The sequence below is a fragment of the Bubalus bubalis genome, chromosome 2, assembly GCF_019923935.1.
Source record: "Bubalus bubalis isolate 160015118507 breed Murrah chromosome 2, NDDB_SH_1, whole genome shotgun sequence".
Taxonomy (NCBI): Eukaryota; Metazoa; Chordata; class Mammalia; order Artiodactyla; family Bovidae; genus Bubalus; species Bubalus bubalis.
The window spans coordinates 129,197,857-129,342,035 of NC_059158.1; positions in this window are offsets into that span (position 1 = coordinate 129,197,857).

A 144,179-nucleotide genomic window follows, 5' to 3' on the forward strand; every position below is an offset into this window, starting at 1 on the left:
ATAGACTCATATTCATAGAAAACTAATGGTTACCAAAGAGGATAGCAGTGTTGGGGGGACTGATAAATTGGGGTTAACAGATACACATTATTATATATAAAAATAGATAAACAGGAAGGACCTTCTCTATAGCATGGGGAACTATACTTAATATCTTAATAATAACCTATAAGGGAAAAGTATCTGGAAATATATGTATATATACATTTTTTGTGTATCTACATCTTTAGTTCTACTACATTTATTTTGCTTTTCCAAATATTTCCTCTTACCCCAATGATGCAGCTTTCAATGCTGTGTTCAATGTCTCAATACATTACCTCCCTCTTCCTTACCCTTTACTGACAATTCAGTCCATATCTGATAGGACAGATGTTTCTTCTGTTCCAGGTATTCAGACATAGTTGCTCTCTCTGGTAGATAATATAAACAGTACTTCTCTGATTTCTATCATCCACCTTGGCATGCACTTTCAAATCCCACTTACAACTCAAGATAATTGATTAATTTTTTAAAAAAAAATTAGATATAGCATAAATTTTACTCCGTTAAAGAATATGATGACCTGACTAGTTTTTAAATGATGTCAAGGTGCTTGTAAAGACAAGTGCTCTCTCTAGAAGATGGCATCAAGTTCATGGTGGGAAATAGCAAATTCCATTTCAGAGAACAAGACAGAAAGGACCTATCCTGAGGGGATAACTTAGGATAGACACTCCCAGGCATTTTCTGAGAGTGAAAGGTATGGGACACAGAAGAAAAATGGAAGGGAGAAGTCTATGGAATATAATTCCTGGGGGAAAAGACAACTACAGCAACCAAAAGCCCAGTGATTTACAAGTGTGTGAAGGAAGCTACAAAGAGTGCTGAAGTAACCAGATCTTGTTTTGTTTCCTGGTGGCTCTACCTCTTATTTGCTATATAATATTGAACAAGACTGAGGAATTTGTCCTCAGAGCGGTGGGGACAAATGGGGAGTAAAGGGGCAGTTAGGGTGAGGAGATAATCTGCTGACAATATATAATGCTCAGTTATGGAAAAATCTTTGAGTTAAAATATTAATAAATTATTAATTATTAAATTGTTAAAATATTGATAAAATATTGATTTTATTAATTTAAAATAATTAAATTACTTTTATTAATAACAAAAACAAACATAGGTGCAGAGAATGTATAAGATGAATCAGGAAGGTACTGAAAAGCAGATTAAATTGTTAATGCAAGCTCAACATTCAGAAAACGAAGATCATGGCATCCGGTCCCACCACTTCATGGGAAATAGATGGGGAAACAGTGGAAACAGTGTCAGACTTTATTTTTCTGGGCTCGGAAATCACTACAGATGGCGACTGCAGCCATGAAATTAAAAGATGCTTACTCCTTGGAAGGAAAGTTATGACCAACCTAGATAGCATATTCAAAAGCAGAGACATTACTTTGCCAACAAAGGTTTGTCTAGTCAAGGCTATGGTTTTTCCTGTGGTTATGTATGGATGTGAGAGTTGGACTGTGAAGAAGGCTGAGCACTGAAGAATTGATGCTTTTGAACTGTGGTGTTGGGGAAGACTCTTGAGAGTCCCTTGGACTGCAAGAAGATCCAACCAGTTCATTCTGAAGGAGATCAGCCCTGGGATTTCTTTGGAAGGAATGATGCTAAAGCTGAAACTCCAGGACTTTGGCCACCTCATGCGAAGAGTTGGCTCATTGGAAAAGACTCTGATGCTGGGAGGGATTGGGGGCAGGAGTAGAAGGGGACAACAGAGGATGAGATGGCTGGATGGCATCACTGACTCGATGGATGTGAGTCTGAGTGAACTCCGGGAGTTGGTGATGGACAGGGAGGCCTGGTGTGCTGCGATTCATGGGGTCACAAAGAGTCGGACACGACTGAGCGACTGATCTGATCTGATCTGAATAAGACAATAAGTGGTAGTAGCAATGAGACAGACAGACAACTAATAAGAAAAGTCAACTAGATTATTTAGAATGACTCCTTGTGTTTTGGTTTAGTGGTGCAAATCATAACATCAGAGAAGGATGAAATTTTATAGATGACAATAAAGAAATCTGTTGAGGTCATTTTGATCCAAAGGACTTATGCATCATAGAGGTGGAAATGATCTACAGATGGTCATATTTGGGTCTGGAATTCAAGTGCAGAAAGTGATTAGAAGTCATCCATTGGAAAGAATGTAAGTCTACATTTGGCTATGGAGTATGAAGACTTCAGGTGAGTTGTAGATAAGATCAAAAGGCCACTGATTATTGTGACTAAAATTTCAATAATATACTTCTCAATACACTTTTCAATGTACAATCTTTTCATTCCCCCACATAAGTGAGCAATTTTTTTCAATTCGTACCATATTAATCTTTCCCATTTCTAAATCTGCAGTATTTATTGTCTGAATCAGTGAATTACTACATGGTGAATTGCAGAAATCTGTGTACAAGTATCTCTACAATTGGCTATAACCTTCTGGAAGGCAGAGCCCAAACCTAGACTTTGCTTCCTTACCCTTGGAGCCCAGGTCAGGGTCTGGCACAAGCTTAAGAAGTGAGTGCAGCTAAGTGAATGCATTTGCCAGAAACTACTACATTTCCTGATAGCAGTTTCATTTTATGTGATTTTCTACCACTTCCAGGAATCATTTCCAAATTCCTCAGCTTATATTAAAATTGTATATCTGATACAACCAATTAAGTCAGGCAAAATTGCTATTAGTGTGACTCAACCAATAGATGGGAAGATTTATAACTGGAAAGGCACAAATAAATTAGTTCCATATTTGAAAAATGTCTCCACTTTTTTTTTAAGTTAATATGAACTATACCATAAAGAAATATGTCTTTAGAAGACCTATGAGAAAGTAGATTCTCAGGGGAGAATGAGCCTGGCATTTGAAGGAGAAGAACAATTATTACAAAGTGATACTTATGAAGCTAGAAAGACAACTGCTTTTCTTATGATTCTTTAAGAGTAAAATTAAGCTGAGACAAAATTCAGTGTATTGACATTGGCTTCAGATCTTTAATAGACAAAGCAGTTGCAGTAGAAGTATCCAGAATAATAGAGGGTAGATATAACATCCCCTGTGTTCTCACTTTCAAGTGGAGTTACCCTCTTAGAAGTCCAAAGATCACAACAGCAGAAAGAGATTCACCAGCTTTGTCGTAGCATCTGCAATATCATGACATGGTATATTTGATTATACATGTTCATTTTAATCTGTGACAATAGTACAGGAAACACTTTTGCTTCAAATAGAGCTACATGTTGATTCTCAGAAACATACATATCCATATACAGTACATGCTAAACAATGCAGTTAGTTAACCATTTTTAAGTGTTTTGGGTTTATTTTTTAGCAGATGATTTCCTTCTCTTGTGTTTCCTGCCTAGAGAAGTTCCTTTAGTATTTGTTGTAAAGCTGGTTTGGTGGTGCTGAATTCTCTTAATTTTGCTTGCTTGTAAAGCTTTTGAATTCTCCATCAAATCTGGATGAGAGTTTTGCTGTAAAGTGTTCTTGGTTGTAGGTTCTTCCCTTATATCACTTTAAATATATAATATCATTCCCTTCTGCTTTGTGGAGTTTCTGTTGAGAAATCAGCTGATAACCTGATGGGAGTTCCCTTGTATGGTATTTGTCATTTTCCCCTGGTTACTTTTAATATTTTATCTTTCCCTTTAATTTTTGCCAATTTGATTACTGTGTGACTCCATGTGTTCCTCCTTGGGTTTATCCTGACTGCGACCCTCTGCACTTCCAGACTGAATTGACTATTTACTTTCCCATGTAAAAGAAGTTTTCAGCTATTATCTCTTCAAATATTTTCTCAGGTCCTTTCTCTCTTCTTCTTCTGGGACCCTTATCACACAAATGTTGGTGCATTTAATGTTGTCCCAGAGGTCTCTTAGGCTATCTTCATTTCTTTTCACTCCCCCCCCCCCATATTCTGTTTTTCAGCAGTGATTTCCACCAATTTTGTCTTCCAGATCATTTTCACTTATCTGTTTCTCTTCCTCTGTTATTCTGTTATTGGTTCCTTCTAGTGTATCAGAGAAGGCTATGGCATCCCACTCCAGTACTCTTGCCTGGAAAATCCCATGGACGAAGAAGCCTGGTAGGCTGCAGTCCATGGGGTCACAAAGAGTCGAACACGACTGAGCGACTTCACTTTCACTTTCAGTGTATTTTTTATTTCTCTTTGTTGTTTAGTTCTTCTAGGTCTTTGGTAAACATTTCTTGCATCTTCTCCATTCTTTTTCTGAAATCCTGGGTGACCTTCATTTTCATTATTCTGAATTCTTTTTCTGGAAGTTTGCCTATTTCCATTTCATGTAATTGTTTTTCTTGGTTTTTATCTTGTTCCTTTGTCTGGAACATAATCCTCTGCTTTTTTTATTTTGATTAAATTTCTATGATTGTGGTTTTCATTCTGGAGGCTATGAATTATAGTTCTTGTTTCTTCTGTCTGCCCTCTGAAGGTTGAAACTAAAAGGCTTGTATAAGCTTCTCATGGGAGGGACTGGCAGTGGGAAAAATTAGGTCTTGGTCTGGTGGGCAGGGCCTTGCTCAGTAAAACTAAAATCCAATTATCTGCTAATGGGTGGGGTTGTGTTTCCTTCCTGTTAGTTGGTTGACCTGAAGTGATCAAGCTTTGTAGTCTACAGGCTTATGGTAATGGCAAATTCCACAAGGGCTCATGCCTAGGGGCACCTCCCAGGACTGCTGCTGCCAGTGCCACTGTCCATGTGGTGAGCCACTGCCAACCCACACTTCTTCTGGAGACCTTCCAACACTAACAAGTAGGTTTGGTTCAGGCTCCTGTGGGGTCACTGCTCATATCCCCTGGGTCCTGTTGTGCACAACATTTTGTCTGTGCCTTTTAAGTATGGAATCTCTGTTTCCCCCGAGTCCTGTGGAAGCCCTGCAGTCAGATCCCACTGGTCTTCAGAGTTAGATTCCCTGGGGATTCTTAGCCCCTTTGCTGGATCCCCAGGTTGGGAAGCCTGATGTGGGGCTCACAATCTGACAATGGAAGAAATTCTTTGGTATTATTGTTCTCCTGTTTATGGGTTGCACACCCAGCAGATATAGGATTTGATTTTATTATAATTGAGCCCCTCCTACCATCTTTCTGTGGTTTCTCATTTGTCTTTGAAGTTAGGGTATCTTTTTTTGTGGGTTCCAGAATCCACCTATCTACAGTTGTTCAACAGCTAGTTGCAATTTTGGTGCTCTCCCAGGAAGAGAGGGGCACAGGTCCCTCTACTCTGCCATCTTGAACCAATCTCTCCAATCATTTTTAATAGTGGTTAAATACCATCTATCAGACATATATGTTTAAAATAAATGTGATTTTAACTATCCAACACCAATTGTTCTCAACCAGTAGGGAGAAAACACTCTTTCCCAAAGAAGATCATCATTTCAGGGGTAATATGACTATAAGAAAGTGTGTGTTAGTTGTTCAGTGATGTCCCGCTCTTTGTGACTCCATGGACTGTAGCCTTCCAGACTCCTCTATCCATTAGATTCTCCAGGAAAGAGTTCTGGAGTGGGCTGCCATTTCCTTCTTCAGAGGATCTTTCCAACCCAGGGATCGAACCCAGGTCTCCCTCATTGCAGGCAGATTCTTTACCATCTGAGTCACCAGGAAAGCTGACAGTAAGGAAGTATCAAATAACAAATGCAATATTATTTATATTTAGAATAAATATGTTTCATTTTCTTAACACACACTGTGGAAATTAAATTTCATAAAATCTTCTTGGTTGAACAAATAATGATTAAGAATACTCAAGAAATACTGGAATGGACTAAAATTTCTTGTATTCAGAATACATACCAGCAGGTTATTTTAAACTCTCCTTTCTTGTTCTCGTTTATGACACCTAAGTAGGCTTGTGAACTCTGTTTAGTAAAAAATCTGTGGTTGGGACTTATTAATTTGGGCTTCTCCTTGTTTCACTCTCAAGCTCTAAGGATGATTTTGAGGACACAATGACAACTAATGCAAAGCCTCTGGCCTCAAGTTGTTCACACTGTAATTGAGAAGACAGTTAACTAAAAAGAGAATTGAAGCACAATGTGTTCAGGTTTCATTGAAGGTACTGTGTCAGAGGATATAGAAATACTTAATCCATACTTGATTTAAACAGAAAAACAATTGGTAAAGTAGGTCTATAAAGACTTAACAATGAAAGAATGAATAAAGAAAATTTGGTACATATATACAATGAAATATTGCTGCTGCTGCTAAGTCGCTTCAGTCGTGTCTGACTCTGTGTGACCCCATAGATGGCAGCCCACCAGGCTCCCCTGTCCCTGGGATTCTCCAGGCAAGAATACTGGAGTGGGTTGCCATTTCCTTCTCCAATGCATGAAAGTGAAAAGTCAAAGTGAAGTCGCTCAGTCGTGCCAGACTCTTAGTGACCTCATGGATTGCAGCCTACGAGGCTCCTCCGTTCATGGGATTTTCCAGGCAAGAGTACTGGAGTGGGGTGCCATTGCCTTCTCCGACAATGAAATATTACTCAGTCATAAAAAGGAACAAAACTGTCCCTTTTGTAGTGACATGAATGAATATAGAGACAGTCATATAGAGTGAAATAAACTGTGGAAAATTCTGAAAGAGATGGGAATACCAGACCACCTGATCTGCCTCTTGAGAAATTTGTATGCAGGTCAGGAAGCAACAGTTAGAACTGGACATGGAACAACAGACTGGTTCCAAATAGGAAAAGGAGTACGTCAAGGCTGTATATTGTCACCCTGCTTATTTAACTTCTATGCAGAGTACATCATGAGAAACGCTGGACTGGAAGAAGCACAAGCTGGAATCAAGATTGCTGGGAGAAATATCAATCACCTCAGATATGCAGATGACACCACCCTTACGGCAGAAAGTGAAGAGGAACTCAAAAGCTTCTTGATGAAAGTGAAAGTGGAGAGTGAAAAAGTTGGCTTAAAGCTCAACATTCAGAAAACGAAGATCATGGCATCCGGTCCCATCACTTCATGGGAAATAGATGGGGAAACAGTGGAAATAGTGTCAGACTTTATTTTTCTGGGCTCCAAAATCACTGCAGATGGTGACTGCAGCCATGAAATTAAAAGACGTTTACTCCTTGGAAGGAAAGTTATGACCAATCTAGATAGCATATTCAAAAGCAGAAACATTACTTTGCCAACAAAGGTCCGTCTAGTCAAGGCTATGGTTTTTCCTGTGATCATGTATGGATGTGAGAGTTGGACTGTGAAGAAAGCTGAGCGCCAAAGAATTGATGCTTTTGAACTGTGGTGTTGGAGAAGCCTCTTGAGAGTCCCTTGGACTGCAAGGAGATCCAACCAGTCCATTCTGAAGGAGATCAGCCCTGGGATTTCTTTGGAAGGAATGATGCTAAAGCTGAAACTCCAGTCCTTTGGCCACCTCATGTGAAGAGTTGGCTCATTGGAAAAGACTCTGATGCTGGGAAGGATTGGGGGCAGGAGGAGAAGGGGACGACAGAGGATGAGATGGCTGGATGGCATCACTGACTCAATGGACATGAGTCTGAGTGAACTCCAGGAGTTGGTGATGGACAGGGAGGCCTGGCGTGCTACGATTCATGGGGTCGCAAAGAGTCGGACACGACTGAGCAACTGAACTGAACTGAACTGAAGTAAGAAAGGAAGAAACAAATATTGTATATTAAATGCACATACGTGGAATCTAGAAAAATGGTAAAGATGAACCTATTTGCAGGGCAAGAATAGAGATGAAAACATAGAGAACAAACATATGGACACCAAGGAAGGAAACAAAGTGGTAGGATGGATTGGGAGATTTGGATTGACATATATACACTATTGATACCCATGTGTAAAATAGATAACTAATGAGAAACTATTGGATAGCACAGGGAACTCGACTTAAAGCTCTATGGTGACCTAAATGGGAAAGAAATCCAAAAAAGAATGGATATATGTATAGGTGATTCAATTTTCTATACAGCAGAAACTAACAAAACATTTTAAAAACAACTATATTCCAATTAAAAAAAAACACAATAATGTATGTTTACTTAAAGATTAAGAGGTCAGATCTTATGCTGTGTTCTTATCATGCTAACATAAATTCTAAAAAAAAAAAAAAAAAGAATATGAATGAGAGATTTACTTCCTAAGCAAATATGTGCTTGGATTATTTTAAAGTTATACATTAATTGCATGCTGCTGCTGCTGCTGTTAAGTTGCTTCAGTTGTGTCTGACTCTGTGCGACCCCATAACAGCAGCCCACCAGGCTCCTCTGTCCCTTTGATGCTCTAGGCAAGAATACTGGAGTGGGTTGCCATTTCCTTCTCCAATGCATGAAAGTGAAAAGTGAAAGTGAAGTCATTCAGTCGTGTATGACTCTTCGTGACTGCATGGACTGCAGCCTACCAGGCTCCTCCATCCAGGGATTTTCCAGGCAACAGTACTGGAGTGGGTTGCCATTTCCTTCTCCACATTAATTGCATGGCTTTGTGCAAAAACTTAACTGTTGGCTTCATTTTGTTCTCATTTGTAAAACTGGGACAAGAATTAAATGGCTTCTGAATGTCTCATAAGGTCAAAATGCTATAATTATATTATTTGCATAAAATTCAATTTTTTGTTGCGTGTCTGCCATGTATACAATGCCATATGCACTGAAAAATATTAAACAGATATAATGCACAACCTGTGTGTGTGTGGGGAAACTCAGCAGAATAGTAACTTTGACAATCACAGATCAGAAAAGAACAAATATCTTGAGATGGGTTAGCATAAATTTGGATTACATTTATATTTTTTCTTTTTCTTTCTTCCACTGGAATAAAACATTGTTCCCAATTCACACATTAGTTCCTATGGGATTTACTGCTAGAAGTTGACCCAAAACATCAGTGGGTAATATGTTTTTAAGTATTTAAATGGAATTATCTTTTCCTCTGACTTCACATAGAACACAGGGATATTGTTCAGATCACTTTTCAGGAAAAATAATTCTGAGTCAAATTATTTTTAATGCAGTGATTTTTCTCACATGAGTAGACATCTCACTTGAGAGATAGAAAACCAGTTAGGTTTCTATTTCTCTCTGTTTTGCAACTGGGCACTGACTCCTCTATTCAAGGTGAGGCTGAGAGTGGGGTGGGAGTTTTCCCACTTGCAATGAAAGGAGGGAGCATCACTTTCCTTGCCTGTCCCTGGCAGAGTTTCCAGTGATCCCAGGAGTTAGTGAAATACACTGTGAATAAAAACAATAGTGTTTCACATTTATACTGTAAATAATTTTGATGTTTTTATATATAGTGTGATAATTTGTTCTAATTATTATTCTACATGTAGCTGTTCAGTTTCCCTAGTACCACTAATTGAAGAAACTATCCTTTCTCCATTTTGTATTCTTGCCTCCTTTGTCATAGATTAATTGACCATAAGTGCTTGGGTTTATTTCTGAACTATTATTTTTCATTAATCCTGTGTCCTTTTTTGGTCCCAGTACTATGCTATTTTGACTATTGTAACTTGATAGTATAAACTGAAGTCAGTGAGTGTAATACCTCCAGCTGTGTTCCTTTTTCTCAAGATTGCATTGGCAATTTGGGGTCATTTGTGACTCCATAAAAATTTTAGAATTACTTGTTTAGTTTTGTGAAAAAAATGTCATGAGTATTATGATAGAGATTGGATTAAATCTGTAGACTGCTTTGGGTAATATGGACATTTTAACAATATTTTTTCCCCAATTTATAAAAATAGGATATCTTTCCATTTCTTGGTATCATCTTTGATTTTCTTCATCAGTGTTTTATAGTTTTCAGAGTGTAGGTCTTCCACCTCCCTGGTTAAGTTTATTCCTAGACATTTTATTGGTTTTGGTGTGATTTTAAATGGACATATTCTCTCGCTTTCTCTTTCTGATATTTTATTATTAATGTAAGACCTGCAATCATAAAACTCCTAAGAGGGAACGTAGACAGAACACTCTTTGACATAAATCATAGCAATATTTTTTGGATCAGCTTCCTAAGGTGAAACAAACAAACAAATAGGACCTAATCAAACTTAAAAGCTTTTCCATAGCAAAGGAAACAATTAACAAAATTAAAAGACAACCTACTGAATGGAAGAACATATTTGCAAATGATATGACCAATAAAGGTTTTACATCCAAAATATATAAATAGCTCATAAAACTCAATATAAAAAACTATTCAGTTTAAAAGAGGGCAGAATATCTGAATAGACATTTTCCCAAAGAAGATATATAAATGGGCACCATGCACATGAAAAGGTGCTTGACATTGCTAATTATCAGATAAATACAAATCAAAACACAAGATATTATCTCACACCTGTCAGAATGATGTGGTAAATAAAGGCTGCAAAAAATATATATTGGTAAGAATATGGAGAAAAAGGAACCCTCAACACTGTTGCTAGGAATGTAAACCAATGCAGCCTCCATGGAAAACACTACTGAGGTTGCTCAAAGGACAGAAAATGAAATACAATATGACCCAGCAATTCCACTTGAGGGTACATATTCATGTAAAATGAAAACACTAATTTGAAAAGATACACATACCCTAATGTTCATAACAGCATTATTCACAATAGCCAAGATATGGAAACAATCTAAATGTCCATCAACAGATAAATGAGTAAAGAATTGTGGTATATATAACAGATAATTTTTTAGCTATAAAAAGAATGAAATTTTTCCATTTGCAGTAACATGAATAACCTTAGTATTATGCTTAGCGAAAAAAGTCAGAAAGACAAATGCTTACTCTATGTTGTCACTTATATGAGTAACTTAAAAAAATCGTATCTTAAAACAAATAATAAGTAAAACAGAAACAGACTTACCAATATTGAGGAAAAAACTGGTTACCAGTAGGGAGAGGGGAGGGGAAGGGAGGGGCATGGAAGCCTTTCTGTGTTCCCTTATCCCAATTTGCAGAAAATAGATTTCAATCTCCATGACCTTCCTTGCGTTCCAAAGGGCAGGTTCAAACAGTTGCTAATCAGGGAAGAGAAGAGGCAGAGACAAGGGAAAGCAGCCAAGAAACAATAGTGCAGCCTTAAGATAGGATCCTGGCTTTCCCTCAAGGGATACACATAACAATATCTTTGAGCTGTTGTGCAGATAATGAAATCCCCACTAGATGGGAGAAGTTAATTGTGTGCTACCAGCAAGCAGTAGACCAGACTTGTTGAAATGGAAACCAGAAGGTTGATGATGTTGACTTCCATTTACCTCACCATCAACCAATCAGAAGGAAATGCAACCCACTCCAGTTATCTTACCTGGAGAATCCCATGCACAGTGGAACCTGGCGGGCTACAGTCCATAGAGTCATAAAGAGTCAGACACAACTGAGTAACTAACACACACACAACCAATCAGAATGTCCACAAGCTTACCATACCCTCTTTGAATCATTACTATGAAACTCCTCATTACCCACTCCAGGTCGGACACACAGTTTTGAGGGAATTAGCCTCCTGAAGCTACTTTTGCCTGGCAAAGCAATAATGCTGCATGTTTCTGCCTCACCAAAAAATCTGAGATTCAATTCACTGCTTCAATTCAGAGGACAAATGTTTATTACATGATTAAGAGAAATACAAACTGCTATGTATAAAATAAATAATAAACATATATAGCATAGGAAAATAAAGCCCATATTTTATAATTACCTCATATGGAGTATAATTTTAAAATTACTTACATATATGAAGCTAATATTATATTGTGATTCCACTATACTTCAATTTTAAAAAGTAGCATTTCCTAGGAAAGTGATCCAAAGACTGAGATTTTTCCATCATTTGCCTTAATTATTTAATTTCACTCATCAAAAAGAGCAGCAGGACAAAAGTCTGACCATGGACTCAGATTGCTTTGATATTATGAACTTCAATAAGGTATCACACATTGCCTGGCTCTCTGAAATGTCATCTCCTCCATGAAATACTGGCTGTTATGCACCTCATGAAAAGGTTGTGATGAGGATTGAGTGGCCCAAGTAAATTCTGAGAACAGCACCTGGCCTGTGGGATTCAGGCAGGTTCTGTGGGTTCTCTGTCCAGGTCAAAAACTATAAAATGAAGATAATTACACATACTTAATGGAAAGAATTGTGGCAATTGAATAATACATTCAAAGAGCTTACAGCAGTACATACCATATCATAGGCATTTGAGAGATATTTTTAAAAACAAAACTAATGTTAGATTATTAGTTTTAGGAGCCACGCACCTACATTCATTATCTCCCTTTAAGATTATTTCACATTAACCTTGTGAAGTATTGATTTTGCAATTGCCAAAATTGAAGCTGAAGCTTGGTGAAGTTCAGATCCTTAACATCACTGGGAATGTGACTGAGACATAATTTAATTAGAGTTGACTGACATCCAAGGTTGAGTTTTATTTTGAAAACCAATAGGAATAAGTCCAGAGAATTCTATTTTCAATAATAAAAAAAAGGAAAGAAGAAACTCTTAACTCTTGCTAGGAAATCATTCCATTTAGTTAAAAACAAATTTAACCAACTTAGTCATGTAAACATGGTATGGTCAAATGGAAATAACATACAAATAAATATCAGTACTTTGACCAGGTCCTGGGACTGACCATGAGACCAAGTGTGTGCCCCACCATCAACAGGAGAAGAGATAGCATTCATTACTTAGCCACAAGGTTTGTTGGGTATTTTCACAGAATAATTCACATTCTTTAAGAATCCTGAGACCCCTTGTACATTTTAAGTGATCTTTATTTGTGCTGAAATACTTGTGTGTATGTGTGAGAAAATGTGTTTGGTTTCCATGCAGTGTCATTTGTTCATAGGACCTCGAGGCTAAGCCATGATTATTGCATTTAGTGAGTAATGAATAACAAATAGAGGAGAGAAACATTGAAACGGAGAAAATCTGTGAAAGCACACAGTTCCAATTACATTAAATGGAGCAGGTCTCTCTCAATTGAAGTAAACTTATCATACAGAATTTAATGCTTCTCAAATTGACAAAGTAATAATAAAAAAGATGAAAATTGCCATTTACTGCTTTCTGACTAAGAGCTGGGTCTTGTGTTCTTTGCCTCTTATACATTATCTCGCATATGTTTTATAATTATCATATGGGACAGACAATTCTTCCATTTTGCAGTTGCTCAAGTAAAAATGAGCAAGATTAAGTAAGAAATCAAGGCAATGAAACAAATAACAGTAAGTATGACTACTACTCTTAGCACAGCTCTAATACTGTTTTAGGTGGGTTTTAGGCATATTTATTATTAATTTATTGAATAAATATTTGTAGTATGCCTTCTGTATAGGAGGTATTCTTGTAGGGCCTAGTGATACATTAGGAGGCATAACAGGATGCCCTCTGATCACATGTTCTAGCTGGGGGATAGTAAGAAAATGAATACATTTTATGGCATAGTATTATAGTGTATAAGTGAATTGAAGAATATTACATAAGAGGAGGGGGACAGGGAGGGCTGGAGGGAGTTTCATTTAAAATAAGATGGAAGAGGATCTCTACAAGGGTGAGCAGCCTAGATGGAGCACTGTCAAGTCACACTTATGTACATCTGGTTGGCATCTATTGCTTAAAGCTGGTACTGGACTAACAACTGTGATCTAGAGCCTGAGGGACTATTTACAAGGTATTTCAGATCAGCAGGTTTACATAGGGCTGGGCGCACAACTACAGCATGGCTGTTCAGCACACACATTTTAGAAATATTCCTCCTTGGTTTGAATAACATCTTTAGAAGAGCTCTCTTAGGCAAATTATGTAAATTTCATTAAGCTATAAATTAATGAAAATGGGAGATCATGCCTCATAAGGTGCTTGTGAGGATTAGTGATTATTCAACCTCACTTCCTATCACTCTCTTTTTCACAGATTTCCCAGTCAGTCTGTCCAGTCTTCACACCTCCATCCAATTCTCCCGGCTACACTCCTATCCTAGTGCTTTGTTCTTCAAGTCATCTTTGCTTTGATCCTGCTTACTCCAGATTCCATGATGGCTTGTTCAATCCCCTTTTCAGGTATTTGTTCAAGTGTCATCTTGCCTGAAGAACTTCACCTGCAGCAAGTGCCTTGCAAGATGATACTGATTCTTCTGCAGTTTCTCCTCTATCCCTCATCACCTCCAGGGCAGTTAGCAGGGTAAGATCTCATCACAGTACATACAGTCCAATATTCAGATAGAAATAACTCCAAAAAGAAAAAAATACATGCATACAGCACCCACATATTAAGATACCAGCAAGAATTGGGGAAATCTCGAGGGGCTGCAGTGGAAACTGGATTATAAGTTTGACATGAGAGTAGCAACCTGTGCCTGAGCTTTAGCATTCTGGCAAGTTCAGCTAGAAGCAGACTGTATGTTTTGTGGGTATGGCTCCTTCAGGCTTTGACATAGTAATGCTTGAATGCAAATGACATTGATATGGCAGGACAACAGTGTCAGGGAATAGAGGTAATGACCAGAAGGTACAGGAAAGTGTAAATAGATTTTTTATATAAAACCAGTGAAGCACCCTTTCATTATGTTCTCTAGACAGGCAAATAGGTCACTCTTTTAACTAAGATAAAGAGGCAAATACCAGAGAGGAGCCCTGAGCATTTTAATAATATCAGTGCTGGTTCTTCTCTGTAGGCTGGAGCTGACAGCAAGAGATGTCGTCCTGGGCCTGGGCTCTCTAGTAACAATGCAGATGATGGACACAGAGCATTAAGGAAGGGATTTCAGAATGGCAGAGGCAAAGTGATTCTGTTTAACTGTCAGAGGCAAGATATAATCACCAAAATGCAAAGGGAAGCTAGAATGACAATGAGAATATCCTGTCATCTGGGATCTGTGGTGACAGCTAATAGATCACAGCATTCAGTGAGGCAGGATAGGTCTATAATCCATTGAGAGAGAGAGAGAAAGCAAGTTGCTATGCCAGAGGCAGACGACAACCCTCATGGAAAACTATGGCCCCCATATAGTACTACTGATAAGTGCAGAACCCATCCACTGAATGGGGAGGACAGAAGGAAGGATTTTGCAATGCTATCACAAGTGTTAATCTTAAATATTACCAAATCTTTTCACATAAAAGTCAGTAATAATATAACTGACTAAAATTGCACTACATAAGAAAGAATATCCAGACTTTTCAAGAGAGGTTGGCTATGAGTTTAGATATATCATCAATATGGAGAAACCAAAACCTCATCAGAATCTTCTGGCTGCTGCTGCTGCTGCTGCTGCTGCTGCTAAGTCGCTTCAGTCGTGTCCAACTCTGTGCAACCCCATAGACGGCAGCCCATCAGGCTCTGCCATCCCTGGGATGCTTCAGGCAAGAACACTGGAGTGGGTTGCCATTTCCTTCTCCAATGCATGAAAGTGTAAAGTGAAAGTGAGTCGCTCAGTCGTGTCCGACTCTTTGTGACCCCATGGACTACAGCCTCCCAGGCTCCTCCGTCCATGGGATTTTCCAGGCAAGAGTACTGGAATGGGTGGCCATTGCTTTCTCCAAATCTTCTGGCTAGTAATGCCAATTATAAATTGCGTTCTAGACCTGGTCATCTCCAGATGCGTTGACTCTTACTAAAGACCCTCTGTGTGATCATATCTCTAGTCCCCAAGTATATAATTGGAATAAATGTATTTAGAACTGGCAGAACCTCATGGTGCCAAAGGAGCCATTGTGATAGCAAGGACCAATTGAAATCCCTTAAAAGGCCCTGTTAACAATAATAAATGAGAAGTAATAATGCATCCTATAGGAATTTCAAGGATTAAAGCCATCATTAAACATTTAAAGGATGCTGTAGAGTTACTGCCCCAGCATCCTGCAAACAAAGATCACTCTTAGGATATGATAGTGCTCTACTAAACTTGGATAAATGATAGCCACATTTTCAGTTACATGTGTGATGTGATATTTCTACTTGAACAGATTAACAGAGTGTATCCTCTGGTGCTTAGTATATGGTTATTAATCTAATGAACAGACTCTTCTCATCAATAAGAAAGAACAAAATAAGCTCCCCTCCACTGCTTTACTGATATATAATTGAAATGCAACATTATTTAAACTTAAGGTGTACAGTGTGATGATGTAAACATGTACATATTGCTGGAGGTTTAGCACAATGTTAGTAAACACGTACTTCACCTCACACAGTAGCCACTTTGTTCTTGTTGTTATGGTAAGAAAGGTAAATCTCTATTCTCATGGTAACTTTTGAGTGTGCAATACAACATTGTTCACTATGGTAACTATTATGTGCTTTAGCCCAGAACTTATTCATCATATAACTGAACATCTGTACCCTTTGATCAACATCTTCCCTTTCATCCTCCAGCCCCTAGCAACCACCATTCTACTCTTTGTTTCTTTAAGCTTGATGTTTTTAGATTCCATATATGTGAGATCACACAGTATTTGTCTTTCCAAGTCTGACTTATTTCACTCAGCATCATGCCTTCAAGGTCCATCCATATTATCACAAATGGCAGGATTTTCTTCTTTGTAAAGGTTGAATAAGGTTGAATAAGGTTGAATAAGGTTGAATAAGGTTTTTCATTGTGTGATATACATGTTCCTTATCCATTCATCCATTAACGGAAGATTGTTTCCATGTCTTATCTATTATAAATATTCAGTTTTTTAGGATTCCTTCAAATTTTCAGATTGTTTTTTCTATCTCTCTGCAAAATGAGATTGGGTCCTTGGTAAGGACTTCATTGAATGTATAGATAGATTTGGGTGGTATAATCATTTTAACAATATTAATGTCTCCAGTTCATGAACGCAAGATATCTTTCCATTTATCTTTGTCTTCTTCAGTCTTTTTCATAATGCTTTATAGTCTTATATTTTTCAATTTCTAGATCTTTCATTTCCTCAGTTAAAATTATTCCTAAGAATTTTGTTATTTTAATGCTACTGTAAACACAACATTTTTAAAATTTATTTTTCAATACTGTACAGAAAAGCAACTGATTTTATATACTGACTTTATACTCTGAAACTTTACAGAATGTGTTTAATTGCTGCAATATTTTGTGTAAAGATTTTTTCCACACAAGATCATGTCATAAGCTAACAGCAACAATTTTATATATTTATTTTTGCTTTATATGCCCTTTGTCTCTTTCTTTGCCTAACTACCTAATTTGCCTGTTTGTTAGGGCTTCTGGTACCATGTTGAATAGGAATGGTGAAAGTGAACACACTTGTCTTACTTCTGAACTTAGAGGGAAAGTTTTCAACACTTCAGCATAAGTATGATATTTACTATGGGTTTTGTTTCTTCTATATTCAATTTATTGACAGTTGTTATTATGGACGGATACTGAATTTTGTCAAATACTTTTTCAGTATCTGTTGAGATGATCATATGATTTTTGTCTTTTATTCTATTAGTGTGGTGTGTCACAGTTATTGCTTTGTATATGCTGAACTATCTTTGAATCCCAGGGATAAATTTCAGTTGATCATGATGCATGCTTCTTATAATGTGCTGTTGAATTCTACTTGTTAGCATTTTGTTGAGGATTTTTGTAGCTATGTTCTTCACAGATATTGGCCTGCAGTTTTCATTCTTGTAATATCCTTATATGGCTTTGGAATTATGGTAATTCTGGCCTCATAAAATGAAGTTGGAGTATTCTCTCCTCTTCACTGTTTTTAAAAGAACTTGAGAAATATTGATGATAATTAAAAAAAAAAAATGTTTGTAGAACTTACCATATAGCCCTCTAGTCCTGAGCTTTTCTTTATTGGGATGTTTTGTTTCAAATTTGGATTTTATAATTCTTCATGATTCAGACTTGGTAGGTTGCATGTTTCTAGGAAATTGTCTATTTTTTCTATGTTGTACAATTCATTGGCATATTATGGTTCATAGTAGTCTTTGTTCAGTGTCTTTTCTTTTATTTATAATTTTATTTATTTTGAGTCCTCTCTTTTTTTGGTTAAGTACATACTAACAGGTCTGGAAGGAGTAATAGACAACAATGCAATACTGGTAGGGAATTTCAATACTCCACTTTCAGCTATGGATAGATCATCCAGACAGAAAATCAGTAAAGAAATGTTAAAATTGAACTATACATTAAACCAAATGAACCTAACAGATATATACAGAACATTATATCAACCAACAGTAGAATATACATTTTTCTCAAGTACACATGGAATAATCTCCATAACGGATTATGTGTTAGTTTGAAAAATAAGTCTCAGGAAATTTTAAAAGATTGAAAGCATACCAAGTATCTTTTCCAAACATAATAATATAATATGAGAAATCACTAACAGGAAGAAAACTTGAAAACTCACAAATAGATGGAAAATAAACAACCATGCTGAACAACCAATGGGTAGAAAATGAAATTTAAAAAGTAATTTAAAATATTTTGAAACAAATAAAAATTGAAGCAAAGCATACCCAAACTTACAAAATGAAGCAAAAGCAGTGCTAAGAAGGAGTCTTATAGCAATAAATATATACAATAAAAATAAAGATCTCAAACACACATTTGAACTAATTTTGAACTGTGGTGTTGGAGAAAACTCGTGAGAGTCCCTTGGACTGCAAGGAGATCCAACCAGTCCATCCTAAAGAAATCAGTCCTGACTATTCTTTGGAAGGACTGATGTTGAAGCTGAAACCCCAATACTTAGGTCACTTGATGAGAAGAACTGACTCATTTGAAAAAACCCTGACGCTGGGAAAGATTGAAGGCAGAAGAAGGGGATAACAAAGGTTGAGATCGTTGAATGGCATCACTGACTTGATAGACATGAGTTTGAATAAGCTCTGGGAGTTTGTGATGGACAGGGAAACCTGAAATTCTGCAGTCCGTGGGGTCACAAAGAGTTGAACATGACTTAGCAACTGAACTGAACTGAAATTCATACTTCATAAAAATTGAAAAAAGAACAAGTTAAGCCCAAAGTTAGTATAAGTAAGGGTATGACAAAGATCAAAGCAGAAAAATGTAATGAAGAATAGAAAAATGTTAAAGATCTGTAAAACTGAGTTGGTTTATTGAAAAAAAGCAAAATTTACAAAAAGAAGCTTAAGTAATTGGAAGACATATTTGTTAACTGTCTCTAGACATAGTTCAATTTTCTTTTTAATACAGTCCTAAGGAATGTTGATCATTTTGACAATCTCTAGAACATTTTGTAATCCACTATTCTGATGTTATCCACTATTCTAATATTAATAGGATTAGATGAGTAGTGTAGCAAGTACTCTAAATAACCAACTAAGACATTGTTATGCCAGAGTGAAGGAGATAAAGTCAAAAGGATTGGGAGTCTGATGCATGAATAAGTTTTTAGAAGTTTGATGATTTGGAGCACATTGTGACATTGTATCTAAAGTCAAAGATAAGTTCTTGCTTTTCATTCCTGCCCTCTTAGATAGCTTTTGGTGGGCCTTTTTGTATTTTGCAGTCAGCATATGCTATACTTGGTAAAAACTTACTTATCTAGTGACTCATAAGGCTGGCAGTTTTGAGTAATGTCCCAAACAAGGGAATCTCTACAGCAAGTTTGAAAAGTGAAAGTGAAGTCGCTCAGTCCTGTCCGACTCTTTTTCCGACCCAGTGGACTGTAGCCCACCAGGCTCCTCAGTCCATGGATTCTCCAGGCAAGAATACTGGAGTGGGTTGCCATTTCCTTCTCCAGAGGATCTTCCCAACCAAGGGATCAAACCCAGGTCTCCCGCATTGCAGGCAGACACTTTAACCTCTGAGCCACCAGGGCAGCAAGTTTAGTGTGAGGTAAATTGCTATGCCATTAAAGTTGTATAGTCCTAGAAATCTAATGAAATTATTAGTATATAAAATAGATAAGGATTCCTTATGAAGTCGGCAAGTCCTAATAGAAATATTTGCAGGATGCACCTTCATATTTCTAGAGCAAGGCCATTCCTACAGTGGCAGAGTACTACTGGATGTTTGAAATCAGTTCTGTAAATAATTATCCCACTTACTATGGACCTGCTGGAGACTCAGCTTTTGACATTGAGATATCTAATGACTATGTAAATGGAGGTATTGATGTCTTAGAAAAAGAATGATATATTAAAGTTTCAGAGAAGGTGCTAGTTCAGGAAAATATTGCACAGCACTGGGACACTGTCTTTCAAGTGTTTGTGCTTAATAAATAACTACTATATGGTGCCATACCCCCCCAAAACTAGGCTTAAGTGTCTGTGAAACAGAAGGTAGAATATGTCCCTCATACATATGATTTTTTTTTTTTTCTCATTTTCCCCATAGACTCTGCTTTAATAGAGAGTGTTGTTTCTGGGGTGGAGGTGGGGAAATACTTTAGTTAGAGGACAGAGAGAAAATTTTATACAGAACATGATGTCGCTATTATAATGTGTTTATTTTATATCCCTCATGTGAACAGACCTGAAGGCAAAGGATGTTTTACCTTACTAGTAAGGATAATTAACTCTGATTACAATTGTGCAGAGTTGTTTTGTAATGTGGATGTGAAGAGCACAACTCACAGTTCCAGAGACACATTAGAGCAATTCTGATTTTTCCATGCAGGTGGTAATGGTTTCCAAGATAGATTAACAACCTCAGGTCAACAAGAGCAAGGGCCCTGATCTTGGTGATCCCACCAGTCAAGTAAAGGGACTGCAGGGTTCATTATTGCCTCAGGTAAAACTGTAGCAGTGGGGACTCTAGCTTATCCCATTAATTATTTGAATTAAGTATTTGAAGAGAGTGTGATTGGCCTTCAACTTGAAGTGGTGATAAAGTGGACTTGAAGGCAAAAATGGGTCCAAAGAGTACAAGAAGTGGACAGTCTTGCTCTCCTCAGGCACTACATCCTAACTTCTAAACCCATTCTTATTCTAACTACCACAACTATGACCAGCACTGCATAGGTGTTAATCAATTCAGGAAGGTGCAATGTTACAGTGTTTTACCTTGGCCTTATTTTGTAGACCTTTCACTTCCCATCCTAGAGTTTTTCTGATTCTGCAGCATGACACATCCACAGGAAGCTGCTGTTGCTCATCATGTGTAATTCAGAAATAAATCAAAGTGAACACTCATGTGGTCACCTTGACCAACTGGGAACAGAAGTCAATGGATAAATGATTTTTTTTTGCCTTTGTCTCGCAGGCAGTTGGTTCTGTGAAGCTGCTCTGTAGGCTCTTCAGAAAGATTTGTGATGATGGAAAACTCACTAACATATTATTTGCCTTTATCTCCTCCTTCTCTGTTTACTCCTTTGTCCCACACACTTGCTATATGCATTCACATTTTTAAATAAACTATCTACATAGAAAGCTGTATCAAGCTCTGATTTCAGAGAAAATGAAATTTCAGAATCCATATATCCATTCCATGATTTTAAAGTTTCTGTTAAGCCTGTAAATTAAATTAAGTAACTTGTCTAAGGTACACATTCAGAAAAAAGAAGACCATGGATTCAACCATAATGGGATATTTTATCTCCAAGGAAGACATTAACAGAGGACACAGAAGGTTATAACAGAATTTATTATTTTTTCTTCATTCATATTTTTAATTCAGTTTTATTTTGCAATGAATTTCAATTTATTCAATAAACAATTATTAACTATCCTGTCAAACAATGGGGACTCAGACATAAGCATCTTGACTCTTCCTTGTACGAAATAAATCTAGCTGGAGGACAAATAAGTATAAAAGTAATTAAAATGCCATAATTACTATAGTATGAGCAATCTTATATCAGATGATTTAGCAACCAAAAGATGTTAAGGAGCCGTGCTGGTAAAAAGTGACCTTAGGGAAGGCTGCTTTAATGGAGTGGTAGAGATTATACAGTGAAAGTGAGAAATTGATTTAAGGGACTAGATCTGATAGACAGAGTGCCTGATGAACTATGGACAGAGGTTTGTGACATTGTACAGGAGACAGGGATCAAGACCATCCCCATGGAGAAGAAATGCAAAAAAGCAAAATGGTTGTCTGAGGAGGCCTTACAAAGAGCTGTGAAAAGAAGAGAAGCAAAAAGCAAAGGAGAAAAGGAAAGATAAGCATCTGAATGCAAAGCTTCAAAGAATAGCAAGGAGAGATAAGAAAGACTTCCTCAGAGATCAATGCAAAGAAATATAGAAAAACAACAAAATGGGAAAGACTAGAGATCTCTTCAAGAAAATTAGAGATACCAAAGGAAAATTTCTTGCAAAGATGGGCTCGATAAAGGACAGAAATGGTATGGACCTAACAGAAGCAGAAGATATTAAGAAGAGTTGGCAAGAATACATAGAGGAACTGTACAAAAAAGAGCTTCATGGCCCAGAAAATCACAGTGGTGTGATTACTCACCTAGAGCCAGACATCCTGGAATCTGAAGTCAAGTGGGCCTTAGGAAGCATCACTACAAACAAAGCTAGTGGAGGTGAAGGAATTCCAGTTGAGCTATTTCAAATCCTGAAAGATGATGCTGTGAAAGTGCTGCACTCAATATGCCAGCAAATCTGGAAAACTCAGCAGTGGCCACAGGACTGGAAAAGGTCAGTTTTCATTCCAATCCCAAAGAAAGACAATGCCAAAGAATGCTCAAACTACTCCACAATTGCACTCATCTCACACACTAGTAAAGTCATGCTCAAAATTCTCCAAGCAAGGCTTCAGCAATATGTGAACCATGAACTTCGAGATGTTCAAGCTGGTTTTAGAAAAGGCAGAGGAACCAGAGATCAAATTGCCAACATCCTCTGGATCGTTGAAAAGCAAGAGAGTTCCAGAAAAACGTCTATTTCTGTTTTATTGACTATGCCAAAGCCTTTGACTGTGTGGATCACAATAAACTGAGGAAAATTCTGAAAGAGATGGGAATACCAGATCACCTGACCTGCCTCTTGAGAAACCTATATGCAAGTCAGGAAGCAACAGTTAGAACTGGACATGAAAAAACAGACTGGTTCCAAACAGGAAAAGGAGTCCGTCAAGGCTGTATATTGTCACCCTGCTTATTTAACTTCTATGCAGAGTACATCATGAGAAACACTGGGATGGATGAAGCCCAAGCTGGAATCAAGATTGCCAGGAGAAATATCAATAACCTCAGATATGCAGATGACACCACCCTTATGGCAGAAAGTGAAGAGGAACCAAAAGCCTCTTGATGAAAGTGAAAGGGGAGAGTGAAAAAGTTGGCTTAAAGCTCAACATTCAGAAAACTAAGCATCTGGCCCATTACTTCTTGGCAAATAGATGGGAAAACAGTGGAAACAGTGTCAGACTTTATTTTTTGGGGGGCTCCAAAATCACTGCAGATGGTGATTTCAGCCATGAAATTAAAAGATATTTACTCCTTGGAAGAAAAGTTATGAACCAACGTAGATAGCATATTAAGAAGCAGAGACATTACTTTGCCAACAAAGGTCTGTCTAGTCAAGGCTATGGTTTTTCCAGTGGTCATATATAAATGTGAGAGTTGGACTGTGAAGAAAGCTGAGTGCTGAAGAATTGATGCTTTTAAACTGTGGTGTTGGATAAGACTCTTGAGAGTCCCTTGGACTGCAAGGAGGTCCAACCTAAAGGAGATCAGTCCTGGGTGTTCATTGGAAGGACTGTTGCTAAAGCTGAAACTGCAATACTTTGGCCACCTCATGAGAAGAAGTGACTCATTGGAAAAGACTCTGATGCTGGGAGGGATTGGAGGCAGGAGGAGAAGGGGACAACAGAGGATGAGATGGCTGGAAGGCATCTCGGTGGACATGAGTTTGAATAGACTCCAGGAGCTGGTGATGGACAGGGAGGCCTGGCGTGCTGCGATTCATGGGTTCACAAAAAATCTGACACGACTGAGCTACTGAACTGAACTGAGAGGAAACAAACTAAAAAAGAAATTGGAGGCTGTATGGAGATTAAATACAATCTCTCGGAAAAAACACGACTTTGGAACTATTGCACTCTCTAGTTATATGATTACTGCATATTGCTAATATATTTGAGTTTCAGTTTTCCAACTATAGATTGAATAAAATAAAAAACTAAGAGAAAATATCTAATCTTATTGTTAAGCACCTTTTCTGAGTGTGTTAAAAACTTTAAATATATTATCTGATATAGCCTTCAAAATCCCCTTCCAATTAAAACAGTCTCATAAAGTTTTAGCAGGTTTCTCAGATGACAGAAATATTAAGCGGTAGAGTCAGGATTTGAAACCACATCAGCTGAAATCCAAGTTAATGCTTTTCCCTTGGTATTGCTCTGTGCTTCTAATTGCAAAATATAATACATAACCAAATGAACAAACAAATCATCTATCAACTTAGTTGAATGCCTGACATATATTAGGTAATGAACAAATAAATGGCAGCTGTTAAACCAGCATTGTTTCCATTCTCTTCCAGACCAAACTCAGGAATCTGCATAGAATATCCCATGCTTAACCAATGTTTAGCATGACAGTGACATAGGAAAGCATATTTTAGGAAAATAAATCTAAGTTCCTTTTGGTCAGGAAATGTTTATAGTTTATTTTGCTGTCCCTTCCTGCAGAGTGCCTTGTCAAATTAAAAGGAAAATCACTAGGGGAAAAATAACCACAACCACACACACCATGATTGTATAAAGAAAGGGTATTTTCAATTTTGTTTTGAAACTCCCTTCCAGGTGATAGAATTAATTTCCATTGCTGACTCTTCATATTTGGTGAACTAGACTGTAACTTCACAGTGGTTTTTCATGTTTAAAAACCAAAGCCCTGGGACTGATAAGCGTTATTTTTCTTCTAGCAGAAATCTAAACACAATAAAATGATACAAATTTAACTATACTATCTCTTTAAGATGAGCCAGTTGATTGAGAAACTTATTGAAAACAGGTACTGGGTGGGGGTGTAGGACAAGTAAATTTATAAGAAGCCTGTGGCCTAAGTCACATCTTCTAAGTGATATTTTATTTCTCTGAATTTAAGAGTTCAAAGTTCTCTGAAGGACACCTTAAATTTCAGAATTGAAATTTCCAACTTAAAAGAAGAATGCTCAGCTTGATAGTTGCAAGTTTATACTTTATTTAGGGTCACAACCATTCAGTAGCTCTGAGTAAACTGCTCCTAAAAGATAAGGAAGAAATCAGTGTGTGTGTGTGCACATGCCCACATGCACTCTTAGTCTTTCAGTTGTGTACACAGTCCATGGAATTCTCCAGGCCAGAATACTGGAGTGGGTAGCTGTTCCCTTCTCCAGGGGATCTTCCCAATCCAGAGATCGAACCCAGGTCTCTTACATTGTAGGCAGATCCTCAACCAGCTGAGCCACAAGGGAAGTCTCTCTCTCTCTCTCTCTCTCTCTCTCTCTCTATATATATATATATATATATATAATTTTGGAGAGAGTTGGAACTGGGACATACATGGCAATGTAGTCATGTATCTTGTTAAGAGATTACTGCTAATCAAAAAGAACAGATATCTCAACTTAGTGATTTTAGTGCTTTCAATGTGTGGGAAGATGCAAGAATCAGTGGTCAATGAAATTCATCCTAAGGAATATATCTTCACTACCTAGAGATGTTTATCCAGTGTGCAGAGCACTGCATCCTATTTTGTTTTGTTTAATCCTGAATTCATCTCAGGGTACACTCTTGGTGGTGACTACAGTGAGTTGTGACTGGATGATGAAGGATGCTCATTGTTTGTTTGTTTGTTTTTATCTTTTGTTTTAATTGTTTTTAACAGGACCAGGCAAAGACAGCTACAATTTTGTTGTCCCATGTCATCATTAATCAGTATTACTCAAAATGCCAATCTCATTACTGCTTCTTTGAAAAGACTTTGGCTTTTCCAGATCATCTGGAATTTGGATCAGAGTTCTTTTCATACAGAGAAGTTTTACTGTTTAATTCTGGCCTCAATCATAATCTTAAAAATCAGGGTGTTTTTTTTTATGAAGATAGGGTAATCTGAAGGAAAAAGTCCATGGAAATTAGGAGACTTTGATCCCAACTATAACATTATGAATGCTGGGATAATATTGAAGAAATCACTTAACCTCTCTCATCCTCAACCTTCTCAGCACTAAAATGAAGTCCTTGGGGTCCTCTCTGAGATAACTTAGGGAAAAGTTTATGGGGTAGGAACTCTGTGTGAATCCAGACATTCCCCAAAACTAGGAAAATCAAAACATTATCATAGTGGTCTTATGTTTTATATTCATCCAGGTAAATAATATTATGGCTTTTCTCAAAGATGCCTATTATTTATGGTATTATGTCAGGTGCCATAAGCAAATTCTGTGCCTTTGACTTTTATGCCCCACTTAGGAATTATCTGAACCTAGAGAAATGTTGATGATTGCTCATTGTTCCTGTAATTTTATTGGAGTCTCTATATTTCAGTCAAGTTGCAACTTAACCATCACAGGCAACTGACAATTATTCCTCTCTAAATCTTTCCAAATAAATTATTCCAGTTTTAAATAAGAATATTGTCATTGCATTTTTTACTCTGGATGCACTGAGAGTTCTGTAGGTTAGAATACAGAAATCCAGATATGAGTAAATGAGCACTGCCTAATTAGGAGATGTTTGATTTTAAGAAGCCAAGCACTTAAGATCAGTGGATTGATTCCCTACTCCATCTCTCCCCTTCTCTTCTCCTCCCCTCCTTTTCTACTTTTTCACTTCCTCCTCTTCCATCTCATCCTTTTTCTTCTTTTTATATCTATTTACAAAATCAAATGCAAAGATAATTATAGCTGCAGTAACTGACTAGAAAATGAAGATCAAATTAAATATTGTATATAAAATCTGGAGTGAGGGAGTGTCTGACTCAGGTCCTGCTGCTATAACAAAATATTATAATCTGAGTGGCTTAAACAGCAGAAATATATGTATCACAGTTCTGGAAGCTGGGAAACCCAAGAACGAGGTGACAATTGATTTGATTCCTGATGAGAACTCTTTCTTGCTTGCAGATAGGTATCTTCCTGCTGGGTCCTCACATGGCCAAGAGATAGAGATCTTCCTGTGTCCCCTTGCCTTAGGACAATAATTCCATTATGAGGGCTCCACTCTTGGGACCTATGTACCTTCCAAAGGCCCTGCCTCCAAACACCATCTCCATAGGAGTTAGGGATTCAACACACGTGATTTCTGGGGTGGAGGCAGGTACAAACGTTCAGTCCATAAGAGGAGGTAAGAATCTATTCCATAAAAGCAATAAAAGCACTATGCTATGCTATGCTAAGTCGCTTCAGTCGTGTCCGACTCTGTGCGAGCCCACTAGGCTCCGCCGTCCCTGGGATTCTCCAGGCAAGAATACTGGAGTGGACTGCCATTTCCTTCTCCAATGCATGAAAGAGAAAAGTGAAAGTGAAGTCGCTCAGTCTTGTCCGACTCTTAGCGACCCCATGGACTGCAGCCTACCAGGCTCCTCTGTCCATTGATTTTCCAGGCAAGAGTATTGGAGTGGGGTGCCATTGCCTTCTCTGAATAAAAGCACTAGGAAAAAATAAATGTCAAAATCAAGTAATTCAGAACTCTAGAAATTAATCAAAGTTGCAAGGAGTATTTATTCAAGAAAAAAAAAAATGCTAAACATCAGTAGAATAGAATACTTGGTGCCTTTTAAGTTGCCCTGGTACATCTCCTTCTCCCCAGTTCCCCAGTTCATGAAAACTAGCAGACTTCCAACCACTGGAGGACAAAGACAATTTGGAACACTGGACAGTTCTGTCCATTTATGAAGCACTTGATATGTGGATTTACTTTCTATGGCATAGCAAAGAGCTAAAGTTTTTCAGTAGTTTTGATCACAGACCTAATGCCCTAGCAAGAGACAGGCAAAGTAGGGAGCTAATTCTACATGATACTGCTATTATGGAGGCCTATCTACCAAAAGGACTTTATAAATGTTCTCAGACAATTTGGAGGTAGATACATGCACATTTTAGTGATAGAATTCATGAAAGAATTCTTCAGAAAGTAAAAATCCTGGGTATTCTAATATCTTAACTGTGTGGGTGAGTAGGCTAATGCATAGAAGATAAAAATAGGGAGATGGTGTTTGGGGATTAAAAAGTAATGCAATTGGGTTCATAATTTTCCAATGAATTTTGCTTTTCAAAATTAATATTCCTCATGTTTTATCACATTTTGCTGCCAAAAGATTTTCTTCTTTCAGTTAAGTTCAGTTCAGTCACTCAGTAATGCCCGACTCTGCGACACCACGGACTGCAGCACGCCAGGCCTCTCTGACCATCACCAACTGCTGGAGTCCACCCAAACTCATGTCCATTTAGTTGGTGATGCCATCCAACCATCTCATCCTCTGTCATGCCCCTCTTCTCCTGCCCTCAATCTTTCCCAGCATCAGGGTCTTTTCAAATGAGTCAGCTCTTTGCAAAAGGTGGCCAAAGTATTGGAGCTTCAGCTTCAACATCACTCCTTCCAATAAACACCCAGGACTGATCTCCTTTAAGATGGACTGGTTGGACCTCCTTGCAGTACAAGGGACACTCAAGAGTTTTCTCCAACTCCACAGTTCAAAAGCATCAATTCTTCAGTGCTCAGCTTTCTTTATAGTCAAACCCTCACATCCATACATGACTACTGGAAAAACCATAGCCTTGACTAGATGGACATTTGTTGGCAATGTCTCTGCTTTTGAATATGCTATCTAGGTTGGTCATAACTTTCCTTCCAAGGAGTAAGCGTCTTTTAATTTCATGGCTGCAGTCACCATCTGCAGTGATTTTGGAGCCCCAAAAAATAAAGTCTGACACTGTTTCCACTGTTTTCCCATCTATTTCCTTAGAAGAGATGGGACCAGATGCTATGATCTTAGTTTTCTGAATGTTGAGCTTTAAGGCAACTTTCTCACTCTCCTCTTTCACTTTCAGCAAGAGGCTTTTGAGTTCCTCTTCACTTTCTGCCATAAGGGTGGTGTCATCTGCCTATCTGAGGTTATTGATATTTCTCCTGGCAATCTTGATTCCAGTTTGTGCTTTTTCCAGCTCAGCATTTCTCATGATGTACTCTGCATATAAGTTAAATAAGCAGGGTGACAATATACAGCCTTGGCGTACTCCTTTTCCTATTTGGAACCAGTCTGTTGTTTCATGTCCAGTTCTAACTGTTGCTTCCTGACCTGCATATAGGTTTCTCAAGAGGCAGGTCAGGTGATCTGGTATTCCTATCTCTTTCAGAATTTTCCAGTTTATTGTGATGCACACAGTCAAAGGCTTTGGCATACTCAAGAAAGCAGAAGTAGATGTTTTTCTGGAACTCTCTTGCTTTTTCGGATCCAGTGGATGTTGGCAATTTGATCTCTGGTTCCTCTGCCTTTTCTAAAACCAGCTTGAACATCTGGAAGTTCACGGTTCACATATTGCTGAAGCCTGGCTTGGAGAATTTTGAGCATTACTTTACTAGTGTGTGAGATGAGTGCAATCGTGCAGTAGTCTGAGCATTCTTTGTCATTGCCTTTCTTTGGGATTGGAATGAAAACTGACCTTTTCCAGTCCTGTGGCCACTGCTGAGTTTTCCAAATTTGCTGACATATTTCTCATTTAATGTATCATAATTGTCACGTCTTTAGGCACTTTTGAGCAATTTCTCAGTAAATACAGGTATTTGCCACACTTCTAAAGATGGTAAGTTTAGTTAGAAGCCTATTTATTCCCTTTACTGTGCTATGAATGAAGTTTTTTTTTTTTTTTTTAAAGATGAGTCTTCAACTCATGCAATTTCATAGCAGAATCTATTGTATGGTCAAAGAACGTATTTCCCTTTTATGACTGGAGCTGGCAGATATATTTAATTCAATCCTTCCTCAGAAATTCTGACCCACCCAAAGGAGAATGGGCTTTGCCAGGAACACCTTTGTTGTCCCCCTATAACTGATAGGGAAACTTAATTTGTCACTCAGTGTTGTTTTTTTACCCTCCCTTTATGCAATCCTTTTACATCATCTGTTTTTACTCACATTTTACTCTCTCTTTTCCTGCTCCTGCATTTGGAAAATTCCTCCAGAGTTATCCCAATTCTGCATTCCCTTCTCCCATTTTTATGCATGTACAGGTGAGTTCAACTCTGAGCTGTAGTGTCACCTTTTACCTAATGCAATTCTTGTTTTTCATCCTCAGGCATGTTTACATAGGGGTTGATATATCCTGCTCTAAACCAATAAACAGCCTAGTAAGAATTATTTTATTTACCTGATCTATGTCCCTGTCTTAATTCTCATGTGCAAAAATTCCATTGCTAAATGCAGGTGTTCTTTTTCCTGATAATTCTCTCATTTCAATCTACTCTGTACTTTGTTATACATTATTAATGAAGACCCAAAACATCCAAAATGTCTCAGTATTATTGATATTGTAAGCTTTCTTCTTATTCTGATGTGCTTTTGGTGCCTATTCTGATTGACTTTGTCTTGGCTTTTATTACTGCTGTTGCTATTACAATGATTGTTGGTAGCAGCATTCTTCTAATTGGGTCAAGAAACACTTCCCAGAGGAAGAAACTCATCCCAGAGTTTTGCCTCCTCACCAAAAGAATTTGGCTATCAAATATTGCACCCCAATCATGAAAATCATAATTACAATAAATCTGGGTGAGAAACTGTGTGTGATCCAAAGTATAGACTCAAAAGGGAAATCGTATAACAAAGGTTTACCTTGATAGTCTCCTCTGAATTCCCACCTCCATTGCCTTTGTTCAGACAAAGAAAACTGCCAAGGTAATTTAATTGGTCTCTCTACCTTATCTCATCAACTCTGATCTATTTTCCTAATTATGGCAGAACATACTATTACTACTACTACTACTAAGTCGCTTCAGTCGTGTCCGACTCTGTGCGACCCCATAGACGGCAGCCCTCCAGGCTCCCCTGTCCCTGGGATTCTCCAGGCAAGAATACAGGAGTGGGTTGCCATTTCCTTCTCCAATGCATGAAAGTGAAAAGTGAAAGGAAGTCGTTCAGTCGAGTCTGACTCTTAGCGACCCCATGGACTGCAGCCCACCAGGCTCCTCCATCCATGGGATTTTCCAGGCAAGAGTACTGGAGTGGGGTGCCATTGCCTTCTCCAATGGCAGAACATATTACTACTTAAACTATTTCCTCCAGCCTTCTTTCCTTTCCTGATAAAGAAAGAGCCAATTTTCTAATTGTATTCAATTGTGGTTGGATAACATACTTTGTATCAAGTATCCCCCATATACTTGAGAAGTATGTGTTTTCTGTTGTTCTGGTGGAATGCTCTGGAGATGTCTGTTAAAACTAGATAACTTGTCGTCTTGTACAAATTTTCTATTCTCTTGCTGATCTTCTATCTAGTTGTTATGTCCATTATTGAAAATAGGAAATCAAATGTTCCAATTAGTGTTGAACTGTATCTTTCTCTTTTCATTTAGGTTAGTTTTACTTTGTATATTTGGTACTCTGCTTTATGTGCACATGCTTATAATTATTATTTATTCCTAATGGGTTAGCCTCTATTTTATTAAGAGGTCCCTTTTTATAATGTTTTAAAACAAAATCTATTTTTAACTTCATCTTAAAATTTAAATTTTTTAATTGTCTAATATTAGTATAAGTACTCCAGTTTTTCTGTTGTTGCTGTTCATATAATAAAAGTATTCTATCCTTTTATTCTCAATTAAATCTATCTCCTATAAACAACTTATAGTTGAGCTGGGTTTCTTTATTTTTGTTACAATCTGACAATCTCTGCCTTTTGAGAAGACTGTTTAATTCACTCATATTTAATGTAATTATTGATATACTCAAATTTATATGAGCCATTTAAATGTTTTCTTTCTATAAGTCTCACATCACCTTTTGCTTATTTCTTCATTTTTTGCTTTTTTGGATTGAGTGTTTTTTTTTTATTATAGCATTTTAATTGCATTAATAGTTGTTTGTATTTTCTGTTTTAAAAGCAATTGGTTCAGGATTGACTGTATACATGTAACTTATCAGAATAAGGTTCAAATTTACACTAGCTTGAATCAAATAACACACAGAAATAGTGCTCTGATATAGCTCTCTTCTTTTTTCCCTTTTTCATGTTATTAGTGTTACATAATCCATTAAGGTTATGAACTGAACAATACTTTAACATGATTATTACTTTAGCATATGCTATCACTTACTGAGCATATTAAAGTAATTCACTACATATGTATAGGTATCTCTCACCTTTTAAAAGTCTGTTTCATGCCACTTTGCTTTTATAAAAGGCCTATCAATTTTATACCTTTTCTGGAGTACAAACTTTACAGTTGGAGATACTTCTTTTTCAAAATATTTCAAGTGTAAGACCTTTAATTCTTTTTTTTTTTAATGTATATTTATTTAAGGGTCTTTGTTCCTTGATCCCTTAGTGATGATATTCCTTGGACTTAAGAAGGTGAATTGATAGAGAAAAAGATGCAGAAGGAGTATATGTCAGACATCAATATGCCCATTGGTTAAACCTTGAAAAAAGCATCTGGGTATGTAGATATGTTATTACTTTCACTTCCTGAATCATTTTCCTCACTATGTTGGCAAACTCCTAATTATCCTATAGGATCCAAAATCCTCTGAATCTTTTATAACCTACTTTGCTGAAGAATTGATGTTTTCAAATTGTGGTCTTGGAAAAGATGCTTGAGAGTCCCTTGGACTGCAAGGAGATCAAACCAGTCAATCCTGAAGGGAATCAACCCTGAATATTCATTGAAAGGCCTGATGCAAAGGGCTGACCCATTAGAAAAGACCCTGATGCTGGGAAAGATTGAGGGCAGGAGGAGAACAGGGTGACAGAAGATAGGATGGTTAAGTAACGTCACTGACTCGATGAATTTGAGCAAACTCTGGGAGATAGTGGAGGACAAAGAAGCACGGCGTGCTACAGTCCATGGGGTTGCAAAGAGTAGGATTCAACTTGGTGATTGAACAACAACAGAAGATTGAGTTACTTCCTTCTTACCTCCCACGGTAAGAATGGTAATGAAAAGTGAAAGTGAAAGTCACTCAGTCATGTCTGACTCTTTGCAACCCCATGGACTGTAACCTGCCAGGTTCCTCAGTCCATGGAATTTTCCAGGCAAGAATACTAGAGTGGGTACCTATTTCCTTCTCCAGGGGATCTTCCCAACCCAGGGATCAAACCTATCTCTCCCACATTGCAGGCAGATTATTTACCATTTAAGACACCAGGGAAGCCCAAGAAAACTGGAGTGGGTAGCCTATGTCTTCTCCAGGGGATCTTCCTGTCCCAGGGATTGAACTGATGTCTCCTGCCTTGAAGGAGGACTCTTTACCAGCTGAGCTACATTATACTGATATTATTTTTGTTGTTGATTTTGTTTTGATTTGACTGTCATCCATTTTGGACTATGAACCCTCTGAATGCTAGTTTTGAAGTTTTGTTACTGTATGATAACATATTCTATAAGTGAATCTAGGGAGGAACACATGAAGGAAAGAATGCAACACTGAAATAATAGAATTCAAGAGGGAGATGTTAGACTCAGAGGCTTGAGCTATGGAACTCGGACACAGTTGTCAGTAAGATTCTCCCACAGTGGAAAAACAATTCGAGATCCTCTTATTTCTGGGAGATAAAAATGGTTTTATAGAAACTTATTGCTATTCCTAGAAACCAAAGTCTACTTAAGTCAGTTGTTATTGTTGTTCAGTCACTAAATCATTTCTGACTCTTTGTGACTCCATGGACTGAAGCATGTCAGGCTCCCCTGTCCTTCACTATGTCCTGGAGTTTGTTCAGATTCATGTTCATTGAGTCAGTGATGCTATCTAACCATCTCATCCTCTATCATCTAAGTCTCATCCTCATCTAAGTCAGTAGAGAGAAGTGAATTTGAAAGTGTTTGGAAGTAAGAATACAGGACTCTAATACTTACCTTGCTAGGATATTTAGCACAGAATTTTGGTTCTAATCTTTTAAGGGGAAGACTAGAAAAATTCTATTATGTGATGAAAGTGGTCATTAGCTTAAAATAGTAAATGACACATTTACACATATCTGGTACTCTAAGGAACAAATTGAGATATGGTTTCCAAGCATATTACCTTGTATCCTAATTCCTGAAGATGAGAGCAAATTTTGTCCTCACTTGTTTCCTGAGGACCCTAAAAGCAAGTGATTCACATTGCAGGATAAGTTCTAGAGATTCTTTGTGGTAGAAGACCTTGTTTCTTCTCTAGTTAACTGTATTTGTATCCTGCAATGAATGATTTTTTTTTTTTTAATCACACAAGGAATCTGGGAAAGCAAGAGCAGATGAAGAGGATTGCTATAGACCAAGTAAAATAGCCTGGATGATTGTGATTATCACTGTTAACCCATATCTCTTTCAAATGCATGGCCAGTGAAGTTATTTTAATAGTTTGAAGTTGTTCATATTTACATCACGGAAGTCAACAAAGTTCTGAATCTGTTGTTTCTCCCCCTAGTTTAGCACACTCCTGAAATTTCTTGGAACAAAAGAGAATTTGTTATATATGGCAAAAGAATGGAACTGCTTCTTAGTTGCAATTAAATGATACTTTTAATCTTGGGATATTTTAAAGTGTATTGGACTGTGGTTCAGGACCTGAATTTTACTATCTCTGTAACCTAATATAAACCATTTTATCACCCTTGGATTCTATATATTAGTTTTTTTTTTTTTTTTTTTTTTTCTTACTTGTTTTATTTATTTGGCTGTTCACGGTGTTAGTTGTGGTACACAGGACCTTTGCTCTTTCCTGTGGGGGCAGGAGGGCTCTTAGCTGTGGCATGAAGGATTTAGTTACCTGACTAGCAATCAGATCTGGGCCCCCTGCATTGGTAGCATGAAGTCTTAACCGCTGGACCACCAGGGAAGTCCCATATCATTAGTTTTTAAATGAAGAGATTAGATTAAATTGTGTCCTAGAAGTGTTCAGTTCTACTGATTTTAACTCCAGGCTTAGGAGAAATATGTTCTGGAGCTACTTGCCTCACAAGACATGCAACATTATTTAATAGAAAAAAAGAGTCCTGTTAATGTCTCTTAAGAGAACAGATATTGGCCTATATTCATACAAGCACATTCCTTTTAAGCAGACCTAGAGGAGAGTAAAAAAGTTAGCTTAAAGCTCAACATTCAGAAAACTAAGATCATTGCATCTGGTCCAATCACTTCATGGGAAACAGATGGGGAAATAGTAGAAACAATGTCAGATTTTATTTTTTTTTTTTGGGGGGGGGGGCTCCAAAATCACTGCAGATGGTGACTGCAGCCATGAAATTAAAAGATGCTTACTCCTTGGAAGGAAAGTTATGACCAACCTGGATAGTATATTAAAAAGCAGGGACGAGGGGAGGAGCCAAGATGGCGGAGGAGTAGGACGGGGAGAACACTTTCTCCCCCACAAATTCATCAAAAGAGCATTTAAACGTCGAGTAAATTCTGCAAAACAACTTCTGAATGCTGGCAGAGGACATCAGGCACCCAGAAAAGCAACCCAACTCCTCAAAAGGAGGTAGGAAAAAATATAAAAGACAAAAAAGAGACAAAAGAGGGAGGGATGGAGTTCCGTCCCAGGAAGGGAGTCTTAAAAAGAGAGAAGTTTCCAAACACCAGGAAACCTTCTCACTGCCGAATCTGTGCCGAGCTTTGGAAGCACAGAGGGCAACATAACAGGGAGAAAAAAATAAATAAAAAATTAAAACTCGCAGATTGTGAGCCCTACGGTAACTCCCCCAGCAGAGAAGCAGCGCAGACGCCTGCACACGCCATTAGCAAGCGGGGGCTGGGCAGGGAAGCGCGGCGCAGGCTGCATCGTTCAGAGTAAGAATCTGGCATGAGTACCCTGAGCGCTATCTGAGCGAAATAATTTGGGCTAGCAAACCAGACTGTGGGATATCTACCACGTGAAAAGCCAGCCCTAACCTAAGACACCGCCAGGCCCGCGCACGGAACAAAGGACTGAACAGAGATAGCCGGCTGCAGGCCTTCCCTCTCCGGTGACAGGCAGCCAGAGCCGGAAGGGGGCAATCGCAGCCCCAGAGAGACATTATCTATAAAACTGTAAGCAGTCTTCTTTGCTAACTAAAACTTCTTGGGGGTCTGGATGGTCAACATCTGCCTGAGAAGGTGTGCAGGTTTTACACCCAGATAACCGAGTGGCGGGGAGGCGATAAGTCGCAGCCAAACACCTCATCACCTGAGCTGCTCAGACCTGGGAAGAGCACAAAATGCAGGCCCAACTGAGTCTGCGCCTCTGAGGACTACCTGAGCGGCTTGGACCTGGGAGGTGCCGGCCTCTGATTGTTCCCGGTGGAACAACCTAGAGCCCGAGCAGTGTGGGCAGGGAGGCTACACGCGCCGTGAGCGGGGGCAGACCCAGTGTGGCTGAGGCACTGCGAGCGCGCGCCAGTATTATCTGTTTGCAGCATCCCTCCCTCCCTCCCCACAGCGCAACTGAACAAGTGAGCCTAAAAAAAAAAAAAAAAGTGTCCTCCATCGTCGCCTTTGTGTCAGGGCGGAAACCAGACACTGAAGAGACAAGCAAACAGAAGAAGCTATAACAGAGGGAAACACCTTGGAAGCTACAGGCAATAGATTAAAACCCTGTGGTTACTATGGACTACATAGGAAGGGGCCTATAGATCTTGAGAAATATAAGTCGGACCAAGGAACTAGCCAAAAATGAACTGAACCCACAATACTCACAACAAAACCAGAGAAAGTCCTAGATATACTTTTACTATTTTTACGATCATTCTTTCTTTCTTTTTTATTTTTTTTTTAAAATTTTAAGTCCTCTATTGTTCCTTTAATTTTCACTTTTATAACCTATTACATTGCAAAAAAAAAAAAAGACCCTATTTTTTTCTTCTTCAGCAAACTTCATATATATATATATTATAATTTTTTGACCTTTTTTTCTTTCTTTTTTTTTTCTTCTTTTCTTTAACATTGTATTTATGAAATTCCAAACTCTACTCTAGATTTTTAATTTTAGCTTTTTGGTATATGTTATCAATTTTGTACCTATAGTTTTTTTTTTTTTATAATTTCTGTGACTTTTTTTTCTCTGTTTCTTTCTCTTCTTCTTTTATATAACATTGTATATCTGAAATTCCAAACTCTACTCTAGATTTTTACTTTATGCTTTTTGGTATTTGATATCAATTTTGTACCTGTATTTTCTTTATAATTTTCATGACCTTGTTTGTTTTTGTTTGTTTGTTTTCTCTCTTTATTTTTCTTCTTCTTTTTTTTTTGACATTGTATTTTGAAATTCCAAACTCTACTCTAGATTTTTAATTTTTGCTTTTTGGTATTAGTTATCAATTTTGTACCTGTATTTTCTTTAAAATTTTCGCAACCTTGTTTGTTTTTGTTTGTTTGTTTGTTTTCTCTCTTTCTTTTCCTTCTTCTTTTCTTTAACATCGTATTTTTGAAATTCCAAACTCTACTCTAGATTTTTAATTTTTGCTTTTATGTATTTCTTACCAATTTTGTACCTTTAAGAACCCAATCTTCAGGACCCATTTTTCACTAGGGAGCAGATTACTGGCTTGACTGCTCTCTCTCCCTTTGGACTCTCCTTTTTCTCCACCAGGTTGCCTGTGTCTCCTCCCTAACCCCTCTCTACTCTACCCAATGCTGTGAATTTCTGTGTATTCCAGACGGTGGAGAACACTTAGGGAACTGATTACTGGCTGGATCTGTCTCCCTCCTTTTCATTCCCCCCTTTTATCCTTCTAGCCACCTCTGTCTCCTTCCTCCTCTTCTCTGTATAACTCCGTGAACATCTCTGAGTGGTCCAGTTGTGGAGTGCACATAAGGAAGTGACTACTGGCTAGCCCACTCTCTCCACTATTGATTCCACCTCATCTCATTTGGGTCACCTCTAACTCCCTCCTCCCTCTTCTCTTCTCCATGTAATGCTGTGAACCTCTCTGAGTGACCCTCACAGTAGAGAAACTTTTCATCTTTAACATAGATGTTTTATCAATGGTGCTGTATAGAAGGAGAAGTTTTGAAACTACTGTAAAAATAAGACTGATAACTGGAAGCAGGAGGCTTAAGTCCAAACCCAGACTCCAGGGAACTCCTGATTCCAAGGAACATTAATTGACAGGAGCTCATCAAATGCCTTCATACCGACACTGAAACCAAGCACCACACAAGGGCCAACAAATTCCAGGGCAAGACATACCAAGCAAATTCTCCAGCAACAAAGGAACACAGCCCTGGGATTCAAGATACAGGCTGCCCAAAGTCACCCCAAAACCATAGACATCTCATAACTCATTACTGGACACTTCATTGCACTCCAGAGAGAAGAAATACAGCTCCACCCATCAGAACACTGACACAAGCTTCCCTAACCAGGAAACCTTGACAAGCCACCTGTACAAACCCACACAAAGCGAGGAAACGCCATAATAAAGAGAACTCCACAAACTGCCAGAGTACAGAAAGGACACCTCAAACTCAGCAATTTAAACAAGATGAAGAGACAGAGGAATACCCAGCAGATAAAGGAACAGGATGAATGCCCACCAAACCAAACCAAAGAGGAAGAGATAGGGAATCTACCTGATAAAGAATTCCGAATAATGATAGTGAAATTGATTCAAAATCTTGAAATTAAAATGGAATCACAGATAAATAGCCTGGAGACAAGGATTGAGAAGATGCAAGAAAGGTTTAACAAAGACCTAGAAGAAATAAATAAGAGTCAATACATAATGAATAATGCAATAAATGAAATTAAAAACACTCTGGAGGCAACAAATAGTAGAATAACAGAGGCAGAAGATAGGATTAGTGAATTAGAAGATAGAATGGTAGAAATAAATGAATCAGAAAGGATAAAAGAAAAACGAATTAAAAGAAATGAGGACAATCTCAGAGACCTCCAGGACAATATTAAACACTAGAACATTCAAATCATAGGGGTCCCAGAAGAAGAAGACAAAAAGAAAGACCATGAGAAAATACTTGAGGAGATAATAGTTGAAAACTTCCCTAAAATGGGGAAGGAAATAATCACCCAAGTCCAAGAAACCCAGAGAGGCCCAAATAGGATAAACCCAAGGTGAAACACCCCAAGACACATATTAATCAAATTAACAAAGATCAAACACAAAGAACAAATATTAAAAGCAGCAAGGGAAGAACAACAAATAACACACAAGGGAATTCCCATAAGGATAACAGCTGATCTTTCAATAGAAACTCTTCAAGCCAGGAGGGAATGGCAAGACATACTTAAAATGATGAAAGAAAATAACCTACAGCCCAGATTATTGTACCCAGCAAGGATCTCATTCAAGTATGAAGGAGAAATCAAAAGCTTTTCAGACAAGCAAAAGCTGAGAGAATTCTGCACCATCAAACCAGCTCTCCAACAAACACTAAAGGATATTCTCTAGACAGGAAACACAAAAACGGTGTATAAATTCAAACCCAAAACAATAAAGTAAATGGCAACGGGATCATACTTATCAGTAATTACCTTAAACGTAAATGGGTTGAATGCCCCAACCAAAAGACAAAGACTGGCTGAATGGACACAAAAACAAGACCCCTACATATGTTGTCTACAAGAGACCCACCTCAAAACAGGGGACGCATACAGACTGAAAGTGAAGGGCTGGAAAAAGATTTTCCATGCAAATAGGGACCAAAAGAAAGCAGGAGTAGCAATACTCATATCAGATAAAATAGACTTTAAAACAAAGGCTGTGAAAAGAGACAAAGAAGGTCACTACATAATGATCAAAGGATCAATCCAAGAAGAAGATATAACAATTATAAATATATATGCACCCAACACGGGAGCACCGCAGTATGTAAGACAAATGCTAACAAGTATGAAAGGAGAAATTAACAATAACACAATAATAGTGGGAGACTTTAATACCCCACTTACACCTACGGATAGATCAACTAAACAGAAAATTAACAAGGAAACACAAACTTTAAACAATACAATAGACCAGTTAGACATAATTGATATCTATAGGACATTTCATCCCAAAAAAATGAATTTCACCTTTTTCTCAAGCGCACATGGAACCTTCTCCAGGATAGATCACATCCTGGGCCATAAAGCTAGCCTTGGTAAATTCAAAAAAATTAGAAATCATTCCAAGCATCTTTTCTGACCACAATGCAGTAAGATTAGATCTCAATTACAGGAGAAAAACTATTAAAAATTTCAACATATGGAGGCTGAACAACACGCTGCTGAATAACCAACAAATCACAGAAGAAATCAAAAAAGAAATCAAAATTTGCATAGAAACGAATGAAAATGAAAACACAACAACCCAAAACCTGTGGGACACTGTAAAAGCAGTCCTAAGGGGAAAGTTCATAGCAATACAGGCACACCTCAAGAAACAAGAAAAAAGTCAAATAAATAACCTAACTCTACACCTAAAGCAACTAGAAAAGGAAGACATGAAGAACCCCAGGGCTAGTAGAAGGAAAAAAATCTTAAAAATTAGGGCAGAAATAAATGCAAAAGAAACAAAAGAGACCATAGCAAAAATCAACAAAACCAAAAGCTGGTTCTTTGAAAGGATAAATAAAATTGACAAACCATTAGCCAGACTCATCAAGAAACAAAGGGAGAAAAATCAAATCAATAAAATCAGAAATGAAAATGGAGAGATCACAACAGACAACACAGAAATACAAAGGATCATAAGAGACTACTATCAACAATTATATGCCAATAAAATGGACAACGTGGAAGAAATGGACAAATTCTTAGAAAAGTACAACTTTCCAAAACTGGATCAGGAAGAAATAGAAAATCTTAACAGACCCATCACAAGTACGGAAATTGAAACTGTAATCAAAAATCTTCCAGCAAACAAAAGCCCAGGTCCAGACGGCTTCACAGCTGAATGCTACCACAATTTAGAGAAGAGCTAACACCTATCCTGCTCAAACTCTTCCAGAAAATTGCAGAGGAAGGTAAACTTCCAAACTCATTCTATGAAGCCACCATCACCCTAATACCAAAACCTGACAAAGATCCCACAAAAAAAGAAAACTACAGGCCAATATCACTGATGAACATAGATGCAAAAATCCTTAACAAAATTCTAGCAATCAGAATCCAACAACACATTAAAAAGATCATACACCATGACCAAGTGGGCTTTATCCCAGGGATGCAAGGATTCTTCAATATCTGCAAATCAATCAATGTAATACACCACATTAACAAATTGAAAAATAAAAACCATATGATCATCTCAATAGATGCAGAGAAAGCCTTTGACAACATTCAACATCCATTTATGATAAAAACTCTCCAGAAAGCAGGAATAGAAGGAACATACCTCAACATAATAAAAGCTATATATGACAAACCCACAACAAACATTATCCTCAATGGTGAAAAATTGAAAGCATTTCCTCTAAAGTCAGGAACAAGACAAGGGTGCCCACTTTCACCATTACTATTCAACATAGTTTTGGAAGTTTTGGCCACAGCAATCAGAGCAGAAAAAGAAATAAAAGGAATCCAAATTGGAAAAGAAGAAGTAAAACTCTGACTGTTTGCAGATGACATGATCCTCTACATAGAAAACCCTAAAGACTCCACCAGAAAATTACTAGAACTAATCAATGACTATAGTAAAGTTGCAGGATATAAAATCAACACACAGAAATCCCTTGCATTCCTATACACGAATAATGAGAAAACAGAAAGAGAAATTAAGGAAACAATTCCATTCACCATTGCAACGGAAAGAATAAAATGCTTAGGAATATATCTACCTAAAGAAACTAAAGACCTATATATAGAAAACTATAAAACACTGGTGAAAGAAATCAAAGAGGACACTAACAGATGGAGAAATATACCATGTTCATGGATTGGAAGAATCAATATAGTGAAAATGAGTATACTACCCAAAGCAATTTATAGATTCAATGCAATCCCTATCAAGCTACCAACGGTATTCTTCACAGAGCTAGAACAAATAATTTCACAATTTGTATGGAAATACAAAAAACCTCGAATAGCCAAAGCGATCTTGAGAAAGAAGAATGGAACTGGAGGAATCAACCTACCTGACTTCAGGCTCTACTACAAAGCCACAGTTATCAAGACAGTATGGTACTGACACAAAGACAGAAATATAGATCAATGGAACAAAATAGAAAGCCCAGAGATAAATCCACGCACATATGGACACCTTATCTTTGACAAAGGAGGCAAGAATATACAATGGATTAAAGACAATCTCTTTAATAAGTGGTGCTGGGAAATCTGGTCAACCACTTGTAAAAGAATGAAACTAGAACACTTTCTAACACCATACACAAAAATAAACTCAAAATGGATTAAAGATCTAAATGTAAGACCAGAAACTATAAAACTCCTACAGGAGAACATAGGCAAAACACTCTCTGACATACATCACAGCAGGATCCTCTATGACCCACCTCCCAGAATATTGGAAATAAAAGCAAAAATAAACGAATGGGACCTAATTAACCTTTAAAAGCTTCTGCACATCAAAGGAAACTATTAGCAAGGTGAAAAGACAGCCTTCAGAATGGGAGAAAATAATAGCAAATGAAGCAACTGACAAACAACTAATCTCAAAAATATACAAGCAACTCCTGTAGCTCAACTCCAGAAAAATAAATGACCCAATCAAAAAATGGGCCAAAGAACTAAACAGATATTTCTCCAAAGAAGACATCCAGATGGCTAACAAACACATGAAAAGATGCTCAACATTACTCATTATCAGAGAAATGCAAATCAAAACCACTATGAGGTACCATTTCACACCAGTGAGAATGGCTGCAATCCAAAAGTCTACAAGTAATAAATGCTGGAGAGGGTGTGGAGAAAAGGGAACCCTCTTCCACTGTTGGTGGGAATGCAAACTAGTACAGCCACTATGGAGAACAGTGTTGAGATTCCTTAAAAAACTGGAAATAGAACTGCCTTATGATCCAGCAATCCCACTGCTGGGCATACACACTGAGGAAACCAGAAGGGAAAGAGACACGTGTACCCCAATGTTCATCGCAGCACTGTTTATAATAGCCAGGACATGGAAGCAACCTAGATGCCCATCAGCAGATGAATGGATAAGAAAGCAGTGGTACATATACACAATGGAGTATTACTCAGCCATTAAAAATAATACATTTGAATCAGTTCTAATGAGGTGGATGAAACTGGAGCCTATTATACAGAGTGAAGTAAGCCAGAAAGAAAAACACCAATACAGTATACTAACACATATATATGGAATTTAGAAAGATGGTAACAATAACCTTGTGTACGAGACAGCAAAAGAGACACTGATGTATAGAACAGTCTTATGGACTCTGTGGGAGAGGGCGAGGGTGGGAAGATTTGGGAGAATGGCATTGAAACATGTAAAATATCATGTATGAAACGAGTTGCCAGTCCAGGTTCGATGCACGATACTGGATGCTTGGGGCTGGTGCACTGGGACGACCCAGAGGGATGGTATGGGGAGGGAGGAGGGAGGAGGGTTCAGGATGGGGAACACATGTATACCTGTGGCGGATTCATTTTGATATTTGGCAAAACTAATACAATTATGTAAAGTTTAAAAAATAAAATAAAATTAAAAATAAAAAAAATAAAAAGCAGGGACATTACTTTGCCAACAAAGGTCCGTCTAGTCAAGGCTATGGTTTTTCCAGTGGTCATGTATAGAAGTGAGAATTGGACTGTGAAGAAGGCTGAACACCGAAGAATTGATGCTTTTGAACTGTGGTGTTGGAGAGGACTCTTGAGAGTCCCTTGGAATGTGAGGAGGTCCAACTAGTCCATCCTAAAGGATCTCAGTCTTGGGTGTTCTTTTGAAGGACTGATGCTAAAGCTGAAACTCCAATGCTTTGGCCACCTCATGTGAAGAGTTGACTCATTGGAAAAGACTCTGATACTGGGAGGGATTGGGGGCAGGAGGAAAAGGTGACAACAGAGGATGAGATGGTTGGATGGCATCACCGACTCTATGGATGTGAGTTTGAGTGAACTCCAGGAGTTGGTGATGGACAGGGAGGCCTGGCGTGCTGTGATTCATGGGGTTGCAAAGAGTCAGACATGACTGAGAGTCTGAACTGAACTGAACTGAGTTATCTCTACAGGTGAGAGAAGTTTTTTTTCCATAGCTTTTTAATCCCTTGAATGTTTATTTCCAATTCATATTTTGCCAGCCTTTCATCTGTTTATCTTGATGCCTTTGAAATCATTTTGCTTTTCACACCCCTCTTCTTTTCTTCACATGCCTCCTCTGCAAATGGCCTGAATCAATTCTTATCTGTACTGCAATTAAAAGAATGAATCATCATTTATTCTCAAATGCTCATTATCTTAAGTTTTATTTTCATTCCTAATTTCTTTTTCTTACTTCCCCATGTTTACATTTAAGTAAAGACTTTGCAGAAAATTATAGTTGATTTATTCAGTTATTTCTGCTTAACAAATGAGGCTAAGCATTTCTTCTGCAGTTTGTATGGGCAAGAAGACTGGCCCTAGGCAAAGTTGCAGAGTAGCTGAAGCTTGTCTTCATCACACACACTCTCTCTCTTTCTTTTATTTCTGATAATTATTATAATGAAAACAATAGACAATAATAACAAACAGTCACTATTAATTGAGTTATTGCTATGTACAAGACACTGTCTCATGGCATTATGAGATTAGCCTCTTCCTCACCCTGGCAGGCAGCATCCTCTATTCCCATCCTGGTCTCCCCCATTCTGAACCTTTGCACTTATTTTATCAAGGGAACAACCAGATATATGACATGGATATCCTTTAAGGCCTCCTCCAGTTCACAGTTTTCTAATTTCTTAGTCTCTCCCTTCTGTCTCAGCCCTTCAGTGCCCTAATTTTAGCTGCCTCTCATTAAAAAAAAAAAAAAAAAATACAAACCACCCAGCATTCTAATGGAAAAAAGTTGTGAAAAACAGTTTAAATCATAAGAAATTTTTATTCACTAAGAAAAATTGAATACAATTGAAAACAAAAATACTAAGTATCAAAAGAGATTTTTCTTTAGGAGATCAGAGCACCATAGGTCAAAGGCAGCCAACAACCTGCTCCCTTGTGACAGTTTGGACATTCCAGAAACATACATTGATACAGAGTTTAAATTGTAAGGTGTTGCTAAGAATCAACACCTGTGAAAGGAAAAGTTGGATTGTAATGCAGGCCTAGAAAGCCTCAGTCAAACTGCTAGGGAGCTCTGGAGTGTATACTGGCTGGTAGAGTTGTCTCATGTAGAATCAAAGGGTCAGTCCTGGATATCCCAACTTTGCTCAATGAACACAAGGGGCTTCCCTAGGAAGAGCATGCTTTCAGGTGAGGCTAGTCTCACAAGCTGAAGAACAGTTTGTAATGGATGGCAACTGGATTCACTTTCAGAAGAGGGATAAATTGAAAAGTTCACAGTCATCCACAATGTTATCATTTTATATTGTTGAATTTGAAAATGCTCTTCTGTCTTCCTGGAATTTCCAAAATATTCCATCCTCCATTTCCTTTAAAATCACATATAGGAGAACAGTATGGAGATCCCTTAAAAACTAAAAGCATAGCTACCATATGAACTAGCTCTCCCACTCCTGGGCATATATCTAGAGAAAACCATGCTTCAAAAGAATACACATGTTTCAGTATTCATTGCAGCTCTGTTTACAATAGCCAAGACATGGAAAAAAACTAAATGCCTATTGACAGATAATTGGATAAATATGGAATATTAATCAGTCATAAAAAATAACAAAATGAAATAATGTCATTTGCAGCAATATAGATGTACCTAGAGATTACTATACTAAGTGAAGTATGTCAGACAAAGAAAGAAAAATACCATATGATATCATCTGTATGTGGAATCTAAAGTATGACACAAATGAACTTACAAAATAGAAATAGACTCACAGACATAGAAAACAAATGTATGGTAACCAAAGGGGAAAGGTGGAGGAGAAGGACAAACTGGCAAATTAGGGCAGACATGTTCACATTACTGTATTTAAAACAGATAACCAAGAAGAACCTACTGTATAGCACAGAGAACTCTGTCTCATATTCTCTAATAACACAAATGGAAAAATAATTTGAAACACTATATATATATATATATATATATATATATATATATATATGGGGGGCGGTCCTAAAATGGTGGAGGAATAGGACAGGGAGACCATTTTCTCCCCCACAAATTCATCAAAAGAACATTTGAACGCTGAGCAAATTCCACAAAACAACTTCTGAATGCTGGCAGAGGACATCAGGCACCCAGAAAGGTAGCCCAGTGCTGTCGAAAGGAGGTAGGACAAAATAAAAAAGATAAAAAGAGAGACAAATGAGGTAGGGGTGGAGATCCATCCCAGGAAGGGAGTCTTAAAAAAGAGAGAAGTTTCCAAACACCAAGAAACACTTTCACAAAATTCTAGCAAACAGAATCCAACAACACATTAAAAAGATTATACATCATGACCAAGTGGGCTTTATCCCAGGGATGCAAGGATTCTTCAATATCTGCAAATCAATCAACGTAATACACCACATTAACAACTTGAAAGATAAAAACCATATGATTATCTCAACAGATGCAAAGAAAGCCTTTGACAAAATTCAATATCCATTTATGATAAAAACCCTCCAGAAAGCAGGAATAGAAGGAACATACCTCAACATAATAAAAGCTATATATGACAAACCCACAACAAACATTGTCATCAATGGTGAAAAACTGAAAGCATTTCCCTTAAAGTCAGGAACCAAGACAAGGGTGTCCACTCTCACCACTACTATTCAACATAGTTTTGGAAGTTTTGGCCACAGCAATCAGAGCAGAAAAAGAAATAAAAGGAATCCAAATTGGAAAAGAAGAAGTAAAACTCTAACTGTTTGCAGATGACATGATCCTCTACATAGAAAACCTTAAAGACTCCACCAGAAAATTACTAGAGCTAATCAATGAATATAGTAAAGTTGCAGGATATAAAATTAACACACAGAAATCTCTTGCATTCCTATACACGAATAATGAGAAAACAGAAAGAGAAATTAAGGAAACAATTCCATTCACCATTGCAACGAAAAGAATAAAATACTTAGGAATATATCTACCTAAAGAAACAAATAGAAACTAATAGAGTTTTGCCAAGAAAATGCACTGGCCATAACAAACACCCTCTTCCAACAACACAAGAGAAGATTCTGTACATGGACATCACCAGATGGTCAACACTGAAATCAGATTGATTATATTACTTTTTTTTTTTTTTTAACGTATGGAACATTTGATTCTTTATTTAGAAATTCCACCAAATGAGTTGATTAGAGAAAAATAAGAAAGTTCAGTACAGTGGGTATTACAAATCCAATGAGAAAATTAATAGCTTTCTATATGGAAATAGCTACTTATTAAAGTTTTAATTTTAAAAATTCCATTTACAATAACAGTAAACACAAACCATTCAGGGAATGCTCTAACAAGGAATGGGCAGGAATAAAAAATAGATTCACACATTTCATACTTTCTGAGAACTGTTTTTATGGTTTTTACCTTTTTTGTCTATAGGAAGTCTTTTTTTATCTTTTTTAAAATTTTATTTTATTTTTTAACTTTACAATATTGTATTGGTTTTGCCATATATCAAAATGAATCCGCCACAGGTATACATGTGTTCCCCATCCTGAACCCTCCTCCCTCCTCCCTCCCTATACCATCCCTCTGGGTCGTCCCACTGTACCAGCCCCAAGCATCCAGTATCGTGCATCGAACCTGGACTGGTGACTAGTTTCATATATATTATACATGTTTCAATGTCATTTCTCAAATTATTCCACCCTCTCCCTCTCCCACAGAGTCCAAAAGACTGTTCTATACATCAGTGTCTCTTTTGCTGTCTCATATACAGATGGAGAAGCTCTATATAGTCAACAAAAACAAGACCAGGAGCTGACTGTGGCTCAGATCATGAACTCCTTATTGCCAAATTCAGACTGAAATTGAAAAAAGTATGGAAAACCACTAGACCATTCAGGTATGGCCTAAATCAAATCCCTTATGATTATACAGTGGAAGTGAGAGATAGATTTAAGGGCCTAGATCTGATAGATGGAGTGCCTGATGTACTATGGAATGAGGTTCGTGACATTGTACAGGAGACAGGGATCAACACCATCCCCATGGAAAAGAAATGCAAAAAAAGCAAAATGGCTGTCTGGGGAGGCCTTACAAATAGCTGTGAAAAGAAGAGAAGTGAAAAGCAAAGGAGAAAAGGAAAGATAAAATCATCTGAATGCAGAGTTCCAAAGAATAGCAAGAAGAGATAAGAAAGCCTTCCTCAGCAATCAATGCAAAGAAATAGAGGAAAACAACAAAATAGGAGACTAGAGATACCTTCAGAAAATTAGAGATACCAAGGGAACATTTCATGCAAAGATGGGCTCGATAAAGGACAGAAATGGTATGGACCCAACAGAAGCAGAAGATATTAAGAAGAGATGGCAAGAATACACAGAAGAACTGTACAAAAAAGACCTTCATGACCCAGATAATCATGATGGTGTGATCTCTAATCTAGAGCCAGACATTCTGGAATGTGAAGTCAAGTGGGTCTTAGAAAGCATCACTACAAACAAAGCTGGTGGAGGTGATGGAATTCCAGTTGAGCTATTTCAAATCCTGAAAGATGATGCTGTGAAAGTGCTGCACTCAATATGCCAGCAAATTTGGAAAACTCAGCAGTGGCCACAGGACTGGAAAAGGTCAGTTTTCATTCCAATCCCAAAGAAAGGCAATGCCAAAGAATGCTCAAACTACTGCACAATTGCACTCATCTCACACACTAGTAAAGTCATGCTCAAAATTCTCAACCCAGGCTTCAGCAATATGTGAACCGTGAACTTCCTGATGTTCAAGCTGGTTTTAGAAAAGGCAGAGGAACCAGAGATCAAATTGCCAACATCCAACAGATCATGGAAAAAGCAAGAGAGTTCCAGAAAAACAACTATTTCTGCTTTATTGACTATGCCAAAGCCTTTGACTGTGTGGATCACAAGAAACTGTGGAAAATTCTGAAAGAGATGGGAATACCAGACCACCTGACCTGCCTCTTGAGAAACCTGTATGCAGGTCAGGAAGCAACAGTTAGAACCGGACATGGAACAACAGACTGGTTCCAAATAGGAAAAGGAGTACGTCAAGTCTGTATATTATCACCCTGCTTATTTAACTTATATGCAGAGTACATCATGCGAAATGCTGGACTGGAAGAAACACAAGCTGGAATCAAGATTGCTGGGAGAAATATCAATAACCTCAGATATGCAGAGGACACTGCCCTTATGGCAGAAAGTGAAGAGGAACTAAAAAGCCTCTTGTTGAAAGTGAAAGTGGAGAGTGAAAAAGTTGGCTTAAAGCTCAACATTCAGAAAACGAAGATCATGGCATCCGGTCCCATCACTTCATGGGAAATCGATGGGGAAACAGTGGAAACAGTGTCAGACTTTATTTTTCTGGGCTCCAAAATCACTGCAGATGGTGACTGCAGCCATGAAATTAAAAGACGCTTACTCCTTGGAAGGAAAGGTATGTCCAACCTAGATAGCATATTCAAAAGCAGAGACATTACTTTGTCAACAAAGGTTCATCTAGTCAAGGCTATGGTTTTTCCTGTGGTCATGTATGGGTGTGAGAGTGGGACTCTGAAGAAGGTTGAGCACCGAAGAATTGATGCTTTTGAACTGTGGTGTTGGAGAAGACTCTTGAGAGTCCTTTGGACTGCAAGGAGATCCAACCAGTCCATTCTGAAGGAGATCAGCCCTGGGATTTCTTTAGAAGAAATGATGCTAAAGCTGAAACTCCAGTACTTTGGCCACCTCATGTGAAGAGTTGACTCATTGTAAAAGACTCTGATGCTGGGAGGGATTGGGGGCAAGAGGAGAAGGGGACGACAGAGGATGAGATGGCTGGATGGTATCACTGACTCGATGGACGTGAGTCTGAGTGAACTCCGGAAGTTGGTGATGGACAGGGTGCCCTGCGATTCATGGGGTCGCAAAGAGTCAGACACAACTGAGCGACTGATCTGATATATATATATATATATATATATATATATATATATATATATATATAAAATCAGGATTCTAGACTACCAACTTGATGTTGAGACAGTTGTTGATTCATTCCACTGGGGAACTCTAAATTTGTCTCTCCCAATTCAGTTCTCCTGAGACAATCACTTGTGTATAGATTCTGTTGTTAAGCTCTGAGTTCCTCAAGACTAAGGCCATACCTGAAATGTAGGCATTCCTCAAGTATCTACTGAATTGAGTTGACAGTAATCAACAGAAACATACATACAGCAAATATCTGAAATTGCTAAAGAAAGAAAAGAAATCCTAAAACCTCTGCTTAGCAAATCCCAGTAAAGTTCTCTCACATTTTCTAATTCTCTGCAGATGTATGATACTGACATCTCCTCCTAAGCCCTAGGCTTTCAAGGATTCCTCAGAAGCACAGCAGTTGGTGGCTTCGGGGAATGCCTGGTGGTGCTGGGACAGACATCATACCCTGAAGAAAGTCACACCTGGAGACTCAGGTCACCAAGTGCATTCCAAACTGTCCTGATATACAAGCTATTGGTATACAACAAGCTCTGTAGAGTGAAACTCATGGTTTCTCCTCCAGCAGGGCTTTTTACTGATGTTAATAAATTGGGTGCTGGTTGGCGTGGTGCTCAGAGACACACTGGCACATAGAGGAGAAAATGTTGCTGACAGCAAACTGATGGAAAGCAACCTTAACATCTTATTTGGGTAGACTCGTGAATCATTCAAACTGCCCTGGCATCTCACTTTGCATGGGTCCCTGTAGTGTCCTGAACATTATGGAAATGTATGTGGTGTAGATGCACTTGACAGAGGAGGGTATTGGAGGCCTGGAATACTTTAGTGTGTGGTCCTTTGCCTTTTAGATCATTCTGGCTATCCTTAGCAAAGGCAGATGACCTCTCCTCTACTCAATGCAAAGAAAGTTCTTGATGCAGCTGAAGCAGCATTGTTCGTGCTTCTTTTTAAAGCCAATCCCACTCTGACTGAAACCCATAGCCCCTCTACTTAGCAACTTCGTTTTGGGAATCTCATCCACCTCTATGTCTTAAATGCTACTTGTATGCTGCTGCTGCTGCTGCTAAGTCACTTCAGTCGTGTCCGACTATGTGCGACCACACAGACGGCAGCCCACCAGGCTCCCCCGTCCCTGGGATTCTCCAGGCAAGAATACTGGAGTGGGTTGCCATTTCCTTCTCCAATACATGAAAGGGAAAAGTGAAAGTGAAGTTGCTCAGTCGTGTCCGACTCATCACGACCCCATGGTCTGCAGCCTACCAGGCTCCTCCGTCCATGGGATTTTCCAGGCAAGAGTACTGGAGTGGGGTGCCATTGCCTTCTCCAACTTATATGCTAGATAGTTTCAAACATTTCTATGACTAAAAGAATGGCATTTATGTAGCAAAGGACTAACACTGCATAGCACTTAATAGAAGTCCTAAAAATACTAATAGATTGACCACTAAGTTTGTACATGATATGACAATGACAAGTACATCATGACCACCACCTGGCTTCCTGTCAATTGGTTGAGGCATTCCTATTTTACAACAGTATTAAAATGTGAAAGAAAAATGAACATTGGGATTAATAAAATATGGCATATTCCTCTGCCTGCTCTACATTCTTATTTGCACAGCTAAGAGTCACTTCAAACTGTGACCCCAAAAGAATTTTTTATCTCACTAACTCCAAAGATCTACTTTCTCCCATTTTTTCCCAGATAATTTATTAGACACATCATTTTCCCAGTTGCTCAGGCAAAACAAAAAGAAAATTAAAAAATGAATGAACTATTTTTGGTTTTCCCATTTCTACCATACCACAAGTTGAACCGATCAATGGATTTGGTCTCTTCTTCCTTTATTACATCTAAATGTGCTGTTTTCCACTGTTTCATGAATGCCCACTATTGAACAGTATCATCTCTTATTTAAAGAGCCCCCAATGGCTCTCCCTATTTCTACTTCTGAATGATATATTTTAATTTTAAATAAGATCATATCTCTCCACATTTCAGAACCTTCAATGGTTTATCTCACATATATAATTAAAGCTTAAGTCCTTACCTAGGCCATCAAAATTCTACATGGTCTAGACTTCCTGTTCCACCCCAGCTATTCCAATTTTCTTGTTCTTTCTCAAATATGACAAGCTAATTGCTTCTTCAGGCTCTAGGGCCTTTGTACTTACTGCAACGATTACTAAAATGCCAGCTAAGCAAGGCTCTGTTCACATTTACTCAAATATTTGTAAAAATGTCTCCTCAAAGATCTTTGACCCCATTGTGTAAAAAAATAATGCTTTCATTCACCCCTCAGTCAGTTTCCCACTTCTTTTCCTGCTTTATTTTCTGGAAAACACCTATTTTCATTTGAGATTATATTGCATATTTCTTATTTTATTTGTTTATTATCTTTCAAAGATATAAACTGTAAAAATGAAATAAAAAATTAAGTCCATCTAGCTCATGCCCATATTCCTATTTTTATTAATGTATTTAAAAATTTTCTCAATTTTATTGAGCTAAAATTGATAAGAAAATGTGTATGTATATGTGTATATATATCTTAAAATTTGATGAATTGACATATGTATACTTTGTGAAATAATTATCATAATTCAGATTAATTAACACATTCTTCACCTCACTTAGTTATTTTTTGTGTGTGTATATGTGGTGAGAATATTTAATATCTACTGTCTTAGCAAATTTCAAGCCAAAACATAGTATTCTTGACTTTGGTCCCCATGTTATACATTAGATCCCCAGAGCTCATCCATCTTATAATTGAACAATGTACCCTTTGACCAATCTCTCCCCATCTCCTCCATCCCCCAGCTCCTGGTAATTATCATTTTACTCTGTTTCTATGAATTTAACTTTTTAAATTAATTTTTTTTTTTTTACATTTCACATGTATATCACAGTATTTTTTTTTCTATCTAACTGATTTAAGTTAGCATAACATCTTCTAGGTTGATCCATGTTGTTAAAAATGTCAGCATTTCCTTCTTTCTCATGACTAAATAATAGTCACTGAAAACATGCATATGTTTATGGGTCAGTTCAGTTCAGTCGCTCAGTTGTGCCCAACTCTTTGAGACCCCATGAATCGCAGCACTCCAGGCCTCCCTGTCCATCACCAACTCGCAGAGTTTACTCGAACTCAAGTCCATCGAGTCAGTGATGTATGGATATAAATATTTATGTATCATATATTCTTTATCAATTTGTTCATTGACAAACAAGTAGTTTCCATACCTTTGTGAACAATGCTGCAATAAATATGGGAGTTCTGATATTCCTTCAAAATGTTGATTTAATTTAATTTGAATTTATACCTAGAAGTGGGATTATTGGATCATATGGGATTCTATTTTATTTTCCCCCCTGTTTTCTATCATGGCCAAAATAATTTATATTTCCATCAATTGGGCAAAATGCTTCCCTTTTCTCTATACCACTTATTATCTCTTGTCTTTCAGATAAAAGCCATTCTATTTGACTTGAACTTCCCTGATAGTTAATGTTGAGCACCTTTCCATGCCCTGTATATATGTCTTCTTTGGAAAAATCTCTATTGAAATCTTTTAAATATTTTAAAATCACGTTTACTTGTTTTTGCTATTGAGTTGTGTGAGTTTCTTACATATTTTTATATTAATCTCTTAGCTAATACATGGTTTGAATATATTTTTCATTCTTTAGCTTGTCTATTCACTTTGTTGATCATTTCCTTCCTGTGCAGAAGCTTTTTGGTTTAATGTCATTCTACTTGCTGACTTTTTTTCTGTTCTTTCTTGCTCTTTTAATGCCATTTTCAAAACATCTGTGTCAAAACCAATGTCAATGAACCCCTTTTCTATGTGTTCCTTCAGGAATTTTATGGCTTTAGATCTTCCAGTCAAGTTTTTAGTCCACTTCAAGTTAATTTTTGTGGGTGATAAAAAATTGGGGTCTAGTTTTATTTTTTTCATATGTGTATCCAGTTTTCACAACACCATTTATTGAAGAGACTAGTCCTTCTGCATTTTTTGTCCTCAGCACTCTTGTCAAAGTTAGTTAACCATACAGGCTGGATTATATCTGAGCTCTCTATTCAGTTCCATATGTCCACATGTCTGTTTTTATGACCATACCATATTGGTTTTATTACTATAGCTTTGTAATGTAGTATAAAATCAGAGAATGAGTTGCCTTCAACTTTGTTGTTCTTTCTCAGGGTTGCTTTTGCTATTCAGTGCCTTTTATGGTTTCATATGAATATTAAAATAGCTTTTTTTCCCCTATTACTAGTAGTGAAAGTTGCTCAGTTGTGTCCAACTCTTTGTGACCCCATGGACTATACAGTCCATAGAATTCTCCAGGCCAAAATACTGGAGTGGGTAGCCTTTCCCTTCTCCAGGGGATCTTCCCAACGTAGGGATCAAACTCAGGTCTCCCACATTATAGGTGGATTCTTTACCAGGTGAGCCACAAGGGAAGCCCAGCTTTTTTTTTTTTTTTTTTTTCTACTTACGAGAAAAATGTCAGTGGAATTTTGGTGGGGATTATGGTAAAGTTACGGACTGCTTTGTTAGTATGGATAATATTTTTAAAATATTAATTCTTCCAATCCATGAAAATGAAATATCTTTCCATTTATCTATGCTTTAAATTTCTTAAAGATTGGGCTTGGTTAAAGTATACAGGTCTTTTATCCCCTTGATTAAATTTATTCCTAGGTATTTAACTTTTTGATTTTATTATAAATGGGATTACTTTTAAAATTTATGTTTCTGCTAATCATGGCATCTGATCCCATCACTTCATGGGAAATAGATGAGGAAACAGTGGAAACAGTGTCAGACTTTATTTTTTTGGACTCCAAAATCACTGCAGATGGTGATTGCAGCCATGAAATTAAAAGACTCTTACTCCTTGAAAGGAAAGTTATGACCAACTTAGATGGCATATTCAAAAGCAGAGACATTACTTTGCCAACAAAGGTCTGTCTAGTCAAGGCAATGGTTTTTCCAGTAGTCGTGTATGGATGTGAGAGTTGGACTGTGAAGAAAGCTGAGCACCAAAGAATTGATGCTTTTGAACTGTGGTGTTGGAGAAGACTTTTGAGGGTTACTTTGACTGCAAGGAGATCTAACCAGTCCATTCTAAAGGAGATCAGTCCTGGGTGTTCTTTGGAAGGATAATGGTAAAGCTGAAACTGCAATACCTTGGCCACCTCATGCGAAGAGTTGACTCATTGTAAAAGACTCTGATGCTGGGACGGATTGCGGGCAGGAGGAGAAGGGGGCGACAGAGAATAAGACGGCTGGATGGAATCACCGACTCAATGGATGTGAGTTTGAGTGAACTCTGGGAGTTGGTAATGGACAGGCAGGCCTGGTGTGCTGCAATTCATGGGCTTGCAAAGAGTCAGACATGACTGAGAGACTGAACTGAACTGAACTGAATTCATTGCCAGTATATGGAAATGCAACTTATTTTATATATTGAATTTGTATCCTGAAATTTTGTGGAATTTGTTCATCAGTTCTAACAGGTATCTTCTCTATATAGCATGTAATCTGCAAATATAGACAATTTTACCGCTTCCTTTCTGAGTTGGATTTTTTTCTTTTTTTCTTAATTGCTCTAGCTAGGAATTCCAATACTATATTGAATAGAAATGATAAGAGTGGGCATCTTTGTCTTCTTTTTGAGCTTAGAGAAAAAGCTTTCAGTTCCTCATCATTGAGCATAAAGTTTGTGGTGGGCTTGTCATTGTGGCCTTTACTATGTTGAGGTGCATTCCTTCTATACATGATTCCTTGAAAATTTAATCATGATGTTGAATTTCATCAAATGCTTTTCTTTTTACATATAATAATAATCATATAATTTTACCCTCATTTTGCTAACATGGTGTTTTGCATTGATTTACAGATTTGAATCATCATGGCATCTAATGGATAAATGCCACTTGATCATGATATATGATCCTTTTACTGGAAGTGGGTTTTCTAATATTTTGGTGAAGATTTTTGTATTTGTATTCACCACAGATATTGGTCTGTGATTTTCTTTTTTCTTTTTTTTTTTTGGTTGTGTCCTGTCTGACTATTGTTTCAGAGTGAATTTGGTCTTGTAAAGTGATTTTGGACTGGTTCCATTTTCAGTTTTTGGAAGTTTAGAAAGACTGATATTAATTCCTCTTTAAATGTTTAATACATTTCACCAGTAAAACTATCAGGTCTGAGCCTTTTCTTTTCTAGAAAGTTTTTGATTATTGAATCAAACTCCTTACATGTTATTATTCTCTTCAGATTTTCTGTTTCTTCCTTGTTCAGTCTTGTAAATTTGTGGAAATACATCCATTTCTTATAGGTGATTCAATTTGTTGGCATATAATATTTTATAATAGTCTCATGAATCTTTGCATTTCTCAGTTAGCATTGTAACATCTCTTTCATTTCTAAATTTTTTTATTTGATTCTATGTTTTCAGAATTGATGCTTTTGAACTGTGCTGTTGGATCACTTCAGTAACTAGATGATCTAGGAACCACCTTGTCCTCCTCTGAGGGCCCCACCCACCTCTTGCTGCTCTTCCTCCTCCTCCATTACAGCCACTTCCAGATCTGAGGAGCATTGCCAGCAACTTTAGCAGCTCCCCACATGGCTTTGCATTCTAACTCAGAATGGTGGTCCCTCTCCTCTGAGCCCTGCCTGCTGCACTGAGCACCAACCCCTGTGGACTTGCAAGAAGCTTGGGTGCAGGCTTGGGTACATACTCCCACCACAAATTTTACTTATCTTTATTTATTTATTTTTTTATGAAATGGAAATTGCAAACTCTTTTCTTCTACTGTATTACAAGTTGAAAGTATGATCAAATGAAATAGTGAGAAGACCTTGAATATTACTTAATGAAATATGAAGCACTTTGTTTGTTGTCATTATCTTTTTTATCTGAAGGGTAAAGGGAGATGAAGAGAACAGGCTTCCAACCCTTCAGGAATCTGTGTTTCTTTTGAGTAATCAAGAATAAACAAAACTTTATCTTATTGTCACTTTTTACAGTGGAAAATCATGAATGATACATTTCAAGTAACATGCAAATCATTTTCCACTCAAGCCAGAAAAATAACCAGCTAAACTGGATAGTTTGCGGGTAAGGCCAGATCCCATTCTTTTGTTACACCATAGCTTGACCCTTAAAAATAAAGGAGGTTATTGCCTTATACTGGTCAGAATGACATCATCAAAAATCTATAAACAAAGGATGCTAGAGAGGATGTGGAGAAAAGGGAACTCTACTGTACTGTTGGTAAGAATGTAAATTGATACAGCCACTATAGAGAACAGTATGGATATTTCTTTAAAAACTAGGAATCAATTCATTTCAGTCGCTCAGTCATGTCCAACTCTTTGCGACCCCATGAACTGCAGCATGCCAGACCTCCCAGTCCATTACCAACTCCCGGAGTATACACAAACTCATGTCCATCGAGTTGATGATGCCATCCAACCATCTCATCCTCTGTCATCCCCTTCTTCTTTTGCCTTCAATCTTTCCCAGCATCAGGGTCTTTTCCAATGAGTCAGTTCTTCCCATCAGGTGGCCAAAGTATTGGAATTTCAGCTTCTTCATCAGTCCTTCCAATGAATATTCAGGACTGATTTCCTTTAGGATGGACTGCTTAGATCTTGCAGTCCAAGTGACTCTCAACAGTGTTCTCCAACACCACAATTCAAAAGGATCAATTCTTTGACATTCAGCTTTCTTTATGGTCCAACTCTCACATCCATACATGACTGCTGAAAAAACCATAGCTTTGACTTAGATGGACCTTTTTTTGCAAAGTAATGTCTCTGCTTTTTAATATGCTGTCTAGGTTGGTTATAACTTTCCTTCCAAGGAGCAAGTGTCTTTTAATTCATGGCTGCAGTCACCATCTTCAGTGATTTTTGGCATCCCCCCAAATAAAGTCTGACACTGTTTCCATTGTTTCCCCGTCTATATGCCATGAAGTGATGGGACCAGATGCAATGATCTTCGTTTTGTGAATGTTGATTTTTAAGCCAACTTTTTCACTCTCCTCTTTCACTTTCATCAAGAAGCTCTTTAGTTCTTCTTGCTTTCTGCCATAAGGGTCGTGCCATCTGCATGTCTGAAATTATTAATATTTCTCCTGGCAATCTTGATTCCAGCTTGTGCTTCATCCAGCCCAGAACAAAACTAGGAATAACACTACCATATGATCCAGCAATCCCATACTGGGCATATGCCCTGAAAAAACCACAATTCTAAAGGACATATGTACCTCAGTGTTCATTGCAGCATTATTTACAATAGCCAGGACATGGAGGCAACCTGGATGTCAATCAACAGATGAATGGATGGGGAGGTTGTGGTACATATATGCGATGGGATGTTACTCAGCTATAGAAAGGAACAAATTTGAGTCCTAGTGATGTGAATGAAGCAAAAGCCTATTATACAAATAGAAATTTGTCAGTTTAGGGAAACAATTGAGACACAGACCTACAGAATAGACCTGTGGATACAGTGGAGTAAGGAGAGGGTGAGATAAATTTAGAGAGTAGCATTGAGACATATACATTTACATTACATATGTATAACAGATAGCCAGTGGGAATTTGCTTATGAAGCAGGGAACTCAAATTGGTGCTCTCTGACAACCTAATGGGGTGGGATAAGTTGGAAGTTCAAGAGGGAGGGGATGTATACCTATGTCTGACTCATGTTTATTTATGGTAGAACCCAATACATTATAAAGCAATTGTCTTCCAATTAAAAATAAATAAATTAAACAAAAATAAAGGAGACTAATGCAGGATAAAGGCAAGTGGATAAAGAAATGTGTGACTATCAAGGCTCTTTTATTTAAAATGTGTCAGTTCTCCAGCCCTCAAATTTTTCACTATTAACATCTCAGGTTAGGTTTCATTATTAAAAATGGATCCCTTTTGGAATTTGATATATTTTCTAGATTTATTATTGCAAACTAAATTAAAATCCACTTTTAAAAAAACAGCAAAGAGTTCCAAATTTACCTGGTGATACCCAAGGAATGAGCTTTATTGCTTGAGATGAGAAAAAGGAATTCGACTTTCTGTTCATGTTTTTAAAGCTTATTTTGTATATTTGCCCATATTTTATGACTTTTAAATAATTTAAACTAATGTAAAATGTATGAATATGCTATTAAACTAGTTATTCAATAGCATATATTTATATTTTATAACTAGAAACTCTGTAAGTACTTATATAGATGGTACATAGTAAAAACATTTTGATCAGTCAAAAAATAAAATCTGAATGTCTTTTTGTTGGGTAGAATAAAATTCTCAACAGATTCTTTCCTCCTCCTGCAACATAATCACCCATAATATTTTATTCTATTTCACACTTAAATCATACAAAACAGTTTTGAGTTTCCTGACTATTTGATGTGGTCTTATATCACTCTGCATTTACATCCTTCAGTAACCCATCTAGAATTTTATATTTTTCCTCACCTGACAAATCTTTATATCAAAACTTTATATCAGATCTCAGATTCTATGGGAAATGTTTCCTGAATTTTTAAGCATTTTTGGAAATATCATGTACACACCATAAAATCCATACATTTAATATGTGGAAATCAGTGGTTTTAGTACATTCACAGATTTACACCTTCATCACTATTATGCCACTCAAGAATATTTCATCATCTTCAAAAAGAAACCCTGTATCTATTAGTAGTCACTACCACTATTTTTGATTTGAAAATTTATACAGCTGGAGTAATTAAAATAATGTATTCCTAGAATAAGATTAGTGTATATATTTGAAGAAAATAAAATTAAAATGTAGAAATAAACCTTTGCATATATAGTCAATTGATTTTCAACAAGGATGTGAAGACAATTAAATGGGGACAGAATAGTCTTTTCAACAAGTGATGCTAGTCTTAACAGGATGTTCACATACAAAAGAATGAAGTTGGATCCCAATCGCCTATCTTACACAAAAATTAATATTATAAATCTAAATGCAAAAACTAAAACTGCAAAATTGTTAGAAGCAACCATATGTGTTAATAGTCATAAACCTGAGTTGGGCAGTACTTTCTTGGATATGACACCAATAGCACAAGCAACAAAGGAAAAACAGGAAATTTGGATTATTTAAAGTTGGCATCACCAATACCTTTAACCAGAGGAGCTTCATAAAGTTCTGTCAGCTAGGGCTTTAATGAGGATTAGTGGATGTTCATTTAAGACTTCCATGGGTGAATTTTGAGTTGAAGAGATAAGAATATAAGAAAGATAGAAGCCAGGAAGCCTAAAGACTTTTAGCTTCTCAATTTTCCTGGAGTCCAATTAAGATTTCTATAGCAAATTTTATGTTATCAGACTTATTCCCTTTGTCATATGAGATGAACAGAAATTAGAGTCTCCAATTTTTGCTGCCAAATAACAGTGAGGTTTTCCTTCAGTCCTCATCATCAATTTTATCTCAGTCATCTTTTTTTTTCATCTTCCATCATCTTGTTCTCTCTTCTCCTTTTTTTTTTCCACTAGACTTCATTTTTCAGGAAAGATGCTTGGTAGTCACTTATATGAAGTAAACTTAAGTCACAGTGCTCATTCTCCAAGGGTACTGGAGTTTGTAGTTGCCTCTTAAAAATAGTCTTGGATATATTAAAGAAATGGTGGGAAAATTAGGTGGTCCATGCATCTGAAATTAATTCATGATGACCATGACTTATCTATTTAATCATAATCATGGCCCACCCATTTCTCACAAGTGTAAGAATCAAACATTATACATATTAGAGCTATCCTGCATATAACTGACAAAATTAAATCAACAAAAGCATTAAGAAGAGAAAGGCAGAAGTACTTCAGTTATTTGTGATCTTATGCTTGACTTCTTGTAGGCACACAGATGGGGAACATCTAAATCTATGGTACATGAAGTACAATTTATTCTTAAGCTTTTGCCAAATAACGCTTGAAAATTTCTATTTGTTCTTCTGTTTGGAGCATATACGTGTGTTTTCAGAGTGAATCTTGGGTGAATTTTTTCAACTGTCTGAATCTCAATCTAATAGCAGGCTTAGATGGGCATGAGCAATAACCAATGGCAAAAGCAAACAAACAAATAAAACACTTTTAAGCTAGTTTTCTTGATTATCTGTTAGCTTTATTACAATAATTTTTCTCAAAAATATGACACTGAACTTGGCTAAAGCAGTTCAACCTTCTTAGATGGAAAAGATTGTGGTCCTAGTTCTTGGAATTGCGAACAGAGAATATTCCTTAACAGAAAAATCCCCTTCACATCTGTGCCCCACAGTTTGCACTTGGCAGTGAGTTTGTTCAGTGATTGTTGGCTCCCAAACACTGTGTGCTGACAGAATGACATATGGATTGTCTATGTCAGGGAACTGCATAAGTAACAAACATCTGATCTGCCCATATTTACCATTATTCTGACACAGATATTTCTTCCCTTTCACTTCACTCTTTTCTTTGCACAGGCTCATGTTATTTGTTTCAGATAATTCTTGTATCAATAAAGGGCTATATACTTTGAAAAAAGAAAACAAAACAAAATATCAGGAGGCTTATTGAAAATGAAAGCTGGTTTCCTAAAGTTAACCCTCATAAGCAGCATAAATATTCATATTGACATGGGGGGCTATTGAGCCAATGGTAAACTTATTAGTCTTGATACTCGTTTTGGAGATCATAATAGTGACCATTTATTAAGCAAATATTGTGGATTTAGTTTGGTACCAGGAGATTTATATGCAATATGAATCATCCTTCTTCTCAGTATCATTTATCATGAGGCTTCTAGAAATGTGGTCTTGATCTAGATGCATCTCACCTGCTGTATTTGTATAAGAATAGCTTTTAGTTTACTGTGCAACCATCACTTGTATTTTCTGTGTCATTTATATATATATATATATATATTTTTTTTTTTAATATTTATATATGGTATTTGATCTGGTGCTCCACACCTAATACTAAGATAAAAGAGTAATACATATAGTACTAGACACTACTTCTTAAATAGCATATAAGCTTATGGCACTATGCTAAATGTTTTCTACTTATGGATGATGATAATACTGGCCACTATATGACACACACCTTCTATTTGCTAGACATAGTGTTAGCATTATTCAAACTGGTATAATAAATGTGTAAAAGTTTGGCAGGCAGGGAAACGAGGTTCAGAGATATTAAATACATCTTCTAAGGTCACAGTTCAGGGGCTTTGGATTGAATCTGGGTTAGGCTAAATCAGCAGTGTGATTGAACTTCTGCTCTCTGTTACATGGCTGGTGTGTTGGTGTGAGTCCATGTGTGTGAGTGTTCAGGAGACAGTGAGGTCACTCATTTTTTGCTGCCTTGCATACACACCTGAAATAAAGGCTCTTGACAGAAGACTTATAACACAGCTGACCTTTTTCAAGATAGCCTTTTAAGAACTAAAATTATGCCTTATTTAGAGCAATAATGGCCCTTAAAAACTAAATTGGATTTATTCAAACCATGATGAAAGTGACAGATTTTATTTACTCTTTTACAAGTATATTTTTAAAATTCTACTTATTCAAGAAAAGGATTATTTTTCTTAATTTATGGGAAACTAGTGGCTGAATTCATCAGCAAAGAATATAGTAATCATATATTTGCAGGTTAAAAATAATCACACATTGAAACAAACTAAAAACCAGAGTTTCTCTAAAGCAAGGCAAGTAAACAGAGAGCATTATCTATAGTCAAAATTAAAATAAAACAAAAAGCCATGCATAGTTGTGTCTCCTTCAGTCACTGGTACTTTAATCATCACCCTTCTGCTTTATGTGCTTAGATATAACCAACTTCATAATGAATAGTTAATATTGCCGGGGTCCAGCCCCAGCTGATCCAGGGTATTCGAAGGAGAGACGGCGTAGGCGAGGGTCAGGAAACAACTGCTTAATTACACTTTAATTAAGGATACAAAGAGTAATAGAATGAGGATAGCTCAGTGAGGAAATTCAGTGGAGAAAAGCAGCTGAAATAAGGATAGCTCAGTAGGAAAATTCAGTGAAGAAAAGAGGCTGAGTAGCTTGGTTTATGCGGGAGACCAATAAAACTTCAAGACAAGAAGTTTGCACCACTTACGTAGGCCGCAGGCGTCCTTCTGTTCTCCCGAAGGAGAGGAGACACTGAGGCCTCCCCGGTCGGATCTTAGAAGCCCAGGCATAATTAGCAAGCATGGTGGGTTCCGCGCTCCAGATGGAGACTCAGCCAGAATTTGAGAGAGAGCGACATGGGGAGACCAAGTTTTGGTGAACAAGGCCCGCACTTTATTTTCCAAAGTAGTTTTTATATCTTAAGTTATGCATAGAGGATAATGGGGGAAGGGGTGGAGTCATGCAAGGACAGCAGTTCCTGGTTCTAATCGAAGCCAGGCTTTCAAACTTATCATATGCAAAAGTTCAGGTGATTGACATCATCTTCTGGCCAGGAGGCCTGTTAACATTTTAAGAAACTTATTTTTCTCTAAAGGTGATTATTCCAAAGTCAGGCACCAGCCTCCAAAAAAGCATTGGACAAAGCTGCATTTTACATTTCTATACACCCATTATATCAATCAATACACTGCCAAGGACACAGTAGGTAAGGAGTATGGAGACTTAGCAGCTAACATTGGCCCAACAAGTGAAAAACCCTTCACCAATACAATTTCTAATCAGTCTTTTAACTACTCAAAGGAATCTGTGTTTAGGCAGTTTAGAACATCTCCTGCCTCTCACAGTTGGGAGGCTCTGAACAATCACATGTGGCCGGAAAAACCTATTCAGGCAGGCTAGAGGATTTCCAAAGGAGTTTTTAGGTTGAAACACTGTCACACCCAGGAATTATTAACTGGAGCTGTAAGCTAACTCTTTTTTCAGAGAGAGGTAGTGGGGGACAGCCCCCCGTAAAGTCAGAGGTGTAGGTGAAAGCACAAAGCAGAAAGTAGGCAGACTCAGGTTTGGGGGGTAGATGCTCGAGAATTTCCAGGGGGACTCCTGAGGCTCGATCTCGCCTTTGCATATGCTGAGCCTCCTACCTCATGACCTTTGTCATGGGCGGAGTTCCTCACTCTGGCTCCCAGCAGTGATAGAATTCCAGTTGACCTATTCCAGATCCTGAAAGATGATGCTGTGGAAAGTGCTGCACTCAATATGCAATATGCCGGCTCCCGGCATAATATACCTGTGATTATTATGGTGTGGCATTTAGGTCAGATGTACATATTATGGCATTCCCAGTATTTCTATGTCATGAAAGATAAAGGTGTCTTAACAAAATAATATAAGAATTTGAATACATTGATTTGGTCAAGGACAACACAGGATATAGTTTAAAGGGATATTTGTTTTGTACAATCTGTCTGTACAACCTCTCTCTCTGGACCTTTGGAGAATTCTACTTTCTGTACTCAGGTACCACTGTCCATTGGTGATGCAAGTCTAGCATCCCTGCTTTTTCCATGAGATAATCAGAATCTTCATCTTACATTAACTTCTGCCTCCTGAGTCATTCCATGGGTTCCTGGTTGATTACCTTATGCCCTGCCATGAGTTTCATGCCCTAGCTCTTATTATTCTTCTGGTAATTTTTTTTTTTTTTTAATGCCAAAAATGAGTGTTTCCTGCCCTTTGGGTCAGCTGTCTTCTGTTGGCTCTGATATGTTCCTTCCATGTCAATTAGGCACAAGTCTAATCCATTCTAAAATATGACATAAATATCCCAAGTTTTAGGGGGACTTCCCAAAGAGGACCAATTGTTCCCCTTCCCCATTGCCATCCATATCACTTGCACTGTCGTTTTTCCATTTCTCAGTCATGCAGAAGCATCCTTCCTGAGCTGACCTTCTCCAAGTGGCCACTGATTCATACCTTCATCTTAGCTTTATCTACTTTCTTTTCCTTTCCCTTACACTTCCTGATCATTCAGCTCTCACAGAGAAAAGAGATTTGAGGAACTACTCAGAAGGGATCAAAACACAATAGCATGAGGTAGAGGGAATGCTTACAGGCAATAAGTTACTTTCATTTCCTCTCAAATCACAATTATTTAAGTATCTATTTACTTTTAGGCCAGGGTTTGAATTAAGAGCAATGGGAATTATTAAAGAGATATCTTTAGACTTATAACTTTTCATGAATCATATCTTAGGTACCAGGGAGGAGAAGAAAGTTACTGTACATAGATGTAGAGCTTTATACTCATAAATTTTGCACATCAATTTAGTATGTTATTTTACCTAATTCTCATTTTAAACCTTTAAACTCGATGTTATAATTAATGCAATTTTATAAAGAAGAAAATTAAGTATTAGAGAAATTTTGCAGTTCTGTCATAGGTGGATGAGCATATATTCATGGCCAAATCTATTTGTCTTCAAAAATGACAATTATATCTCATTAAATGTGCAAAACGTGAATCGTGAACTTCCAGATGTTCAAGCTAGTTTTATAAAAGGCAGAGGAATCAGAGATCAAATTACCAACATCTGCTGGATCATCAAAAAAGCAAGAGAGTTCTAGAAAAACATCTATTTCTGCTTTATTGACTATGCCAGAGCCTTTGACTGTGTGGATCACAAGAAACTATGGAAAATTCTGAAAGAGATGGGAATATCAGACCACCTGACCGGCCTCTTGAGAAACCTATATGCAGGTGAGGAAGCAACAGTTAGAACTGAACATGAACAACAGACTGATTCCAAATAGGAAATACGTCAAGGCTGTATATTGTCACCCTGCTTATTTGACTTATATGCAGAGTACATCATGAGAAATACTGGGCTGGAAGAAGCACAAGCTGGAATCAAGATTGCCGGGAGAAATATCAATAACCCCAGATATGCAGATGACACCACCCTTATGGCAGAAACTGAAGAGGAACTAAAAAGCCTCTTGATGAAGGTGAAAGAGGAGAGTGAAAAAGTTGGCTTAAAGCTCAACATTCAGAAAACTAAGATCGTGGCTTCTGGTCCCATCACTTCATGGTAAATAGATGGGGAAACAGTGGAAACAGTGGCAGACTTTCTTTTTCTGGGCTCCAAAATCACTGCAGATGGTGACTGCAGCCATGAAATTAAAAGATGCTTACTCCTTGGAAGAAAAGTTATGACCAACCTAGATAGCATATTCAAAATCAGAGACATTACTTTGCCAACAAAGGTTTGTCTAGTCAAGTCTATGGTTCTTCCTGTAGTCATGCATGGATGTGAGAGTTGGACTGTGAAGAAGACTGAGTGCCAAAGAATTGATGCTTTTGAACTGTGGTGTTGGAGAAGACTCTTAAGAGTCCCTTGGACTGCAAGGAGATTCAGCCAGTCCATTCTGAAGGAGATCAGCCCTGGGATTTCTTTGAAGGAATGATGCTAAAGCTGAAACTTCAGTACTTTGGCCACCTCATGCGAAGAGTTGACTCATTGGAGAAGTCTCTGTTGCTGGGAGGGATTGGGGAAGGAGCAGAAGTGGACGACAGAGGATGAGATGGCTGGATGGCATCACTGACTCGATGGACGTGAGTTTGAGTGAACTCCGGGAGTTGGTGATTGGACAGGGAGGCCTGGCATTCTGCAATTCTTGGGGTCTCAAAGAGTCGGACATGACTGAGTGACTGAACTGAACTGAACATATTTCTTGGGAATAGGACTTTAGGAAAAATGTGTAGATTAGCAAAGTATGTTTTTTCTTTCACATGTATATTCTCCTATCCCCTTTCCTTCTCTGTATAAAATTCCCATTCATTTAATCAGATTCCTTACTCACTTGTCAGTAATTTAATAATAAATAGCTGTGCTGTCAAATAACTGATTTGAAATCATTGTTTGAGCTTCCCTGGTGGCTCAGATGGTAAAGAATCTGTCTGCAGTGCAGGAGACCTGAGTTCAATCCCTGAATCAGGAAGATCCCCTGGAGAAGGGAATGGCTACCGACTCCAATAATCTTGCCTGAAAATTTCTATGGACAGAGGAGCCTGGCAGGCTATAATCCAAGGGGTCACAAAGAGTTAGACATGACTGAGTGACTAACACTTTAACACAACCTACATGAAGGAGTAGTGGGATGAGAAATTATATTTTCATTCAAAGATTCTTGAAGCACCAATGATCTATCAATGAGAAAAAGAGTTTTGAGAGAAGATGGGACCAGAAGTTATTCAGTGTAGGTGAGAACCAACCATTATGAACCCACAGATGTTCTATTAATAGTAGAAATGGTATTGCCTTTGGCAGTAAAATAAATTCCATATCCACACCAAGTAGAAGTGGGGCCACATGACTGCATCACCATTTAGAGCAGTGGCATATTTCATCCTGTCTACAACTCTTCTAAATGACCAAGATCAACTAGGGATGAAGATATAGAGGACAAAACAGTTGTGAATATACCATTAAGAGCTTATCAAGAGAAGAGATAGGGTTGGGGGAAGTGATATTTAGCCTGTGATGAAGACTTAGGCTACCATGATTCCTGCCTTCACATATTTAGTATGAGGAAGGAATTGTTAGGCTGTTTCTATTTTGAGGCCACAGAAAGAAGAACTAAGATCTATAAGTGAAAATTATGAGGAGCTAGATTTGCACTTAATGGAAGAAAGGACTTTCAAATCATTACAGTTTTCCTGAAATGAAATGAAATGTCTGGTGGGGCAGTGAATTTGCCATCACTACAAATGTGCAATAAGAGGCTACAGGATCACTTATTTGGAATTTAAGCATATAGTTAGAGGGTTAATATAGATGACCTCATCTATCTTTCCATTCCAAGAGCCTATGATTTGATATTTGGCTGTATCTGTTCCAAGAATGTTTTAATGTAATTACTACAGCCTGAGCCAACACAATTTGGTGGATCTATGACCAACTTGGCCACCTCTTGATTTTTATTTTCAGTGTTTTATTATTTGTTTTATGCCTTTTTGAAGTCCACTATAACTGGAGTCAATAAATTGGTTATTTTATGTTGACTGGTGTTTCTAGTCCCAGCTTAGGTCTGCCTTCCACAGATAAAGAGGATGCAACCAGCTATAATGTGTACAGAGGTGAGGGCCAAATACCTTTCTGAAAAATCTCTTACTTTTTCTGCACAAAGACTAACTTTTTTTTGTTTATTTGGTCCTTTCTGATTCACAATGTGTAAAATTAGGAAATTGTTGTAAAATCTTTTAGAGTGGAAAGATCATTAGGATCACATAGAAGGTAACTCCAAAATGGGGCTATAGCTTTGCAAGGTTTTAAATTCATGAAAGTGAACATGTCAACCTGTGCAATAAATCTCATTGTATTTGGTCAAAAATACAAAACAAAGTGGGAGGGAATCTCTCCAGAGCAAGAGCAGATATAGTGAATTTCTGTTGTCAATTTATGTGCCCTGAATGTCCACAAGAGGCACAGCACTACTACTGACACTTTCCATACTGATAGGATCCTGAAAAAAGAGTCACAAAGAAGTTGAATATTTGCTACATCACTGTCCTTTTTACATTGTTTTACATCATTTTTCAGAAGAATATACAATAAAAATCTATGTATTTGTATGTAAGTAAGCCTTCACAGAGGAAACAGACACCAAATTGCCAACATCTGCTGGATCATCAAAAAAGCAAGAGAGTTCTAGAAAAACATCTATTTCTGCTTTATTGACTATGCCAAAGCCTTTGACTGTGTGAATCACAAGAAACTGTGGAAAATTCTGAAAGAGATGGGAATACCAGACCACCTGACCTGCCTCTTGAGAAACTTATATGCAGGTCAGGAAGCAACAGTTAGAACTGGACATGGAACAGCAGACTGGTTCCAAATAGGAAAAGGAGTACATCAAGGCTGTATATTGTCACCCTGCTTATTTAATTTATATGCAGAGTACATCATGAGAAAGGCTGGGCTGGAAGAAGCACAAGCTGGAATCAAGATTGCAGGGAGAAATATCAGTAAGCTCAGACATGCAGATGACACCACCCTTATGGCAGAAAGTGAAGAGGAACTCAAAAGCGTCTTGATGAAGGTGAAAGAGGAGAGTGAAAAAGTTGGCTTAAAGCTCAACATTCAGAAAACAAAGATCATGGCATCTGGTCCCATCACTTCATGGGAAATCGATGGGGAAACAGTGGAAACAGTGTCAGACTTTCTTTTTCTGGGCTCCAAGATCACTGCAGATGGTGATTGCAGCCACGAAATTAAAAGACGCTTACTCCTTGGAAGGAAAGTTATGACCAATCTAGATAGCATATTCAAAAGCAGAGACATTACTTTGCCAACAAAAGTCCATTTAGTCAAGGCTATGGTTTTTCCAGTGGTCATGTATGGATGTGAGAGTTGGACTGTGAAGAAGACTGAGCGCCAAAGAATTGATGCTTTTGAACTGTGGTGTTGGAGAAGACTCTTGAGAGTCCCTTGGAGTGCAAGGAGATCCAACCAGTCCATTCTGAAGGAGATCAGCCCTGGGATTTCTTTGGAAGGAATGATGCTAAAGCTGAAACTCCAGTACTTTGGCCACCTCATGCACAGAGTTGACTCATTGGAAAAGACTCTGATGCTGGGAGGGATTGGGGCAGAAGGAGAAGTGGACAACAGAGGATGAGATGGCTGGATGGCATCACTGACTCGATGGATGTGAGTCTGAGTGAACTCCGGGAGTTGGTGATGGACAGGGAGGCCTGGTGTGCTGCGATTCATGGGGTCCCAAAGAGTCAGACACGATTGAGCAACTGAACTGAACTGAACTGAAGCCTTCACAATGGGAGAAGACAATGGCACCCCACTCCAGTACTGTTGCCTGGAAAATCCCATGGATGGAGGAGCCTGCTAGGCTGCAGTCCATGGGGTCACTAAGAGTTGGACACAACTGAGTGACTTCACTTTCACTTTCTACTTTTATGCACTGGAGAAGGAAATGTCAACCCATTCCAGTGTTCTTGCCTGGAGAATCCCATGGGCGGAGAAGCCTGGTAGGCTGCAGTCCATGAGGTCGCACAGATTCGGACACGACTGAAGCAACTTCACAGCAGTAGCAGCAGCAAGCCTTCACAATAAGCATTAATACATTAACAGCATGACAATTGTGATGAATTAGTAAAAATGAAAGTCACTCAATTGTGTCCAAGTTTTTGTGACCACATGAACTACACAGTCCATGGAATTCTCCAAGCCAGAATACTGGAGTAGGTAGTCATTCCCTTACTCCAGGGGATCTTCCCAACCCAGGGATCGAACCCAGGTCTCCCACATTGCTGGCAGATTCTTTGTCAGCTGGGCTACCAGGGAAGCCCATGATGAATTAAAGTACGTAAAGGTTAAGTACATATAATACTAAGAGATACCTATTGTCTTGAACATATTAAAATTACATATATGATTTGTTCTTGCCCCTTCAAGTCTTAATCATTTTAACTTGATATATTCTTATGTTTTGAATTTTTTTCTGAATTTGAATACCTCGCTTGCTGTTATGTATATTTTGCTATTTTCTAATGTCAATAGTGATTTGTTATCTCTTGGATGCATTATAGATTTTCAAATTGCTTTGGGCCTCATCATTGTATTGCATGGATATGCAACTCTCTCTGTTCCTCTTTTTTCTGCTCATTTATCTGTTGTTTCTCCTCTGCTCCATATCATTAATAACAAAAACAGATTAGATGCAACCAACTCGCATCCCCATGGCACTTCATAGGAAAGCCTCTTAGCTGAATAAACTTCTATTTGTCAACTGACATACATCTAGCCTGTTGGTCATTCTTCAATCCATTAGACAGTGCTTCAGATATGTCAGGGTGAATCTATGATTTTCAATCATCTAACAGAATTCAGACATTTTGGACCTTTTTCTTAATCGTTAATGTTAATCATAAGATATCAGGGATGAGACAGTATGCTCTATAGCAATTTGTGTTTTTGTCATTCATTATGTTTTTGGAGCATATACATTTGCTTTTATAGTTTTCTGTTAATAGGCTTAATGGTTGATATTAAATATTATAGATGGTGAGGGTGTGGATCAGATGTTACTTCTATGACTTGAAATTATATACCCCAATAAAATTCCCATACCAGCTTTTCATTACTTTTCAAATTCGAGGCATTCTAGCAAACAGTCGGACACAACTGAGCGACTGAACAACAAGCTGCAGGTAACAGTGTTTTGAAGGAAAGCATCAGTCACAGACTTTCAAGGTACTCAATCATCTGCCCCTTGTTCAATTCCTGAGGGAAGTTTTATCTACCATTTATCAATATTTGGTCACAGATTCTTAATTGTTATAAACTGTCCAATATTTACAGGAAGGAAAAGTTTTCTCACAAAATGCAGTCTCTTTTGAGATATCAACCTGCAAAATCTTTGCTTTCTTTCCTGTAATAAATCAAATTGCTAGTCTTCCAGGATAGATTTTTCTCTTTCCAGTATCTTTTAAAATATCCTTCTGCAATTTGCTCATTTGATTGGAAAATTATCTTCAATATTATGTAATACTGAGCAATTATATACCCTAAGGGCTTCCCCAGTGGCTCAGCAATAAAGGATTTGCCTGCAATGCAGGAGATGCAGGTTTGATCTCTGAGTCAAGAAGATCCCTTGGAGAAAGAAGTGGCAACCCACTCCAGGATTCTTGCCTGGGAATTAGCAACTAAACAGCACCAACAAATACACTAAATGTGGCCAATTAGAAAGGTCAAAGCTGAAAAAGTGTCATGTGTATCATGAAAAAACTATAATGAACTACAGTACACACAGGCACATATTTAAACTAGCAATTTTGTTTTATAGCACATTCAGGAGACTACTTGGGAAAATATATTTTATATGTTAATGAAAAATGAAACCAAATAAGTTACTTTTTTGGATAGCCTTGATAGTAAAGCTGAGATAAGTAGAGGTTGACAGTAGAGCTGAGATTATTGAACTAACAAGTAGGGAATTCAGCCCTTTTTCTGATGAAAGAGAACTGGAGGGGAAAAGAAGAGTTTAACACAATAAGAGACCTTAGAAGAATTTGAGTGTGAATGATGCATGACAGCCAGAAGTGGCAATGAGTGGCCAGAGGAATGCTACTTACAGTATCTATTTATTTTCTTTCTTTGGGTGGGGTGGTGATCCCATTGAGATATCAGTAAAACACCCTTAAATGCTAATTCTCATTCTATCAGAATTTCATCAGCTATCTAGAGTCCAAAAGACTAGATGAAAAAGGAGAGAAGGGTACAATGGGTTTCATTACCAAAATTTACTAAAATTGGCTAAAGGAAGACAGTAGTTCAAAGATTATTTTAAATTTGGGCCTACTGAGTCACATAATGTTAGTATCAGCAGTAGAAGTGGAGAGACTCAAATAAAGTGTTATTTTTTTATTCTGACCATAAATACAATGTGACATACATAGAAATTATTATTCAGAGACATGTAAGGATAGGAAAACAATTATAATGCAGAATAATAATAGTCGATTTTGTTTGGCTTACAGGTATGGTTTTAAGATCTTTATTTTCATTAATTAATTTAATCTCTCCATTAGCCCTAAGAGATACATGATACCATGACCATTTCAGTTCAGTTCAGTTCAGTCACTCAGTCAGTGTCCGACTCTTTGCAACCCCATGAATTGCAGCATACCAGGCCTCTCTGTCCATCACCAACTCCTGGAGTTCACTCAAACTCATGTCCATCGAGTAGGTGATGTCATCCAGCCATCTCATCCTCTGTTGTCCCCATCTCCTCCTGCCCCCAATCCCTCCCAGCATCAGAGTCTTTTCCAATGATTCAACTCTTCACATGAGGTAGCCAAAGTACTGGAGTTTAAGTTTTAGCATCATTCTTTCCAAAGAACACCCAGGGCTAGAGTCTTCTCCAACACCACAGTTCAAAAGCATCAATTCTTGAGCACTCAGCTTTCTTCACAGTCCAACTCTCACATCCATACATGACTACTGGAAAAACCATAGCCTTGACTAGATGGACCTTTGTTGGCAAAGTAAATGTCTCTGCTTTTGAATATGCTATCTAGGTTGGTCATAACTTTCCTTCCACGGAGTAAGCATCTTTTAATTTCATGGCTGCAATCACCACCTGCAGTGATTTTGGAGCCCCCCAAAATAAAGTCTGCCACTGTTTCCACTGTGTCCCCATCTATTTGCCATGAAGTGATGGGACCAGATGCCATGATCTTAGTTTTCTGAATGTTGAGCTTTAAGCCAACTTTTCCACTCTCCTCTTTCACTTAATAGATGTCAAAACTTAAGTACTTGAGTAAAAATCATGCCTGGTGGTGAAATAGGTTGTTAGTGCAAATTTGAGATTCAAACCCAGAAAGTCAAACTTGTGAGCTTGCTCATTTTATCACTGGATTACAGATACAAGCTAGGGTTTTGTCAGGGAAATATATTTAGAAAGAGATTAAGAAGCAGAGATCAGATGAGCAAGTGAGGTGCCTATAGCCCAATTTAAGGAGGCATTTGCAGAATCTTAAGCTTTTCTGTTCAACCTCTAATTCCCAATCTATCCTTCCTCCCCTACCCCTCCCTCCAGTAACTATAAGTTCATTCTCTAAGTGTGTATCTATTTCTGTTTTGAAAATAAGTTTATCTGTGTGACTTTTTTTAGAAGCCACTAAAAGTGACATCAAAGATATTTGTCTTTCTCTATATGACTTACATCACTAAGTATAAACATCTCTAGGTCCATCCATGTTGCTATAAATGGCATTATTTCATTCTTTTTTATGACCAAGTAACATTCCATTGTATATATGTACAACGTCTTTAGCCATTTATCTGTTGATGGACATTTAGGTTGCTTCCATGTCCTGGTAGCCAGGGATCTGCCTAAAAAGAAGGGGAAATACTCAGCTTCTTGATAAGGAGTGGTAAGGTCTTCACAGAGTATGGGGGAGAATAGAAATATTGCTGTGGCTATTTTTAGAATAATCTATCACAACATACAGAATGAAACATGCTTGAAAGAATGGTCAGAGGGGGTGATTTGGCATTGGATTTGGATGGGCTTATTTCAGGATTCAGGGCTTTCCAGGTGGTGCTAGTAGTAATCACCCCGACAATGCAGGTTAGATGTAAGAGACATGGGTTCAATCCCTGGGTTGGAAAGATTCCCTAGAGTATGGTACAGTAAATCCCCATTATAATTGTTAGTTAATTTTACAACTACTTCTGCTTTATTGACTACACCAAAGCCTTTGATTGTGTAGATCACAACAAACTGGAAAATTCTTAAAGAGATGGGAATACCAGACAACCTGACCTGCCTCCTGAGAATTCTGTATGCAGGCCAAGAAGCAACAGTTAGAACTGGACATGGAAAAACAGACTGTCCAAATTGGGAAAGGAGTATGTCAAGGCTGTATATTGTCACCCTGCTTATTTAACTTAACATCATGAGAAATGCTGGGGTGGGTGAAGCACAAGCTGGAATCAAGATTGCAAGTATAAATATCAATAACCTCAGATATGCAGATATCACCGCCCTTATGGCAGAAAGTGAAAACTAAAGAGCCTTTTGATGGAAGTGAAAGAGGAGAGTGAAAAAGTTGGCTTAAAACTCAACACTCAGAAAACTAAGATCATGGCATCTGGTCCCATCACTTTACAGCAAATAGATGGGGAAATAATGAAAACAGTGACAGATTATTTTTTAGGGGGTCCAAAATCTCTGCAGATGGTGACTAAAGCCATGAAATTAAGACACTTGCTCCTTAGAAGAAAAGCAATGACCAACCTACACACCATATTAAAAAGCAGAGACATTACTTTGCCAATAAAAGTCCACCTTATCAAAGCTATGGTTTTTTCCAGTAGTCATGTATGGATGTGAGAGTTGGACTATAAAGAAAGCTGAGTGCTGAAAAATTGAGATGCTTTTGAACTGTGGTGTTGGAGAAGATGCTTGAGAGCCCCTTGGACTGCAAGGAGATCCAAAGGATCCATCTAAAGGAAATTATTCCTGAATGTTCATTGACCAGCGCTCTTGTGGCTGCGACCGGAGTGCTAGCGCAGGTGGCTGCGACAGGTGTGCTAAGCACGGCCAAGAGGAGCCACCCCATGTCCGAGGTCAGGGGCAGAAGCCTGGAGGACTGCATGCCTGAAGGGCAGTGGCCAAGAGGAATTAACCCACGTCCAAGGTCAGGGGCAGCAGCCGAGAGTACCAGACCGCGACGGCGCAGGAAGGGCCGAGAGGAGCTACCCCGCGTCCAAGGTCGGGCTGGGGGTGGGGGGATGGCTGAGAGGAGATACCCAGCATTCGAGGTCAGGAGCGGCAACTAAAGGAGTTACCACGCGTCCGAGGTCAGGGGCGGTGGCCGGGAGGAGATACCCCACGCCCCTAAGCCCAGGGCCAGGGGCAGCAGGCTGGAAGAGCTACCCCACGCCCCCATGCCTGAGGCCAGGGGCAGCAGCCGGGAGGAGCAACCCCACATCCAAGGAGCCATGGCTGTGCAGGTGCAGGAGGGCCTAGAGGAGCTATCCCACATTGAAGGTCAGGAAGGGCGGCAGTGAGGAGATACCCTTCATCCAAGGTAAGGAGCAATGGCTGTGCTTTGCTGGAGCTGCCGTGAAGAGATACGACACGCCCAAGGTAAGAGAAACCCAAGTAAGATGGTAGGTGTTGCAAGAGGGCATCAGAGGATAAACACACTGAAACCGTACTCACAGAAAATAGTCAATCTAATCACACTAGGACCACAGCTTTGTCTAACTCAATGAAACTAAGCCATGCCCATGGGGCAACCCAAGATGGGCGGGTCATGGTGGAGAGATCTGACAGACTGTAGCCCACTGGAGAAGGGAATGGCAAACCACTTCAGTATTCTTGCCTTGAGAAGCCCATGAAGAGTATGAAAAGGCAAATGATAGGATACTGAAAGAGAAACTCCCCAGGTCAGTAGGTGCCCATATGCTACTGGAGATCAGTGGAGAAATAACTCCAGGAAGAAAGAAGGGATGGAGCCAAAGCAAAAAGAATACCCAGCTGTGGATGTGACTCGTGATAGAAGCAAGGTCCGATGCTGTAAAGAGCAATATTGCATAGGAACCTGGAATGTCAGGTCCAGGAATCAAGGCAAGTTGAAAGTGGTCAAACAAGAGATGGCAAGAGTGAATGTCAACATTCTAGGAATCAGCAAACTGAAATGGACTGGAATGGGTGAATTTAACTCAGATGACCATTATATCTACTACTGCAGGCAAGAATCTCTCAGAAGAAATGGAGTAGCCATCATGGTCAACAAAAGAGTCCGAAATGCAGTACTTGGATGCAATCTCAAAAATGACAGAATGATCTCTGTTTGTTTCCAAGGCAAACCATTCAATATCACAGTAATCCAAGTCTATACCCCAACCAGTAATGCTGAAGAAGCTTAAGTTGAACGGTTCTAAGACCTACAAGACCTTTTAGAACTAACACCCAAAAAGTTGTCCTTTTCATTATAGGGGACTGGAATGCAAAATTAGGAAGTCAAGAAAAACCTGGAGTAACAGGCAAATTTGGCCTTGGAATATGGAATGAAGCAGGACAAAGACTAATAGAGTTTTGCCAAGAAAAGGCACTGGTCATAACAAACACCCTCTTCCAACAACACGAGAGAAGACTCTATACATGGATACCACCAGATGGTCAACACCGAAGTCAGATTGATTATTTTCTTTGCAGCCAAAGATGGAGAAGCTCTATACAGTCAGCAAGAACAAGACCAGGATCTGACTGTGGCTCAGATCATGAACTCCTTATTGCCAAATTCAGACTTAAATTGAAGAAAGTTGGGAAACCCACTAGACCATTCAGGTATGACCTAAATCATATCCCTTATGATTATACAGTGGAAGTGAGAAATAGATTTAAGGGCCTAGATCTGATCGATAGAGTGCCTGATGAACTATGGAATGAGGTTCGTGACATTGTACAGGAGACAGGGATCAAGACCATCCTCATGGAAAAGAAATGCAAAAAAGCAAAATGGCTGTCTGGAGAGGCCTTACAAATAGCTGGGAAAAGAAGAGAAGAAAAAAGAAAGAAGAAAAAGAAAGATATAAAGATCTGAATGCAGAGTTCCAAAGAATAGCAAGAAGAGATAAGAAAGCCTTCCTCAGCAATCAATGCAAAAAAATAAAGGAAAACAACAGAATGGGGAAAACTAGAGCTCTCTTCAGGAAAATCAGAGATACCAAAGGAACATTTCATGCAAAGATGGGCTCGATAAAGGACAGAAATGGTATGGACCTAACAGAAGCAGAAGATATTAAGAAGAGATGGCAAGAATACACAGAAGAACTGGACAAAAAAGATCTTCATGACACAGATAATCACGATGGTGTGATCACTGACCTAGAGCCAGACATCCTGGAATGTGAAGTCAAGTGGGCCTTACAAAGCATCACACCAACAAAGCTAGTGGAGGTGATCGAATTCCAGTTGAGCTATTCCAAATCCTGAAAGATGATGCTGTGAAAGTGCTGCACTCAATATGTCAGCAAATTTGGAAAACTCTGCAGTGGCCCCAGGACTGGAAAAGGTCAGTTTTCATTCCAATCCCAAGGAAAGGCAATGCCAAAAAATGCTCAAACTACCGCACAATTGCACTCATCTCATACACTAGTAAAGTAATGCTCAAAATTCTCCAAGCCAGGCTTCAGCAATATGTGAAGCGTGAACTTCCTGATGTTCAAGCTGGTTTTAGAAAAGGCAGAGAAACCAGAGATCAAATTGTCAACATCTGCTGAATCATGGAAAAAGCAACAGATTTCCAGAAAAACCTCTCTTTCTGTTTTATTGTCTATGCCAAAGCCTTTGACTGTGTGGATCACAATAAACTGTGGAAAATTCTGAAAGAGAGGGGACTACCAGATTACCTGACCTGCCTCTTGAGATATTTGTATGCAGGTCAGGAAGCAACAGTTAGAACTGGACATGAAACAACAGACTGGTTCCAAATAAGAAAAGGAGTACATCAAGGCTGTATATTATCACCCTGTTTATTTAACTTATATGCAGAGTACATCATGAGAAACACTGGATTGAAAGAAACACAAGCTGGAATCAAGATTTCCGAGAGAAATATCAATAACCTCAGATATGCAGATGATACCACCCTTATGGCAGAAAGTGAAGAGGAACTAAAAAACCTCTTGATGAAAGTGAAAGTAGAGAGTGAAAAAGTTGGCTTAAAGCTCTACATTCAGAAAACGAAGATCATGGCATTGGTCCCATCACTTCATGGGAAATAGATGGGGAAACAATGGAAACAGTGTTAGACTTTATATTTCTGGGCTCCAAAATCACTGCAGATGGTGACTGCAGCCATGAAATTAAAAGACGCTTACTCCTTGGAAGGAAAGTTATGACCAACCTAGATAGCATATTCAAAAGCAGAGACATTACTTTGCCAACAAAGGTTCGTCTAGTCAAGGCTGTGGTTTTTCCTGTGATCATGTATGGATGTGAGAGTTGGACTGTGAAGATGGCTGAGCGCCAAAGAATTGATGCTTTTGAACTGTGGTGTTGGAGAAGACTGTTGAGAGTCCCTTGGAGTGCAAGGAGATCCAACCAGTCCATTCTGAAGGAGATCAGCCCCAGGATTTCTTTGGAAGGATTGATGCTAAAGCTGAAACTCCAGTTCTTTCGCCACCTCATACGAAGAGTTGATCATTGGAAAAGACTCTGATGCTGGGAGGGATTGAGGGCAGGAGCAGAAGGGGACGACAGAGGATGAGATGGCTGGATGGCATCACTGACACGATGGACGTGAGTCTGAGTGAACTCCGGGAGTTGGTGATGGACAGGGAGGCCTGGCATGCTGCGATTCATGGGGTTGCAAAGAGTTAGACACGACTGAGCGACTGATCTGATCTGATCTGAACCGTTGAACACAACTGAATAACTAGCACTTTTATGGAACTGTAAAAGCTTGATCCTCCAGGCTTCCTTGAAATCCAAGTAATAAATGTGTTTTCTGGGATGCTAAGAGTTATTTTTTTTGTTATTGTAACTCTTTAGTTTTTTTTTTTTTCCCCTAACATGCTTATCTTTTTAGTACTTTACTGCTGTCTGAAAATTATATTTCATTTGTCTTTTTCCCATGTGTATTTTTCTACTAAAATGTAAGCAGTTTGAGGGAAGTGCTATTATCTATCTTGGTTCAGATCAGATCAGATCCGTCACTCAGTCATGTCTGACTCTTTGCGACCCCATGAAACAGAGCATGCCAGGCCTCCCTGTCCATTACCAACTCCCAGAGTTCACTCAGATTCATGTCCATCAAGTCAGTGATGCCATCCAGCCATCTCATCCTCTGTCGTCCCCTTCTCCTCCTGCCCCCAGTCCCTCCCTGCATCAGAGTCTTTTCCAATGAGTCAACTCTTTGCATGAGGTGGCCAAAGGACTGGAGTTTCAGCTTTAGCATCATTCCTTCCAAAGAAATCCCAGGGATGATCTCCTTCAGAATGGGCTGGTTGGATCTCCTTGCAGTCCAAGGGACTCTCAAGAGTCTTCTCCAACACCACAGTTCAAAAGCATCAATTCTTCGTCACTCAGCCTTCTTCACAGTCCAACCCTCACATCCATACATGACCACAGGAAAAACCATAGCCTTGACTAGATGAACCTTTGTTGGCAAAGTAATGTCTCTGCTTTTGAATATGCTATCTAGGTTGGTCATAACTTTCCTTCCAAGGAGTAAGCGTCTTTAATTTCATGGCTGCAGTCACCATCTGCAGTGATTTTGGAGCCCAGAAAAATAAAGTCTGACACTGTTTCCACTGTTTCCCTATCTACACTGTATTTTTTCTTCTACAACAGTGCCTGGCTCATAGCAGGTGCTGGTAAATATTTATTTTTTTATTAATAAATTCATATCATATTTTTATCTCCTAACTTTTTAACATTAACATTTGATTTATTAAAATTACAGGTTAGAAGCCTTGATTTTCCTTAAACTTTAAAGATATTTTTACTCTGTTAGTTTCACATGCATAGCAAAGTGAGTCAGTTACATATTGTATATATCTATATAAATATATATCTCTATCTATCTATCTATCTATCTATCTCCACTGTCTTTTAAATTCTTTTCTCATATAGTTCATTGAGTATAGAGTAATAAGTTGAGGTCCCTGTGCTATACAGTAGGTTCTCATTAGTTATCTCTTTTATATATAGCAATGTGTATTTGTCAATTCCAATCTCCCAATTCCTCCATCTCCCCTTTTCACCCCTGGAAACCATAAATTTGTTTTTTATGTTTGTGACTCTATTTCTGTGTTTTAAATCTTCTAGCTTTTTATTTAATTATTTTCTCTCAAATTCTTATTTTTCTAATATTTTTAGAATGTCCATTACTATTTAAAGCAATCTATAGATTCAATGAAATGTCTATCAAAATGCAATGGAATTTTTCACAGAAACAGAGAACAAAACCTGAAATTTGTATAGAAGTACAAAGAACACTGATTACTCAAACCAATAACAAGAAAGAAGAATGTACCTAAAGAAATCACAATTTCTGATTTCAAACTTTATCACAAAGCTACTGTAATCAAAAGAGAATATTGACATAAAAAGAGGCAGAGATAGTCCAATGAAACAGGAGAGAGAGGACAGCAATAAATATATGCATACATGTCAAATCAACTTATTACAATGAAGCCAAGAGTATACAATAGGGAAATAATAGTCTCTTCAATAAATGGTGCTGGTAAAAGTGGATATACAAATTAATATACAAAATAAAGTGGTTTTTTATCTTATACCGTACACACAGACACACACATACAAATCAATCCAAAATGGATCAAAGACTTGACCATAAGATCAAAAGTCACAAAACTTCTAGAAGAAAACATGGTGGATCAACTATTTGATATTTATCATGGTAATGATTTTTTTTTTTTATGTGACACCAAAAACAAATATTATGAAAGTAAAAATAAAACAAGCAGGACTACACCAAACTGAAAAATTTCTGCATAAGCAATGAAACCATCAACAAAGTTAAAAGGTAACCTATAGAATAGGATAAAATTAATAATTCATATATCTGATAATGAGTTAATATTCAAAATGCATAATAAAGACATAAAGCTCAATAGCAAAAATCAAACAAAAGACCCCAAACACACAAATCTGATTTATGCAAATCTGATTTAACAATAGGCAGAAGAACAGAATATAATTTTCTCAAAGAAGACTTACAAATGAAGAAGTACATGAAAAGTTGTACACATCACTAACTATTAGGGAAATGTAAATTAAACCTACATTTAAATATCTTCTCATACCTATTAGGATGGCTATTGTCAGGCAGAGAAGAGACAACAAATGCTGGCAAGGAGGTGGAGTAAATAAAACCATTGTAGCCTCTTGGTGGGGATTTACACTGGTGCAGACACCATGGAAAATAGTATGAAAGTGCCTCAAGAAATTAAACTAAATGTCTTAGAATCAAAAGGCCCAAAGATGGAATTATTATATGATCCAGCAATCTCACTTCTGGGTAAACACCCAAAGGAAATTAAAACAGGATATTGAAGAGGTGTATGCAGTACCATGTTCATAGCATCATTATTCACTTAGCCAAGATATGGAAATAAATTCAGTGTCTATCAATTGATAAATGGACAAAGAGATGTGGTATAAATATACAATCGAATAGTGTTAGCCACAAGAAAGAAGACAACCTTGCTTTTTTTTTTTTTCCTCAACAATATGGATGGACCTTAAGGACATTATCTTAAGTGTAATGATTCAAATATATTAAGATAAATATTACTATCTCACTTACTTATACAATCTAAAAAAAAAATCAAACTCATATAGAGACTCAATCTCTTCAGTTCAGTTCAGTCGCTTAGTCGTGTCTGACTCATTGCAACCGCATGAATTGCAGCACGCCAGGCCTCCCTGTCCATCACCAGCTCCAATAATTCACTCAAACTCACGTCCATCGAGTTGGTGATGCCATCCAGCCATCTCATCCTCTGTTGTCCGCTTCTCCTCCTGCCCCCAATCCCTCCCAGCATCAGAGTCTTTTCCAATGAGACAACTCTTCCCATGAGGTGGCCAAACTATTGGAGTTTCAGCTTTAGCATTATTCCTTCCAAAGAACACCCAGGGCTGATCTCCTTCAGAATGGACTGGTTGGATCTCCTTGCAGTCCAAGGGACTCTCAAGAGTTTTCTCCAATACCACAGTTCAAAAGCATCAATTTGTCTGTGCTCAACTTTATTCACAGTCCAGCTCTCACATCCATACATGACCACTGCAAAAATCATAGCCTTGCCTTGACTAGATGGGCCTTTGTTGGCAAAGTAATGTCTCTGGTTTTGAATATGCTGTCTAGGTTGGTCATAACTTTCCTTCCGAGGAGTAAGTGTCTTTTAATTTCATGGCTGCAATCACCATCTGCAGTGATTTTGGAGAGCAAACAAATAAAGTCTGACACTGTTTCCACTGTTTCCCCATCTATTTCCCGTGAAGTGATGGGACCGGATGCCATGATCTTCATTTTCTGAATGTTGAGCTTTAAGCCAACTTTTTCACTCTCCTCTTTCACCTTCATCAAGAGGCTTTTGAGTTCCTCTTCACTTTCTGCCATAAGGGTGGTGTCATCTGCATATCTGAGGTTATTGATATTTCTCCCGGCAATCTTGATTCCACCTTGTGCTTCTTCAGCCCAGTGTTTCTCATTATGTACTCTTCATAGAAGTTAAATAAGCTGGGTGACAATATACAGCCTTGACGTATTTCCCGTTTGGAAAAGTCTGTTGTTCCATGTCCAATTCTAACTGTTGCTTCCTGACCTGCATATAGGTTTCTCAAGAGGCACGTCAGGTGTTCTGGTATTCCCATCTCTTTCAGAATTTTCCACAGTTTATTGTGATCCACACAGTCAAAGGCTTTGGCATAGTCAATAAAGCAGAAATAAGTGTTTTTATGGAACTCTCTTGCTTTTTCGATGTTTCAGTTTATGTTGGCAATTTGATCTCTGGTTCCTCTTCCTTTTCTAAAACCAGCTTGAACATCAGGAATTTCACAGTTCACGTATTGCTGAAGCCTGGCTTGGAGAATTTTGAGCATTACTTTACTAGCGTGTGAGATGAGTGCAATTGTGTGGTAGTTTGAACATTCTTTGGCATTGCCTTTCTTTGGGATTGGAATGAAAACAGATCTTTTCCAGTCCTGGGGCCACTGCCGAGATTTCCAAATTTGCTGTCATAGTGATTGCAGCACTTTCCCAGCAACATCTTCCAGGATTCGAATTCGCTCAAATAGAATTCCATTACCTCCACTAGTTTTGTTCGAAGTGGTGCTTCCTAAGGCCTACTTAATTTCACATTCCAGGATGTCTGGCTCTAGGTGAGTGATCACACCATCGTGATTATCTTGGTTGTGAAGATCTTTTTTGTACAGTTCTTCTGTGTATTTCTGTCACCTCTTCTTAATATCTTCTGCTTCTGTTAGGTCCATACCATTTCTGTCCTTTATCGAGCCCATCTTTGCATGAAATGTTCCTTTGGTATCTCTGATTTTCTTGAAGAGATGTCTAGTCTTTCCCATTCTGTTGTTCTCCTCTATTTCTTTGCATTGATTGCTGAGGAAGGTTTTCTTATCGCTCCTTGCTAATCTTTGGAACTCTGCATTCAGATGCTTATATCTTTCCTTTTCTCCTTTGCTTTTCGCTTCTCTTCTTTTCACGGCTATTTGTGAGCTTCCCCAGACAGCCATTTTGCTTGTTTGCATTTCTTTTGCATGGGGATGGTCTTGATCCCTGTCTCCTGTACAATGTCACGAACCTCATTCCATAGTTCATCAGGCACTCTATCTATCAGATCTAGGCCCTTAAATCTATTTCTCACTTCCACTGTATAATCATAAGGGATTTGATTTAGATCATTTGAATGGTCTAGTGGTTTTCCCTACTTTCTTCAATTTAAGTCTGAATTTGGCAATAAGGAGTTCATGATCTGAGCCACATTCAGCTCCTGGTCTTGTTTTTGCTGACTGTATAGAGCTTCTCCATCTTTGGCTGCAAAGAAAATAATCAATCTGACTTTGGTGTTGCCCCTCTGGTGATCTCCATGTGTAGAGTCTTCTCTTGTGTTGTTGGAAGAGGGTGTTTGCTATGACCAATGTGTTCTCCTGGCAAAACTCTATTAGGCTTTGCCCTGCTTCATTCTGTATTTTAAGGCCAAATTTGCCTGTTACACCCAGTGTTTCTTGACTTCCTACTTTTGCATTCCAGTCCCCTGTAATGAAAAGGACATCTTTTTTAGGTGTTAGTTCTAAAAGGTCTTGTAGGTCTTCATAGAACTATTCAACTTCAGCTTCTTCAGGGTTACTTGTTGGGGCATAGACTTGGATTACTGTGATATTGAATGGTTTGCCTTGGAAACAAACAGAGATCATTCTGTATTTTTGAGATTGCATCCAAGTACTGCATTTTGGACTTTTTTGTTGACCATGATGACTACTCCATTTCTTCTAAGGGATTCTTGCCCACAGTAATAGATATAATTGTCATCTGAGTTAAATTCACCCTTTCTAGTCCATTTTAGTTCGCTGATTCCTAGAATGTCGATGTTCACTTTTGCCAACTCCTGTTTGACCACTTCCGATTTGCCTTGATTCATGGACCTGACATTCCAGGTTCCTATGCAATATTGCTCTTTATAGCATCGGACTTGGCTTATATCACCAGTCACATCCACAACTGTGTATTGTTTTGCTTTGGCTCCATCCCTTCATTCTTTCTGGAGTTATTTCTACTCTGATCTCCAGTATCATATTGGACACCTACTGATCGGGGGAGTTCTTTCAGTATCCTGTCATTTTGCCATTTCATACTATTTATGGGGTTTTCAAGGCAAGAATACTGAAGTGGTTTGCCATTCCATTCTCCAGTGGACCGGATTCTGTCAGACCTCTCCACCATGAACTGCCCGTCTGGGTGGCCCCACACGGCATGGCTTAGTTTCATTGAGTTAGACAAGGCTGTGGTCTGTGTGATCAGATTGACTAGTTTTCTGTGATTATGGTTTCAGTGTGTCTGCCCTCTGATGCCCTCTCGCAACACCTACTGCCTTATTTGGGTTTTTCTTACCTTGAGCATGGGGTATCTCTTCACGGCTGCTCCAGCAAAGTGTAGTCACTTCTCCTTACCTTGGACAAGTGGTATCTCCTCACAGCTGCCCCAAGAAGAAAAATGGTTGTCAGGTATGGGGATTGGAGAAGTAAGGCGAGTTTGGTAAAAATGTTTAAACTTTTACTATGAGTTAATTATGGGGATTCAAAGATTCAGTGCTGACTAAAATTTATAGAGAATGTTCTGGTAGTCCAGTGGTTAAGACTATGTGTTTTCACTGCTGAGGATGTGGGTTCCATCTCTGATCAGGGAACTAAGATCCTGTAAACTGTGGTGGGGCAATGCCCCATAAAAAAAAAAGCTTTAAAAATAAAGCTTATAACACTATATTGAATAATTGAACTTTTCTAAGAAAATAGAAATCAAATTTTCTCACACAGAGACACACAAAAGATAAATATGTGAAGTGATAGAAATGTTAACCAGATAAATGGTAGGAATTCTTTCACAATGTATATCTATATGTATGTGTATACATATGTATATATAAAGTCACCATAATGTTTGCTATAAATATCTTACAATTTTGTGAATATCTCAGTAAAAGTTAATTTTTTCACTTTATTTATTTTTAATTGAAGGATAATTGCTTTACAGTATTTTTTGGTTTCTACCAAACATCAACATGAATCAGCCATAGGTTTACCCATGTCCCCTCCCACTAATAAAGATGAACTTTAAAAATCAATGAAATAAGATAAATAAGATGACACTGTGTAATTTCTAAGATTCCTTTAAATTTCTCTTTTATAAATTAAATATATTTTGTTTTCCTAAATTGAAAATCTTTTGCAACTAATGACACTCATATCAGTTAATTCAAAGAGGAATTGTGCCTACTAAGATGAATTGTAATAATTTCACCTTTAATACCAATATCCACCAGGAAGCTAAATGTCTTGGAATCAAAAGACCCAAAGATGTTCAGTGTCACTGCGGCAAACATCAAATGTAACAACAAGGAAATATTTGATCATGAACCGTAAAGATCTTTTCTAAGCCATAAATTATATTTAGAAGGAGACAGCAAACACAATTTGCTTTCAACTTTATATCTTCAGCACATTCATCTTCTTAGGTGTTAATATCAAGAGATGTAAATAGCCCAGGAACTACTTTTTGAAACACAAGCAATAAAATTAATGACCTCTGTCAAAGATTTTCACATTTCTCATTACAATAAACAAATTGGACATAAAACAGCCTGGCTGGATGTGTCTTTGGTGGTAGAGGAGTGTCAGGGGTAGTATTGAGGAGTGGGTAGTGATATAATCTTTATTTAGAAAGGGGGAAAGGAAAGGAAAATGAACAAACTGTGCTTTAAACTATATTGGCCTAAAAATGACAGATGTTCACTACAGAACCTGAAAAGCACAAGCGAAGGCAATTAAAATTGTGGTTTCTTTGTAATGTGGATATATGAAGTTTTTGTTTTAAAAACAATACCATGGGCCAGGTAAAAGGGAGACAAATGTGAGATGTGAGGCAGCAGCCCTGTCAATTAGTAGCTGATTGCTCACTAAGGTTAGGGCATCTGCCAGGGTAGACCAATCTGTAATTGATTTCCCTTCTTTGCAGCCTATCTGAAGTGTGAAGGACACCATATGTCAGGACTATGTAGACTTTACTAGAGGCAAGTCAGGGACCAAAACTCTTTATAAGAATAGATAGTAAAGAAAACAGGTCAAACATATTAAAACATAAATTTATTCATCTCCTTTTCTGAAAAAAAAAAAAAAGTGTTATATAGATGAAAGTTATTTTCCTAATATTTATTATATGAGGAAGGAATGTACACAAAGATAGTGAATATACAAATGTAATTTTTTAATATATATAGATACATTGCCATAGATAAGATCTCCATTTTCCCATGGGATTCAATTCAGGCTGTCATTTATTTTAGGAAAACCATCTACAAAATAGATTAAATCTGTTTAAAGTATTTTGGGGTCTGAATCTTTACAAATATTTTTGTGCATATGAACTTCTCTGTGGTGATAAATGTAGTGGAAGAGAATGTTTCAAAATGAATACAAATAAATAGAAAATTCCCCCAGTAACAAATCACACTTGAGTGTATATTAGTTACTTAACAGATCTAAAAGCTTACCTGTACATCCAAATGATCACAATATCCAAGCTCTATCTAGTGCCTAATGTGTACCATACTTGGTTTCAAGCATCTTATGCAGATTGGAACCCACTCTGTGAATGAAGTCACCTCTTCCACTGTTCATCCTCTATAACCCTCATGTTGAGTATATTGTATAACTACCATGTGGCAGAAGCATGGGCTCCAAAATCACTGCAGGTGGTGACTGCAATCATGAAATTAAAAGATGCTTGTTTCTTGAAAGAAAAGCTATGACAAATCTAGACAGTGTTATTAAAAAGCAGAGGTGTTTCTTTGCCAACAAAAGTCCATATAGTTAAAGCAATTATTTTTCCAGTAGTCACATATAGATGTGAGAATTGGACCACAAAAAAGACTGAGCATAAAAGAATTGATGTATTCAAACTGTGATGCTGGAGAAGACTCTCAAGAGTCCCTTGGATGGCAAGGGGATCAAACAGGTCAATCCTAAAGTAAATCAACCCTGAATGTTCATTGGGAGGGCTAATGCTGAAGATGAAGCTTCAGTACTTTGGCCACCTGATGTGAAGAGCCAACCCTTTGGAAAAGTCCCTGATGCTGGAAAAGATTGAATACAGGAGGAAAAGGGGGCAACAGAGGGTGAGATGGTTGGATGGCATCATTAACTCAATGGACATGAGTTTGAGCAAACTCTGGGAGGTAGTGAACGAGAGGGAAACCTGGCGTGCTAGAGTCTATGGGGTTGAAAAGAGTAGGACATAGCTGAGCAACTGAACAACAACAAATGGGAAAAAGAGTTGTATGGATAAACAAGACTCATCAGAGATTTAATCTTGAAAAAGAGACTTAAGGTGGGATTTATCCAATAATTGAGTTTCTCATAGATGGAGAAAAGATTGAGAATATTATAATTAATAAAATTGTGGAAAGAGACCAGTAGTCATTAGGCATCTTCCTGGTCCCAGGTCAGAGGATGAACTTTGTTTGACTTGGTTATTCCCAAGTACCGACAAGCACATTTCATTTCTGAGAGCTTAAACAACTTGAGTGAAATCATTAGTATCAATGAAAAGAGAGCCAGATTTGAAGCAGAATCCATGAAATTCCTATTTCTACTTTCTTTTGTTAGGAAAAATGTTATTATTGCTGGTGAGCTGTCTAGTAACTAGAACCAGAATATGTGGCACAGAGCCTGCATTTGGTGTAGTTTTAAAACCGTTTACAATGCTTTATGTCCTTGTCTTTTGAGGTAAAAGGATGACTCAGGAGTTAATGACTGGGAAATGTGAAGATGTAGAAACAAAGAATAGCCAATGGGCTAGGGGACAGGTAATAATTTTGACAAAAATCTGCCACATGGTAAAACCACCAAACTCACAGTTCCTTGAAAGATACAGATAATGGCCTGACACACATTCCTATGTTGTTTAAACAGAAAGTATACTCCCACCAAAACCCACAAAAGATGTCCTTTTCATCACAGGGGACTGGAATGCAAAAGTAGGAAGTCAAGAGATACCTGGAATACCAGGCAAATTTAACCTTGGAGTACAAAATGAAGCAGAGCAAAGGCTAACAGTGTTTTCCAAGACAAGGCACTGGTCATAGCAAACACCCTCTTCAAACAACACAAGAGATGACTCTACACATGGATATCACCAGATGGTAAATCCCAAAATCAAACTGAATATATTCTTTGCAGTCAAAGATGGAGAAGGTCTATACAGTCAGCAAAAATAAGACTGGGAGCTGACTGTGGCTCAGATCATGAACTCCTAATTGCCAAATTCAGAATTAAATTGAAGAAAGTAGGGGAAACCACTAGACCATTGAGATATGACCTAAATCAAATCCCTTACGATTATACAGTGGAAGTGACAAATAGATTCAAGGGATTAGATCTGATACAGAGAAAGACTGAAGAAATATGGATGGAGGTTCGTGACATTGTAAGGAGGTGGTGATCAAGACCAGCCCCAAGAAAAATGCAAAAAGGGATATGGTTGTCTGAGGAGGCCTTAAAAATAGCTGTGAAAAGTAGAGAAGTGAAAGGCAAAGGAGAAGAAAGTTATACCCATTTGAATGCAGAGTTCCAAAGAATAGAAAGGAGAGATAAGAAAGACTTCCTCAATGATCAATGCAAAGAAATAGAGGAAAACAATAGAATGGAAAGACTAGAGATTTCTTCAAGAAAATTAGAGATAACAAGGGAAATTTTCATGCAAAGATGGGCACAATAAAGGACACAAATGGTATGGACCTAACAGAAGCAGAAGATATTAAGAAGAGTTGGCAAGAATACACAGAAGAACTATACAGAAAAAAATCTTAAAGACTCAGATAGCCATAATGGTGCAATCACTCACCTAGAGCCAGCCATCCTGGAATGGGAAGTCAAGTGGGCCTTAGGAAGCATCACTACGAACAAAGCTAGTGGAGGTGATGGAATTCCAGTTGAGCTATTTCAAATCCTGAAAGATGATGCTGTGAAAGTGCTGCACTCAATATGCCAGCAAATTTGGAAAACTCAGCAGGGGCCACAGGAATGGAAAAGGTCAGTTTCATTCCAATCCCAAAGAAAGGCAATGTCAAAGAATGTTCAAACTACTGCACAATTGCACTCAACTCGCACTCTAGCAAAGTAATGCTCAAAATTCTCCAAGCTAGACTTCAATAGTATGTGATCTGTGAAATTTCAGATGTTCAAGCTGGATTTAGAAAAGGCAGAAGAAGAAGAGATCAAATTGCCATCTGTTGGATCATCGAAAAAACAAGAGATTTTCAGAAAAACATCTATTTCTTCATTATTGACTATGCCAAAGCCTTTGACTGTGTGGATCACAACAAGCTGTGGAAAACTCTGAAAGAGATGGGAATACCAGACCACCTGACCTGCCTCCTGAGAAATCTGTATGCAGGTCAAGAAGCAATACATGGAAGTCATGGAAGAAATGCAAAAATGAACTGGTTCTTAATTGGGAAATAACTACATAAAGCATGTATAATTTCACCCTGCTTATTTAACTTCTATGCAGAGTACATCATGAGAAATGCTGGGCTGGATGAAGTGTTAGCTGGAATCAAGATTGTTCGGAGAAATATCAATAACTTCAGATATGCAGATGACACCCCCCATATGGCAGAAGGTGAAGAAAAACTAAAGAGCCTCTTGATGAAAATGAAAGAGGAGAGTGAAAAAGCTGGCTTAAAACTCAAAATTCAAAAAACGATCATGGCATCCAGTCCCATCTCTTCATGGCAAATAAATGGGGAAATTATGGAAACAGTGACAGACTTCATTTTCTTGGACTCCAAAATCACTGCAGATGGTGACTGCAGCCATGAAATTAAAAAACACGTTTTCCTTGGAAAAAAAGCTGTGACAAACATAGACAGCGTTTTGAAAAACCAGATGTATTTCTTTACTGACAAAGTTCCATCTAGTCAAAGCTATGGTTTTTCCAATAGTAAGGTATTGATGGGAGATTTAGACCATATGGAAAGCTGAGTGCTGAAGAACTGATGCTTTTGAACTATGGTGTTGGAGAAGACTCTTGAGAGTCCCTTGGATTGCAAGGAGATCAAACCAGTCAATCCTAGAGGAAATTAATCCTGAATATTCATTTGAAGGACTGATGATGAAACTCCAATACTTTGGCCACCTGATGTGAAGAACCGACTCATTGGAAAAGACCCTGATGATGAGAAAGATTGAAGGCAGGAGGCCAAGGGGATGACAGAGGATGAGATGGTTGGATGGCATCACTGACTCAATGGACATGAGTTTGAGCAAACTCCAGGAGTTGGTGTTGGGCAGTTAAGCCTGGAGTGCTGCAGTCCATGGATCACAAAGAGTTGGACATTACGGAGGGACTGAAATGAAATGAGACACCCCACCAGATGAAAACTGCTAACCTTTAGACCCTAGACTGGTTGGAACCAGAATGCTTATGATGCTGATTCCCTTATCACCAATCAGAAGAATATCCATGAGCTGATCACACCCTCTTTAACCACTACTATAAAACTCCTCACTACCCACTCCAGATCAGGACACACACTCTTGAGGGCATTAGCCCACTGTGATCCCCTTGTCTGGCAAACAATAAAGCTATTCTTTTCTGCTTTACCCAAAACTCTGTCTCTGAGATTCAATTTGGTATAAGTGGTGCACAGAGGCTGGGATTTGGTGACAGTGTGGGCCAGATCAGACTTAAGGCATTCTTGACAGCCTGCTGAATATCGCATTGATTAGACACCCTGAGAAGAGGCTTTGTGTGGAGGGGGAATTTGGGACTGAGAAGGATGGGTGAGGAAAATACTTGGCTTCTTCTCTGTGCTCTGCCTTGCAATTTTTTGTCTCCCTTGTGTGCTGGGCACTGCAGGAATGGCTCATCTGACTAATGAGCACGTTTGAGCACCTTTGTCTCACATACATTCCTCCACCTTCCCCTCTGCTCTGAAGTTCTGGGTAGCTGGCACTTAGTGACTCTACATCCAGCAAGGGGGTGACCTCTGACAGGGCTTGACCAATGGAAAACATCGGAATAGTATTAAGATCAAGAGGAAGGAAAAACTACATGGTATTTCTAGCCCTTCTTTTTGTCTTAGGTGACATTTCTTCTGTGGCTCCATCTCCAGTTTAACAGACCCACCAAGGCTCCAGCTTCTGCCTGGTGACCCAGGATATTGGGCTCAATGTTCCTGCCTCCCTGGAGTGTGGTATGTTTTAAAGCTTCAGATCAGTTTATATATATATATGTGCATATATATATATTTGGCTGTGCTGGGTCTTTTTGGTTGCCTGGGGTTTTCTCTAGAGTTGGCCAGCAGTAGCTACTCTCTAGTTGCAGTGCACTAGCTTCTCATTGCAGTGGCTTCTCTTGATGCAGAGCATAGGCTTTGGGGCTTGTGGACTTCAGCAGTTGTGGACACTAGAGCCAGGCTCAATAGTTGGGGTGCATGGGCTTAGTTGCCCCTTGGCATGTGGGATCTTCCCAGATCAGGGAGCAAACCCATGTGCCCTGTGTTGGCAGGCAGATTATTTTTCACTGAGCTACAAGGGAAGCCGCGTAGAAGTGTTAACAACTGTCTCTGTTGGTAACCCTCTCTGTTCTTCACTGTCTCTGTCTGGATCTCCAGTGAATTTTGGGTTGGCTCCTAGCAAGATTGTTTGAACAGGTAGGATCTCCTATGCATTCTGGATTCTGAATGAGGATTCTTTGCTTCATAGTTTTTGAAGCTCCCTGAAATTGGTAGTTTCTTGACCTCTTTTGTAATGGCTACAAATACTCTGTGTGCTCCCAGATCTGAAAGCTTACCTCATTGGACAATTTCTGTTGAAGTTAACTGTTGAGAATTGCTCTTTCCAAGATGATGGAGTTCTTTTCAAAATGCAAGTTCTATTGGGACTGGCCAAGAAATTCGATTGGGTTTTCCATACTATCTTACAGGAAAACTAAAAAAAAAACTTTTTTGCCAACCCAGTATTTAAAGTGACCCAGTAGAGTTTCCATTTGTGAGATTCAAAACCAGCCCATTATAAAACAAACATTTACCTATGCCCAGAATAGTTACAAATGCCCCTGGCTCCCCAGAAACCCCCTTCAGACTCTTGAGCCATCCTCTCAAGAATAGACTGCTTCAGGGTTCTATATGGCATAGTTTCACACACCAAAACTCCTAGGGGCAAAGGTGAATTTTTGAAAGGTTTTCCTTAAAACTCCCTACATGTGTATCAAGGTGAAGGGAAATCTTCCTTTGTATTGCTCAGGAGAGATTGTGGGAGATGAGGGCCATAGTATGCCAGCAACAGTTTGGAAAAAACCTAACACCTGAGAACTGCCAGTCTTCTGAAAAAACAAAGTCAAAGACAAGTGAAAAATTGGGAAAACTTTTGCAACAGTACAGATAAGTAATGCCTTTAATAAATAAACAATCATATAAGTTAATGAAATTCCTTCATCAATGGTCTAGCAGTTTGCTTTGGAATATTTGGCAGATCTTATTTTCTTCTTAGACTAAGAATTGTAATCAAACACAGGAGACTAGAACTTCCCTGGTGGTTCAGTGGTTAATAATCCACCTGCCAATACAGGGGACATGGGTTTGATCTCTGGTCCAGGAAAATCACACACACTGGGGGGCAACTAAGCCCATGGGCCACAACTACTTACCTCTCGCTCTGGAGCCTGAAAATCACAACTACCAAAGCCCATGAACCTAGAATCTGTGCTCCACAAGTGAAGCCACTGCAATGAGAAGCCTTCACACTGCAAAAATGGAGTAACCCTTGCTCACCACAACTAGACAAAGCCCACAACAAAGACACAATGTAGCCAAAAATTATTAACTACTTAATCTTTAAAAAGAGATATTAAAAAAATAGGAGACTAAAAGTCCTATTCTATCATCCATCCTGAATATTTTTAAAATAATTTCTTGAGAAAGTCATATACGAACATTTCATAAAACTGATACTATACAAATAGATATATTACTGAACCAGAAGCTTTACATACAAGTGAACATCATTTATTTCTCTGAGCATTCAAACCAAATAAACTTAGTTAATAGAAAAAAAAATATATATATATAGTAAAATGTATGTATCCTTCTAAGGTCCTTGACCATCTCCTAAACATGCCTTTTATCAGGGTAACTCTTGCTGTTGGTTTCTTGTATCCATCCAGGGATATTTAATGTATAGAATATGAACTGTATTTTTTAATCCAATGCTGCATATATGAGTAGTCCTATCTTCTGCTTTATTTTAATTTGTATTATATATCTTGGAGATTTGTCCACCTCAGTACATGGATTTCTCCTTCTTTTTCACAGAAGCATGATATCTAGTTTTATGTATTTGCCATACAATCTTTAAACAAGTAGCACATTGCTGGACATTTAGATTGCTTTCATTTTTGCTAATACACACACATGCTCAATATTCAACCTGTACATTCATTATGCATATAGTATTGATATTAGCAGGACACAGTCATGGAAATCCAAGTGTTGTGCTAAAGTTTGTGTGCATTTTAAATGTGGATAAGTGTTGCTGAACTGCCCCAACAGAGAATAATCATTTTACATTGTAGGAATGTAAGAGAATTTCTGTTTCCCTATCAAACCATGAAGTGTACTATAAATTTGTTTGAAATTTATTACTTTAAGCAAAACTCATATCCTATTATAATTTTAATTTGAACATTTCTTAGTTTGAATTAAATTGTGATTTTTATTCAGCTAGCCAGAGCCACTTGTGTTTCATTTTCTGACTTGTTTACTCACATCAATTGCCATTTTCCTAAAGGGTTTATTAAATGGTCCTAATAACTCATGAAACTATTTATTAAAGATGTTATCAACTCATCTGTACTATGATTAAAAAGATCTTCCTCTACTTTTAATTTATATTTTGACTTAGTGATTTTTAAATATGTAGAATCCTTTTAAAAATTCAAATTCATAAAGCTTCAATAATTTTGAATTTCCATTATATTTTGAAAAAAAGTTCTTCATGTTACGACCATAAAGACCTCATATTTTTACCTAAAGTATTTTATATTTCACCTTTAATACTTGTTTCATCTGGAATTAATTGTCTATGTGAATTGATTTTCTAGATATCTATTAAATGCCTCAACATTTATTTAATAGAGTTTATTTAAAACACTGAAGTTTCATTACCACTTTTATATGCACATTTCCTATATTTATTTAAGTATATTTCTGGACTTTCCATTTGTTTCTCTAATGTTTTATTTATTTATACACTAGCATGCTATTTTTAACTGCTGTAGCTATATAGTTGGAGTTGGTTTCAAGCAGGGCTAATTTCTGCTCATAGTTCTTTGATTATAGCCAGAATTTTCCTGCCTATTAATAAGCTGAGCTTTTATTTATATTTATTAACAATAATAACTCTAGTTCTTTAAAAAACTGTTTCTTTTTTTTTTTTTTTGGCTGCAGCCCCATGGCTTGTGGGTCCTTGGTTCCCCTACCAGGGATAGAACCCAGTCCCTCAGCAGTGAAAGCAGAGTCTATCCACCAGACCACTAGGGAATTCCCCAGAATAGTTACTCTAGTTCTTTAAAAATCCTGTTGTCAATTTAATTAGGAATTTATTAACTTTATAGATGAATTTAGGAAAAATTAGAGACTTTATGATATTATTTTCTTATAAAAGGAGAGGGTATGCTTTACTATCCTCCCCCTTATTGTTTGTATTTCTCATTAAGTTTGTTTCTATTTTAAAATTTATACTTTTTCATATTATAAAGTACTTAAAATGATATATTGAAAAATATATTGAGCAACCATATACCCACATCACTCAGCTGAAAAAATGTTTCCATATCAATACAGTTGAAGCTTCATATCAATACTTCTATGTCTAGCTTTTTTCGTTCATAGTATTTTTGAAATACTATGTCAGTAGTATTTGTCAGTAGTTGGTTCATTTTTATTGCAGGAATATGCCATATTTTGTTTATTCATTTACAAGATGACAACTGTTCTGTTTTTGACTACAATGAATGATGCTGCTATGAAATCTGTGGGCATACCCCTCCTCCCCTACAAAGGCCAAATAAATTCCTAAAGGTAGAATTGATGGGTCATATGAAAAATTTATCTTTAGAATTTTGAAAGTTTATCAAATGTTTTCCATTGTAATTGCACCATTCTACATTCCTAGCGGCAATGCTTGAGGTTTCCAGTTTTTCTATGTGCCTACCAACACTCTGTATTTTCTGTTTTTTTTCTTTCTTTCTTTCTTTTTTTTTTTTGATGAAAGCCATTATAGTTGATATAAGTTGATATATAGCTGGAGTTTCCCAGGTGACACTAGTGGGAAAGAACCCTCCTGCCAATGCAGGGGACATAAGAGGCGTGAGTTCCATCTGTGGGTCGGGAGATCTCATGGAGGAAGGCATGGAAAAGACTGAGTGCCCAAGAACTGATGCTTTTGAACTGTGGTGTTGGAGAAGACTCTTGAGAGTACTTGGACTGCAAAGAGATCCAAACAGTCCATCTTAAAGGAAATCAGTCCTGAATATTCATTGGAAGGACTGATGCTGAAGCTGAAACTCCAATACTTTGGCCACCTGATGCAAAGAACTGACTCATTTGAAAAGACACTTTTTCTGGGAAAGACTGAAAGTGGGAGGAAAAGGGGACAACAGGGAATGAGATGCTTGGATAGCATCACTGACCCAATGGATATGAGTTTCAGTAAACTCTGGGAGTTGGTGATGGACTGGGAGGCCTGGCATATTGCCGTTCATGGGTCACAAAGAGTCGGACACGACTGAGCGACTGAACTGAACTCAACTGATAATTGATATGAAGTATGCTGGATTTTGGAGAAGGCAATGGCACCCCACTCCAATACTCCTGCCTGGAAAATCCCATGGATGGAGGAGTCTGGAAGGCTGCAGTCCATGGGGTTGCTGAAGGTTGGACACAATTGAGCAACTTCATTTTCATGCATTGGAGAAGGAAATGGCAACTCATTCCATTGTTCTTGCCTGGAGAATCCCAGGGATGGGGGAGCCTGGTAGGGTGCCGTCTATGGGGTCACACAGAGTCGGATGACTGAAGTGACTTCGCAGCAGCAGCAGCATGCTGGATTTGTGGATTGTTTTGTAGAAAATTGCTGATTTTGAAATTTTTAGTCTTCCAATCTGTGATCATGAAATATATTTCATTTACCTTTGTTTAAATTTTTCTCAGCAATATTTTGTCATTTTGTCATTTAGATTTTAATTTGTTTTATTTAATTTATTTTTCTTCTTGGAGACTATTGCTAATGGAATTGTTTCCTTAATATTATTTTAGCTTGGACTGTTCACTGATAGTGTTTAGAGGTAAAATTAATTTTATTTTTCATGCGTTGATGCTATACTATGCCACTATAATAAACTTGGGCATGTTTTTGGCATTTTTTTCTTCTTGTGTATTAGTATTTTCCACATATAGAATTATTAATTTTATTTTTCATGTGTTGATGCTATACTATGCCACTATAATAAACTTGGGCATTTTTTTAGCATTTTTTTCTTCTTGTGTATTAGTATTTTCCACATATAGAAATATGAAGAGAGATTTTTTGTTTTTCTATCTTCATAACTTTATATCCTCTCTTCCTCCCTCCTTTCCTTCTTTTCTTCCTTCAACATGACTTCACTGCCTAGAAACACAGCACAATATTAATTGAAAGTAGCAAAAGCAGGCATCCTGAACTTCTTCCTTATATTAGAGTGGGTGGAATTCAGTCTTTTATCATTAAGTAAAATTTTAGCTATGAGATTTTTACAGATAGTCTTTAGGAGGTTAAACAAGTTCCCTTATATTCCTAGTTTGTTAAGAGTTTTATTATGTTTATATAAACTATTGTTAATTTTTCTACATCAGCTGAGATATTCATATGCTTTATTATACTAACTTCATGTATTACATTAACTGATTTCTGGTCATTAAACCAACTTTACATTCCTAAGATAAATTCTACTTTTTATGGTTAAAATTCTTTATGTATGTTGCTACATTAATTTTGTTACTATTTTGTTAAAGATTTTTATGTCTATGCTCATAAAAAATGTTAGTCTGTAGTCTCCTTTGGCTGTGATATCTTTGTCTGATTTGTGTGTTAGTCATCCAGTCATATCCGACTCTCTGTGACCGCATGGACTGCAGCCCACCAGACTCCTCTGTCCATGGAATTCTCCAGGCAAGAATACTGGAGTGGGTTGCCATTTCCTTCTCCAATTTGTCTGGTTTAGTATAAGGGTAATGAACTCATAGAATAAGCTGGAAAATGTTGTTTTATTAATAGGAAGTGTTTGTAAATGATATTTCTTCTTTAAATAAAGTGGTAGAATATATTACTGAAGCAATTTGAGTCTAAGCTTCTCTTTGGGCTAATATTTTTAATCTTTAGTTCAACTTTTAGAAATTTATTTTTTGTTTTCCTGTAGTCTTGAGTAAGTTATAGTAATTTCTGTCTTCCTAGATTTTATTAGCTTCATCTAAATTGTCTAATTTGTTGACCTATTTTTTCCCATATTCTATATTCTGAAGAGTTGGTAATTATTACCTTTTTTATTCCTCAATATGATAGTTTTTGTCTTTTTCATTTGTATTAGTCAGTCTGTATCAGAGGTTGGTACATTTTTTTCTGTAAAAAACTAGATAAAAAATGTTTTAGGACTTACAGGCCATAATATCTATTGCACCTAATTTACCCCATTACTGTAACGTAAAAGTAACCACAGACAGCACATAAAGGAGAGAGAATTGCTATGCTGCAGTAAAAGTTTTTTTTTTTTCTTTTCTCAGGAAACAGAGCACAAGCCAAAATGCTAACCTCTGATATGGCTAAAGGTATATGAATGTTCTTGATCTGTACAGAAAGCCATATTTTTCTGTTTCATTGCCTTTCTTTCTTGCGTTCTGTTTTCTTTTTGAAGAAAATTCATTGATTTCTGCTCTATTTTTAAAAATTTTTGCTTGCTTTGAGTTTAGTATACTTCCATTTTTCTAGTTTCTCCTGATGGTAGTTTAGCTAACTGATTCAATCCTTTTCTTTCTTCCTGTCTAGGCATTTGCAATGTAAATTTACTTATAAATACTACTTGACCTGTTGATAGGTTTATAATATTCTGTTTTTGTTTCCATTAAGTTAAAAGTATTTTTAAAATTCCCATGAATTTTTTCTTGACTCATTAGTTAGAAGAGGATAATTTAACTTCAAGATATTTGGAAATCTCCCATATTTCTTTTCAGTATTGATTTCTAATTTAAATCTGCAATGGTCAGAGAGCATTCTTTCTATGGCTTTAATATTTAAAAAATTTTTTGTAGTCTATCATATGAAAACACTTCATGTATGCTGAAAAATAGTGCATATTCTTGAATAGTTGAATTCAACATTTTATATAAGTTAGATCAAGTTGTTAAAAGTGTTGTTAAGCTCTTCTATGTCTTTGCTGATTTTTTGTTTTGTTGTTTTATCAATTATTGGTTATCATGTATTGAAATCTCCAAATATTATTCTTGTTTTGTCTCTTTCTTCTTTCAGTTCTTCCAATTTTTGCCTCATGTATTTTGATACTCTGTTATAACATATATACACTTATATTTGCTGTGTCTTTTTAGTGTATTGACTCTTTTAGGAAAGTTCCTCTATGTTACTAGTGAGACTTTTTTTTTTTTTCTTAAGTCATTTAGTTTCATGCTAATACATTCATTTTATTTCTAATATTTTCATTGTTTCTATAATATACACTATTCTATTCCTTTAAAATAAAACATAAACTTTTTTTTAGTCTAAGGTTTGTCTCATGAAGACAACATATATTTACATGTTTTCTCTATTCAGATACTATCTAACTTTTGATTGGTCTATAGTCCTTTGCATTTAGTATGATTATTGATATGGTTGTATTTATATTTCATGTTTTGCTATTAATTTTCTATATGTAAATACTTTTTAATAATTTAAATTCTTTTCTAAGAAAAGTCTTTCTAGCCATTGCTGCTTTAACCATAGTCTTCTATAATATATTGTCTTCTTTTCCTTTCAGTGGTAACCCTTGACTTCCTAACATAGCAGTGTATATGGCAGTATACTTTATGTTTTGTACATCTCTCCATCCTCTTCCTCTCAGCTTCACCACATATTACATTTCATTATTTTATTTTCCTTAGTTTCATTTTTTTACATTCATATATCTAATATTTGGTTTATATTCTTTAAGTTACATTTTGACCCCTCATATTAAACTGAGAAAGTGTGGTTTATAATACTCCCAGTATTCATTCTTCCTTCCCCTAGTACCTGTTATGAGTCATTTTATTTCTACATCCATATTTTAAGTTTCCATCCACCCAGTTTCTAAGATTTTTGTTCTGTTCAAAACAAAAATCCCACAAAATTTTGAGACAATTATAAATTTAAATTAATGTATGATGCTTTTGAACTGTGGTGTTGGAGAACATTCTTGAGAGTCCCTTAGACTGCAAGGAGATCAAACTGGTTCATCCTAGAAGAAATCAGTCCTGAATATTCATTGGAAGGACTGATGCTGAAGCTGAAACTCCAATACTTTGGCCACCTGATGCAAAGAACTGACTCATTGGAAAAGGCCCTGATGCTGGGAAAGATTGAAGGCAAGAGAAGGGGATGACAGAGGATGAGATGGGTGGATGGTATCACCCACTCTATGGCCATGAGTTTGAGCAAGATCTGGGAGTTGGTGATCACAGGGAAGCCTGGTGTGCTGCAGTCCATGGGGTCACGGAGAGTCAGACACAACTGAATGACTGAACTGAACTGATTGCTCTCTGAGAGATATTTTGTTGTTAATTAAACAGCATTTTCTTTCACTAAATTATATTCTATAGCAGTTCTTAAATAAACATATATGCATCATGCAAACTATACTAAATTCTCTTATATTTATAAATATTCATCTGTTTCATTTAACTCATAGAAGTTTGATTAGATATAAAATTCTTGAACTACTGTGTTCCTTAGAGCTCTGGAGGTATTGTATAATGTCCTCTAAGACCTATCTCAGGTTTTTTGTAACCTTCCATGTAGCTTGATATTTTATTTTGCCTTAAATATTCTGGCATCAGTTTGCTAGGAGTGCCATAACAAAGTACCAGATACTGAGTATTTTAACCAATAGGCATTTCTTTTCTCATTGTTCTGGATGCTTGATTTTCAAAGCTGAGGTGCCAGGAAGGTTTATGTCTTTGAAGGCTTCTCTCCTAAGCTTGCTGTTGGCAATTCTTACTGTTTCTTCACATGGCCAGGCCTCTATTAGTTTGCATCCTTTTGTTTTACTTTCTGACATTTTATTGGACTGGATTTAGTACTGTTCTTTCTTTCAAAGTCTTATCTCTAAATGCAGTCACATTCTGAGTTACTGGAGATTAAGACGTAAACATCCTGCAAAAGCCAATAATTTTAATCCATCGATTTTCAATTCTGTATAATGTTAATGATATTTTTTAAATTTTTCTTTAGGAAAGCAACATTTACCTCAATGCCTAGGTTTAGGTTTTCTTTTCTTTCTTTTTTTTTTGCATTGTATCTTGGAACTTTTCAAATTTAATTCTTGTAGTTTAACAGGACAATAGTTATGTAACTGTGGCATCTCTTGTCTTTCCTAAGAAATAGCTCTATTTCCTTTTAATTTGTTGTTTGTTTTCTCTTACTCTTTTCCCTTACATTCTGCTTTGTATATACCAAGAAGATCCAGCCAGTCCATCCTAAAGGAGATCAGTTCTGGGTGTTCATTGGAGGGACTGATGTTGAAGCTGAAACTCCAATACTTTGGCCACATGATGTGAAAAGCTGACTCATTTGAAAAGACGCTGATGCTGGGAAAGATTGAGGGCAGGAGGAGAAGGGGACAATAGAGGATGAGATGGTTGGATGGCATCACCGACTTGATGGACATGGGTTTGGGTGAACTCCGGGAGTTGGTGATGGACAGGGAGGCCTGGAGTGCTGTGGTTCATGGGGTCGCAAAGAGTCAGACAGGACTGAGCGACTGAACTGAACTGCTCTCAGCAGTATCGACTTTGTCTTTATACTACTTCTTACATAGAGTTTATTTCTGGCATGAATTTATTTTCCTCTATTTCACTTTTTCTAAAATTTGTCATTGTTTTAACTAAGGTCTCAGATCCTGAATCATATCTTACTTTATTTTGTACTATCATCTTAAACTTTGAATACCTCTGATTTTATGTCAATATCTTATAATTTTTCAAAAATCTACATAATTTCATTTTATTTGCTTATTTTTTATTGACAAATAGTTAATTTGAAATATTATATTAGTTTTAGGTGTACAGCATAGTAATTCAATGTTTTTATAGATTATACTCCATTTAAAGTTATTATATAATATCAGCTATATTCCCTGTACTGTATAATATGTCCTATAGCTTAATTTATTTTATACATTGTAATTTGTACCTTTTAATCCCCTACCCTTATCTTGTATTTTCCATCTTTTACGATTTATGTGTGGTCACCACTTTTATCAGCTTTGTGATTTTTCTTTCCTGTCAAGGATTCTATACTTTTCATCATGTCTCTAACCTCCTATTCCCTTTTAGTGTTACAAGTAGTGTCTCCTACATTATATTGTTGCCTGTTTTAACATTTCTCACCTCTGAATAAAACATATACTTTGTATCAGCTATTTTAATGGGGATAAACTAGAGAAGTATTATAAACCAGAAGAAGTATTATTGTAGGAATAAGCTAGAGAAGTATTGTAAACCAGAAGTTCTCTCTAGATCTCAGTAAAATGTTCTCAGTAAGAAGTTCTCTCTAGATCTCATATGATAAAATGACTATATATTGTATATACATACATATATACAATATATACATTGTATATTGTATAGTCATTTTACCCTCATTGATCTGACTTGAACTTCTTCCCAGGCAATAGAGATCAGAGCTGCACGTTACTCAAAGTGATAAAAACCTCTTTTATGTGATATGCTTCACAGAGAGACAGCATCCAGTGAAATGACTTCTCTGTGTACTTCATCAACAGGTTTGACTCCTTTGCTTCTTCATTATGTGAAATGAGATTCAAGAAAACTTTCACTACTGCACCAACAGTCCATTGCCATTGTTCTAAAGATAATGTCAATTTGATCCTTCCAAGCAAGATATCTACTCTAGAAAACTGTTCAGATTTTACATTTGCATGAGGTCACCAGCTATAGATGTCAGGTTATGTATCTCTCCACTCTTTCATGTAATTTTCAATACATCTGTTAGCTTTCCCTTGAGCACTATGAGGACATTATGTGTAATTCCTAGTCTCATTGAAATTTCAACTTGATCTGATCTTATTCTTCTAATTGTTTGGGGATATTTTTATTTTCTTTCTTTTTTTCATGAAAAAAAAATGTGGTGGAAATGTGCTTACACATTTGCCGGGAGCCGGCGAGAGACATTCCACTCGTGACAAAGGTCATGAGGAAGGAGGCTCGGCATACGCAAAGGCGGGATCGAGCCTCGGGAGTGCCCCCGGATATTCTCGAGCATCTACCCCCAAAAAACCAGAGTCTGCCTACTTTATTGCTTTGTGCTCTCGCCTCTGACTTTACTGGGGGCTGTCCCCCACCACCATCTCGCTCTCTCTGTCAAAGAGTTAACTTACAGCTCCAATTAATAAAGTTCCTGGGCAATTAGGAGTGTTTAAATCCAAACCCCTCAGATGGCTCTCTAACTCGCCTGACAAGTTTACCCGGACACCTACAGCTATGCATACGAACTCGCCTGACAAGTTTACCCGGACACCTACAGCTATGCATACGATTGTTTACAGTCTCCCAGCCTCGAGAGGCACGGGAAGCTTAAGATATTCAAATAGCTTAGAGCCTCTCAGAGAATTAGAAACTGTCAGAATAAAACTAGTAAAAGATTTCATTGATGAGCCAATGTTTGTTGCCAAGTTTTCACATCCCCTGAATTGTATCCTTGAATGTGTATAAATTAATATAGTTGGTATGTAGAAAAAATAAGTAGTGGCCTTAGTGTTAGTAACTTTAGACCCTTAAGGTAATAAATTCTTTCCTTTGTAAACCCATTACACATCCACCCTATAGGAACGTAATCTTATCTTCGGAAGATGGCGCCAAACCTTAAAATAATTACTCTTAGAGAAAATAAGTCTTTGTTGATAAGTGCTTGTCAAGAGTCATAAAATGTTAATAGGCCTTCTGGCCAGAAGATGATGTAAATCACCTAAACCATTTGTATACGATAAATTTGCAGGAAAGAAACCCTGGTTTTTGATAAGCATCAAAGACTGCTGACTTCGCATCCCCTATTATCCTCTATGTGTAACTTAGGGTATAAAAGCCCCTGTTGAAAATAAAGCTACGGGCCTTGCTCACCAACGCTTGGTCTCCCCATGTCATTCTTCCCTTTAACTTCCAGCTGAGTGTCCATCTGGAGCGCGGATATCCTCTGCGACCATTTATTTGCCTGGGCTTCTAAGACCCACTCGAGAAGGTGTCTAAGGTGGGGCACCTTCCACTATTCGAGAGGGCGCCTGCGGCCTCCGTGGTCAGAGCTAACCTGGTGTCACGGGTTATATTGATTTTCCGCGTAAACCAAGCCACTCAGCTTCTTTTCTCCACTGAATTTTCCTACTGAGCTATCCTCATTCTATTACTCTTTATTATCTCTAATTAACATTTGAATAAGTCGCCTAGCCGTCTCTCCTTCGAATACCCTGGATCAGCTGGGGCTGGACCTCGGCACACATTCCTTTAAACATAAAATTATAATTAATGCATATCATTTAATGTATTGGCAATTTCAGACATAATTTCAAAGGCTATGTTTGTATTAACTCATTTAGTGAGATTAGAATATCTAATTTCATATATATTCATGTTTATGCATTTCCATGGTGAGGAGAGCATCAAAGGCTTTTATCAGACTTTCAAAAGGATATAGAACTTCAAAATGATTTAAAAACACTGATTTCAAAAGTAATATGATTAGCAAATTAAAAAGTCTTGAATGTAATTATGCTAAACACACTGGTTCTAGAACCCAAGAGACCAGAAAACTATTGAAATCAATCTGAAATTCCAAATGTGCACTAAATATCCTCTACAGACTTTACAAATACACCATATGCTTGTTAACTATTGTTTTCCGGTTCCAAATTTATGGAAATGCACTTGTGAATAACATACAAATTTATAATGCCTTATTTTATCAATGCATGTTTTCTCAATCAATAATTAATAATAGTGAACACTTATTGAGCATTTAAAATTTGCAAATTTTATATGTGTATTTTTGCGTTTCATTTAAATTCTCAAAACAGCCTTATGAAGTTGATTCTGTTGTGATTACCCCATTTTTGAGATTAGGAGATCAAAGTATAAGAAAGATAAGTAGTTTGACAACTTATGATAGTAAACGGTGAAGTGAGATCTGAATGCAGGCTATTAATTTCCAGAGGCTTCAGTTAAATTTAGTCACTCAGTGGTGTCCAACTCTTTGTCACCCCATGAACTGCAGCACGTCAGGCCTCCCTGTCCATCACCAACTCCCGGAGTTCACTCAGACTCATGTCCATCGAGTTGGTGATGCCATCCAGACATCTCATCCTCTGTTGTCCCCTTCTCCTCCTGCGTTCAATCCCTCCCAGCATCAGAGTCTTTTCCAATGAGTCAACACTTCACATGAGGTGGCCAAAGTATTGGAGTTTCAGCTTTAGCATCAGTCCTTCCAAAGAACACCCAGGACTGATCTCCTTCAGAATGGACTGGCTGGATCTCCTTGCAGTCCAAGGGACTCTCAAGAGTCTTCTCCAACACCACAGTTCAAAGGCATCAATTCTTCGGCGCTTAGCTTTCTTTACACTCCAACTCTCACATCCATACATGACCACTGAAAAAACCACAGCCTTGACTAGACAGACCTTTGTTGGCAAAGTAATGTCTCTGCTTTTCAATATGCTATCTAGGTTGGTCATAACTTTTCTTCCAAGGAGTAAGTGTCTTTTAATTTCATGGCTGCAATCACCATCTGCAGTGATTTTGGAGCCCCCCCAAATAAAGTCTGACACTGTTTCCAGTGTTTCCCCACCTATTTCCCATGAGGTGATGGGACCAGATGCCATGATCTTCGTTTTCTGAATGTTGAGTTTTAAGCCAACTTTTTCACTCTCTTCTTTCACTTTCATCAAGAGGCTTTTTAGTTCCTCTTCACTTTCTGCCATAAGGGTGGTGTCCTCTGCATATCTGAAGTTATTGATATTTCTCCCAACAATCTTGATTCCAGCTTGTGCTTCTTCCAGCCCAGCGTTTCTCCTGATGTACTCTGCATATAAGTTAAATAAGCAGGGTGAAAATATACAGCCTTGACATACTCCTTTTCCTATTTGGAACCAGTCTGTTGTTCCATGTCCAGTTCTAACTGTTGCTTCCTGACCTTAACTATTATGTTAAAATCATGTTCACCGTATTCTGAAACTCATCTTTTTACATTTGAGATCTGTCATGCTTTGCTTTTGTTTGTTTAAAATACGGAAACAGGGTCTCCATTACATGACAATAGTGAGACTGAGCGTAAACTTCTTCTGATAGTCAGTGAGTCATCCTTGCGAGCTTATTTACTATATGATGCTGTAAAATGGTTAGAAAATTAATCTACTTTGTAGTGAAGAGAGACCAGTCAAGGAAGAATGGGGCTGATTTAAAGAAGCAAGACTGGCAACAAAATGTTAGGACAAGGTTCTGAAGATCAGTGTCCTATCTTTTGTATTTCATTCAGTAGAAAATGGGGATATATAAGAATGAACTGCATTGGTTCTGTCCTATGACAGAAACTCAGGACAATCCATGGCAGGCTCTGAGGATGTCTGAAGTTTGTCTTGAATCCCGATGCAAGTCATTAATGTCTTTATTCTGTTTCTGCTATCCTTGTTTCAACCTCCACTTCCTCCCTTTGTCTTCTTGTCTTCTCATCACTTCCTGTTGGTATTTTCAAGGGATCAACAATTTTCAATCATACTGCGTGACCTCTGTTCTAGATCTATTTCAGATCTATTTATTTCAGACTCTCTGCTGGAGCTGCCTGAACCAGCATAGCCCTGTACCTCTGCTCCATCAGTTTCCCAGTTCTTGTAACAGAAATAGGGAACTAGGGATGATTAAATGTATTTGGTGTGTTTGGAAGTGAATGCACTGGGAGGAAATTAATATTAAAATGGTGTGCAAATTGAGGATTATAGATTCATTTAAAGAATCCATATCATTTTAAACATTTCTAGCCTCACCAATCTTTTTTGACTTTTTTTTCATAGCTAGGCTGAGTTCTATCTGTAGGTCATAGCGCAATCTATTAATGTTCTCATTCATTCAGTCATGTCTGACTCTTTGTGACCCTATGGACTGGAGCTTGCCAGGCAAGAATACTGGCGTGGGTTGCCATTTCCTTCTCCACAAGCTACTAACAGCATCGTACAAATGAACAGTCTTACAAAGTAATGAGATTTGAAAGTACAAACAAATTGCAATTGAATTTGTAGTTCACTTTTATAAAAGAGAAGGTCCAGTGGTAAAATCTTTCTCTTTTGTCATTATCTGATTCTATTCGCACTGTGTTTTATCCTGAAGACATTTAATGTTTTGGTGGATAAAGAATATCTTATAGTATCTTTTTTAGGCAAAGTGCAAGAAAAGTGAAACTTTATAAACAATCACATGTTTATTGTATTATCAAAATAAACTCATACACTGGTTGGGTAGGGATGTCTAGTTTGGGAGATATTTGTCCTGAATTTAAAATTTAGCTTTCTAATCTTTTGGCATTCAGTTTTGCCATTATCTTTTCTTTTTCCAGAGTATTCAGAATTTTAACAATGTTTATCTTGATTTTCTATTTATAAGTGTTCATTTAAATATCCTCTTTTAATGTAACTATCTTTATCTCAGATATACCTCTTGGCCCAAAGGGGATAATTTTGGGCTTGTATACCCAATGCAATAAACATTATTTTGTATTCTATAGAAAATAGACCTTTCCTTTTTCCCTTATGAAGCAGCTGTCCAGCTAGGCAGAGTGGGAGAGGGAATAAATGTCTTCCATTTTAAGAAAATATAATGTTTTTAGTCCTGGCTTTACACCCACTATTGTACCTGTTAGAATGAAGTTATGCACATTTTGGTTTTCCTCTTTTCTGTCTTTCTCTTCCTTTCTTTATTGCTCTTTCCTCCTTTTCTCTCTTCCTTTATTTTGATATATACTGAGTTTCTTTTTTCCCCCACTGCTAGCTAACAGACTATCACTTTCTGGGTCTGTTATTTCATATGCATCTGTCAGCTTTGCAGCTTCCAAAAACATTATAGTCATTGTTTTTGCTTCTATTTCATTGTAAATTTATGCTTGTAAATAAAATTTTAATGAAATCCTCATGTGATATTGGGGTAGAATATGCATGTTTAATTGGCCAGCTGAAGAAATCCTCCAACTATTTTCCAAACCCTTATTTTCTCAACTTTAAAGTAGGGATAATACTATTTACCTTACACAGTTGTGTGAAGATTGGAAACAATATTTCCATGAATGATCTCTTTCACCTAGAAATGCTCTAAACTTTAAACTTACTTATATAGCTCTCATTCTATTTCTATTTCTGAATTGGAGACAAATTCTTTACCTGCTCTGCCATCAGAGGTAGAGTACTATGTGACAGAAATCTAAAACTTCATATTTTATGGGAGAATGCTTCTGTATAATTTTCTAATGCAAATGAAGAATAACACATTTCACAAGGTAATTAGAAATGAGTATCAAAATAATACTAGTACCAAAATAAACACCAATTATATATATATATATAATATACCTTGCTTGAAGAAATATATAAATAACATATAAACACTAATAATATATAAATACCAAAATAATACATAAATACCAATAATATCTTGCTTGAAGAAATGGGAATTGAGATGATGAAAGTGGGGATTTTCTGGTTTTTATAGCAGTTTTCATAAAATTTATTTTTTATTGTGTATATGCATAATTAAAAAATAAGCTATACTATGCAAATAAATGCATAAGAATAGAATTTTTAATGTGAAAGAAAGGAACAGAGAAAAGGATGGAGGCAGGGAAGTAGGTTCAGAATTTGCTGGAAGTCTAATGGCTAATGATTGGGCTAAGTCTAATCTGAAACTGTCTGACTTCATTACCTAATGCTGCCTGAAAATAGAAGTAGTTAATATATGATCAATGGCAGACAAATCCAATGCCAATCTGTTACACAGTCATCAGCAGGAGTTTCATGGCATCATCTCAGTCACATCTTTGTGTCCTTTAATTCCAAGAAAAGAGTCTACCTAGGTAAAGGGCCCTCACTCCAGTCTTAATCTACTCCAGCCCAGACTTCGCTGAATCCCATAAGGCTCTTCCTGAATTTTGAAACCACTATCTCATTCTGGCAAGAACATTTTATGACTTCTATCACCTCAAGAAAGTACAGGGAGAGAAGCTCTTTTGGATCTAGTCCCTGACTTTCTTGCCTAATTTCTTATAAAAATCCCATCCTTAGAGAAAGCTCCAGATGTTGGATTTGGAGGGCAGCATGGACTTTCTCACTCTTATATTCTCCATTAGCACAAAAGCCACTTTCAATCACTATTGCTAGCATCTTTGTTAGGGAAATGTAGTTTCCAGAACATTCCTTTTATTGTACCTTTCTCACATTGTCACTCCTAAATCTTTCCTTATTTTAACCATGGAGTCATGTTTCCTAAGCTTTGGATATTCTGAAATGATTACAATTTCCCAAATCTATCATGTCCTATCAGAGTCTGGATTTGTGCATGCTATTTCAATTTTCTGGATGCCCAATAACCTTAACCGATGACCTGGCATATTTCAACATAGCATTCATGGGTCTCCTCTGTTCAAGGTTTCCGTCACTCCTCCCTACTCATACCGTGTACATCTTCTGTAGTGACTATACCTACTGTGAGCCACAAGAGAGTAGGAAGTATTTCTCATTCCACTTTTTATCCTTATTCTCCAGTATAAGGCCTGCACAAAAAAGGAACTCCAAAGTCTCCAGTAAGTAATAGTGAACACAATGTGGGTAGAAAACGCTAGGGATGGCAAATGAGTTCATGTTAACTAATAACTTCTGCAGTCTGTGTTTTTAACTTGTAAGAAGTGGGAACAGAGATGAAATTCATCAACGTCTGTAGTAATAAACTTTGATGATGCGTGATTTCTTTGAGCCTGTGGTGAAGGAACATATGTTGAATAACTAAGTATGCAAATTTAAAGTTAAATATTAACAAAAAACAGCTATGACCATACAGTTGGGCTCCATTATCCAGAGGTCTTATTTTCATGGGCTCAACCTATCAAGGATAAAAACTATCCCCCCAAAATTTCAGAAACTTCCCAAAAACAAAACTTGAGTTTACCCCATGCTGGCAACTATTTACACAGCATCTATATTGTAAGTAGTACTATTTACATAGAATTTACATGACATTAGGTATTATATGTAATCTAGAAATGATTTTAAGTATCAGAGGATACGTATAGGTTATATGCAAGTACTACACCATTTTATATAACGGAAAAACTACTACATGTTTTGGTATCCACAGGAGTTCCTGAAAACAATTCCCTGCAGATACAAAGGGTGACTGTACATACAAAAACTGCATTGCATTATTTTACAGCATCTAGTAACTACAGTCATTTTTCACCCTTGACTTGAAACACAGCATTAAATGAATAATGCTCATATTGTTCACAATTTTAACTTACCTCAAAGAGCAAACCCCATATCTATTCGAATATTTTACCTTCCCCAGCTGAAAGCAACAGTGGAAACCTGAGACAGGCAGGAGGCAATTCAGTGAGCTATAGACAGGCAGAGTTGAGGCTTTGTATTTTAATGCCAGTTCTCATTTTGATGTCTAAACCAAAACAAAAATAAAGAATTTCAGTTGAAATGACTAAAGCTTCTTGTTTTAGAGTCAATATATAAGTTATTTCTGCTACTTTGCTTTTCTGAAACAAATTGGGTAAACATGGCTTGTGAAAGTTTGATGTTTTAGCATGTATGGTTAACAAGCTTTACTGAGAAAGTTTAGGGCCTCTTGCAAAAATGTGGCAAACATTTAAAAACAGTCAAATGCCCAGAGTATAAAGTTCACTAAAGAAAACTGCCACCTTTTCTCCATCCAGAAGCACTGGCTATAAATACACAAGTTTTATTGATTCTTGTGGATGTGTTTCTGTTCATGACTTTGACATTAGGAGAACACAGTTACTTCTTTTCCCTTTTGTAGACATGATTTTCCTAACACAGCTCAAAGATATTGAAGCAGAAAGTAGTTCATTTATGAAAGTCTACACAAAAGTTACCAAGTCTAAGCTCACTCTGCTTGCTATACAAGAGGCCAGTGAATCCAAGAGATGGAATGCTGAGCTGGCCGAGAAATGGCAGACTAATGTCTCAAAATAACCATCTTGTTGGGGTCTGGATGCCAGACCCCAACTTTTATGGATCAGAGATGGGGGTGGGTGAGAAAACAAGGTAAAAAGGCCATTTAATCTTTCAAGTATCTCGTAGAATGGCAAGCCTCAGGCAGGGCAATATGTTAATTTCTTCCTCCCTGTAATCTACAGATTGTCAGTGTTCTGAACAAAGGAAATTTAGCTTAACAGTCAGGCAGAGGGGCAGGATTCGCTGAGGCAGGCCATTATGTGTGATTATAATAACAAAAGTGCCCCCCAAACAGATCTACCACAGAAGAGTCAAAATTGGCTCTTCCCAGTTACACAAACACAGAGACAGGCTCACATTTAACCAACATCTATAAGATTTAGAGTTCACTTCTCAAGTTTTCAATTGTTTTTCTTTCATTTATTCATTCCTTCTATATAAGTAGATCTTTCTTACCTCCAGAAATGTTTACCTGAATCACTCCCAGGATAGCATTCTGTCAGGGGAAGCACACTGACTGAAACTGCCCACCCTGGCCAGGCACCATAGTAACCATTTGCATGAGTTGTTTTACAACAGGGGGTCCTGGTAAAGATTACTGAAGTAATAAGCCACCACCAACTGGAAGAGTTCAGGAAAGGTCAAAAGGAGACACCACATGTCTGACCATTTCCCAGAATCCTTCTCTCTGGCATCCATCTTGGCTGAACAAGGCGTGTACCACCAGGAAGGACTCTGAGTCAGAATGATTGGCTAAAGGCAACCTGGAAACTAATCTCATCACCCTAAAACCTGAGACTGAAAGCCAAGTGGCAGAGCTGTTCTCCTGGGTTCTCTTACCCTACTGCTCTCCACCCAGGTGCCCTTTCCCAATAAAATCTCTTGCTTTGTCAGCACGTGTGTCTCCTCAGACAATTCATTTCTGAGTTTTAGACAAGAGCCCAGTTTTGGGCCCTGGAAGGGGGTCTTCCTTCCTGCAACAATTCCATTTCTTTATTTTCTTATTCAAATAGAATATTGAAAAAGTACCCATCTTATGCCACTACATAACTAGCCATCATTTCATAGCTCACATCCAGGGGAATACGTTAATTTATTCCTTCCTGCAATCTATAGGTTGTCAGTTTTCTGAACAAAGGCAATTCAGCTTAACAGTCAGGCAGAGAGGCAGGATTCTCCTAGGCAGGCCATTATGTGTAATTATAATAATTACAGATCTACCACAGAGGAGTAAAAATTGGCTGTTACCAGTTACACAAAACAGAGATAGGCCTGCATTTAACCAAAATCTGTAATATTTATGTTGCAGGAAGGGGGACCCCTTTCCAGGGCCCGAAACTGGGCTCTTGTCTAACACTCAGAAATGAAGTGTCTGAGGAGACACACGTGCTGACAAAGCAAGAGATTTTATTGGGAAAGGGCACCCGGATGGAGAGCAGTAGGGTAAGGGAACCCAGGAGAACAGCTCTGCCATGTGGCTTGCAGTCTCCGGTTTTATGGTGATGGGATTAGTTTCCAGGTTGCCTTTAGCCAATCATTCTGACTCAGAGTCCTTCCTGGTGGTGCACACCTTGTTCAGTCAAGATGGATGCCAGAGAGAAAGATTCTGGGAAGTGGTAAGTTAAGGGAACCCAGGAGAACTGCTCTGCCACGTGGCTTGCAGTCTCCGGTTTTACGGTGATGGGATTAGTTTCTGGGTGGTCTTTGGCCAATCATTCTAATTCAGAGTCTTTCCTGGTGGCCCACGCATCGCTCGACCAAGATGGATGCTAGCAAGGGGGATTCTGGGAAGTGGACGGACACGCGGTATCTCCTTTCGACCTTTCCCAAACTCTTCTGCGTGGTGGTGGCTTATTAGTTCTGTATTCCTTATCAGGATCTCCTGTCATAAAACAATTCATGCAAATAGTTACTATGGTGCCTGGTCAGGGTGGGCGGTTTCAATCCGTGTGCTTCCCCTAACAACTTTCCCCTGAGAGACTCCATACTCAAGATACTTCTTGGGAATTGGGGTGGAGGTCTTCTGTAACTTCTTCCTGCTGTGCATGGGCATAGGCCTGCCTAGCAGAGCAGAAGTCTCTCTCTACCAGATCTAAGTCAAGGTATTTTTTGCCTGAAACCAGCGTTCACCTTGTAATAACAGCAATGTAGTTTGAAACTGTTGGCCCCTTTCAGAGATGAAATAGACAGGGGCCAAACAGGATACCCGGCAGGATGGTCATCTCTGGTCTCCAGAAACAGAAGGCAACATTTGGGTTGTGAGTTGCAGGGTTTTTGACCTTTTTTGATTGGTTGGTGGTGAGGCAACAGAGCTGTGCTCCAGGAATCTTGTGTTCAGTCTGAAGTTACCATCCTCCACCTGGGTGGGGGCTCAAAGACATTGTTATGCATATTTCTTTGAGTAGGAACCAGGACTCTGTCTGAAGGCTGTACAAACCTTTGATTGCTTCTCCTGTTTCTGTATCCCCTCCCTCCCCTGATTAGCAATTGTTTGAATCCACCCTTTGGAACTCAGGGAAGGTCAAGGAGGCTGAATGAAGCCTATATTCTACAGACAACAAATGGAGAACACAGAGCAGAGATCTACTCCAGAGCTCCACAGAGTTCTACTCAGTTTTAATTTAGGGAACTAGGCAACTATGACAGTGATAACTTCCTGTCAAAATGGAGCATAAGACTGCCTCAGCTTGGAGTATAGACACTTAATGGGAAGTATTTCTGAGTTCCAAGTTCTAGATCTGAGTCTTGTATGATTAAAATCTCAATCCCTTGGTCTGCCATTTTGGTGTAACAGACCCAATTAGAAGTAGTTGAAGGAGTGATAACTGGAATTTAGTAGACAAAATAAATCTCATTTCTTTTTAGAAGAATAGGCCTGAAACCCAGTCTGGACCTGGCACTTCAGGAGACTTGTAGCCAGGTAGCCAGTTGCCTAGTTTTATAAAAAGTAAGGTTGCAATTACTAGCTTCCAGCAAACATTGTTTTGAGAATGGTGGCATCCAAACCTGACATGATTCAGAAAACTCAAGTGTTTAGCAATACAAGGTCTAATCTGAAAGTACACCCGTAGCATCACCTAGTTATTTCCCAGGATATCTGAACCATAGCTACTCTATTTTGACTTTTAATTGTAAACTTTTCCTTAATAGCCAAAGCAGATTTCACCGTTAATGACGTCAGTGTTTCTCTAGATATGAGAAGATGCAAGAATTGGGACTCATAAAATCTTCTCCTGAAAAGATCTAACTATCTGAAGGCCTGGTCTGCCAGTTTTTCCCAGTGCACAGAGTGCCTCATTCCTGATTTTCACCCTGAACTACTTTCAAGGGTGTTGAAAGTAAGCAGTTGCAGTGGCCATGATTTAATCTTTGTAGACGTAGATGGCAAGTGTCAGTCTTCAGTTGGCAGAGCCCCTTTTTGCTCATAAACTTGACCATGATTTTGAGGGGGGCATTTCATGACCATTTTATCCCATGGTAATGAGAATGTCCATTCTCAGGTTTGGCAAAGATTTTGTTGACAGGCCACTCAATGTGCTGTTACTGGACTAGGCCATAAAACAGAATCTAAAACTCTCTGGACCACGTGTCTTACTAGCCTCTTGGTCCAGGAAAATATTCCCTCTTGTTGCTTCTTCCCATATCTAGAGTTAACTGTTACCATCATCGATCTCATATGGGAGTATATATTATTCTATTAGAGGCCTCAGACACACATTTGACAGTGTAAGAAACAGCAATTTTGTCAAACAGGTGAAATACAAATAACATAGCCGGCAGTATTAGTAAAGTCACAAGTAAGACTTAAGTTAGGAGCTTCCATTAGATGTAGCCTAGTATATCTCAGGTCATCTGACTTAGTCTGCTCTGTAGAATCTTTATCTTCCAGGGAAATTATATATTGGCACCATCTATAAAGCACATAGCCCAGTTTTCTAGTGTTACTAGATTGATTGTCCTTAGTATGATTTAATTGTTTCCAACACACAGGAAACTTTAAGCCTAAGTTACCATAGCCTGGTGTTATCTATATAAATCCATCCCATAATTGTGGGAGATTTTTTCATCCTTTGCTGAAACTTTTCTTATTGCTCTGATTGAGCTTGAGTAATAGAAAAAAGCTCAAATTTATGGCCAGAGTCAGAGCAGGCATTATTAATTGGCCCGGTGTGGGGATCCCATCTAGTAATATCACAGCGACCTGAATATGACTATAATTTTTTTTTTTTAAGTAAATTTTCTCAGGGCCAACCAGTTAGAGTCTTGTAGTAGAGAAATTTACCAAGGTAACCCAGAACTAGACACAGGTAATTGGCCATAAACCCAACAATTGAATTGATTTCTAAAACTAGCATAGAATCAGGCCTATGATAGAAAAGCATTTGATTTATATGCAAAGGTCTAAGAAGTCAAGAAAACATAAATGATCATACTAATCAGGTCCAGCATCTTGGGCAAGCTGTCTACCTCTTATGTCGTCATCTTCTCATCCTGATGTAGTGTAGTTTCTCTTGCTTGAGCATCATTTTAAGGTGAGATCAGGTCAGCTGTCTTCTCTATAGACCAATCCAATGTAGGGAAAGTGGGATTTAATCTAAGAGTTAATTTCCCTTCAGTTTCATTATGCATGAGCTAGTTAAGAGTACCTGATAAAAAAGTCCTTCCATCCAGGCTGGAGATAGTCCCTTAAATTATGTCTTTTTCCAGTCCTGGTTGCAGGTCATGAGGCATCTGATCTTCATCCAAAGATAGATTACTGAGATAAGCTTCAGAAACAAACTTAGGGTGTTCTTTAAGAATTCAATTAAATTTTACATTAATATCACATATCAGCAAAGAACCAAGGGATGAGTCTTACTAGATGCAGACCTCCATTAACAAACTGGAATTTAACATTTTTTTGAAATATCTTTTTCTCCCTAAAGTTACCCTCGTTTTTATCAAATATAACCATATTAAGGCTAGCTTGTTTGCAAAATAGGTCTATTCTCACTAATTTTGGTCTGATGATTTATATAACCATAATTGATTATAGACTTTTTATTTCGCTGAAACATCATAGAGACACAGACTGAACTTTTAAAATAAAACAGGGCTGGGAAACTCATACCAAAGGCTTATCACAGATTTTGCCTAACAAATCCAGGTGAATTCTTCCCTTTTTAAGGTCTCAAAAATTTCTTAAGATGTTTGTACCCATGAGATAACTAACCTTCCTAACTCATTTGATAAACTTACTGGAAACCTAAGAATTTCCAATTTTTGGAGGAGTCAGAGAGAGAAAATATAATTGTTTTGTTTATAACGTTTAATTTTTCCAAAGTATTGTCATAATTAGTTTGAGAGGAAGGTTTTCCCTACTCCCTGAAAACCTATGAACCAAATCCATAATTTTTCAGATAGAAACCAAAAAAGTTATAAGCATATTCGCTGGTTCATTCAATCCTTCTGGTAACTTTTCTGAAGTCATCAGGTTTTCCACTAGAATACCAGGACATACCAGTATGTTCAGTTCAGTTCAGTTCTGTCGCTCAGTCGTGTCTGACTTTTTGTGACCCCATGAATCGCAGCACACCAGGCCTCCCTGTCCATCACCAACTCTCGGAGTTTACACAAACTCACGTCCATCGAGTCGGTGATGCCATCCAGCCATCTCATCCTCTGTTGTCCCCTTCTCCTCTTGCCCCCAATCCCTCCCAGCATCAGAGTCTTTTCCAATGAGTCAACTCTTCGCATGAGGTGGCCAAGTACTGGAGCTTCAGCTTTAGCATCATTCCTTCCAAAGAAATCCCAGGACTGATCTCCTTCAGAATGGACTGGTTGGATCTCCTTGCAGTCCAAGGGACTCTCAAGAGTCTTCTCCAACACACAGCTTTCTTCACAGTCCAACTCTCACATCCATACATGACCACAGGAAAAACCATAGCCTTGACTAGACGGACCTTTGTTGGCAAAGAAACATCTCTGCTTTTCAATATGCTATCTAGGTTGGTCATAACTTTTCTTCCAGGAGTAAGCGTCTTTTAATTTCATGGCTGCAATCACCATCTGCAGTGATTTTGGAGCCCCAAAAAATAAAGTCTGACACTGTTTCCCCATCTATTTCCCATGAAGTGATGGGACCAGATGCCATGATCTTCGTTTTCTGAATGTTGAGCTTTAAGCCAACTTTTTCACTCTCCTCTTTCACCTTCATCAAGAGGCTTTTGAGTTCCTCTTCACTTTCTGCCATAAGGGTGGTGTCATCTGCATATCTGAGGTTATTGATATTTCTCCCGGCAATCTGGATTCCAGCTTGTGCTTCTTCCAGCCCAGCGTTTCTCATGATGTACTCTGCATATAATTTAAATAAACAGGGTGACAATATACAGCCTTGACGTACTCCTTTTCCTATTTGGAACCAGTCTGTTGTTTCATGTCCAGTTCTAACTGTTGCTTCCTGCCCTGCACACAGATTTCTCAAGAGGCAGGTCAGGTGGTCTGGTATTCCCATCTCTTTCAGAATTTTCCACAGTTTCTTGTGATTCACACAGTCAAAGGCTTTGGCATAGTCAATAAAGCAGAAATAGATGTTTTTCTGGAACTCTCTTGCTTTTTCCATGTTCCAGCAGATGTTGGCAATTTGATCTCTTGTTCCTCTGCCTTTTCTAAAACCAGCTTGAACATCTGAATGTTAAGAACTCCATATAATTTCTAGGATATCTGTATTAGTAATTTTACTATACATTATACCATGAGCAGATTTATTACTCATTTGATAATCTTTTTCATGTAATTTAACCAATCAAACAAACACAGTTTAATATCTCTCTTTGGGATGTTTTGGGGCCCTCTGAAGCACCCCAAATTTAGCTAAAGGTCAAAAGAACTTCAAAATAATTCTATTTAGGAAGTTTTATTGAAAAGATCAATTAATGGGGTTTAGAACTTTTGGTCAGATGTAGTCAATGTTGATGGGTGTATCATTTAGCTTGTTGATCTGTCACAATAGGCCTAAATACAAAGGTTCAAGGTCTAGGTCAGCTCTGCCATCTTGAACCTAGTTGACTCTAACCAGTTTTGTTACAGCTGTGTCATTTCTAACAAAATCCATTTATCTAACTAATTGTAATACAATTTTAGAAAATCCTGATCATGCATAACTCTTTAGTATTTTTTCATACCTTTTTCTTTTTCTTTTCTTTTTTTTTTTTTTTACTGAAAACACACTTCCTATTTTCCTTTAGCAACCAGGAACTAACTTTTATGTTAGCATTTTATATATTGGTGAGCATAAATACCAGTGATAATTTCTAAAACCCTTGCTTTCTTAGAACATTTTAGGATGGCACCAAACATTATTCATTTATAGTCCCAAATCTCTTTAGTTTCTCTGTAAAAGGAAATTAGTGTTTAGTAGTAAATGTTTCAAAATCTTATTTTATTTGGAAATGACCTAACTATTCAATAGACTTCCAACACTCAGCACACTTGGCACAACCCTTAGAAATTTAAGTTACGCCAATCTGGAGAGACTATTTTAGACAGATATTTCTAAAGATAATTATTCTTAATAGAGTTTATATAAAAGCTCATGTCTCATTTACATTTTTTTTGAAGTTTCTTCACTCGAGGTAATTTCCTTGTTGATAAACTTGTAACAGATGTAATATTTAACTTATATTAAACCTAGGTACAATGAAAATATTCTACTTAATGTTAATTACTCTAAGACATGTCTATATTAGATAGGTCAACAAACAAACATTAATATCAGTTATTTAATACTGAATATTTCCCAGTTCACATGAATCTGGAATTTATTGTTTAATTTAGAATTATTTGATTTGTAAGCACTTACCTTTTTTTAAACCAAATAAATAGAGCTCATTTACAAATTAACCTCACAAATATTACCCAGAGACAGACATACCAAGACATATTTAGACAGACACAGTGCAAGATCTAGCTTTATTTTCTAAGTTTAGTCATGAATTAGATAGTACAATATAAAATTTACTAGTTTATAAAAAAAAGTTGAAATAAAATTTTTAGTCTTTTTCCCCTTTTCCCTCAGTCTCAGGAGTTAGAGATTGTCTAGATAAGTGTTCCTGAGAGCCCTGGTCTCAAGGCACAGGGAAAGAAAATCAAGTTCTAAGAAAAAGGCGGCAGGTCTAAACTAAATGGTGGCCAGACAAAGCAAAATGGCCATCAAAAATCACAACACAGAACACAGAGTTAAGACACACCCATATAAACCTGGCAGTTCTCATCAGACACTCCCTTAAATACAAGAATACAGTCTCTCAGAAAACCTCCTATAGAGACACATAACTTCAGATCTAAGTGCTAACAGCTTCAGAGATTTCAAAGGGAGGAAAGGATGCCAGGTTGAAAGAAGAAGGGGGAGGAGGCGGGAGAGGGGGGCAAAAGGGGTTGCCTTACAGACATCTTCTGTCACCTGAAGATACTCAGGCCTTATGGGACTTTGCCCTGGGCCTCCAGAGAAGGGAGGACTGGAACTCGGCCCTACCAGAAATCAGACCAGACCAGGACCAGAATTTGAGTTCTCTGACAAGAGGAGATGATCAGTGTCCAATCCACAGCTCAGGCTGAGGCCCTTTGACCAGATTCCTGCATCCGGGACGGGGGGACTAGAAAAATGGGGAAGGATAGGAAGGGTTAAGGAGAGGAAAGAGAGAGGGAAGGGGATAGAGGTCAATAAAGTCTCTTGTTCCTTACCCAATCGGGACACTCTGGCCAGTTGTCTGCGTCAGGAGGAGACCAGGGACAAAAAGGTCCCAGTTACGGCCGCTGGGTCTGGTCCATTGGCAGGCAAGCTGGCCCCTGAGTACTTCGAGTGGTCAGGATGTCAGTCTCAGCGAAGAATAGTCCCACCAGAGTCACCATTTGTTACAGGAAGGGGGACCCCTTCCAGGGCCTGAAACTGAGCTCTTGTCTAACACTTGGAAATGAATTGTCTGAGGATACACATGTGCTGACAAAGCAAGAGATTTTGTTGGGAAAGGGCACCCAGGTGGAGAGCAATAGGGTAAGGGAACCCAGGAGAACTGCTCTGCTGCGTGGCTCCCAGTGTCGGGTTTTATGGTGATAGGATTAGTTTCCGGGCAGTCTTTGGCCAATCATTCTAATTCAGAGTCTTTCCTGGTGGCGCATGCACCACTCAGCTAAGATGGATGCTAGCGAGAGGGATTCTGGGAAGTGGATGGACACACGCTGTCTCCTTTTGACCTTTCCTGAACTCTTCCAGTTGGTGGTGGCTTATTAATTCCATATTCCTTATCAGGAGCTCCTGTCATAAAACAACTCATGCAAATGGTTACTATGGTGCCTGGTCAGGGTGGGAGGTTTCAATCAGTGTGCTTCCCCTAACAACATTTAGAATTCACTTTTCAAGTTTTCAATTGTTTTTCTTTCACATATGCATTCCTCCTATATACGTAGATCTCTCTTACCTCCAGAAATTGTTTACTTGAATTGCTCCCAGGATAGCATTCCATTTCTTTATTTTCTTATTCTAACAAAATACTGAAAAAGTACTCAGCTTATGCCTCTACATAACTAGCCACCATTCCATCCCAAATCTATAATATTTAGAATTCACTTCTCAAGCTTTCAATTGTTTTTCTTTCATTTATGCATTCCTCCTATATATGTAGATCTCTCTTACCTCCAGAAATTATTTACTTGAATCGCTCCCAGGATAGCATTCCATTTCTTTATTTTCTTATTCTAACAAAATACTGACAAAGTACTCATCTTATGCTTCTACATAGCCAGCCACCATTCCATAGCTCAGTTAGTTCAGTTAATTCGTTTAGTCGTGTCCAACTCTTTGCCACCCCAAGAATTGCAGCACATCAGGCCTCCCGGGCCACCTCCAACTCCCATAGCTCACATCCACCTAATTCTTGCCCCTAAAACTACTCAATAAATGCCTGTATCTTTTATTCACACAAATATTTTGGTTTCTTATTAGATCTCATGATATTTAATGTCCCAAATATTGACTCTAATTTTACTCTTCTTGAAAGTTTTTTTTTCTTTATGTCTCTGACTTTGAGTTTTTATTTACCTCCTGACATTTTCTTCTCCCACCACCTGCCTTCTTCCTCTTCTCTACATAAAGATCTTCACCTAGGACATTGTCATTTTCCAATTTTTAACTTGCAGAACCCAAGTTGATGTGCCCAACACATAGTGACTCCAAACAAATTGATGTGTTGGAGTTTGGAGCAGATTCAGTGTCTAGACCAGAGAAAGATTATTTGCAAGGACCAAGTAAGGAGAATGAGTGGCTCATGCGCAAATGACCCAGACTCTCCAATGGTTTTGGGGGAAGAGATTTATAGGCAAAAATTGGGGAACTATCTGCAAGGTGTGTGACCTCCCTCTGTTTGGTTGGTGGTGAGGAAATAGGGTGGCCCAGGAATCAAACTTCTAGTTCCAATTGGTCTGGTGTCCACAGGTTTATGCTCAGTCCAAAGTTACCATCCTCCACCTGGGTAGGGGCCTTAGTTCTTATAGAAAAACTCAGAGCTCTGCATCAGATTGTTATGTATATTCTTTGAGGAAGTACCAAGAGGAACCAGGACCCTACTCCATAGCTGCACTACTGATTATTTCTGCATTCCCTCACATCTACCTCTCCCAAGGAGTAACTGTTTGAATCTGCCCTTTGGAACTCAGGGAGTGTCTAGGAAGTTGGAGCCTTTTTCCTACAAAGAAGAAACAGGGACATGGGAAGGCTTTTGTACTCAGGAGGATCCCATCCTGCTTGGTTTCACAAATTGTTCTCCATCTTTAACTTACAGGTATTTCTAAATCACCATAACTTATTCTCTCCATCATATCAAGAAGAAATATTTAACATGTACTTGGATAAAGGTGGAGGGAAAGAAATCACAATAAAATCTGCCTGGAAGAGTAAAAGGAATAATACAGTAGTATTCACTGTATCCCTGTAAGGCTTCAAAACCATCAGCATTCCTTTTCTCTCTCCTCAAACTTAGTCATAATTCTGATGAACCTGGTTTACTTAGCTCTCATCTTCTTACTAACATTTTGTCCTCCTCTTCCCAGAGTCACCAATTAGTTCTGGATCTCTGTGTTATTGCAACTTAGCACCTAAATGATATCTTCTTATTTCCAATACATTCTGTACATTATCAACAGAATTATCTCCATAAAACATAAAACACTTTTTTCTTTTTTTTCCTCATTCAAAATCCTTCAGTTGGCCTGGTGATTCTTTTAATATTCATAGCACAGGACAGCCTCCACAACAGGTAATGGTCTCATGCAACATGTCACAGATGTTAAGGTTAAGAAACCTTGCTTTAATCTAATATATATGCCCTCTGAATTTGGTTTGATAATACCTTTGCAACTGCACCATCCATTATTCTCTAATATTAGTACTACACTCTACCTGTCTATCATCCTTAAACATGCTAAAAACATTTTGTTTCCTCTGCTAGGCAGGCAGTTCACCTTTTCTGCCTTTGGCCATTAAAAAAAAAGAAAGAAAGAAAAAGTCTTTTTAATCTTCTTCTTCATGAAACTTTAATATGTCCATCACATTAAACAATAATCCCCATTTCTCCTATATTGTCAAGAATGTAAGCCCTTTTTGGAGGACCTGATCCTCTGGGGGTAATTCATCAGTCTTAGAAGCCTTGTCATGCCTCCAGAATGTAGCCTATGTATCTCATCAGAAAATATCCAGAACATTTAAAAATATTAGACAGATTTAACTAGGTGATGTGCAAATCAATTCAGAGTAGGGTGAGTTGAATTCTTAGGAGGACTTATAAATCTGAGCCTTTCTTTTAAACTCTGAAAAGCACTGGTTATAAAGCCTAAAGGCCCATTCTCAGTGTCTTTGTTTTTCTAATGAGTCTTAAGCTGTTGTGCCAACTTGTGACTGTAAAGGGAGAGGTGTCTTATGTTCATTTTAGTGCTCAGCTGTGATACACAGACTTTAGTGATCAGGGCACAGGGAAGAATCTCAGTTGCTCCTATCTAACATTTATGGTTTCTATCACTTTGTACTTTGGATGCAAGAAACTGGAATGTAGCATCTGATGGAAAATTCAGACTGAATGACTAGCAATCATTAACCTGAATCATGACCCTGAATGAACTGAGTATTTTATAATCAGAGCTTATATTCTGTTTTCCTGTATTTTTTTTAAAACAGAAATTCCCAAAGGGTAAAAAGAGAGAAAAAAAAAAAAGTAGGGAAAAAATGGTACATTGACAGAATTTCACATACCAATTACTTTTAGAAATGCTAAGTAATGTATATTCCATTGGATAATTCATATTGTCCACTATGACAATTGACTTCTCTAGTGGCTCAGATGGTAAAGAATCCTCCTGAAATGGAGGGGACTTGGGTTCGACCCCTGGGTAGGGAAGATCTTTTGAAGAAGGGAATGGCTACTCACTGCATTACTGTTGCTTGGAGAATTCCATAGACAGAGGAGCCTGGTGAGCTCTGTCCATGGGGTCCCAAAGTGTCCATGGGGTCACGACTGAGTGACTAAAATTAACATACTAGACTTTGTGATAGCCTGAATTAAATAACAAAACAAGACAAAACAAATACAACAAAGTTTAAATTATTTGGGAGTTTCCCCGCTCTAGATCGTAGACAGGCTATAGCCTGGTCTAGAAGGAAGGAAGTTTTTCTGAGTCTTGAGAATCAGAGACTAGAAGGAAAGGGGAAATGGAAAAGCCCATGATTAAGAGGTGGAATCGAAATTTAGAAGAGTTGAAATACAGAAGTGAGGGCCCGATTATGGTTGAAGAGCTTTGTGGCCCAAAGAGAAGGGGAATTAAGAGTATTGACAAAGGATGAAGTCATGATTCCACATCAAACTGAATACAGTTGACCTTTGTCAATACAGGTTTGAACTGCAGGAGTCCACTTATACACAGATTTTTTTCCCCAGTAAATACATACAGTACTGCAAGTTTCATGATAGGTTGAACTGTAGATGAGTAACAGCAGATACATATGGCCACCTCTGGGACTTGAATATCCATGGATTTTGGTATCTGGGGTAGGTCCTAGAGCCAATCTCTTTTGGATACTTACAGATGACTGTACTTCTAATAAAGTAAGAAAGGAACTATTAATAATTGAGAGAATGTGCATATTAGAAACATAGGAAGAAAGTTTTAAAACATATGGATGTTCAGAATGCTTATCAAATCAGTTGGATCAGAATTCCTTCAGGTGGAGACTAGGCAAATGCATTAAAAAAAAATTACTGATAACTATGATAAGAGCCAGGATGGAGAATCATTGCCATGTAAATTCCATGAAAACAGACTGGAACTAATGAAGTATTTAGAATGATAGGAAATAATAGGAGAAAGTGAAATAATTTAATTTGATACTTAGTTTGTAAAGCTGTTTAAGGTCACTGAAATTGAAAATCTAAGTAAATGAGCAATTGGTGTGTTGGGTGGTGAACATATCACTTTATGGCAAGAAGAAGGTCTTTCAAAATATTCAGAGATAGATGGCCATAACCTGTAGAATGAAATGGATATTAAAAATTGCAGTATTTTCAAAGGAACTTAGATATAGGAAAACAACTTCTAATTATTTTAATATGGTTTTCAATAAAGTGTTATTAAGTCTAGAGTGACAAGATTATTTAAACAGAAGGAAAAAGTTTTCTTTACCAGATAATTAAGTTTTGGAGGGTACAGTAGAAAGGGCTTATGACAACACATCTTGTACTTATTTGGTATGGATTGCTTAAATTTAGAAGCATCATTCACACAAGGACCCAAATAAGGATGCTTGGGACACTACATATCATCACCTAAAATTCTTTAGGTAAATCACTTAACTTCTCTATGCTTCAGTGATCTAATTTGCAAGATGGAGATAATTTTATTGATATACAACTCACAAGTTTTGTTAGAGATAATGCTTTGAAATTTTTAAATAATACCTGCAATATAGAAAGCAATACATATGTATTAGTTTTGGCTACATAATTATATAATGGTATCAGATACCATATTTTGAGCTTCAACTATAAAGCTTTATGTTAAGAATGTTTATATACTACTTAAATCATTCACAACATTGCTATGAAGTAAATTTTTAAAAAAGATGCTAGGATCACATATCCAGTAAATAATCATGATGGAGGAGAATCTTGAGACTATCTGATGCTAATCTCATAATTAATACTCCAGATTGCTTCTACAACCAATTCCCTAAGAGGTAAGGGGAGTTAAGGGTGTGTGTGTGTGTGTGTGTGTGTGTGTGTGTGTGTGGTAAACAGAGTCAATATGTATCTGCAAATGTTATAAAATTGATGCCCAGTGTTTTATATCCAAAGAATAATTTTCAAGCTCAGCAAGACTTCTGCCAAACAGTTCATATGTTAAAATTACAATGAGCAAGTGTACTCATCATTTCAAAATTGACTGTAAAATGATAGCAGAAATACCTGTTAAATAAAATTTAATTAAGCTGAACTAATATAACCAAAGTTTTTTAAATAAATAATTACTGAAAAGTAGAATTCAATCAACTGTGGATACTGTTCCCATGAAAGGAAATCTGAAGGGCCTTGGTGTTAATATTTCAAGCACTCTATTACAATTTAAACAAAAAGAGCAATTATAACAAGCTTTGAACAGGGCATACTGCTTTAAAAATATAAGAATATTTTGAGCTTTTAGATCACCCAAGGGGAATTACTTACGTCCTCATACATATTTTGTAAATGGGCATGAAAAAGGCAAATGTTTCATAGATCAATCTCTCTTTTTTTTTCTCTCTCTCTCTCTCTCTTACACACAGGCACATACACATACACAGAGTGTTTTAGGCTTAAAATTTCTCTTTACATCTTTATATCTACATGCTTGTCATGTTATTTTATTTGTTGAGTTATGCATATATATTCTTAAGCCTTACACTTCGGCAAATATAATTTCTGCAGCAAGGTGAGGTGACAAACTATGATCTGTGAATTGGTTGTAGATGCCATGGTATTGTTCTCCTCAGCTTGGAAGCACCCAGATAGGAATGAAGCATCAGGAATTCCTCCCCATTTAACCCAGTGTATCATCAAATAGTCATGTATGGATGTGAGCGTTGGACTATTAAAAAAGCTGAGTGCCAAATAATTTATGCTTTTGAACTGTGGTGTTGGAGAAGACTCTTGAGAGTCCCTTGGACTGCAAGGAGATCAAACCAGTCAATCCTAAAGGAAATCAACCCTGAATATTCATTGGAAGGACTGATGCTGAAGCTGAAGCTGAAGCTCCAATACTTTGGCCACAAGATGCGAAGAGCTGAATGATTAGAAAAGACCCTGATACTGGGAAAGATTGAAGGCAAGGAGGAGAAGGGGATAAAAGAGGATAAGATGGTTGGATGTCATCACTGACTCAATGGACATGAGTTTGAGCAAGGTCTGGGAGATGGTGAAGGACAGGGAAGTCTGGCATGCTGCAGTCCATGGGGTCAGAAAGAGCGTGACTGAGCGACTGAACAGCAATCATACAAATATTATAGTGGGAAGATGCTATAAAGGATGGGAACCTCAGCTCAGTGCTCTGTGATGACCTAAATGGGTGGGATGGGGGTGGGTGAGAGAGGCCTAAGAGGAAGGGGATATATATATATATATATATATATATATAATTGATTCACTTCATTGTACAGCAGAAAGTAACACAACATTGTAAAGCATTATACTACAATTTTAAAAATTTTTAAAGAGAAGGCTTAATGTAAAAAATTTGGTGAAGTGCTGATATGTAACACACTGACCATCAAAAGTTGTTCTCCTCCCTACCATGTGACAGTCTTACAATGCCAACTGAAATCATTTCATAACTTGACCATTAGATATCAAGAGTTTGTGTGACTTTTGACCACAGTGTGACAGCTCCATGAAATTAGAACTAGGTAAGCAAGGACAGAAATGGTATGGACCTAACAGAAGCAGAAGATATTAAGAAGAGATGGCAAGAATACATAGAAGAACTGTACAAAAAAGATCTTCATGACCCAGATAATCACGATGGTGTGATCACTGACCTAGAGCCAGACATGCTGGAATGTGAAGTCAAGTGGGCCTTAGAAAGCATCACTACGAACAAAGCTAGTGGAGGCGATGGAATTCCAGTTGAGCTATTCCAAATCCTGGAAGATGATGCTGTGAAAGTGCTACACTCAATATGCCAGCAAATTTGGAAAACTCAGCAGTGGCCACAGGACTGGAAAAGGTCAGTCTTCATTCCAATCCCAAAGAAAAGCAATGCCAAAGAATGCTCAAACTACCGCACAATTGCACTCATCTCTCACACTAGTAAAGTAATGCTCAAAATTCTCAAGCCAGGCTTCATCAATATGTGAACCGTGAACTTCCTGATGTTCAAGCTGGTTTTAGAAAAGGCAGAGAAACCGTAGATCAAATTGCCAACATTCGCTGGATCATGGAGAAAGCAAGAGAGTTCCAGAAAAACCTCTATTTCTGTTTTACTGACTAGGCCAAAGCCTTTGACTGTGTGGATCACAATAAACTGTGGAAAATTCTGAAAGAGATGGGAATAACAGACCACCTGATCTGCCTCTTGAGAAATTTGTGTGCAGGTCAGGAAGCAACAGTTAGAACTGGACATAGAACAACAGACTGGTTCCAAATAGGAAAAGGAGTACATCAAGGCTGTATATTGTCACCATGCTTATTTAACTTATTTGCAGAGTACATCATGAGAAACGCTGGGCTGGAAGAAGCACAAGCTGGAATCCAGATTGCCGGGAGAAATATCAATAACCTCAGATATGCAGATGACACCACCCTTATGGCAGAAAGTGAAGAGCAACTAAAAAGCCTCTTGATGAAAGTGAAAGTGGAGAGTGAAAAAGTTGGCTTAAAGCTCAACATTCAGAAAACAAAGATCACGGCATCTGGTCCCATCACTTCATGGGAAATCAATGGGGAAACAGTGGAAACAGTGTCAGACTTTATTTTTGGGGGCTCCAAAATCACTGCAGATGGTGATTGCAGCCATGAAATTAAAAGACGCTTACTCCTTGGAAGGAAAGTTATGACCAACCTAGATAGCATATTGAAAAGCAGAGATGTTTCTTTGCCAACAAAGGTCCGTCTAGTCAAGGCTATGGTTTTTCCTGTGGTCATGTATGGATGTGAGAGTTGGACTGTGAAGAAGGCTGAGCGCCAAAGAATTGATGCTTTTGAACTGTGGTGTTGGAGAAGACTCTTGAGAGTCCCTTGGACTGCGAGGAGATCCAACCTGTCCATTCTGAAGGAGATCAGCCCTGGGATTTCTTTGGAAGGAATGATGCTAAAGCTGAAACTCCAGTACTTTGGCCACCTCATGCGAAGAGTTGACTCATTGGAAAAAACTCTGATGCTGGGAGGGACTGGGGGCAGAAGGAGAAGGGGACGACAGAGGATGAGATGGCTGGATGGCATCACTGACTCAATGGACGTGAGTCTGGGTGAGCTCCGGGAGTTGGTGATGGACAGGGAGGTCTGGTGTGCTGCGATTCATGGGGTTGCAAAGAGTCGGACACGACTGAGCGACTGAACTGAACTGAAGCTTAGGATCATAGCAACAACCAGCAAATTATACCCACTTAAATTTCCTAGATCCCCATTCATGCCCTTCCTTTTTCCTATAATGAACCCCACCTTCAACTCCCATTCACAGAATTCTCAAAGTTATTATTACTCCCACTGTTGTTTTGTTTCTTTGTTTTCAATAAATATACTTATGTTTTTAATTGGTCTAAATTTGTTTAAAAAAATGAGCAATCTATAATCACATAAATTTTGTGTTTTTTACTTTTACAAATATTTTCTATATTATTGATGTGTTCATAATCAAACTTCATATTATAGATTTTTTTTAAATGTCTACATTCATTTTTATCAATTTACAGTTTTTTTCATTTTTTGGATAGAGAAAATGTTTGCATATATATAGAAATATACACAGTTGCTATATAGTCATGATTCATTAAATAATTTATAAATGAAAAGTAACTTCTTGGGTCCTATTAATGTGCTCACCTTGAATTTTATTTTTCTGATATTAATATCGACAAGTTTCATTTTTGTTTTTGATATTATAGCTATTTCATTTTCTCACATATGCATTTTTTATTTTATTATGTTGAATTTTTCAGTTATATTTTTAGAAAAGATATGATTGTGATAATTATTTTTTATTTTTTGTATGTGAAATTTTAAAATATATTTATTATTTTAAGGCTATTAATAGTATTTCCAGGTATGAAATTCTAATTCACACTGCAATCTTCATATGAACTTTGACATTATTTCTCAATTATGTTTTTGTAATAAATAATAGGTCTATTTTTTTATTTTAGAAGCTTCCGTATTTTTTGTTCATTCTCAATTTTCAAAAATTCACCAAAATATATTAATCTTTGTTATTAATGCTTTTCTGTACTCTCAAGGAACAAATTTTATAATCTGATGACTTAAATATGTTTGCAAATTTAAATACATTTTTCAGTTAGTATTTCTGATTCTATCCTTATCTCTTGAATTTTCTTTCCCACACTAAAGCTTTGCCCTTTTCTGCCATGCTCTAGAGGATCACTTTTCATCAGTTCTTTACATTCCTCTTGGGGTGTGTGCATGTGTGTGTGTGTGTGTGTGTGTGTGTGTGTGTATAGTTGTTCAGTTATTGAGTAGTATACAACTTTTTGAGACCCCATGAACTGCAGCACCAGGTTTCCCTGTTCACCATCTCCCAGATATGTGTGTGTGTGTGTGTGTGTAATTAAATTTCAAATGCAAAAATGTCTGTTTTATTCTTTTGTATAGATGTCAATGTGTGAAACAATATTCTATTCACTCTCTGACAATAGGAATTATCTTTATTTTTAAATGTCTTTATTGGTCTACTGATTCATTTTTCTAATATACTAGTCCTTCCACTAACTTTCCTTCTATCTTGATTTTAATTCCTTCAAATTGAGAAAGTAAGGCAGGAAGGCTCAGTTCAGTTCAGTTCAGTTCAGTCGCTCAGTCGTGTCCGACTCTTTGCAACCCCATGAATCGCAGCACGCCAGGCCTCCCTGTCCATCACCAACTCCTGGAGTTCACTCAAACTCACGTCCATAGAGTCGGTGATGCCATCCAGCCATCTCATCCTCTGTTGTCCCCTTTTCCTCCTGCCCCTAGTCCCTCCCAGCATCAGAGTCTTTTCCAATGAGTCAACTCTTTGCATGAGGTGGCCAAAGTACTGGAGTTTCAGCTTTAACATCATTCCCTCCAAAGAACACCCAGGGCTAATTGCCTTCAGAATGGACTGTTTGGATCTCCTTGCAGTCCAAGGGACTCTCAAGAGTCTTCTCCAACACCACAGTTCAAAAGCCTCAATTCTTCAGTGCTCAGCTTTCTTCACAGTCCAACTCTCACATCCATACATGACCACTGGAAAAACCATAACCTTAACTAGACAGACCTTTGTTGGCAAAGTAATGTCTCTGCTTTTCAGTATTCTATCTAGGTTGGTCATAACTTTCCTTCCAAGGAGTAAGCGTCTGTTAATTTCATGGCTGCAATCACCATCTGCAGTGATTTTGGAGCCCAAAAAATAAAGTCCAACACTGTTTCCACTGTTTCCCCATCTACTTCCCATAAAGTGATGGGACCGGATGCCGTGATCTTTGTTTTCTGAATGTTGAGCTTTAAGCCAACTTTTTCACTCTCATCTTTCACTTTCATCAAGAGGCTTTTTAGTTGCTCTTCACTTTCTGCCATAAGGGTGGTGTCATCTGCATATCTGAGGTTATTGATATTTCTCCCAGCAATCTTGATTCCAGCTTGTGCTTCTTCCAGCCTGGTTAGGGGTCTCCAAATGGAGGAAATAAACTACAAGTGTCATATTTTTTCCTTCTCTATACAAAATTAAAAGGAGGTTTCTTTTGAAATTCTGTTGCCATGATGACACCTGGTTCCACCTGAACTTAACTTTTCTCAAACCTTCAGCTAACCAATGAGTTTTTCTTATGGAAATGTTTTTCTTAAGCTACGTTAATGAACTATATATTTAACCTAGACTCTGTCGTTCTTCAAGTTTGTTCTGCTTAAGACTCAGAACTGATAAGGGCTCAACAAACCAGTATGTTTGACTCATACATTGTTCTCCTAATCTATGTTAATGAAACTATATATTTACTTGGAAACCTGCTTTTCTTCAAGAATCATGTCAATCATTTTATGGCCTGGAATGACTCAACTGGTACCAATGTTATCTCAAAATGCATGTTGTGGGTGAGGGACCTGGTGACACTCTGAGTTTTGAGACATCTCTTTTCTCTAATTAACAACTTGCTGATAGATATATAACATACTGCTAAAGGCTAGTGAGGGGCACTCTTTCTGCTGCCTTCTGATGTCTACATCAGAAGCTTTGTCTATCTCTTTTATACTTTAATAAAAATTTATCACACAAAAGTTCTGAATGATCAAGCCTCATCATTGGCCCCAGATTGAATTCCTCTTCCTTGGAGGTGAAGAATCCTGGCGTCTTTCATGGCTCAGCAACAACCTTTCAAAATGTTGGCTGTTTTGACTGTGTCTCCTGTCTTTTGTACTTTGTGTGTTTAGTCACTCAGTTATGTCTGACTCTTTGTGGCTCTTTGGACTGTAGACCACCAGACTCCTCTGTCCATGGGATTTTTCAAGAAAGAATGCTGGAGTGGGTTGCCATTTCCTTCTCCAGTGGATCTTCCCTACCCAGGGATCAAACCCACATCTCCTATGTTTCTTGCACTGCAGGCATATCCTTTAACCCCTGAGTCATCAGAGAATCCCTTTCTTACTCTTCATTCTTATTTTATCATCATTGTAGGGACTAGTTACCATGATGCTTGACTGACCCTGGTGGTAGTAAGGAGTAGGTATATTAAAAGTAGGGCAGGACTTGCCATCTTGGTGTGTGGTCTCTACATCCCTAGTTAATTATGGTCTAGATGGAGATATGTCTCTTACCTTGTGCAAGATAAGTACATCCTCTACCTCCCCCGTATCATCATTCTGACCATTGCTCTGGAGTTCTTTTCTGCTCTCAAATCCAGTGACCATGAACTTGACCACAATAGGAACAATGACAACTGTACTAGAAGGTTTATTTTTCTGGTCCACTTTCAAAATGATTTATGAACCAGAAATAATTCAAAATTTTGTGTTGCTAATGACATCCTTCATTGTTTTCCAGAATATCATGTTTCATATTTTCAGGTGTTCAAGAATTTATTTTTTACAGGAAAAATGATAGACTTAGGCATTCAATCTACATTCTTGATTCATTATAGCATTTTCTTTAAGTCTTTCATGTGCTTATGAGAGGCTTTCATTATTTTTTCCCTAAGATTGACTTTAAATATCAGCTTTTTTACAGTTCAGGCTAATTCTAGAAGTTATTTAATTTTTGAAGCATCCACTTCCATTTATAAAAAGGAGATAAAACCACAAACTTCAGAGAGTTGGGAGGAAGTTCATGTAAGTGCCATGTGAAAATAGCTAGTCATCCTGGCCTAATTTCAGCTCTCAATAAATGTTAGTTTCCTACCCTTACTTTTCCTTACTTTGTGTGTAATTCTTTACGAGGCAAGGGTCATTGCTGTATTTTGTAAGCACTGTAGCACCTAATGCAGAACAAATACTGAAAAAGGGCTAGCTGAATAAGCACATTGTGTAGAAACATAGTATTCTGGAAATTGGCTGTCGGTACTGTGAACTTCCAGATGTTCAAGTTGGTTTTAGAAAAGGCAGAGGAACCAGAGATCAAAGTGCCAACATCCACTGGGTCTTTGAAAAAGCAAGAGAGTTCCAGAAAAACATCTATTTCTACTTTATTGACTATGCCAAAGCCTTTGACTGTGTGGACCAAAATAAACTGAGGAAAATTCTGAAAGAGATGGGAATACCAGAACACCTGACCTGCCTCTTGAGAAACCTACAGGCAGGGCAGGAAGCAACAGTTAGAAATGGACATGGACCAACAGACTGGTTCCAAATAGGAAAAGGAGTATGTCAAGGCTGTATATTGTCACTCTGCTTATTTAACTTATATGCAGAGCACATCATGAGAAATGCTGGGCTGGAAGAAGCACAAGCTGGAATCAAGATTGCCAGGAGAAATATCAATAAACTCAGATATGCAGATGACACCACCCTTACGGCAGAAAGTGAAGAGGAACTAAAAAGCCTCTTGATGAAAGTGAAAGAGGGGAGTGAAAAAGTTGGCTTAAAGCTCAGAAAATGAAGATTATGGCATCTGGCCCCATCACTTCATGGGAATTAGACGGGGACACAGTGGAAAGAGTGTCAGACTTTTATTTTTGGAAGCTCCAAAATCACTGCAAATTGCAGTCATGAATTTAAAAGACGCTTGCTCCTTGGAAGGAGTAAAGCAGAGGCATTACTTTTCCAACAAAGGTCCGTCTAGTCAAGGCTATGGTTTTTCTAGCAGTCATGTATGGATGTAAGAGTTGGACTGTAAAGAAAGGTGAGTGCCTAAGAATTGAAGCTTTTGAACTGTGGTGTTGGATAAGACTCTTGAGAGTCCCTTGGACTGCAAAGAGATCCAACCAGTCCATCGTAAAGGAGATCAATCCTGGGAATGATGTTGAAGCTGAAACAAGAACCCATGTGAAAATGGTAAGATGATTTTTACCCTTTTCCCTTATGAAAAGCTGCATTCATAGAAAGTTTGCAAGTTGGATGTCAGAAAATATTGTTGTTTTTAATAGTGGCTTATTCTAGAAGTCTCTGAGTAGCTAAAGTATTCTCCTTCAAAACCAAACAATCTTTTCCAAACTGTTTTATACAATTATGAATCCAATAGTGTACATAATAGGAAACCTAATGTAAATACAGGCTTTTTGAGTCTCTAAAAACTCTAGATTTTTCCACCCTTCTGTTCTGCAATCAACATAATTCCCTGTATTGTAAACATGCTATTTTATTGTTCATAAATATATTAATAATGCTGCACATTTCTTTTTGACATCCTGATGGAACATGTTCTTTTAACTTGCTTTAGTGCATGATAACTGTGTTTCCCAAATCTTGCTGCAACCTTGCCTTGTATTTCATCTGCCAGTCACATGTTCATTCCTGGACCAATTGCTATCAATAGGATGGACTCTTGACTAATCAGGCTCCCTTCTGGGTTATTCCCCAGGTGGCATTTCTTCTACTTCATGTGTATTAACCACAATGGTCATCTCACACTCATAATAGTGTCTCATTATTATCTCTTTAAGTAATTTCCTTACCTGTAATTTGAATGCACTTCTTTTTCTTCTTTCTTAGATGTATGTACAGCATACATTTAAAATAGCAGTTAATCATATTTCAGAATGTTGGGGGAGTTTTTGTACATTTTTTAATTCTGAAAATCCTAAAAAATCAGGAGTTCACAAATATTAAAATATTTTGATTAAAAATACAAATGTTGTGTAATTGCAAAGAACTCTTTATATTATGTTCTACCATTTCCAATGCTAAATATGTATTGACTCTCTTACATGGAAAAAAAAAGTCTAGTTTTAGGCAATAAATTCATAATAAATAGTCAAACTTTACTCTCTTATGGAGTGTAAAACTGAAATATCATCAATACCATATGATCATTCAAAAAGACTATATAGTCATATAGTATTTTTGAGAGTAGACTTGAATTTCATTGTATTTATGTAAGCACTGAAGTGTATTGAGGGTTATCTGAGGTGGAGAAATGTTAAGATTTTGGGGATTTGGTGCTTACATAAAGCATAAATCCAACATAGTGCTTAATCTCTTGTGATTCTCAAAATAGAGTGACGTACACAATACAGCAAGAGATTCTTGGATGCTATAATCCTCAGACTTTCTTAATCTTTTCTTACTTGTCTCCAGAAGTAAAACTTCTTGATATTTTATGTGCTAGTTGTCAATAAGAAAGTTGTTCTGATTTATTTTTTATTTATGCAACTCTCTACCCCTTACAACTGGCCAGGGAAGGAAATGGTGAAAAGAATTAAAGGAAGCTTTCCAAAAGAATAGATACAACTGAACATATATTCTCTTTGCTATGTCACTGCTTTTTCAATTTTCGAGTACATTGCAATACAAACATATTGAGTTCCTACTTTGTGTGGAGTACATTGTGGGCACTGAAAAAAAGTAAATAAAGAGAATTTTGAATTTTGTGTATACACAAAATGATGTAAATGATGTAGTGAGAAATTTATTAATGGATTCATGTATGATAAAAATGGAAATAACATTTTAGTCCTGCAACCAGAAGTGGGGATCCAGCAGCAAACTGATTAAAGCTAATAAAGAGTCAAGGCTGATGGAAAGAAAACGTTGCTTTATTTTGGATGCCAGCAACTAAGGAGGGCACAATAAAGGACAAATGGGCAATATAAAGGGCAGAAATGCTATGGACCTAACAGAAGCAGAGGATATTAAGAAGAGGTGGCAAGAATACACAGAAGAGCTATACAGAAAAAATCTTCATGACCCAGAAAATGACGATGGCATGATCATTCACCTAGAACCAGACATCCTGGAATGTGAAGTCAAGTGGGCCTTAGGAAGCATCACTATGAACAAAGCTAGTGTAGGTGATGGAATTCCAGTTGAGCTATTTCAAATCCTAAAAGATGATGCTGTGAAAGTCCTACACTCATATGCCAGCTAATTTGGAAAATTCAGCAGTGGTCACAGGACTGGAGAAGATCAGTTTTTATTCCAATCCCAAAGAAAGGCAATGCTAAAGAATTCTCAAACTACCGCACAATTGCACTAATCTCACATGCTAGCAAAGTATTGCTCAAAATTCTCTAATCCAGGCTCCAACAGTATGTGTACTGTGAACTTCCAGATGTTCAAGCTGGATTTAGAAAAAGCAGAGGAGCCAGAGATCAAATTGTCAACATCCGTTGGATCATTGAAAAAAGGAGAGAGTTCCAGAAAAATGTCTATTTCTGCTTTATTGAGTATGCTAAAACCTTTGATTTTGTGGATCACAACCAACTGTGGAAAATTCTTCAAGAGATGTGAATACCGTAACACCTGACCTGCCTCCTGAGAAATCTGTATGCAGGTCAAGAAGCAACACTTAGAACTGGACATGGAACAACTGGTTCCATGTCCAGATTTGGAACAGACTGGTTCCAAATCAAAAAAGGAGTATGTCAAGGCTGTATACTGTCTCCCTGCTTATTTAGCTTATATGCAGAGTACATCATGAGAAATGCTGGACTGGATGAAGCACAAGCTGGAGTCAAGATTGCTGTGAGAAATATCAATAATCTCAGATGTGCAGATGACCCCACACTTACAGCAGAAAGAGAAGAAGAACTAAAGAGCATCTTGATGAAAGTGAAAGAGGAGTGTGAAAAACTAACTTAAAACTCAACATTCTGAAAACTGAGATCAAAGCATCTGCTCCCATCACTTCATGGCAAATAGATGGGGAAACAGTGGAAACAGTGACAGACTTTATTTTGGGGGCTCCAAAATCACTGCAGATGCTGACTGGAGCCATGAAATTAAAAAACACTTGCTCCTTGGAAGGAAAGTTATGACCAACTAGACAGCATATTTGGAGAAGGCAATGGCACCCCACTCCAGTACTCTTGCCTGGAAAATCCCATGGATGGAGGAGCCTGGTAGGCTGTAGTCCATGGAGTTGCTAAGAGTCAGACACGACTGAATGACTTCCCTTTCATTTTTCACTTTCATGCACTGGAGAAGGCAATGGCAACCCACTCCAGTGTACTTGCCTGGAGAATCCCAGGGACGGCAAAGCCTGGTGGGCTTCTGTCTATGGGGTCACACAGAGTCAGACACGACTGAAGTGACTTAGCAGCAACAGCAGCAGACAGCATATTAAAAAGCAGAGATATTACTTTGTCAACTAAGGTCCGTCTAGTCAAAGGTATGGTTTTTCCAGTAGTAAAAATGTATGCATGTGAGAGTTGGAATATAAAGAAAGCTAAGAGCTGCAAAACTGATGTTTTTGAACTGTGGTGTTGGAGAAGTCTCTTGAGAGTCCCTTGGACTGCAAGGAGATCCAACTAATCCATCCTAAAGGAGATCAGTCCTGGGTGTTCATTGGAAGGACTGATGCTAAAGCTTAAACTCCAATACTTTGGCCACCTGATGTGAAGAACTGACTCATCTGAAAAGACCCTGATGCTGGGACAGGTTGAAGTGGGGAGAAGGGGACAACAGAGGATCAGATGCTTGGATGGCATCATCTAACTTGATGGACATGAGTTTGGGTAAACTCTGGGAGTTGGTGATGGACAGGGAGGCCTGGCATGCTGCAGTCCATGGGGTCTCAAAGAGTCAGAAATGACTGAGTGACTGAACTGAACTCAACTGTGGAGGGAGCAGACTGCAGTTTGAAGGACAACAACCATGTATTGATTACCAGTGGTCCAGAGATTTTATAGGTGAAGGGAGGGGCTACATGCAGAAACAGCACAGTCAGCTCTGACAGTCTTCTGGAGATTGATCATTTCTCTGATCAAACTTATTCTTTGGTGAAAATTTTTCTACAGTCAGAAGTTATGTGGAAGACATGGGCAGGGAGGGAGGGAGAATGACCACAGAGTCTACTCCATCTCAGTATAAGATTAAGAGGGTTGACTCTAGGAGTAGAATTGTTTGATCATTAGATGTACATACTTCCAACTTCAAAGTTTTCAGCAATCTTTGTAACAGTTTACATCTTAAAAGCAAAAGAATAAAATCAGTAATAAATGTTTTAACATATCTATCAATTTTAGAAAATAGATTTCAAATAAGTTTCTAAGTCAAGAAGTTAAAAAATACTAATTATGAAAACCTCACCATAAATACAATTATGCAGAAAATAAAACAATAGAAAATAGTATTTAGAAAAGCAAATAATGCAATCAAAGCCTGATCTAATTATACTCAGCTGCTAGCTAGTTATCCTGGGCTTATTTCTATTCTCAAAGCACTTCAAACTCATCCCTGCCTCTGTGTCTAAATGGATCATGACCTCTAGAACCAACCTGCTCTGGTTGATTAATAGCAGTGATTGCCTAGAACATTGCTTAGGATTCATTTAAACACTCAACAAATGTTGGCTGAATCAGAGCCTGAAGTGTGGTCATAAGGTTAAGAGTGTATGTTATGGGTTCAGATGACATGAGCTCAAATCCTACCTTGTGGCAAGTAAATTTCTCTGAACCTCATTTTTTTTTTTTAACCAGTAGAGCTGGGATACATAATACCTATCACACAGGGTTGTTGTTAGAACCAAATCAGGTAGTACCCATAAAATATTAAGAATAATCCATGACATATAAGGGAAGCACTCAATATATTTAAAATTGTTACTTTTGTTGTTGTTGTATGTACTCATGTTGTATCGCTTCCCTGGTAGCTCAGCTGGTAAAGAATCTGCCTACAATTCAGAAGATCCTGATTCAATTTCTGGGTTAGGAAGATCTGCTGGATAAGTGATAGTCTACCCAGTCCAGTATTCTTGGGCTTCCCTGGTGGCTAAGCTAGCAAAGAATCCTTCTGCAATGTGGGAGACCTGGATTCAATCCCTGGGTTGGGAAGATTCCCTGGAGAAGAGAACGGCTACCCACTCCAGTATTCTAGCCTGGAGAATTTCATGGAGTCTATAGTGCATGGGGTTGCAAAGAGTCGGACATGACTGAGCAACTTTCACTTTCACTGTAGCCATTGTTATTGGGTTGGCTGAAATATTCCTTCAGTTTTTAAGTAAAAATAAAAGACACACTTCATTTTCACCAAGAACTTCATTTAACAATGTATTCACCATTTTTTTCTACTACCTTCTGCCTTTTTTCAAGCAACTTCATATTCCAAACTTTTTTATCTTTTTGAGCAAAGAACTGTACCAAGTGCCTTTTATAGTCTTTTTGGGAATCAAAAATTTTTCCATTAAGATAATTTTGTATAGACCAAAATAATTGAAATCCAAAGGACAATGTCTGGTGAATATAGTAGATGAAGCAGAACTTAGTCAAGCTGTAACTGCTTTTGTCTGGTCATCAAAGAAACATTCATTCTTTCATTATCCTGATGGAAGATTACATGTTTTCTGTTGACTAATTCCAGACACTTTTTGTTGAGTACTGCTTTTCAGGTGGCCTAATTGTGAATAGCTCTTGAAATTAATTGTGTGGTTTTCTGGAAGGAACTCATAATAGAGAACTCCCTTCCAATCTCACCATACATGCACATTATCTGTTGTGGATGAAGACTGGCCTTTGGTGTGGTTGGTGGTGGTTTATTTCACTTGTCCCTTGATCTCATCTACTGTACATTATGGTACAGTATCTATGTTTCATCACCCATCATAATTTGTTTTAAAAACAGAACATTTTTGTTACATTTAAGTAGAAAATTGAATACAGAAAGATGGTCAAGAAGGTTTTTTTTTTTCTTTCTTTCTTGTTTGCTTAACTTATATGGAACCCAAATATCACAGTAATTAATGTAACTAAGCTTGTATAAATGATTTTCAAATCTTGGTTTGGATATTTTGAGTATGTCAGCTATTTCCCATGTGCTATAACCTTGATGGTTCTCAGTTGATGTCTCGATTTGATTGCTATCAACTTTAACTGGTCTACCCAACTGTGGAGCATCATTCATCAAGAAATCTCAAGCACAAAGCTTTGCAAACCAGGTTTCACACATTTGATCTGTCACAGGACCTTCTCCATACACTACATGAATCTCTTTTTGTTTTTCAGTTGCATTTTTACCTTTCTTGAAATAATAAAGCATATATGCCAAAATGGTACTTTTTCTTCCATCTTCAATATTAAAATGGGTATCAAAATTTCCCCAATTTTAAGTTTCTTTAAAATGCATGCTGGTTTTACACCTGTCACAATACAATCTTAAAAAATTGTTTTGAATGAAGTTAAAGACAACTAACCACTACAAGAGCTATCCTATAGGAAAAAAAATAAAAACAAAAACAAAACAAAACAGGATTTTCAGCCCTTCCTTGCTTTTGAAGTCTCTGATTCTTTCTTACCTTCTAGATCTGAGCTCAGATGTAGTTGCCTGAAGATCAAAATAAAGGCATTTTTAATACTGCAGCAAATATGGTTTCTGGGTGAGTACTAATAAACACAATAATAACTTGTCAAAAGAAAATAATTTGAAAATATTTGACTTATTTTAAAATTGCTGTTTTATTTTGCATAATATGTGAGTGAATAGTCATAGTCTTGGTGGTTTTTAACACTGTAACTTGCCTTGCTGATAATCTGGCTAAATATCAATACATATCAAACATCAACATCTGTTTTGTCTCACAAAGTCACTTTATTTTAATATATGATTCATTCCCTTATCATTTTATGTTATACAAAATTATCATTTTATTAGTTTACTCATTTGTGGTTTGTCTTTTTCCTAGTATATGAGATCAGAGAGGCAGAAATTTCATCTGGTTCTTTCATCACTTGATCTGCCTTTCCTCTAAAGGGTCTGAACATAGGCACTTAGAGTCCCACATTTCAATTTATAGAATAATTACTTGGAGGGTTGTGAGAATTCACAAATATCCCACACCTAGTTTCCCCTATTGATAATATTTTGCATGATTCATTTGTTAAAACGAATGAACTGATGTTGATACACTATAATTATTCTAATTTCCTCAGTTTCGGTGCAATGTCCTTTTTCTGTTTCAGGATCTCATTTAAGACGTCATATTGCATTTAGTAGTTATGTTACTTTAGAGTCCCGTGGCCTGTGAAAGTTTCTCAGACTTTCCTTGTTTCTCATGATATTGATGATTTTGAGGAGGTTTGGTCAAGTGTTTTGTAGAATAATGCTCAATTGGAATTTGTTTGATGTTTTTCTTTTTTAATTTATCTTTATTAAAGCATAGTTGATTTGCACTGTTATGTTAGTTTATGGTATATAGCAAAGTGATTCAGTTACATACATATATATAATATATATACATTTTAATAAATTCTTTTCATTATGGTTTACTAAAAGATATTTCATATAGTTGTCTTTGCTAGACAGTAGAACCTTGTTGTTTATACAGTCTAAATATAATAGTTTTCATCAGCTAATCCCAAACTCCTAATCCATACCCCCCATCTCTCTCCCATTGATAATCACAAGTCTGTTTCCTATGTCTGTTAGTCTATTTTCATTTCATAATATGTTCATTTATATTGTATTTTATATTCCCTATATAAGTGATATAATATGGTATTTTTCTTTAACTTTCTGACTTCACTTAGTATGATACTCTATAGATCCATCCATGTTTGCTGTAAATGGCATTGTTTCATTCTCTTTTATGGCTGAGTAGTATTGCATTGTGTGTATGTGTGGTATGTGTGTGTGTGTATGTGTGTGTGTGTGTGTAGCATCTTCTTTATCTATTCGTCAATGGGCGTTTAGGTTGCTTCCATGTCTTGGCTACAGTATGCAGTGCTGCTCTGAATATTAGTGCATGTATCTTCTTAAATTAGAGTGTTGTCTGGAGATATGCCTGGGAGTGGGGTCATTGCATCATTGTTTGATGTTTTTTCCATTATTAGACTGGAGCTATACTGGCTTCCCTGATATCTCAGTTGGTAAAGAAACTACCTGCAATGCAGGAGACCCCAGTTCCATTCCTGGGTCAGGAAGATCCAACTGAAGAATTCCATGGACTGTATAGTCCATGGGGTAGCAAAGAATTGGACACGACTGAGCGACTTTCACTTCATTTCATGAGTTTTGGGGTTTGAGCAAATTCTGGGAGGTGCGAAGGACAGGGAGGCCTGGCATGCTGCAGTCCATGGGGGTCACACAGAATCAGACACGACTGAATGACTGAACAACAACAACAACAGATGGGTTTTAGGGAGGAAGACCACAAAGGTAAAGTGTCATTTTCTTATATCATATCATGTTAATATTAGCTATCAACATATTATTTTTCATCACATTGCTGAGATAGTGTGGAAAAAAATAAAAAAAACTCTGTTTTAAAATGAAATCAAAAACCCCTAAAGAGAGAAGTCCCACACAGGCATCAGCAGCAGCTTACAGACTCCAACAAGAAGGAAGATTTTCTTCAGATGCAGCCACAACATGCTGCCCATTGTTTGCAGCCAGTAAAGAATCACCAAAATCCTCCCAAGTTCCCTGCTTTCTCCTGGAAAAGCCAGCCCCATCCCCCTTTCTCCAGACATGCCTATGTTTGCCGTAGTTTGCTTGTCTCAAATTACAATTTCCTGCTACTTTAAAAAAGAGTTAGTCATTTTAGTAGCAACATCAATTTTTTAAATAGGTTAACTATGTTTGACAGATTTCTTCACTATAAACTTACTCTTCTTATCTCCTTTTCTGTATGATTTTCTTTGAAATAAAGTTACAGTGCAGTGCCCACACTTGAGTGGAGAAATATGCTCTATCTTCTTTCAGTTCAGTTTAGTTGCTCAGTCATGTCTGACTCTGAGACCCCATGGACTGCAGCAGACCAGGCTTTCCTGTCCATGACCAACACCCAGAGCCTACTCAAACTCATGTCCATCATATCGGTGATAGCATCCAATCATCTCATCCTCAGGTGTCCCCGTCTCCTGCCACCTTCAGTCTTTCCCAGCATCAGGTTCTTGTCAAATGAGTCAGTTCTTCACATCAGGTGGCCAAAGTATTGGAGTTGCAGCTTCAGCATCAGTCCTTCCAATGATTATTCAGGACTGATTTCCTTTAGGATGGACTGGTTGGATCTCCTTGCAGTCCAAGGGACTTTGAGAGACTCTTGAGGAGTCTTCTCCAACACCACAGTTCAAAAGCATCAATTCTTCAGTTCTCAGCTTTCTTTATAGTCCAACTCTCACATCCATGCATGACTACTGGAAAAACCATAGCTTTGACTAGACAGACTTTTGTTGGCAAAGTAATGTATCATTTTTTAATAGGCTATTCAGGTTGATCATACCTTTTCTTCCAAGGAGCAAGCGTCTTTAAATTTCATGGCTTCAGTCACCATATGCAGTGATTTTGGAGCCCCCAAAATAAGTCACTGTTTCCATTATTTCCCCATCTATTTGCTATGAAATGATGGGACCAGATGCCATGATCTTCATTTTCTGAATGTTGAATTTGAGGCCAACTTTTTCATTCTCCTCTTTCACTTTCATCAAGAGGCTCTTTAGTTCTTCGTCGCATTCTGCCATAAGGGTTGTACCATCTGTATATCTGGGGTTATTGATATTTCTCCTGGCAATCTTGACTCCAGCTTGTGCTTCATCCAGTCCAGCATTTGTCATGAAGTACACTGCATATAAGTTAAATAAGCAGGGTGACAATATATAGCCTTGAGATACTCCTTTCCTGATTTGGAACCAGTCTGCAATTCCATGTCCAGTTCTAAGTGTTGCTTCTTGACCTGCGTACAGATCTCTCAGGAGGCAGGTCAGATGATCTGGTATTCCCATCCCTTTAAGAATTTTACACAGTGTTTTTTTTTTTTGTTTTTTTTTTTTTTTTTGTTTTTTTTTTTTTGTGATTCACACAGTCAAAGACTTTGGCATAATC